The sequence below is a fragment of the Plutella xylostella genome, chromosome Z (genome assembly GCF_932276165.1).
Source record: "Plutella xylostella chromosome Z, ilPluXylo3.1, whole genome shotgun sequence".
Classification (NCBI taxonomy): Eukaryota; Metazoa; Arthropoda; class Insecta; order Lepidoptera; family Plutellidae; genus Plutella; species Plutella xylostella.
Window position 1 is genome coordinate 11811503 of NC_064012.1, and position 144179 is coordinate 11955681.

Sequence of the window (144179 nt, forward strand, 5' to 3'; positions counted from 1 at the left end):
CAGAATATCCCACCTGGCAGTTGTATGTACTTAGATCGTTATTTTACGACAGTGCCTCTTCTAGAGAAGCTGAGGGATGTTGGTTTGCACGGCACAGGAACAATTACTAACAGAGTTGCAGACTGTCAGAATCTTTACTTCAACGAGGACAGACACATGAAAAGAGGAGACATTGATCAACTTACTTACTCGCGATGATAGCATTGCTCTTGTCAAATGGAAAGATAGCAAATGTGTCTTGATGGTGGCGTCCAATGTCCAGGAGGGACACGTATTGAAAAGTCAAACGATATGATAAGAACATCAAGAACTATGTTGACGTTGATGCACCAAAAGTATTATCGGTACATCATGTACTGATCCAGAACATGAGATTTGGTCAAAATATAAAGCGATCTAGAGCAGCTGTGTGCCCAGAGATAATAGAAAGTTATTTTAATGAGCTGGAAATCTCACTACAAGGTGTACCGTCAGCAAATGTCGTAAAGTATGATGAGACTAATCTCACTGTTGACCCTGGTAGAAAAAGAGCTCTGGTTAAGAGAAACGACTTCTAACTTTGATACTGAACAACCTCAAAATATTTCTAGATCTCATACAGCACTTCAAAGTCTAAAGTACCAACCAGGTAAAGTACCAACCAACCATAAAGGTACCCGCTTAAAAAAAAAACGTAACGATATGGCGAAAAAGATGACGAGTATTTTACTACTAATCCAGCACCATCAGAAAATGCAAAAAGCAGATCATATCCCTTTTGTAAAAAAAAATGGAAATCAAACCATTTAAAAAAAAATGGATTAACAAAACTACCAATACCTGCGTTGAAGTAGCACAGTGCAAATACTGCCAAGTTTATTACAACCTCAAGCCTCACCTTTACAGACATGTACAGACAGAGAAGCACAAACGTATTATGACAGCTATTCGTCTTTCCGCGCCAATAGAAGAAGCACTTCAAATAACAGACGATGATCGTATGGCTAGAAGAGCTGAAATTTAATTGGCGGCAGTACTAGCTACGAATAACTTGCCATTTTTACTGTGTGACACTCTTGTCCCACTTATGGATGCCTCGATTCTAAAATTGCTAAAAGAATGTCGATGGGTTGAACAAAAGCGACAGCTATGGTCAAACAAGTTTTGGGTGCCACGTTCATGTATAAAATGACAAGTTATTTGCAAGCACCGGATAATTATTTTTCTGTAATAATGGACGACCTTGGGTCTATTAAGCAATGTGCGATAACTATCATTTACATGTGTAGAATACAGACTGTAAAATAACATCAAAATTTTTTGATATGGTTGAAATGGTTACCGGCACCACTGAAGATTTGACCATGAGTTAACCAACAAGTTAAATAATAAGGCCATGGCTAATTTGGTTGGATTTTCGGCGGATACAACGAATTTCATCGTTGGACAGAATAATTCCGTGTTCGCGAAGCTCAAAACAAAACAGCCCGCCAAGTGCAGCTGTCACATGATACACTTAGCAGCTTCTAAGGCTTGCTAAACTACCTAAGTCAATAGAAGACATACTGAGAAAAGACGGAGCACATTTTGGCCACATCTTCGCAAGGCAGAAAAAGTTGGTGGAAATACAAACTTACTTTAAAGTGGATATACATTTAAAATTCTGTCGCCAGAATCGCCAGCCACAACAGGCATGTACCTATAGATAGAATTCTGGAACAATACACATCGCTCTCTGCGTACTTCAGGGTAGAGCGGCTGGAAGATCCAAGCCGAGTGACAGACAGTATTCATGTATAAGTAGTTAAATTTAATTGATAACAGCTACAAAATACAGGGTTATTGGTAAGTAGATCGGATCCTTTCACGAGGTGATAGTAGGGGTAGGTACAAAATATTTTGAGCAGGATGTACCCTGGTCCAAAGATGACGTTTAAAATTTCAGTTTTTTTGAAAACTTATTTTGACCTCTATTTTTTTTATTTGTGTACTTTTGGCACCTTATTATTATTTATTTTGGTAACGATAAGTAGCTTACTTAAAAAAACTTTAAAACTTCACAGAAGGCCTACAATATTGGCGCAGAGTGCCTATTTATTATACATATTTTTAATAAGATATTTTGTAAATCCGTCATTATATAAAAAAAAACATGCTACAATATTTTATGCAGATTAGTTACTAATAAAACTTGTACGTCTTTCTAGCTATCCAAAAAGGTACAATAGTCGGGTAAAATCTATGGCATTCATAGAAAAACACGTTCTCGAAGGGCCAGGTTAGTAACGGAAAAGTAATGGTAATTCAGGGTTAGTATTTTAACCCTTAACCCAGCAATGGTAAAATAAGTGCCACATCAACATGGCAATTCCTTTTCCAAAAAATATTTGCTACTTGAACGCACCCGTTAGTTTTTTTTACTGAAATATTTTATTGTTAGGTCTGTAATTCTTTGAAAAAAAAGTGACATTTCGCTGTTTTTAGCCCCATCCACACGCTTGGCAAACAATGGCAAACAGCGAACAGCAAACACGGACGTGTGGATGGGTGTTTGTCGTTGTTTGCCTGTTTGTGTTTGTGTTTGGCAGTGTTAGGCATCGGTGTCGAATTTTCTTGCCAGATCAAAGGATGTTCGGAAATCTGTCAAAGAAATATAAATTATAATTAATCATATCATAGCACATTGAAACATCGCAAAACGTACCCTTTTAAGGTCCCATACCCATCATAACATAATACGCTACCCTAATCCCACAATGCCGCATGGTTACCCTATTTGTTATAAAATATACAATGATTTCAAAAGGAAGGATAGGCCCTTCAGAACATTTTACTCAAACCTTCTTCATACAAGCAAAATAACTGTTATCTGTCATAATTTGTTTGAACTATGTCAGTGCCTAGCAACTATCTTGACGACGTAACCTTGTACGTGCGTTAATAATTTACCATCCCGGACATTGTTTTATTATTTGCAGGTGCCATATCAATAATTTAAGACAAATCCAACTACTAAAATTAAAACTGTTTTGGGCTGTAGACCTGCAGAGCGTCCCGTACAAATGGACTAAAAAACATGCTCCAAAACGTAAGTGTGTGGAACAAGAAAATGTTCTCGGAGGATAGTCAACAAAAAATGACGTCCGCACAAGGTTACAGCGCGCGGCCATTGTAGACTTTGGTAGTAAAATAATTATCACTTTATAATGTGTTTATTACTTAATTGAATGGTAATTACCGATGATACGATATTAGATGTTTCTTTTTGACCTTCGTATAATGGTTTTTGCAGCCTTTCACAACACAACTACATATTTATCACAAGATTCACAAGACCATCTCTCGGCCACAGACAACTGTCGACTGAGGAGCGTTGGCCCTAAAATTACGATTTTAGGGCCAACGCGCGGGTGCCATTCTTTTGAGTGGGAGGCCCTGTCCTTACGCTAGTAATATATATGTCAATGAAAATATAATATTATGAGAAGAGTCCTATCGTGGGAGTGGTAGATAGGAAACACAAACTCAGGGAGTACAAATTCACTGTATTTAGGGTTCTTCAGACACGTAATATGCAAGTGAGGTAATCTTTGTGCTTAAACTAATTTCCGTGAAGGCGGCGCAAGCGAGCGTGAAGTAGCCGGGAATACGGTTTGGCGCCGACTGCCTGCGCGGGCTCCGCTGGCCAGTGGCGCGAGCGGGAGTGCGCGGGGGTGAAGACTGAGCGCGCGGGACGCGGTATGCGCAGAGAAGCTGCGCGAGAAACGGCGAGGCGGGCGTGGGACGCTAACATTTTGGCGCGCGATTCGATTTCGCGGTAAAACTAAAGATAGTGATGTTACATCCTCCCCCTCTAATCCGAACCAAGCGCCCTCGCGTTCGGAGTAGCACACTGAGCAGCCCTGGTCCTCCCCCTAAACTGATCGTCGTCCTCGACGGTGGTGGGGTGGTCTGCACAGGCGTTCGTGATAAGCCTCCCCCTGAACTAGGACAGGTCTGAGGTCGTGGTAGAACCGAACCCGTGGGTCGTGTTTCCTCACAGGGTTGGTGTGTGGCCTGGCGTCGCTGGCGTGGTTCGGTATGACTCGCCTGAACCACGTAGGAGTCCGCCGGTGATGTAAAATTTTAGGTGGATGAGTACCTACCTTTATGGCTGGCCTAATGTGGCCGGTAGTGGTACGAAGTCGGACTGCAGTCTCGAACTTGTACTGACGTGAAGGTGCGTCGCCGAAAGCCCAAGCTCCGTGTGCTAAGTTTAGCACTATGCCGGCGGTGATGATGGCGTCTCGCCCCAGCGTCGTGCGGGTGTTTGAACCCGGGAACACGAGGAATGAAACATCGAAAGATCTGTCTTCTATACTTACCTGTGTTGCACCGACCAACGTTCTTCTCAGCTGTCTCGATCCGTCGGCCAGGTACACGGTGTGGAAAGTGTCTTCGAATTTCACCCCCTTTTTGCACATGATGTCATATAGCATGTTGCTAGCAATGCTATGTGTGGCACCTGTGTCGAGCACGGCTGCACCGAGCGCACCGCCAACTTTGATGTTGACCAGTGGGCGCGGGTCGTACTTACCTTGAAATTCGGCGGATAAAAACTCGTGCTCGCCTCTCTGACTGTTAACTGCGTGACCCGGACTATTATTGCCAGCTCTCTCTTTGACATGACTATGCAGGTTGGTTGTTGGCCTAGTCTGCTTGTTACAAGTCTGGCATCGCGACCTAACAACTCCTAACTGCCCACAGCCGTAGCATCTCAAGGGAGGGTTACCGGGGGTCGATTCTACAGTTTCACGCTCCTTTGTCCGACAGTCATCGACATGATGGCCGAGCCTCCTGCAGTGTGCACAACGCGGCCGTACTCTGGTAGCGCCGTTCGGGCCAGAGGAGGAGGAGGGCGTCGGTAAATTATGTACAGGTATGTATGTCGGTCTGTCAGTCAAAGGGTTAAAATTATTTGAAAAAGGCACCGCACTTGGCGGGTTAAGACAATTATGGGTCGCGGCCGAGGGATAAACATTTTGTCGAGTATTATTCGAGGGGTTACTAGAATTGCGCACCTCGCGACTCGCCTCTTCAACCGCCCTACATTTAACAATGAGATCATCAACGCTTGAAGCACCTTCACGGGGAATGCGTTTTCTTATGTGGTAACTTAAAAGTCCATAAATTATATCTAACTTAGTGTCTTCTAACAGCTCGTACGGAAGCTGTGCCAAAAGGGCGCGCACTCGCGATATGTACACATCAGACCGCACTTCATTTTGTTCACTCGAAAATATCGCGCGGAACACTTTGTAGGCCGGGAGTGGAGTGCCGTACATGGCGCGCAGGCGCTGCAGGGCCGCGCCCCAGCCGGCAACGGAGGCGCGCACGCCGCGCCACCACACGGCGGCGTCGCCCTCCAACAGCATGGGCAGCCCGCTCAGCGCGTGCTCGTCCGACACGTTGGCGCACTCCTTGTACACCTGCACCGCGTCGATGAAGGCGTCCAGCTGGTCCGCGCTGCGGCCGGCTCCGTCGAATCTCGCCGTGCACTTGGCGAACGTCCCCGGCGGTGGCGTCTGGTAGTCAGACGCGGTCGCGCGCGCGGGGGGGCTCGCGGCGCCGGGCCCGCACCGGGCGGGCGGCGTGCAGGTCCGGGGGTCGCTCGACATCCTCTCCAGAAGAATGCGGTTGGTCTCGGCGGCCTTGGCGATGGTATCCAGCAGCACGGAGAGCTGCGCCGCGGTCACGCAGGCGGGCGCGTCGGGCGTAGCGGCGGCCGCGGCGGGGGTAGCGCGCGCCGCGGGGGGGCTGCGCGCCGCGTGCTCGTAGGGCGCGCCGGGCGTGGCGGGAGGGCCGTGCACGGTGGTGGAGGCGGCGGGGGCGCGCGCCGCGGGCACGCTGGGCGCGCCGGGGCGGGTCATCACCGTGGTCTCACCGGTGCGGCTGCGGTCGTCATCGTCGTCGAGGTTGCAACGCCTCGCTCGTCCTCTCTTCGGTGCCATATTGTTTATTCGCAAAAAGACACTCGCGCACACTTACTATACGTATCTCCACTAGTTGGGCGCCACTATGAGAAGAGTCCTATCGTGGGAGTGGTAGATAGGAAACACAAACTCAGGGAGTACAAATTCACTGTATTTAGGGTTCTTCAGACACGTAATATGCAAGTGAGGTAATCTTTGTGCTTAAACTAATTTCCGTGAAGGCGGCGCAAGCGAGCGTGAAGTAGCCGGGAATACGGTTTGGCGCCGACTGCCTGCGCGGGCTCCGCTGGCCAGTGGCGCGAGCGGGAGTGCGCGGGGGTGAAGACTGAGCGCGCGGGACGCGGTATGCGCAGAGAAGCTGCGCGAGAAACGGCGAGGCGGGCGTGGGACGCTAACATTTTGGCGCGCGATTCGATTTCGCGGTAAAACTAAAGATAGTGATGTTACAATATTACATTTTTCGATTTACCTGTGAAATGAAATTCCGCTTCACCATACGATTATTCACTTTATAAAACTGTACACAGCACTTTTTCACCATTTCTTCAACGTAACTTACTAAATTACAAAAAATAACTAGGGTAGGTATCACGACATAACAACGCGTAAATTCAAAACAAACCGCCATGACAGATGAAAGGGTTGGCATGAGGTACTAAAAAGAATACTACCTAGTGTTTGATAATAATGACAGGTTTAACATAATTATTATGACATACGTTTCAAAATAATATCTTATTAAATAACAACTTTAATCTTATTTGTAAGTTAAAAGTTATTATTTAATTATAAGTTAAGCTTACAGTTCGTATGATAATTAAATCATTGTTTGAAATAAAAATCTAACATTTTCAATGCAAATGAAATCAAATATTTTCTACCAACTATCACGTTTTTTAAGGATGGCAGGCGTTGGAAAGGGATAAACGGCCTCTATTCTAGCTATCTCGCTCGGCTCGTTTTTCATCTTAAAACGTTGATAGCCGAATTGAATCTTTTTACAACAGCTTACGATGTGTTTTTGTAATTAATATTTTTTCAGTACTCCATGGAAGTAATAATACAACAGGAATGTGCCTTGTACCTACTAATGTACTCCCTTGCGGGGTAGGCAGAGGTGCATTGCTGCACCCACTTTTCGCTAGAGTGTTATGTTAGTCCCAATGTAATAGGGGGCGAGCCTATTGCCATTTTACGGGCACATCCAACCCATCCGACCCGAGAACAAATATCTGTGTTTAAACAAATATCTGCCCCAGCCGGGAATCGAACCTGGGACCATCGGCTCAGTAGTCAGGGTCACTAACCACTGCGCCATTCGGTCGTCACTATACTGGAAATAGATCCATTGATTTTAATTTTGTAAAAAAATTACACGAATTACAAAATGAAGAGGGTTTATAACTAGCATAACACTGGACCATAAACTATGAACAGCGCGTGTTAGTGTTTGTGCAGTGAAATAAAGTGAATTTGTAGCGATAAACACACAAAAACTTAGTACGATCGGCAAGTAAACGGCATATCATTACTACACTTGTGTTTCTACCCTGCGGCTGCGATAAGAAACTGGTTCATGTATTGACTGAGCTGTGTGCGCATTGCACGAGATACTATCTTCATATTTCGCACACGCTTCTAACGCATCGCTAGTGTAAGCGCTAAGGCGTCGTCCCAGCAAACCATAGAAGTCCTGACCGCGGGTTCAAATCCACCTAACGGCCGATATACTTTTTTTTTATTTTTATTTATCCGAGTCGTCTTCTTAGTTAATTTTTATTAATAAAAATAATCTAATATGAAGAGAACTCCACCAAATACCTCCTATGGGAACACAGATGTAAAATCGAGCAAGGAAAAGCGAGGTAAAAATGATAGCCCTATAACAACCGATACACACATAATAAACCGTCCTCAGAAGCGATTGGCACCGTCTTCATCGCCAGAAATGGATCAAAATCAGGAAGTTTCATCACCTGTAACTCGTAATGACGTCAGAGATATTGTCACAGATATAGTAAAGTCTCAAATGACTATATTTATGTCTCAACTGAATGAATCAATTGCATCTACTATTAACAAGGAATTGGCAGTCATGAAAACGGAATTAGAAGGAGTCACTGAAAGTATGGGTTTTATCAACAAACAGTACGAAGAGATGATGCAGGCTTTCAAGGTGGTTTCAAAGGATGTATCCCAATTAAAAGAGGAGAATACCCAATTAAAGAACACGGTTACCACACTAAACCATAAACTGAATTTTCTGGAACAAAACGCACGATCCAACAACATTGAAATTGAAAACATATTTTCAATTGTAACGAATTTGGGCGCGACGATTGGTTGTGCGGTTACTGAAGACAACATTCTGCAATGTACCCGTGTTCCGAAAGCTGACCGAACCAGCGCACGTCCTCGCTCTATAGTGGCTCAGCTCTCATCACCGAAGCTTCGTGATACCTTCCTAGCGGCCACAATTAAATATAATAGAGCAAACCCTGGTGATAAGTTAAATACCTCATCGATTGGCTATGCAGGCGAAAAGAAAGCAATCTTCGTTACCGAACACCTGTCACCGGTGAACAAAGCTCTTCATGCAGCCGCTAGACTAAAAGCCAAAGAATTAAAATACAAGCACGTATGGGTTCGAAATGGTCGTATATTCATGCGCAAATCAGATGATTCTGCTTACTTGTTTGTGAAAGATATGGACTTTATTAATAAACTAATATAAGATGAAGCTAATAAATAAGTTCTTAGTTATAATTAATTAAATTGTTGCATGTAATATTTAGTTACTAAACCTTCTTAAAATTCAACTCACTACAAATATACTATCAGAATGTAAATGGATTAAAGACAAAAGTAGCTAATTTTTATTTTAATGTAAGTTGTAATAACTATGATGTAATAGTCCTAACGGAAACGTGGCTTAACGAAAATATCTTGGACACAGAACTATTTGATTACCGATACGTTGTTTACAGAAGGGACAGGGATTTAAAGCGAACTTGTAAAAAGGATGGCGGAGGGTTAATTATAGCAGTACTTAAAAAACATCAATCAAAAAGGCTGAAACATCTGGAACATATAGATTGCGAAGACATGTGGGTGATGATCGATACGCCTACATCAAACAAACATAAGAAACTCTTACTGGGTGCAGTCTATTTACCACCGCCCGTGACACTGAATCTACTAGATCGATACTTAATAAACTGCAATAAAGTTTTTGAGGAAATCGACACAGCAACATACATTATAGGTGACTTTAATCTCAGTTTTATTGATTGGACTTTTAGTGATGCTGCTCCAAAGACAGTGCAAACAATCTCCTCAACGGAGGAACTTCTAGTAGATTTTATCATGCTCAATGAACTCACTCAATTAAATAAAGTGACCAACAGAAACAAAAACATGCTAGATCTTGTCCTAAGTAATGATTCCTGCTGCGAAGTTGAACGTGCGACTGATGTATTGTCAAAAATAGACACCCTTCACCCCCCTCTGTTAGTAAATATCACTTCGACTCTCCATAAATCCTTACCTTACAAACAAAACATTATCAGGTACAATTTTTATAAAGCCGACTACATATCCATCAACAAAGCCTTGAGTACTGTTGAATGGTCTGCTTGCCTCAAGAAACTCCCTAATGTCAATGCCATGGTTGACTTTCTATATGACACTATATGGAAAAACATCCATGAATTTACTCCCATAAAAAAACATAAAAGCTCAAAATATCCCTGTTGGTTTAATAAAAATCTAATACGCATACTCAAAGAAAAAAACAATATAAGACGTCGTTTTATAAAATATAAAAATCCCCTAGATAAAATATCCTTAGATATACTATATCCTCTTCCGTTGGACACCTGTTATAGTGCAGACGTGTGTTTATTGTCTCTTTCAAAATTTAAATATTTATTAAAATAAATCCCAAAAGTGGCAAAAGTAGTCTGTCCTGTTTCTTCTTGAGGCATTTCCCACTTAAGGCAGCGGCCATATTGGATTTGAAACGAGAAAGAAGATCCTACAGGAGAGCTGCTGGAGCCGTTTAAAATAGCCACATACCAGGGGTGCATAAACCACGAAGAAACTCTGTGAGTAAGAATTTTGCACACTAACGCCATCTGGTCTTTATCGCCGCCAAGCTAATCCAGAGTACTAGGCTCACATAACATAACAGAAGATTGATAATACTCAGACGATATTCTCACATCTAAATAAAATATTATAAATGTGTAGAACATCGTCATCGTCAGCGTAACATGCTTCGTCAAAGTAAAAAGTAAAATTGAATTAATCTAATAATCCGCCACGAGTCATACCTGGCCCAAAAGTACCCATAATGCTAAATAAAATACAACCAGATATTTCAAGCCAGATTGTACCTACCGCCGTGGTCCCATTGGTTAAGAGGCCGTCCGTTGACCGTCGAGACGCTGGTTCGAGCCCCACACCAGTAACCTCTTTTTGTTTTTGGATACTCATTTACGCAGTTTAAATTGACTTTTTATTGGAAAATAAACATCTGCTTTATATATAATTTAAAAAAAAATGGATAAGAGCTTATCTGAATCTAACCTTAATGTAGGCGGACTTGAGACAACTCCACCTAGTTTTACTTCTCAAAGAATAAAAAGGAGGAGAGATGCTACTTCTCCGTCAGACTGGAATAATTTTAAAGATGAAATGCTGGAAATGATGAGGTCATTAATGGCCCCAAATCAAAAAGCTCTTAAGGAAATAACAACTGAAATGAAAGGCATTCAGCGATCTAATCAAAATATTGAAAATTCGATTGCACTTCTAACAAGCCAAAACATTGAATTTCAGAAAAAAATTGAGCAACTTGAAACTCAATCAAAGAAAGACAGAGAGTACATTATATTGCTAGAGGATAAAGTTGAGGATATGCAAAGAGCTATCAGAAAAACAAGCATAGAGATAAAAAATGTACCGAAAAAAAATCATGAGACAAAGGAAGACTTGGTTAACATGGTACTATGTTTATCAAAGATTACCAATACCAAGATTCAAACCTCTGATATCAAAGATATTTTCAGAACTCAGGGTAAAAAGGACATCACTAAAAACACACCAATAGTGGTTGAATTAGGCTCTACTCTCACAAAAACGGATTTACTGAAAAACTGCAAGTCATTCAATATAAAAAATAAGGACAAACTTCAAGCCAAACATCTGGGTCTCACTTCAAGTGAAAATACGCCTATCTACGTATCAGAACAGTTAACAGCTAAGGGTGCCCGCCTGCATTTTCTTGCAAGAGACCTTATCAAATCAAAGAGTTTTAAATTCTGCTGGACATCTTATGGTAGAGTTTATGTGAGACGAGACGAAGGCAGCCCGGTAATCACTATAAAAAACGAAGCTCAAGTTCACCACCTGATGCAAGGAGCATGACTGCTCTGTAACCTTGTATCTTCTACGGGATTATGTAGTAGAATCTATAAGTTAATTGTAAACCTGTTGTATTTCTTTCACTTTTTGCATGATTTATTAATTTTATATTGTTACACAAACATACAAAACAACAATAAAACACTATCACACATTGTACACATATACACACATTATTTAGCCGCTAACATTCAAACACATAATAATACTACAACAATACACCGCCCAAATCACTCATCGCCCGCCATCACAAACAAAAATAATGTAGCACAATCCTCACCATCAGTTAAACCTCTTAAAATAAACGAAATAAAATATGCCTAGCTCACTAAACACCTTGAATGAAATAGATGATACAGAAATCGCCACTTCACTGGCTTGTTCCATTGATGAATTGAGCACATTCAATCAATTAGAAAAAGGTAATATAAATATTGTCACCCAAAATATACGAAGTGTTTACCGTAATATGGAAGACTTCGAATTAACCCTCTCTCAGTTTAACTTCGATATTGATATAATAATTTTGACTGAATGTCGTTTAAATTTAAATAAAAATATCCCATACCTACATAATTACATTTCTCACTTTACTAACAATCTTTTCAATCAAAATGACGGCGTAGTCGCGTACATTAAAGATGGCCATGAGGCTCAAGTAAAAGAAATAATTTTAAAACACGCGTCTTGTCTTCAAATTACAATTAAAAACTATATAAATTTAGGTATTTACCGTTCTCCGTCAATTAAAAACGCAAAATTATTTATAAACTCATTATGCTCTCATTTAGATTCAATCGAGTCAAACAATCAAATAATACTCACGGGAGATATCAACATTAACCTAATATCAAATATAACCGAACAATCCCATGAACGTAATAACCGTATTCACTATCTTACATCTCTAGCTAATTACAGTCTCCTACCTGGGCATCAGTTACCAACTAGGGAGGGAAGCTGTTTGGATCACTTCTTTTTAAAAATAAACAAAAGAAATTGTTCGGCAATCATTGCAGTTATTAACACAACTACAACTGATCACTCAACTGTTCTTCTAAGTTTAAAAGGCGTTGCAAAGCCAGAGGTTCGTCTAAATAAAAAATCTATACTGATTTCGACCTAGCATTACTACATCTACAAAATAATATAAACACAGAGGAAATATTACAAATAACTGACCCAGAAAGGTTGGCGGAGCTCCTTATTAATAAAATCTCCGAAGCTCTTCTAGCGCACACCAAAATATTAACTATTTCTAGAAGCAAATATATGATTAAACCCTGGATGACAGCTGGGCTTTTACGATGCATCCATAACAGAAATTTAATGCAAAATCAACTGAAAAAGGAACCTACTAATAACATTTTAAAAATAACCTTTCGGCGCTATAGAAATTACTGCTCTAACTTAATTAATAAACTTAAAAATAATTACAATAAACAGAAGCTATCTAACTCGGTAAAAAATAGTAAATCCCTCTGGAAAAGCATAAATGACATTACCCAATTTAGAGCTAAGAAATCATCAAACATTGCCTTGATAAATAAACAAAATTCCCCATCAGATGCAGTAAATAGAATAAACAGTTATTTTGTGGGAATCGGTAGTAATTTAGCAGAGGATATTATTACAAGACAGGGACCCCACAGTGTACACAGTTTACATTATAATAACATTAACTCGCCTTCATCATCATTCGTACTTCTAGAGACTGATCCTTTTGAGGTAGAGCAAGTTCTAATGAATCTTGATTCTAATAGTGCCTCTGGTTTAGACAATATTCCCACAAAATTTTTAAAGCTCTCCAGAGCTACTCTAGTCCCTATTTTAAGCCATTTGATAAATCTTTGTTTCACTAATGGTTTATTCCCTAAGTGTCTCAAAGGTTCTATAATAACACCAGTGTATAAGAGTGGGAATGGTGACGACGAAAATAGTTATCGGCCAATCTCTATTCTACCTTCTATCTCAAAAATTGTAGAGAAGTTAATTAACTCAAGACTGCTGAATTACTTAGAGAAATATAAACTTTTATCAAAAAATCAATATGGGTTTAGAAAAGGAGTCTCCACTGAAGATGCTGTCCTGGCCTTAAGTAATGTTTTGGTGAACAGCCTGGATAATGGAAAGAAATGCCTAACAGTGTTTCTTGACCTGAAAAAGGCATTTGACACGGTGTCCATTCCCACTCTTATCTCCAAACTAGAACTCATTGGAATTAGAGGAGTTCCTCTCGCCCTCCTGCACAGCTATCTCCACGATCGCACGCAACGAGTAAGAGTTGAAAAATATGTTAGTGACGAGAAAAATGTCACTTTCGGCGTCCCACAAGGTAGCGTTCTTGGTCCTACCCTATTTTTGACCTATATAAATGACTTGTGCGATATGGCCATAGAACGAGGACAAATTTTTTCATACGCGGATGACACAGCCATTGTTTTTATCGGTGACTCGTGGGATGATGTGCACAAGTGTGCAGAAGCAGGTCTAACCCGGATTGCCAGATGGCTTAATTTTAATCTGCTAACTCTGAACACCCAAAAAACTAATTATATTTGCTTTTCCATATATAACTCGTCACAACCAGACAATGATTTGTCACTTAAAATTCATTCTTGTACTGACCCAAAAACCACCTGTAGCTGCCCAATAATCGAAAAAGTATACAAAACAAAATATTTAGGAGTAATTGTGGACCAGAGACTATCTTGGCATTACCATATAGATTTAATCTCAGCTCGTATAAGAAAACTGATGTGGATTTTTAAAACCCTAAGGTATGCGGCACCCAAAGACCTCATAACCAGAGTGTACGTAACTTTAGCTCAGTCAATTATAATATACTGTGCCCCCGTGTGGGGTGGAGCGTCAAAAACAAAAGTTCTCGAGCTCGAACGTTCTCAGAGAGCATTACTTAAGGTTATTCACTTCAAACCGTATAGATTTCCTACCACAGAGCTTTATGAGTTCAGCAATGTTCTTACTGTAAGAAAACTCTATATACTGCATACTATTTTAAAATTCCACAAAAGTCTTAATTTCGATCCTAGTATTTTAAATAAAAGAAGAAATGATATTGTAGCCCGTAATATTAGTCGAAATACTGCATTTGCAAGTAGTCAATACTCTGCACAATCTGCATATTTGTACAATAAGATTAATAAAATACTACAAATATACACCTTACTATACACTGAAGTAAAAATAATCGTGACTGTATGGCTGAAATCGCTAAATTACGAGGAAACTGAACTAGTCCTGAAAACAATCACATAACATGTAGAAATTGCGGCTCAACTCCACATATCCACACACACTCACATACACACACACACACACACACACACACACACACACACACACACACACACACACACACACACACACACACACACACACACAACACACACACACACACACACACACACACACCACACGCACTCACTCACTTACTTTTCTTTTATTTTAAAATGTTTAAACCTAAACTTATTAATAAGTAAATAACTTAGTTAACTTAACAATATCAATGCTTGTCTGTAAGAGTTACCTACTTTAGAAGAGCGGGGCTTCCTAATACAAGTTTTTAAAAATACTTAAAAGGATTGCTCCAGTCATGTACACCTAGATTAAGTATGGTTATTGAAATAAAGATTTATTATTATTATATTATTATTATATACTAAAAAAACGCTGTGATCGACTCGCTGAAACCTGTTACAAACGCTATTTGGTAGATACTGAAAACAACATAGCTTCCAACCCTAAAGCTTTCTGGTCCCTAATAAAAAGTAAACGGAGTGGCAAGAGTTCATATCCAGCAACAATGACATATGGCGCTGATACAGCTAATTCAGGTAAAGACATCTGCAACCTGTTTTTATCATTTTTTGCTTCGGTATACAATACTGATGATAATTTTGACGAAAACACAATAACTAATATGTTGCACTCGCATAACAGTACTTTTGCCATGTTGACTATCAGCCCTGAAGATATTAAAAAAAAAATAGGTAGTTTAGATATTAATAAGGGTCCAGGATCTGATGACATACCTGCGTTATTTATAAAATCATGTGCATCTAGCTTGGTAGAACCGTTGCATATTATATTTAATTTTTCAATTGAATCTGGTACATTTCCTTTTAAATGGAAGCGTGCTAAAGTTGTCCCTATATTCAAAGGTGGCGAGCTGGATAGTGTTAAACAATACCGTCCCATATCTTTGCTTTGTATATTCGGAAAAATGCTTGAATCTCTAATATGCCACTCATACAAAGTCACTGCAAACAGTTTACATCTAATCATCAGCATGGATTCTTTGAAGCTAGATCCACAAACACTAATTTGGTAACCTTCGAGAGCATCCTATCGGAGACCATAGATTCCCACGGACAAGCAGATGTGATATACACAGATTTTTGCAAAGCTTTCGATCGAGTATCACATAAAATTCTCGTCAGAAAGCTGGAATGCTTTGGATTTGCGGGTCCATTGCTGAAATGGTTAGAATCGTATCTCAGTAATCGTAGTTTTTATGTTGTTGTTAACGGATACGCTTCTGAATGTAAACAAATTAGCTCTGGAGTTCCGCAAGGTTCACATATTGGTCCGATTTTATTTAACTTATTTATCAATGATCTACCACTATGCTTTTCTAATTCCATTCCATTTATGTATGCCGACGACCTTAAAATTGTCAGAGTAATTGAGTCTCTACACGACTCAATCTTGCTACAGAATGATCTAAGTATTTTGTGCGAATGGTGTGAAAGAAACGGAATGCAGTTGAATCCCTCTAAGTGCTACCATGTAAAATTTACTAGGAAACAAAACGTTATTAATTCAAATTATCAACTAAGTAATTCCCCGTTAGAAGAACTTGAAATTATTAAGGACCTAGGAGTTTTCTTTGATAAAAAACTATCCTTTGTTCCTCAAATAGATAGTGTTTGCAAGAGAGCATCCAGGATGTTAGGCTTCGTAATTAGAAATTCAAAACAATTTAAAAAGGCTAAAACCAAGATAACATTGTATTACTCACTCGTTCGAAGCATCTTGGAATATGCCTCGGTTGTGTGGAGACCACACTACGCTACCCACGCATTGCGGCTGGAACGAGTTCAAAAAAGGTTTGTACGACATCTACTTTACTCGGAAGGCATGGCTAAAAAAATAAAGTCCTACAACGAAGCGCTAAAACACTATAAAATGGTCCCAATTTCCAAAAGATTTGAACTCATTGACATGTCATTCCTATTTAAATTATTTAATAACAAAATCAACTGTCCGCAACTGCTTACAAAATTCAACTTCAGAATACCTCGTACAATTCCTCGTAGGCCCGTCACGCCGGTTCTACCTTTTTTGGCATAAGATTTTTTTGCCTAATCTCGTATTGCATAGTAACGTTTGGTCAAAGTCTCGTTACGCCGAAAATCGTATGGCATAAATCTCGTTTAGTAAAAAGTTATTTCGCATAACATTGTTTAGCTTAATAATGTTATGGCCAAATCTTGAATAGCCTAATAATGCTATGGCATAGGTTTATACAAAGTAATAATATTCGTTTGGCTTTGACTTTGACGGAGTGTCTCCCTACATAGCGCAAACTGGTGCCTTGTATTGTTTCCGCTGTTTGGAAAACGCTCCGCTCCGCTTCGCTGCGCTCCGCTTTGGTTTTGATGAACATGTGCACCTAACACGCTCCTCCTCGCTTTGCTCGTCGTCGCACCTATTTTTAGGTTTCGATCTTATGGGGTTTGTAATAATTATATTGGTCGTTAACTTTCGATTTTTTGATCATACAATATCGTGATTTTCGGGATGTAGGAGAAAAATACCACAATTTGTACATTTTTGACATACTTAATATATTATTTATTAAGATAACATTAGGAGAAACAAGATTATACATAGGTATAGACGAACATAAATTTGAGCAAACGAAACTTAGGTGTTTAAAGATTGTGCCTAAAGAGTTTTAGACGAAACGAGCCTTATGCCACATAAGTCTTGGCAAAGTGATGGTTCGGCCAAAAAAGTTTAGACCATACGAGTTATGCGAAATGAGTTTTGGTCAATAAAGATTATGCCAGATGAGCGGAACCCGTCACGCCACTCTACCCTCCCTTAAGGAAGACAGTTCTTGGGGCCAACTCGGCAATTCCACGCTTATGCAAGCTACTTAATCATCATAGTGGATCTATAGATATTTTCGCAACCACAATAACTAATATACGAAACAGTATTTTTAATTAAACTTTTTATATGTACCAACTAACTTCATTTGTTAATAACTTAAGTAGTAGTCACTAAGCACCTTTATTATTTAGGCATGCTGTGTTTATTCTTAAGTAGGTAGTGTATTTAGCCCTATTATTTAAAAGTATGTGTGAATGTATCTGATACACTATCTGTGAATAAACCTTAATAAATAAATAAATAAATAAAGCAAATAAAATTAATGCTGCCCATATTAACTTTATGGGGAAGAAAATGAACGTAAAATTGGCAGCTCAGACTTTGAGTTCTTCGGTAGCAAATGCTATTCGGTAGCAAAGAGGAATTCGAAAATAGTGAAGCAACTACCGAATACATCAGAACAGTGGATAGAGTTTTCGATGTATTAAATGCTAAATCTCCTTTGGGTAAAGGTTTTAAGGCCCCAATGCGGCTTAGTAATAAAGATTTTTGGATGGGAATTTTAAATGAAACCAGAGAATTTTTAATATCACTTAATATTTAAAATCAGTCAATCCTTTCACATCGCCGAAAAATTGCAGCTCTAGGTTTAATAGTTGATACTTACAGTATTCAAAATTTAGCAATGGATTTTTTTTTTTTTTTTTTTAAAGACATTTATTTATAATAAAAACTTAGGCTAATACAATTTTTTTTCTGCCAAACTGCGTAACAGTTTGTTGGCAGACGCTCTTAGGTCTAATCTAAAAACTAAGTACTGACACTTATTATATTAAATTTAATTTATAAATAATTAAACTAATGGTACAGTTGATATATACTATGAAGGAATTTTATGATATAATTTAGATGTTAAGTTTCAGAATTTAAAAAAATATTTTTTAATTTAAGTTTTAATGTAGTTTTACAAAATTTGTCGGTAGATCGCAATAGGGGGATATTATTACATATTTTAGGGGTTAAGTATCTTCTTGTCCTTTGTCCGTAGTAATTATTTGCCTTTGGCTGTATAAATTTTCTATTATTGGCTGATCTTGTAACATAGCGGTGATTTACCAGGGTCTTATGGTCATCGGAGTAATATGTTTCAATAGCAATCAGATACTTAACCTTACAATGAACTGGGAGTATTCGGCATGAGGCGAACAGTTTGTCATAGTCTCCATCACAACTATCTTTTGTTTTCTTATCAGCTAAATATTTTATTAATCTTATTTGTAGTTGTTTAATTTTATCTAAATATGTTTTAAACGTGAGGCCATAGCAACTCAAACCATAACTAAACATTGTATCTGCAAGGGCGTGATACACGATATACAGGGTGCGTCTATTTAATATTTTGCTAAGATGATAGAACTTGCCTAGAACTGATCGTAGTCTATTACATATTTCGTTAATGTGTGGTTTCCAATTAAAGTTACTATCTATCAATAGGCCTAGGTATTTGAACTGGTTAACAGTTTCTAACTTTTTACATTGACAGTTCTGATAGTCAGCGTGCAAACATTCGTACGTGTGGCCAATGATGTTAACTGATTTACTCGCTTTTGCTTTTTTATTATATGGCGAATATATGTGCATACATTTTGTTTTATTTATATTTAATATTATGCCATTATCGTGGGCCCATTTGGTAATCATATCAAAGTCTGTTTGCATATTGTTTTGTATTGTATCCAAATCCCTTCCGGAGAGCAACAAACACATATCGTCAGCGTACATAAAAACATTACATTTTTTAACTACGTTAGGTACGCTATTTACATGCATTATGTAGCCGACGGGACCGTACACTGAGCCAGTGGGCACGCCCAGATCGACGCGCACCTCGGACCCCACCGCCCCGCCCACCGCTGTCCGAAGTGTTCTGTCTGTGAGGTAATTACGGAACCACTGGTTTGTGGGACCACTGATTCCGCACTCCTCCATTGCTTGTAACAATTGGCAGTGGTCAAGGGTGTCAAACGCCTTTTTAAAATCTATAAAAACAGCGAGCACCTGCTGACCACTGTTCAGACTTGTGTTGACACTGTCGGTGAACCGGGCCAGTGCGGTGGCCGTGCTGCGCCCGCGCCTGAAGCCGTGCTGCGAGTCCGATATTATGCCATGCTGCTCAAGAAATGAGCTTACCTGACCTACGACAACCTTCTCCATGATCTTATTGACCACTGATAATATAGCTATTGGTCTATAATTGGTATAATCCATGTGACTCCCCTGCTTATAGATGGGTCTTATCAGTGCCCTCTTGAGTTCATTAGGATAAATGCTATTAGATATACATAAATTGATAAACTTAGCTAAGATTTTACTTATATCGAATTTCACATATTTTAAATCCTGTACCCTTATTTTATCAGAGCCAGGAGCTTTTTCACACTGTAAATTATCTATTATTCTAGCTACCTGTCTGGCACAAACTTTTTTATAGCGGAACGACACATCACTGCTTTTTACACAACAATCTCTGTCTAAAAATTTTTTATTACAGTTGTGCTTAATATTATTTATCTCTTGGGTAAACGTATTAGAAAACTTATCGCTTATATTATGTAAACTATCAGATTTTCCTAGGTATTTCATTATAACATTGTCTAAATTAGTTTTATTTCGCCCGAGCCACTTATTTATATTCGTTGAAAATAATTTTGATTATTTCTTACCCTACAAAGTTTCTCAGGACCAACTCGAGATGTTTTTCTCATGTGTCCGTATACAAGGCGGTGGAAACAATAATCCGAATGCTTTACAGTTTAGGTACGCTCTGCGTAAACTGCTTTATCGGAACAGTACTAAGCCGAGTATGAATGCAAACTGTACTGACGATGAGTTTGAACTTTCTCCAATTTTGGACTTCAATAATGAGAAACAATCTGTGTTAGAAACTCAATGTTCTGATCCTCATGAAGAAGCACAATTAGATGCTTTAAAGTATTATGTTGAATCAATCAATGTGTCCGATTATAAAATGAATGTCCTTTATTATATAACTGGGTATTTTGCAAATAAGATAATAGATAAAATTGTATGCCCTCACTGTCGCGATGCTTTAGTAATTTCAAAGGAGAATTTTGATCACTCTTATTTTGTTGACATAACAAATTTTTCTTCTTTTACTGCATTTATAGATAAAGGCGGTTTAAAGTATGTATCAAGGTTTGCATTCGAAATAATAAAGTACAGCGAAAAAATATTTATTTCGGAAATAGCTCGTAGTACATTCAGAAACACTAGCAAAAACAAGATATTGATGTTTCTAAAGCAATTTTTTTCTACAAAGCTTCATCATGTATTTTGCCCTCCACATCCTCTTCAATGTAATGAGGAACCACATGAGTTGCAGTTAGTTAAGGCATTAGCCAATTCATACTTAAATTTAAGAATAAATCACCATGCCAAATCTAATTCTTTAAAAAAATTAGGCAGTAAAATTGGTCTCCGACAAAAACTAAATAAAACAATATTGCTTAGCCATGTTTAAGTCGTAATATGGTAATTGTACTAGATATAAGTAAAATTGTACTAGATATAAGTAAAATTGTACTAGATATAAATAAGCAAAAAGTTGAAAAGATGCTCGAGGAGTTTGTGAAATGGTGGTAGAGTAATATTATATTATGACAATGGAGAGCAAAATTAGCTTTAGTAAGATCAACATCTTGTTTTGCTACATTGCAAAATATAGTTAATATATTATCACAATGGACAAATAATTGTAATATTGTACGTCCAATAAAATGATATTCTATTCTAATTCATTTTTTGAATTATTTCATAATTAGTGAAAAAAATATTTGTCACTGTTTTTTTTTTAAAGTAGGTATTTTCAAAATATTATTTCAAAACATTAAAACACATTAGGTATGATTTCTAAGCAGTGAGATTAATATAATAGAATAACTTCAGGAAGCTTTGATTATTTTATGATGAAAAACATGGATTCTGTCACTCCTGTCGACATCATAGTCACTCGTGTCTATTGAATAAAACAAACAAATCATATTTTTTCCTTAAACCACTGCCGTGTAAACCCTGTTTTTTATATGTATATACAGTTGTATGTAAATATGTATAAAAGTTGATTACGTTTTTATTATTATTTTATTCCGTACGGTAGAATTACCGAATAATAAAAACTAATTGAATAAATAATAATAAATGTCTTTTATTTGAATTTATGTGGGAGTGGAACAGAACGCAAGGTGAAGTATCCATGACGACGAATAACAGAGGAGCATAGAGTGAAAGCAGAGTGTGAAAAGACGTAAAGACGTAAAGACGATTAAGTTTGGTATAAATAAAACGACGTGATACATCATTAAAATACTACTTTTTATTTATCCCCACAAATTGGGGGCTCGTCCGGGATAAATAAAATTAAAAAAATCTCGGAGATTACGGCGGATGAAGACGGATTTTTATGAAAAGAACAAGACTGACAGTTGCAAATTTTACAAGAAAATTTTTCTTCGCATCACAACGCCTTCAGGTCTGAACATATACCATTTTAAGACGTAACGACGACGACAAGAAGATGCCACGGACGACGACGGGAGATGACGGGGAGGCAGTCGGAACATCAGGACCGCTCACGTACACGGAGGAGCTGGTAGCTAAGTTCAGTGGGTGCGACCAGACCGATTCCGCAGCACGGTGGGCGCAGGAGGTCGATGACAACGCCGAGATCTTCGGGTGGACGGAGCTGCAGCGGCTGATCGTGGGGCGCAGGTCACTGACCGGTACGGCGGCACTCTGGCTGCGTTCAGAGAAACCCTTCAAGACGTGGGAGGCTCTGAAGACGGCGGTCACCAAGGAGTTCCCAGACACCGTAGATTCCAAGACGATCCATGAGTTAATGAGCAGCCGGAAGAAGAAAGCAAATGAGACGTGCCTAGACTACATGCTGTTAATGAAAGAGCTCGGCAAGCGAGGCAAGATGCCCGACTACGTCGCTATAAAGTACATCGTGGACGGAATACTAGACGACGAGTTACATAAGGTGATGCTGTACGGCGTGACGACCTATGGGGATCTGAAAGATAAGTTGAAAGTGTACGAGACCATCAGGCAGAAGTCGAGCGGAAGACGGGCACCAGTCTTCAATCGTCTACCTACTGCAACTACACCCGCAGGCCCCGCAGCAGCTGCACTCGCGCCAGGCAACAGGACGACGGCCGTGCGACTGTGCTACAACTGTGGAGAGAGTCAACACATGTCAGCAGATTGCCCGTACAGACAGAGAGGTATTAAATGTTTCCGCTGCAACGACTTTGGACATATTGCTACGCAGTGTCAACAGCCAGGCGGAAGCGGCAACTGGCGGAGCAACGACGCATTTGGACGAGGACGACCTGGTCTGCAGCAACCTCAGCGTGGGCCGAGGCGTTCAATGTTCACCATGCCTACGGAGTCAAACAACGAAAATTCAGCAGCGAGTCTGAGCGACCTACGACGTGAGAACGTGACAGCCAGTGACAGTTCAAACTGTATGGACGTCAACGTCAAGATGACAGATGCGAATGAAAATGTAAACAAACAGACGGAAAGACGAAAGCCGATGAAGACTATTGAAATTTCAGACTGCAAAATGACTGCTTTAATAGATACGGGCAGTGAAGTTAACTTGTTAACCGACGAATACTACAAACTAATAGGTTCTCCTAAGTTTGACGAGGGACATGTGAGTGCTTTGGTGGGACTCGGACAATTGGAAGTGAAACCCCTAGGGAAAGTCACTTTAAGTGTGAAGATAGATAAAGAACATTATAATAACGTATTGTTTCATGTTGTGAATAGAAGTTGTTTGCCTTACGATGTGATAATTGGTCAAGATTTTTTGAGAAGAGTGGTATTGATTATGGAAGACGGACGCGTGAGTTTACGTATGAAAGATGACGAATGGATGAAACAAGTAGGGTGTTATACGTGTGATTCTGTGGTTGTAGATTACATTGGTGATATCCAGTACAAGGAGCAGCTGACGGAGATGGTAGAGAACTACCAGCCCCTACAGGTCAAGGAGGCTCCCATACAGATGAAGATTGTGCTGAAGGATGATATCCCGGTGACAAGGGAAAAGACTAGGACAAGGATGATGATAAAAGTGGGACCGGGGCTAAGAAGGATTAGAAGGCGAGTTACACATGAGAGAAGAAAGATAAGAAGAGAAGAGATACACGAGATAAAAAAGATGAAAAGAAAGAAGGAAAAGAAGATGAAACAAAAGAAGACAAGAAAGAAGAAAAGAAAGGAAGTGATACTGGGGGAAAGAAAGATAAAAGTGATGATGAATGAATGATGACGAATGTGTGTGTTTTAAAATGTAATGCCGTATTTGTTTTTTCTTATTGTTTGTTCTTATTAGTATTATTAGTTAAGTTGTTAATATATTGTTATTAATAAGGCTGAGGGCAGCCTTAATGTCAGGATGGCCGAGTGTGGGAGTGGAACAGAACGCAAGGTGAAGTATCCATGACGACGAATAACAGAGGAGCATAGAGTGAAAGCAGAGTGTGAAAAGACGTAAAGACGTAAAGACGATTAAGTTTGGTATAAATAAAACGACGTGATACATCATTAAAATACTACTTTTTATTTATCCCCACATTTATCATGAATCATGATCTACTAAACTATCGCCGTCCTTGACAATGGCTATCTAAGCATCCCGCTTCTATGCAACTCCGAAGTGTGACTAAGATTTTGACGACGTATGGTAGCGATTGTTTAGTAGAATTATCCATAAATTATCTAGGTACATATAGCTAATTTTTTTTTGGGTTCCAATTTTTATCACAATAATATATTATTAGTTACAACAAGTCCCCAAAGTCCCACGTAACTAGGGTTTCTGATTTCTCGACCTGTTTTCGTTCTCGAGCTTCGAGAATTCTCGAGCCCAAATTCTCGAGTCTTCTCGAGTCTCGAGCCTTTCTAAGAAGACCTTTAGAAAAAGGCCTTAATTAAAATAAAAAACACAAAATCTATTTTTTCAACTTTATCACAAAGAAAACACTCATAATTAGCTGTCTAGCTAGCTACTTATTACTAGTACAAGGTGGGCCAAAAGTAATCACCCTATTGGAAGTTGCTCTCATTTTTGCAATTTCAAATCAGTTTTCATATTGGTGGACTAGACAAATGCAGAATACAAGTTCAGAAGCCGTGGAGTTATATACTCCCCAAGAACGCGGAATAATTGTGTTTATTCAGTTTTCGGGTCTGCGATTTAACCGTTTCAGACAGTTTTTCTGGGGTTTTTTGAAGTCCTGTGTTTATGTGAATAAGCTCGTGTCTCTTGAAGCCCTTTAAGGACAACATTCGACACGAGTGCGAGAATCTCTCGCCCGAAGTTTTCGCTGAAGTGATGAGAAATGCCATAAAACGAGCTCGTATGGCAATCAATTGTGACGGCGCCCATTTGGCCGATATCGTCTTTTCGACTTTACCAATAAAATTGTAAAGGTTCAAATAAACATAATCTAAAAAGAGAATCGAAGTTTTTCATTTAAAAAAAGGAGAGCCAAACAATATCGGATGACTTCTTTTGGTTCACCTGAACTAAGAAACAGTACGTAACTATTACTACGTTATCTTTTAATCATTCATTGGTATTATCAGTACCAGTAGTAGTAGTTTAAATGGAGATGAAACATAATTTATCATAATACACACGTATGGTATGCGTGTGTGTTGTAAGGCGACGCAGGAAAATTCGAATTGAATATTTTTAATTTTTATCGCAAGTTTAGTAGAATTATCCATAAATTATCTAGGTACATATAGCTAATTTTTTTTTGGGTTCCAATTTTTATCACAATAATATATTATTAGTTACAACAAGTCCCCAAAGTCCCACGTAACTAGGGTTTCTGATTTCTCGACCTGTTTTCGTTCTCGAGCTTCGAGAATTCTCGAGCCCAAATTCTCGAGTCTTCTCGAGTCTCGAGCCTTTCTCGCTCTCTCAAGGCTCGAGAAATTCTCGGGTCTTCAGATTTTTTTCTCGTCTCGAACCAAGCCGATTTTCTCGAATCTTCTCGAGCTCGAGAATTCTCGAGCAGAAACCCTACACGTAACACAAATTTTATGGTCACCTTATTAGAAAGGGACAAACGGCCTCTTTACTACACCTACACCTCCTGCTCGGCTCGCTTTTGGGTTCCGAGTACTCAGTCCTGCTATATATACTAAGTCCTTGGTCACTTCTGATCCGGTGACAAATGTAGTAATATGCATTTTCGCCATTCTTCTGAGATTCCTTCATATTCAGAAGACGATTGACAGGTAGAAAGTTCCACAGAGCAACTTCATATAAAATGTAAATATTCACTGAGTTACAATTTTGATGACGTCAGCGGCTAGCGGTAGCGAATGACGTCATAAAATCGTCGGAAGAGCCGATCTTTAAATTTTAATATTATATTAACGAGAGCAGGAAAATAAAAAATATTCAAATTAGTGTCTCAAATTCCGACTTACTTTAATTTAAAATTATAAAAACAATCACCATAAAATTACTTAATATACCGAATTAACCATATTCCATACAATATCATATTCGTAAATTACCACATTTTTTATCTAAAAGTACCATCGGACTAAAACATATGTAGGTAATTTTACGTTTGAGTGATTAACCACCGCATAGAGGTAGAATTTCGCGCTGAAAAAAAGGAACACGGGTGGTGAGTTGGTGACAGACGGACAACAACAAACAATAAAGTCATCCATGTTTTTTTTTCTTTTGAGGTACGGAACCCTAAAACCTGTTTCATGTCTGAAAGGCCTTTTTATATCTTGCTACATAGATACTATGTTGATACTGGCTGACCATGTATTTTTCTTCTTTATGAATAATAATGACAAAACGTCAGGTTTCATTTATTTCGTTTATTTCATGTCAAATACGTAAATTTTGATTTATTTATAGCCCCATCCACACGCTTGCTGTTTGTCACAAACACGGCAAACAGCAAACAAAGTCGCAAACACCAACCACAATCACCGAACACAAACAGCCATCCACATGCTTGGCGAACGCTCATAACATTCCGAATCGGCAAACACGGCGGACGACGAACTATTACTTTCGGGTTGACATATTTTTATTATATAAATTAAAGCAAGAGAAAGAAAAAAGGAAAATAAGAAGAAAGCAAAGACGATGGTGGGATAATAATAATAATTAAAAAAAATTAAAAACTGACTTCTTCTTTTTAATTATTATTTTATTTTATAGTTTTTAGTTTATTTGCAATATTTTTTAATCAAAAGTAAGATGCAAATGATACCAAAAAGTCCTACTAATCAATACGAATCATTCAAGCCTAAACACGAGGAAGTTGCTATATACCGTTGAGGAGTTCCCTTGACTGCCTTCCGTTTCCATCATCAGATCAGCTCAAGGTCACCATCATATTTTTTTCTTATAAGAACTATATTTATGTTCTTAATTTCATTAGAATCGGTTAATATGTGTGCAAAATGGAAATTCATACCCTGTTTTTACCCCTTTACCCACCCTTAGGGGTGAGATAAAATTCTGAAAAAAATGGGACCACCTGGGAGCTCAACCCAATACAACAAAAAAAGAATTTTCAAAATCGGTTCATAAACGGCGGAGTAATCGGTGAACATACATTAATAAAAAAAATATCCCGACGAATTGAGAACCTCCTCCTTTTTTTGAAGTCGGTTAAAAATACATAGAAATCGTACAATGTACTGCTTTATTTGGGCTTTAATTTGTTTTATATTTTTATTTTGATAAGCCTCCAAAAATTACAGAATTGTAGGTGCTGATCAATCAGACATTTTTACGGTTTGCGCGCCAACGAAAAAGTGTAGCAAGTTGATACGTCCGCCTCCCGCAATGCTAGCGCGCATACTGACCGCTGCCAGACGTGTGGATACGTAGCAAACTGTTTGCCGAACATCCTTTGATCTGGCAAGAAAAACCGACACCGATGCCGAACACTGGCGAACACAAACACAAACAGGCAAACAACGACAAACACCCATCCACACGTCAGTGTTAGCTGTTTGCCATTGTTCGCCAAGCGTGTGGATGGGGTATATGATTTCATGCGAGCTTAGTCAAAATAATTGTTACAAATTTAGTGTTCAGTGGATTAGTAGATAAAAATGGACGAAATGAAATTTATAAAAAGGCAAAAAAATAAACCGGTGTTACTCTATGAGGGATACAGGTAAAATTTGTATTTAAAAAATAAGTCTGGCACGACGAACTGAAGATGCTTTAAACAGCAAGAATGGCGCACCTCCATAACTCTCGACCGTAACAATAAAGTTATCAGACCCGCTAAGCATGTTTGTGATTCTTTGAATTTCACCCGTAATCTAATAGATATAGTTGTTGATGACTGCAAAAAAGAGGTGTGTGCTAATTTTACCTCCGCTCAAAAGATTTTTGAGAAAAACTTTTCTAAGCATGATTTTAAGGGTCAAGAACATGAAATGCCAGTATTTGCGTCCAAAAAAGGTACACTGTATAGAGCACGAAAGATGTTTTTAAGTATGAACAGTCTCAAAGTAAAATATTCATTTCACGTAAGACTACCTCACAGCTTAGTGGAAGATTTTTATTTGTACGATGAATATCATAGAACAACGCGGACTCGGGTGTACCCTCGGGAAGCGTCATAGCGATTTTTCTTGATACAAAAAAGTCTGCCAATTTTTGCGGGGGGAAATTTTACCGTTTACCTACCATGATTATGTCTCATGGGACATATCATTATGAGTTTTAATTCCCAGCAATAAGGGTTACGTGAAGTGACATTTAATAATGAACACAGTGTCTTCATTTTTCTTGCCAATGGATGTAACAATTATCGATAAGTGTTATCGATGAATTCGAGAACATGGGTTAGAAATACTAATTTCAAATTAATTAGGTATAGTTAAATTTAATTAGGAATGATTAATAAACGAAGTCACCCGCTTTCGCTGTACATTTATACTCACTGGATAGGTCGCGAGCCGTATCGCCGTTTTTGAATGAGTACAATGCACTGAAGTTGTCGATTAAGTGGGCAACCCGACGGTCAGATGCTTTTAAGCCGCCCCTTCGGGCGGCCTCTGACTAGGCTTAACGACTGCTGCCGAAGCAGCAACCGGGACCCACGGCTTAACGTCCCGTCCGAAGCACGGAAGCGTCCAGAAAAGAACCATTTGAAATCGGTAACTCATGCTGTACCTACCAATGGCTGACCGTGTCAGTTGTTGCTTAACCTCAGTGATCAGTTACGATTACTGAAGCCAATTCGACTACGGACGCTTCCCAACTATGACCTTTTTTGTCGATTAATACATATCTACATACCGGTACATCACTATTGCATTTTTTTGACATTGGTTGCTAAGAAACAGCTAATAACAATAAACCTAGACCAAATCTGTGATCAAATCCGGAATCCGGATATTCTATGAATTGAAGCTGTCATTTTAGTATGTAAACAAATCATTTTCTATGAAACGAACGCTTTGCCAACTAGATTGAGTCTGAAAATTGAGACTGCAACTAGTTTTTATAAATCGGTGGGCCTTTCTGGCCTACCACCCCGCCAGAGGGGAACGTTTGCCTATTTCGTCTCCAGACCATTCATACTCAATGATGAATATGATTCATCTGGCAGAACGGCAGAAACATAATTTTTTCAACACTGACACGGACTGAATATTTCACAACTTAAAAAACTTTCTACGGAGACGGTACATTCAAAATAGTACCTAAACCATACTATCAGCTGTATAGCTTGCACTTAGACGTGGCACGCACTGATGAAACAGTAAATTTCATACCCATAATTTTTGCTCTGTTGCCGAATAAACAGCAAAGAACGTATGGGAGGTTTTTTTCGATACTTCAAGAACAATATGGATTAACCTTAGAAATGTACAAATGCGATTACGAATTAAGCGTTATTAACGCTGTGAACCATGTATTTCCAAATATAACCGTAAAAGGTTGTTATTAGCACTTTTGCAACGCTGTTTTCAAAAAGACCAAGGGATTAAATCTCTCTGCCGAAGATGGTAAAGTGGTACAGTATTGTTCACTGCTACCACTGCTGCCACCAAAAATGATACCAGAGGCATTTTCACTATTATTGAAATGTCATCACGATCGGAAGATATAAACAAATTTCTTGACTATTTCAATACTCAATGGATGCAGAAGATAAGCAGTAATATATTAAGCTGTTATAACCAGAAAATTTGAACGACAAATGGCGTCGAGGGCTGGCAACGACGAATAAATTCAAAAATTACAAAACAGCCAACCATGTTTCAATCCATATCATTATTAAGAAAAGAAGCAAAAACACAAAAAGTAAAATTGGTAAGAAACAATTATTAATTACATTACAGTGACACGAAAAGAAATAAAAAAAAATAAACAAATTATAGTATCGTTAATGATTGCGTACTTAAAACCATAAATCTCCAGGTATGCCTAAAACGGTTAAGTACATTACGGTATTAGAATATTTTATTTTGTGTATAATAAGAATATTTTGTGTGTTTATAATAAGAATAAATATTTTGTTTCAAATAATTAAATGTTTAATTTCTCAAAAAACATAGAAATGTGGTGTATGTATGTCATAATAATCATAATATACTGTTTGCCTGACTGTACTACAAATATGACTTCTTGCGATTATCATGATTTGCGTATATCGTATTTTACTAGTATGATGTTTTACGAATATCATATTTTGCTAGTGTGATGTTTTACGAATATCATATTTTGCTAGTGTGATGTTTTGCGAATATCATGATTTACTAATATCATAATTTGCGAATATCATGTTTTGCAAATGTGATATTCTGCGAATAGGATATCCAGCGACGGAGGGATGGTGACTTGAAAAATCCCGGTAAGTACATTATGATGCTTTATTTAAAATCTTTTTTATCATATGTTTATTTATAGAAGACTTGTGAATGAATACTCCCAATAATCTATCGACTATAAAAACTGTTACAAAGCACTAAGTTTTCGTGTTTTCTTTTCCCTGTGGTATTTTCCACGTGTTTTACTTTTTGTTTGCAAAATATAATTATATACTGCCGGGGCCGGATTTTATGCAAAAAGTAAGTAAAGTTTAGTTTGTACAGCATATTTTAATTGTAGAATCATACTACCTACCTACCTACTTTAATATTAAAATTAAAATTACTTACTTAACTTAAAATTACATTTAATAATATTCAATAGTGACCCTTTGCCTACCCCGTAAGGGAGCAGACGCGTAGATGTGAGTGTTTATGTTAAGTAAGGTTATAAATAAGGTATTTCATTAATATTTTTAAAATATTTTAGTACCTGCCATGAAGATGGTTTCGGACGAGCAGCTAGCTCGGATGCTGGATTTTATGGAGGAGCACCAAGATTTAGCCAGGGGACATGTAGGGAATCATGGCCCCCTGGCTAAACAAAACAAGCAGAAGCTATGGGAAGAGCTTGCCTTAATTTTGAACAGCATGGGTCGAGGCCAATCAAGAGCAGCAGGAAAATGGAGAGAGGTGTGTATCCTACTTGATTTATTTTAATCAGATACTTATTTTCCACCGCTGCTTGTACCACGGAGCGCCATAACATCTGAGATAGTAGGTACTATACATATACATTAATTTAATGTGTTTTATTTTATTCACAGTACTGGCAGACCAAAAAATCTAAATAAAAAAAAAATTGCTGACAAGCGGCAGCACCGCATGGGCACAGGGGGTGGCCCTCCATGTAAAATAATAATAACCCCAGTTGATGAGAGAATAATCTCCCTCATCAGCAAGGCATCAATATATGGTGCAGAAGATGTACCAGTGTCATCGGTAACTTTCAGTAACAATATATGTTTATATGTATATTGTAAAGAGGATTTTTTCAGGGATTTTTTTGTCAGAGATTTACTAAGTTTCTAACTTATTCACAATAGAAGTTATTTTCAACAGATATTTCCATTGCTTGAGGACCACCCTGCTGGGCCATCTCCTTCCTGTTCCTCAGTGGTGGGTTCACTGGAACCTTCAGCCACTACGTCAGCTCCTGCAACTCAGGATAATTATGAAGTTGAGGAAGGTACCTACTAAAGAAAACGATTTATTTTTATTAAGAAACTTACGATTTTTATAAATGTAATTGAATGACATTGATCTTAAAATTTCAGCTGTAACTACTCCAGTTGATACAAATACAGAGGCAGTGCAGGATCCCCATCATCCTACTGCAGAGGACGTGCAACGGCCTGATGAAAGAGAGTCCCGTGCGATTAGGACTCCTAGACCATGTAGGTACTTTTACATTATATATTTTTTAGTATATTTAAACAAAAATAAGGACTGTTGTAACTAATTCCAGCAGTGAGTGATTATTGGCTGATGATGATTATGTTAATGATTGGTACCTACCTGCAATATATGAATTCATCGGTAAATTCAAGAATTGTTTGTACAATTCAATACATTAAGAGGTCCATAAAAAAGTAAGTAATTTATCATAAAAAAATATTTTCAGTTGTCGTAAGGGGTTAGTTAGGCGGCACGCTGACTGCTCGGCTCGTGGACGTGGAGGAGCGTCGGCTTCTCCAGACGGATCGTCGCATCGACGTTGAAGAGCGTCGGCTGGCTGTCGAGACGCAACGACTCGCCGTGGAGGAGCGACGACTCGCCGTGGAGGAGCGACGACTCGCCGTGGAGGAGCAACGACTCGCCCTTGAGCAGGACCGCCAACTCGCCCCCTAAAATATGTTAATAATCAATATAATTATCAATATAATTAATGATGTGCAAAAAACGGTTTCTTATTTAAGTAATTATTAGGTGAGTACTGTTTTTATAAAAAAAAATACCTAGTTACTTCTTCACTCATGACGTGAAGCTCACAGACGTTGTACTAAGGCCTCTCTTAATACATTGTTGGCAGGTGCTTCTACCGCGCCTTCTACTTGGCGATGAGGAGCATCCCTCCCCATGGCCTCGTAAGGAATGGCATCTTCCCGGCACATATTGTGCAGAATAGCACAGGCGTTTACGATTTTACCCGCCTTCGCAGGAGCATAATGTAATGTTCTGTGTGAGAGCAAGCAGCGCCAACGACCTTTTAGGACTCCGAAACAGCGTTCGATGACGTTCCTTGCTCTCACTTGCACATTTGTGTAGTGCTCCTCTGGAGAGCCAGCAGCTGCATTCAATATGTGGGTCATCATCAAATTGCTTTGCCCATAGCCAGAGTCTCCTACAACAAAAATAGCATTACATTATTATCTGCTATTAGTGACTATAAATATTATATACACAATAGTAAAAAATAAACCAACATACCTAGCAACCACACATTCTCCCCATGAAGACCATTTAAATATGCCTTCACCTCCGACATATTCCATACATGGGAATCATGTGATGCCCCAGCAAATGCTGAATTAATGTAAGTAATTTTTTAATTTGCAATAATTTGCATCACATATCTGAAAAAAGAGTTAAATTAAGTCCTCAAGAAAAAAATACCTTCAAAGTTACCTAATTTTGAAAATGAATTGAACTTACTGCCATTACATTTATGGAATGGTAAAGCTTTCGGTTAAGGTAAGCTTCCTCATCTTCCACAGGCCTAATGGGGACTACCGTTTTTTTGCTCACCAGTTGGCGCCACTGTCGACTGAGGTTAAGAGGTACCATAGCTGTCAAACTTATCAAAGGCGACTTCATCAAATTGGCGCGAAATAAAGTTTTAAAATCTTGAATCTTATAAGCATTATAAAATAACTATCATCATATCGAGTTACTATCCCGCAATGTTGTGCAGATGCGTTATGTTCGGAAAGAAAAGGAGGACATATGTTACCAAGTGATAAAACTGTTCTAAAACAGTGGCTTGTGAAATAATTATTATCCGACAATCTCGTGTTTGTGAAAATCATTATAACCAATTTCAGAAAGAACATAATGTAAAGAAGGATTAGGCATTTAATAAATACAATAAAAATAAAAGAGTTACACACTGATTTAACTTTTCTTTATCCTTTCCGTTTAAACACACTGCTATACAAAAAATATAACACATTAGTAATCCACACAATGAATGCTGGTTGAGTTGTTAGTTGAAACTAAATAATGGTAGTATAGTATACTAAGTATTCTATTATTTGTGAGGGTGTCAGTACCTGCACCTAGCTCACTCGAATGGAGCCTTTGTGCATGTCGCCTTAAGGTCTAAACTCCACTCCTAAGCTTGGACCATTTCCTACCACGCTGGTCCTCTGCAGGTTTGTGGGTTCGAAAATCTAGATATGCAGGTTTTATCACGATGTTTTCATTCACCGTAAGAGCGATGGTATGTACGGTGGCCTGCGCCTAAAAGTATACAGGCGGAGATTTTAAAATAGCGATCTCAATCTAACATGCTGCTCAAGCACATCCACATAAACACCACTGCTACACACATCACACACAACACGTCCCTGGATTTATAACAGATGTAGATGGTCCCTTCATCATCAGGGATCGCTATTTAAAAACTCCGCCTGTATACTTTTAGGCGCAGGCCACCGTACACTGTGCATAAATTCCAAAGTAGTTACTCATTGGTGACAATATCTAGATCTGGAGTTTCATTTTTAGTGTTCACACTGCTATACAAAGTTTCTGAAGGCCACTCAACAGTATACACTGAATCATTTTGTTGTATGATGCTGTCCTCTACGTTTCCAACCAAGTTACTGTTACGGTCATAGTCTTGGTGTCTGTAAAAAGAAAAAACATAGCTGTTATCTAAGCAAACAAGCATACATTTCGTAAAAAATAAGTTTGTAAACAGTAAACAAACTAACCTCTGAATTAGCTGCTCTTTGAGACTGCTTATTTATGCGCCTCTTTTCCTTAATTCAGCTTTCAAAGCATGCGCAACTGCACATTCATCGATAAATAATCCATATTTGCGATAATTTCGCGAAGAGATCACTTTTCAACAGGGAAATGAACGAAAATATAATTTATCACGAAGGCCGCCAAACAAATTATATGAAAAGTAAAATGTCACTTAACCTCAGTCAACACCAGCGCCCCTAGCGGCAAATTCACACGCGTTAGCCCCCATTATGGCCACCTGGGTTCCACCATCAATGGCCCTTATGACGCCTGGGAGCCCGAAAAGTTCCACGAATCTGAAAATTATATTTAACATTCATATTTGAGCATATTATAGTTATTGTTGCTGTCCTATGGTACCCCAGTGGTACAGAGGGCCTTCACAAGCGTGCGCCACGCCGTTCTGTCCTCAGCAACCGCTCTGGCTTCCGTCCAGCTCAGGCCTTGCGCTCGCAGCTCGCCGTCCACTGTGCGCCGCCATGTGTGCACGGGGCGACCGCGTCTGCGGTGGCCGCCCGGCGGTTTCCATTCGAAGGCAATGCTCGCTTTGCTCTCGGCTCCTTTTCTGATTGTGTGGCCAATCCATCTCCATTTTCGCAATGCGATTTCTTGTTCGATGGAGGTCTGCTTACACACGTTCCACAGGTCAACGTTCCGGATTGTGTTCGGCCAAAAGATGCGGAGGATCGACCTCAGGGATTTGTTGACGAACACTTGTAGTTTGTTCATCAATCCCTTAGTCACTCTCCACGTTTCACAACCGAACAGCAGAACCGATTTGACGACGGAGTTGAAAAGGGAGATTTTCACGCGACGCTTGAGCACGTTGGAGTCCCACACCGGTCTTAGTTGTGCGAAGGCAGCTTTCGCCTTATTTATTCTGGCTGCGACGTCTTCGTCCGTCCCACCTTGGTTGGTATTATAGTTATTAAGTACTCATTATTAGTTAATATTATATATGATGGATACCTTTTACTTATTATTTCCCTCTCTATGGGTGTTTTTGGGAATTTAATATATTTTTCCAAAAGTGCACGCTGATTTAATGCCTCTGTCACCTCTTGTATGGAATAGGAGACCATTGCCTGCGAGAGGCCTAGGTGGTAGTAGGCCCCCACATTTTTTTGGTACATCCCATTCCCATAAAAGGCGACAGCGGCAAGTATCTAAAAAAACAAAGATTATTAAGATAAATATGTTAAACAGACTTAATATGTTCCAGTGTTCTAAAATCTTCTTCTTAGCGAATCGGTGACTAACAGTATGCAGCTGGACAAGGGTTGGCCGATATTAAAACCTTCTTCAAACGCTTTTTAAGTTCTATGAATACGGGGGTAAAACTTGCCAAACATATACGCACCTTTAAATCAGCTGCCACTGCTGAGAGTCTTGTACGTTGAGCCATAAGAGGTACGATTTCATCGCATAACCTGCTGAATTGTACACGGGTAAGCCTAATTTTTTTTCGGAACTCCTCGTCCGGTAGTTTCATTGGCTCACTCCGTGCCCTTAAAATTCGCCTATTTATTGCTAACTCTCTTTTTAGCCTTTCGTTTTCCTCCAACGCAATTAATAATATATGCGCCATCACAAACACAATCCAAAGAAATAATAAAAATGTTTGTTATAAGTAGGTACTTTGAAAGAAGTTGGTCAAGAGTAACTTCCTTCAATGGCAGAAATCGAAGGAAATAATTCTTTCAAATCCATGAATATCAAAGACAGAATTGTTACGTGATACCATTAACTGTCAAAAACCGAAAATCGTTCATTCTTTTCAATGCTGGCTTTCCGTATTCTGGCTTTGCATTGAACATCATGTTACATGATACGAAATTGACAGTTGTAAGAAAGAATTGCCTTCAAGTCAAAGGCAGTGAAGTTGCGTGATAGCCATGACGGTCTACTTACCAATAACCCTGTATAGGTAGGTATTTAGCGACTGGCAATGAAACACTTAAAAATTAAAAACTTTAAATTAAGTATGATACTTTTATTCAAGGATCGAAGTAACTTAACGGTTTAACAAAAATAATTGATTTTATTTTTACTCCTGTGCCATAAACTAATTCAAAGGCCTCGGTGACATGTTGATTAACTAAAAAAAGCGATAGGATCTTCCCATTAATTCTTACAAATAAAAAAACACTAGAGCATCGATTGCTTCATCTGTATTATCCTTACATTAAAGATATACAATCTAAGGTATTATCTGTATCGAAGTCGAAACCGTTTTCAACGTATACCTACTGAATGACCTGAATCGATTTACAATTTTCACTGTCATATGATTGTGTATTTTCATTTCATCCAAAACTAAAGTAGGTACCTATAGTTTTACTCTGATTAGCTTAAATTTAAATATTCGCGGGTGCAGGTGGAAGGCAAATACTGCTTGATCTAGCTAGCTAGCCTAGACTAATGCCTAGTTTCACCATAATATGTTAGATCATTAACACCCCTGTTAAATTTTTTAGTCATAAATTTTACGTCATCTCATATTAAATTCTTGACAGATGTGTCAAAAGTCTACAATGAATCCGTTGTTTTGATGTAACATAGTATGGTGAAACTAGGGCTAAGGCTGTTTTTAACAGGATGCGGATTTGGTCACGCACGCGGGATTGCCTTGCACGCGTTCATACAAGAATTAATTGTAACGCGTGGATACGTACGCGAGATGCGGGAAAATGGTGTGCCATCCCGCGGGCGTGATGAAATCCGTATGCTGTTTTACCCTCCTGACTTTTAGTACAAATGTCAGACGCAGGAATTTTGATTCACTTTATGTCCTACATTTAGTCATCATTATGCGGTCTGCCCCCGTATTATGTAACTCCGAGTGGGGTTGGTTGGTATAAAATGGCTGACAACTTAGAGCATTATTAATTAATAACTTTTTACTGACTTATCTGATTTCACAAACGTTTATGTTGAATGTAAGGATATATTGGTAGGCTTCTTGCATATTTCTTTCACTAAGATTTTTGGTGTTTTCGGTAAATAAGTCTCTAAGTTGATACCAATTATCACCGGTTGCTAACTCTCAAAAAGTTACAAAATACGGGGGCAGGAGGATAAACAGCCTAAGCCGCGGGTGGTTATTCGCTCTTGTTGAAGGAGTGTGCGGAGCGCAGCTTGTTGCGCAGGCGCGGGTAGCTCCAGCGAGGCACCACGCGCGCGTCGCCCGGCGACACGCCCTCGTCCACGTCGTCCGCCTCCGTCTTTATCTCCATTTTCTGAAGCCAAACAGACACGATCGGTATCAGCACTATAAGCGATGCTGCTGATTAGGAGGTTTTGGAATTAATTTTACTTATGGGAAGAATCAAAGTGGTTTTCTTCTTAAACTGTGTCTTATAATAAGGCGTCGTCAATAAGCGTTATTTTTGACAGATTCAGATTGGTTTCAAGTAGTGCACTGATGCATTGTTGACTTTATTGTATTATGTATTTATAAGGTAGTAGCGTGGTTTAAAATTTCTTCGAGTCCACTTTAGCGATCGGCAGCCATTCCGAACCACTTACTCAAATTTTATTATAAGTATACATGTACTTTTATTTCTCGTTGTTATTTAATATCGCGGGCTTCATGCCAGAGGGGCGTAGGTACATGCAAGAAATCGATTTGGCGTTTTTCATGCCAATCGATTCCTATTACTAGTAATACACGTTCTGTAATTTTTTGGAAATTTTCAGTTACTTAAATAGTTTTTTAAATATTAATAAATAACAAAAAGACGTAAACGATGAAATAATTATTAAGTCAGAAAGGCGTATAGAGGGCGTATAAACTTCAGTAGAGCGCATTAAAATAATATCGCCATGACATACAGACGTATGTACGTAGGTGGTCTGAAAAGTTTCCGACCTCAACGTGAAGATGGCAGCACCCATCAATTAAAGTCAGGGAATGTAATGGTGCATCTTTTGACAGCAACACTTCAAAGTTTCAGCCATTTTTGACGCGCGGTTTATATTTGACAGTCGCTTGAGTGAGTCGATGTGAATGGCCTCATTTGCAGAAAAAGAAAATTCTGTTTCACCAAAACAACGCCCTGTCTCACACCTCAACGGTTGCTATGGCGAAAATCCATGAATTACGGTTTGAACTGCTTGACCATCCACCTTACTCACCAGATCTAGCCCCAAGCGACTTCTTTCTGTTCCTTCAACTAAAAACTGCGCTCGGAGGACAAAGATTTTCGACTTCAAGATCGACTCACTCAAGCGACTGTCAAATAAAAACCGCGCTTCAAAAATGGCTGAAACTTTGAAGTGTTGCTGTTAAAAGATGCACCATTACATTCCCTGACTTTAATTGATGTATGCTGCCATCTTCACGTTGAGGTCGGAAACTTTTCAGACCACCCACGTACATACGCCATACAAAATATGATTACATTGTTAAGAAATTGTCACGCCATATAGGCGTATGCGTATACGACCTTAAAATTTTCGAACTTTTCTAAATTTGTGCCAAGGCATATAGGCGTATGAACATACGCCGGCATATCGCTGTCTCTTTTCGTCAAACCGCGGGCGTATAAGACTGGTCAGTACTCTCAGCGTTGTGCACAGGAGCAGATGTGAAATAAAAACTAAGTGGCGAACGAAGTGATTACAAATAATAAGTAAGTAATATTTCATCATGAACAGAAGAAAAGACAGAATATTGTGTTTAGCATTGAGTGACATCAATACTGGTAAGTTATTTTAAATAATGAAGTTACTTAAATAAATATAAAATTAAACTTTAATTATTTCTCCTTTATACCTAACTACCCTAAAACAAAAAGGTGGGTTATGTTATAACGTTGTAAGTTTTATTGCTTTATATTAAAATGTTTGTACCTCATTTTTTAACAGAATATGTAGACAGCATAACGAACTTTTTGTAAAAGACCCGCAAAAATTTTATCTGTTTTCATGTCGTTTAGAAAAATTCAAAAAAATCTTTTATTAAGTAATTCATAAAAATTAATGTAAATTTTGTTTTTGTTAAATGTTTAGTTTTAACTTGTATAAATTTGGTATTAAGTTATATGCCGGCTATTAGTGCATAAGTTTTGCTCGATTGTGTTGTAAATGCTGTGTTTTTCTGTAATTGGATGCCCACTGTGGCATGTATTGAAATGTTTTCTTTTTATAAATGTAAAGTGTGTGTCTGTAGAAAAACCTAATAAATAAATGTAGGTATATTAACGGATCACGAGCAGTCGCCAATCACCTTGAAACGCCATGATGATCCGGGAGAGACGTTGCACTCAATAGGGCGACAAACGGACATTTTAAACTCACCGCCTAGTCGAGAGGTAATCGTTCAATCTCCATCACCATTTGCAATACCACAACAGGAGGTAGCCTCTTGTGATTCACCTCTCACTGTGCATCAGCAATTAGTAGCAGCCGAAATGGAAAACTTGAATTTCACTGAAGATATACTGGATTTGGACAAAGTCAATGCAAGAGATGTTCCATTATTTTCACGTTTAGGTCCACTATCTGTATTTTCAATGGCCGATTTAGAAGATGAGGAGCAAAAACAACCAGAACATGACAAAGAGCTTTCCCCTCTTTTCACACCGATTCAGTCAGTACAACCTATGTCTAGTCCAAGCATTATTGGTCTATCCCATCCAACATCTAACATCTCAGAGTGCATCATCGAAGACACGGAGGACGTGGATTTAGACAATCGTGCTGATTTCGACGCAGATCCAAACTACGTTCCTCTAAATATTGAATCTCCAGGATCACCGATAGCATCATCATCTCGCAGACAAAACGAAACTCTAGTGAGCAGAAGTGATTATCCGCAGTTTGATCAGATACTAGCTCCATCAGCTGATCAGATACTAGGTCTCAGCTGCTATGGGTGCACGTTCCCCTCATACTTGGACAAAATAAAAACACTGCAAATCAGAATTTTAAAAACACTTGTCGATAAAAATACTAAACACAATTGTAAGAGTAATTATGAGCAGTTGTTTGGAATTTGTAAGATTTTGCCTATTCACGAAAAATTTAAAATGTTAATTGTATTAGAGAACTACAACAATGATAGTCATAAAAAACACATTGATCATAAAATAACCACACGTAAGATCTCCGATAAGAAATTTATTGTGCCAAACAAAAATAACTACTATGGCGAACGCACTAGAATGGTACTAGTACCTTCTATTTATAATGATTTGCCTGTAAGTCTCCGATGTATGAACAATGTAATAAAAAAAACCATGTTAATAATCACCTGTTGAAAATGTTCATGTCTAAAATGTAATAAACCTTAATAATAATTATGATGTCCTGTGCATATATATAAGTAATCTGACTGTTCGTAGGCTAAAACTTACTATCTACCTAATGCATATTGTTTTGAGAGCTTACTGCCAACAAACTACTAAGTAGTTTGGCAGGGTCTATGAAATGTAAAAATGTGTATGTGTTTTTTAATGAATAAATAATAATAATAATCATCAGTTGAAACTGATATTACTACCGAAGAAGAGACTATCGCGCAGCTTGTGAGTAGAAACAAGAGAAAGACAGAAAAGAATTGGAAGCGTACCATCAAAAAAAGAAATAGGAATGCGGGCTTAGAATATATTAAAGCAACGGGAAGTGTCAAACCAGCAAGAAAATGTATAGTGCCACAAACTTATCTGTTCCGGTGACAGCTCACGTAAATTTGTAATATTTCTTCATTCTATAAGATTTTAAGTTTGCCAGTATTGGTACTTCGCTCTTGTGGTTTCAATAAACCTATCTAATCTATATCAATGTATAATTCATTGGTAAATAATGAGGTATGGATCAATTTAGTTCGCTCTCACCGGAACAGATAAGTTTGTGGCACTATAAAACCATTGATGTACTATGCAAATGTCAAAAAGGATGCCACATAGAAATAGACAACGAAAAAAGACAAAATCTGTTTGATCTATTCTGGGCTTTAGGCATTATTGAACGGCAGAGAGACTTCATAGCAAAGAATGTGATTATCACTGATAGTACAAATTCTCGTGTATTGAATTCGAGAAGGAAACTCACAAGTCATTACAGTTTTTCTGTAAATAATGAAGTAATCAGCGTGTGTCAACATTTTTTCTTGTCAACATTGGATATTAGCGAGAAAATGGTTCGCACAGCTCTGATAAAATCACGAAAAGGAGTCGGTCAAATACAATCTCCGGACAAGCGAGGTCGACACCCACCTGCAAATAAGGCTACTGATGACCGGTTTGAGTTTGCTGCTGCTAGCTAAAGAAAAGATGTACGATCTTTATAAAGAGAAATGCTCAGAGCAAAAAAAGGAAACCATTTGCAAGACTGCTTATAAAGAATTGATCTTAAGTAAGAACATTGATTTCCACAAGCCAAAAAAAGACCAATGCTGGTGCAATAAATTTGAGGATTTACCAGAAGAAGAGCAAATAGAAAAACTAGAAGAATTTGAAGAGCATGTAAACAGGAAAGAATATGCAAAGGCCACAAAGGATATGGATACAAATAGAGCTAAAGAAGATAAAAGTGTCCACGTCTGTACGTTTGACTTTGAGGCAGTATTATATTGCCCATTGGTTTTAGGAAAACCTGTTTTCTACAAACGAAAATTGGGCAACATGAACTTTACTATTCACAATGCAGCGAGTAGACAAGGATTTTGTTATTTTTGGTCAGAATACGAAGGTAACAGAGGCGCTAATGAGGTTTCTACGTGCTTGTTGGATTATATCACACAACTCCGAAATGTCGAGCACCTAATATTATATTCCGACTGCTGCCCAGGACAAAATCGTAATTCGGTAGTGCTGACAATGCTCAGTTACGTCATGACATCACCGGAAAATGAAATTATAATAATTGATTATAAGTTCCTTGAACCAGGACACACATACATGGAATGTGACAATATGCACTCGACGATAGAGAGGGCATCGGAGTATGCCAAAATATTTATCCCCGAGGACTGGGTAAATGTTATAAGACTGGCGCGAAAAGACAGTCCATATCAAATGAAAGTTATGGACCATACTGATTTTAAGAATTTCAAGACAATGAGGGAGACGTCTCTGCCGACCAAACTCTAAGTCTAATGATGGAACCATTTTGAAATGGCGGATGTCAGGTGGTTGAGACTGAAAAAAGAAGTCCCAGGATCTTGCGTTGTAGCTTCTTGGCTTCATAAAAACCTACTCACGCTCAACATACCGAAAACGAAATATTTAACCTTTTCTATCCTTAAGTCGTCTATGCCACCTGATTCTTTTTCGGTGCGTCTTCACACGTGCAATAAGAAAAATACACCACTAAGCTCTTCACCAACACTTTGTTCATGTTCATGCCCTATAATCTCTAGAACCACTAATATTAAATATCTCGGTGTCATTTTAGATGATAGACTCAACTGGTACATGCATATTGAATATTTATGTCAAAGAATCAGAAAGCTAATATTCATATTTAAGAAGCTTCGCAGTATTTGTCCTCCTGAGCTTCTCACCACTATCTATTATGCATTGGCTCGCTCGGTTGTTACCTACTGCATAAGCGCGTGGGGTGGAGCTTGCAAGACAAAACTAATTGAGCTGGAAAGGGCTCAACGATCACTGATAAAAGTTATGTTCTTCAAGCCGTACAGATTCCCAACCTATGAATTGTATTGTACATATAATCTACTCACAATCCGGCAATTATTTGTACTCAATTCAATATTAAGGAGACATCGTTCCACACCGTATAACCCAAAAATTTATCTTTTAAGAAGACAAGACACTATCATACGAAATTACACTTCTGAAACAGTATTTGCCCGTCGACACTATAATATTTGCTCAGCCCTTTTATATAACAAGTTAAACAAAATCTTAAAAATCTATCCTATGACAATACACCACTGCAAACACACACTAATCTCGTTTCTTAAAACCTTGGACTATGACTCCACTGAATCTTTATTTGTAATAGTTGTCTGATTGAGAAGATTGTAAATTTGATGATTTGTTAAGTATAGCTTAATTATTATTTGTTTTTAACCTAAATATTTTATGTTATATTGCACTTTTTTTTTGTAATATTATTATATACCTAGTACTTTATATCATTAAAATAGTAATGTGATCCCGAGAGGAGGGACGGGGTCTCTGTAATACAGGTCTCGACTTAGCACAGGACCCCGGCGCTAAGTTTTCTTTGTAAAATGTTTTAATGAATAAAGATTTTTAATTTTTAATTTATTTAATCTTTCTTTTTCAAAAAAGACTTCTGGGATGACTTTAAAGAAGTTGAAGTCAAACGCAGACCTGAGACAAGAAACTTAGAAAATCTTGTGCCATACGAGCCTAAAAGGCTATACAAGGATCAAACAATGATAAAATCATTAAAATATAGAGACCTGGTCGCAATGTGTCGCGACGGAACTATCCCGCAAATTTATCATTCATATTACCGTAATTGGTAATGGGTGATCAAAATTTGGAAGCGCCAAGTTCTGATAATGAGGACGAACTGGCACTGACTGCTACAAGAGAAGCATACATTAAACGGCGTCCCAGAAAGAAAAATTAGTAAAATAACATTTGTTAAACTATAATTGTATATTTTAGGAGATTTAAAGACTGTAAACTATTGTGTTTTATTATAACAAAGAAGGATACCTGTTTATTTTATATAAGAATTATATTGTTTTTAGTTCAACTGTTTGCAGAGCATGCATTATTAGGATACATTTCCACTCACATTCAGTATTAATAGTGATAGAATGCGGCCTACTTTGTTAATTTTTGTTATTTTTTGATAAACTGATTTTTTTGTTGTTGATGTTTCTCTGATTTTTTTATGTAAACAGGTTTATTTAGATGTTATTTTTAAATGATTTTAAATGTCATCTTAATTTTTAAAATTTATGTTATGTCTACTTATGTCAGAAGTGTTTTATTTTTATTTTTGGTCAATAAAAGAGGTTTTTGTTTTTATGTTCAATTTATTTTGAGAAAATTTTGTTTTCACAAACTTAATCTTGTTTTATTTGTACTCTTATGGTTCCTAATAAAGTATTCTGTGTTTTTTGCAACTTTTCCATGTATTTCTTGGTTCCCTAAGTAGTTTATTGAATTTATTTTAGCCGTAACTACTCTATTAATATGAGAACATCCTATAAATGTGTCATGGAAAAAGGGCGTATGAAATTCGAAAAAAATAGAAAGTTATATTTTTGATTATATTTTTCTATCAGTATGATAAATGATTTAAATATAAACGTAATAAAATATATTTTACATAATCGGATAACAAATAAAAAAGTTTGTTTATACGCCCATTTTTCCTATACATAATATGATAAAAATGGGATAGCAATACAATAATTTCCGTCAAAGCAAACAGACGTATACGCCAGAAAGTGTTAAAGCATAGATATTATAAAAATTGAGCTTTGATAAAATCAAAGATTAATTAATTAAGGTATATGCAAAATTATAGCAAGCTAGATTACTTATTAACAAAGTTATGATGTTTTTTGGCTCTCCTGTAAAGTAGGGTTTATGCAGATACGCCCTTCTGGCATGAAGCCCGCGATATCTGAATTCAGGTGGTTTTATACAGGGTGGACCAGAGAGTGACATCCAAAGGAAAAATTTTGATTCCTCAGGTCAAGGGGTAGCCAAGTCACCCCCTACAAAAAATTGCTGAACATACATGGGGGTGATTAGACTACCCCTTGACCTAAGGAATAAACATTTTCCTTGGACGTCACTCTTTGGATACGTCTTTCTTTGAATATGCTTAGGTGTAAGCATGGAAGCAATAGGTACTATAGTTTCCTACTATTACTTCCACAGGTGTATGCAGAATACACATAAAGATTGTTTACCTTTTGTGCCAAGTAAGGACAAATGGATTATAAGTATGTAAGTAATTACTATCGACCTGCATACAAATCAGTCTTGTTTTAGTTATGTGTGTGTACAAATAAAGAATATTCTATCTATCTTGTACTGACCTGCACTATGAGGCGCACCAGCGTGTGTTGTTGCTCGAGCAGCTGAGACATCTCCTTGAGCCGGCGCTTGTGCTTCTCCATCTCCGCGGTGAGGTAGTCCTCGCAGCTCTCCAGGACCAAGTCTAGACCCACTAGAAAGATAATACATATACGTAAATCATAATCATATACAATCATACGTATACAGGGTTATTGGTAAGTAGACCTGATCCTTTCAGGAGGTGATAGAAGAAGGTATTTCTAGTCAATTATACCCTATAATGCATTATCCGAAACTTAACCATTTCAACGTTGTGAGTCCGTTAGTTTGTTATTTTTTTAAGTTTAAAGGTTACGGTATGGCACAATTCCTGTCATCTGGCTTATTTAATGGCATTTTTTTCTGCGCCCTGCCCATCTGCTATATGGGTATTTATCGATCCTAAGCCGTATGTTTAATCCGTAGTGGATTCTCGGCTATAATGCTTTAAAAGTCTTCCAGCAGTAAAGGTTCGTCCTTTCGGTGAATTATGGTGGAAAACCGGAAGATTAATGATGATCAGCGTAAACTCGTGATATTATTATGAAAACTTACCTTCATCAGTAAATGGGTTACAGAACCACTTCCGCAGTATGAGATCAAGGAATCCACTCTTGCATTTGTTATTCGGATATTCTATAAGCTCATTTTTGTCTACTTTCTCCAACAACAGTTTAGGAAGTTTACGCTCTAACTCCGTGTGTAACACCACCTGGAAATACATTATAATTTGTTTTTTTGGCAGTATAAAGCAGGTATACAGTTTCCATATGAACTTAGTTTAAAATCAATATATCTTATTATGATCAGATGAGTTAAGTTTAAGCAGATGCCTTATCTAGAATGTGACAAATTACGGTTGTAACCAAAATAGAAACTGACATTTGACTAATGTAAGATCTGGCAAAAACTAATAAAGGATCTGACATCGTTGAACTCAGCCATAGATTAAGCAATAAAATATACCTACAACTAACCTGCATAGCGAGTCGTTTCAACTGTGCATTCCGACGTACGCTCTCAATATCTCCCACCGCCAAACCGATCAGCAAGTTCATCAGAAGAATAGGCATCAGTACCATGAACACCGCTAGTATGTAGAAAGTGGGCAGCGGGTAGGGAATAGATTTGTCGCTGTCGTTTTGGTAGTACGGTTGCACGTAAGCACCGACGAAATCGATCTCACCAAGCATCATTGAGAATGTCCTCATCAGGGACAACGGGATGTTATTAAAAGACAAATGGTGACCCTGGAAATAAATAAATTAAACCGAGATCAAAATAATAATTACACATATTGTGTATACTTATATCTTTCTATGATTCGTTATGGGTATGTAGGAACGTATATTTTATTATATAAAATTCGCATCGATTTCGCATTGCATTGCACATCACCTTAATTTTATTTAGCCAACCATTGGTAGCTATTATGACGGCGGAAATTCTAATTTTAACGCTGTCAAACTATAAATTTTGCTAGAAAAAAATGACATTTACGGGAACACTCATAGAGTCGAATTTCAAGTAAAGAAATTAAGGTTTTGACAGCTCTAAAATTAAAATTTCTCCTTCAGAATCGACATCATTGGTATCGTATTAAATTATTAAAAGAAGCAACTAAAACAAAAACTATTAAGTACACTCGCATTCGTACATACATCCAAAATATGCATTTAAAAAGTATCAAATGAATACCTCCATCAAATTTTCCAGTATAATGAAATCCAATTTCGCCATACTCGGTTAGATCATAACCAGGGATTGGTTCATCAATTTTACGTCATCGCCATATGAAATTCTTGTTAGATGTGTCAAAAGTTAACCACTAATCCCTGGATATGAGCTAACAAGGCATGGCGAAATTGGGGCTAAGTCAAACTTCGATGAACACACAAACACAACGGAAACACACCTTGCAGAGCAGACTGTAGAAGGCGAGTCCGAAGGCGATGATGAGGATGGAGAAGACCATGAGCACCTTGATGAGCGTCTGCAGGATCTCCAGGAACATGACCACGTAGATGCCGACCTGGTCGAAGCGCTGCAGCAGCAGCAGCAGCTCGAACCACGATAGGAACACCGTCAGCGACGCCGCCGATATCTATGGATTTAAAAAAGATGAACTGCCAGCTTCCAATCTACCGATGACTGGTAGTTACTTGCATAGGACTTTGACAGGACTAACGACGAGGACTAACAGTCATCGGTACATAGAGTTATTGAAACTGGCAGTAAAAATCAATTTTCAATTTATTTCCAAAAATTCAATTACAATCTTTCACATCAATCTGCCACAACATGAACACATACATCTTGTGTTTCCTGAATTTTCCTCTCTTATGAAATTCTATGTTTCTTGATCTACTAACCCTTCTTACCTTTTTTTCTTTTTTGTATTTTATTGTAACGGGTGGCCCAGCTTCAGCCAACCGGTACTCTCTTTAAGCAGTTTCCTAAGATTGTGAGAGCAGATATTTTCCGTCAACCGTCCGTTCAATCATAGAGAAAATAAACTACGATATATCTTCAATATTCTTCCTAAATTTTCAGTGCTACCCTACCTGGGTGTAAGCACGGAAGTAGGTGGATACGGACCTCTATCGTACCGCGCGGCAGGTCATAGCCATCACATGAGTGTTCTTTGGGCAAACGATACCTGCTCACGTTCTGATTAAAATTTGACATAGGCGCTTCCTAACCCCTCTCGCTACAACAACTCCCGAAACCCTCCGAGCTGGCCACGTTAAGAGTTGTTGGGATCAGCCTGATTTCGTGGGCTTCGTACGCGAGCACTGTCGCAACCCCACTCAAACGCCGGGACGTTCTCATGGGGATTAACGATTTCTCGAAAGTCTTGCTTCCAACCGCACCAGTGCCGCAGTGCCCCAAAATGATAAAGACTGTGTCGAATCTAAACGCCACTGAGTCGACACGCTGGTTTTGGGTTTTGGTAGCGTAGGCCATTACGCCCGCCCCCTGGTCCAGGAGATGAGTTAGTAAACGATTCAGTGCACATCTAATGGTGCGAGTGCAGTGACTACCGCTGTCCCTGTGACCAGTCATCGCTGACCCCCGATGGTAGTACGAAGCCGTCCGTATCCGACATCGTGTACTCGCATAAATCCAAGGCTATCGGGGTGCTGACACCTGTGCGGACACCTAGTTGCTACCGCCTGATTAATCTCCCAGCTGAGTCTCCGCTTCTGGGGCACTGAGACTGCGTAAGCTCCGATGTCGGCGACGCCACTGAAAGCCTCTCCCCCTCCCCGTTGATGATGGTGGCCCAGTAACCTATATGGTCACCTAGGAGTGCGGGCGCGACCGGCTGGTCACTCAACCCCAACACGCGCTTCCACTTTCCGAAGCAGAGCGCCTTCGGAAAAGGACTTCTCCACGTCATCTAAACCGAGATCACTCCCTGCTTCTCTATGCAGGGTCCATTACTGTAGGGGTGTGTGTAATCACTCCTGTTTATAACATATATGCAACTGCCCATGCACTTGGAAGTAGCAGTCGGAGTTTTTATTGATAGTGATCAGAAGCAGTGTGTAAGGGGTGTAAGGGTTCTAAACATCCGAAATGAACCAATTGCCAACCTCACTTGCCCGTGGTGCACCCTGCTAAATAACAGACGAGGCTCTGGCGACCGGATGATGGCGGTATAACCATCCAAAAACAGCTACACTAAATCCCATAGGCCGGCGATGGGCAGCAGCGTCACCGGCACGAAAAGTGTAGCCCTGCGATCACCAACCCGCATTGCCAAGCGTGGTGATTATGGCAAAATCCTCCATGGAGTCACACCCAAAGCCCCGGCCCCCAGTTCCCGGCAGCCCTACTATTCCTGACTACGGCAGCGGTCTAGGTAACGGTAGGGCAGGGGGTGCGAAGAATCCCCGGGTTACGAATGGCTGCCATCAACGACTACAACTGGCGACATACAACGCACGGACACTGAGAGAGGACGAGAAGATGATAGAACTCGAGGTAGAGCTTAGCAAAATAAAATGGGACATCTTAGGGCTATCAGAAGTCCGTAGAGAGGGCGAGGACACGATGACCCTGGAGTCCGGCCACATGCTCTACCATCGCGAGGGCGACCAACTGTCCCAAGGTGGCGTAGGATTCCTCGTCAACAAGACCCTTGTCAACAACGTAGTGGAGATCAGCAGTGTGTCGAATCGGGTAGCGTACCTAGTACTAAAACTAACCGAGAGGTATTCCTTGAAGGTCGTACAGGTATATGCACCAACCTCGGCATACTCTGACACAGAAGTCGAAGCAGTATACGAAGATATCTCTAGAGCTATCAAGTGTACTGCTAAGACCCAATACACCGTTGTGATGGGGGACTTCAACGCCAAAGTGTGAGTACAAGAATGCGACGAATCGAGGGTAGGACCTCATGGCTTTGGTAGCAGAAACCAGAGAGGGCAAATGCTTGTTGACTTCCTCGAAAGGGAGGGGCTGTACTTGATGAATTCTTTCTTTGAGAAACAGCCCCAGAGGAAGTGGACATGGGCAAGCCCCGATGGTAGGACGAAAAACGAAATCGACTTCATTATGACTGACAAGCGGCACATATTCAGAGATGTCTCAGTGATCAATAGGTTTAAAAGTGGGAGTGATCACCGACTTCTCCGAGGTACTCTGAATATTAACTTCAAGCTGGAGAGGAGACGTCTGGTGAAGTCGACCCTTCGTCCCACACTGCACCAAATTAGAGCTGGCAACACCAGCTTCCAGAGAGAACTACAGAGCCGATTCGAATCGCTGGAAACCACTACGGATATTGACGCGGATACAATCCAAATAGTGAAGGCTCTTCGTGAGGTGGGCCACAGACATTTTAGCATGAGAAGCAAAAGCAAGGAGTCTAAACTTTCAAGCGAGACACTCGAGCTTATGAGGCAGAGACGCGAATTTCCGTCGGCAGGTGACACTTCGTCAGAACTACGGGTACTCAACAAGCGTATAAAGAAGCTGATACGAAGAGATCTCCGTCGCTCCAACACACGCGCCATAGAAGCAGCAATTGAGCAAAATCGGGGGTCAAAAGTCTTCGTTCAGCAACTTGGGAGAAGCCACTTGACGAAGTTGAAGTCTGCAGATGGTAATATCGTTGCCTCTAAGCCGGAGGTTCTTGCCGAAATTGAAGGTTTTTACGGACAACTTTATGCTTCACACGCGCAGAAGTCTGTGGCTCAGCTCACCGATTCCAGAGCGCCACTAATACGCCACTACACTGACGACATCCCTGACGTCGACATAGGCGAGATTAGGATAGCCCTTGAGCAGCTTAAAAACAACAAGGCTCCGGGTGTAGACGGAATTACTACAGAGCTTCTGAAAGCTGGAGGTATTGCAATCCTCGAACAGCTCCAGAGGCTCTTCAATTCGGTTCTTCACAATGGCATTACACCGGAGGCATGGTCTGAGAGCGTCGTGGTATTGTTCTTTAAGAAGGGTGACAAAACCCTTCTGAAGAACTATAGACCGATCTCGCTTTTAAGCCATGTATACAAGCTGTTCTCAAGGGTTATCACGAACCGTCTTGCCCAAAAGTTATACGAGTTCCAGCCCCCAGAGCAGGCTGGGTTTCGAAAAGGCTTTAGTACAATAGACCACATCCACACAGTAAGGCAGATTATACAGAAGACCGAAGAGTATAATCAGCCTCTGTGTCTAGCCTTTGTTGACTATGAAAAAGCCTTCGACTCCATCGAGACCTGGGCAGTTTGGGAATCCTTGCAGAGATGCCAAATCGATTGGCGCTATATCGAGGTGTTGAGATGTCTGTACAATGCCGCTACTATGACTGTCCAAGTACAGGACCACAAGACAAGACCTATCCAACTGCAACGTGGAGTGAGACAGGGGGATGTGATATCTCCGAAACTGTTCACCAATGCATTGGAAGATGTCTTTAAGACGTTGGACTGGAAAGGACATGGCATATGTATAAATGGCGAGTACATGTCACACCTCCGCTTCGCGGACGACATCGTTATTATGGCAGAATCTCTGCAGGAACTCAGCTGGATGCTAAGTGACCTAAATGCTGCTTCCCGACGTGTTGGCCTCGGTATGAACTTGGACAAGACGAAAGTCATGTACAATGCTCACATCAAACCGGAGCCGGTCGCCGTTGGTGAGGCAACAATCGAAGTTGTGCAAGAATATGTCTACCTCGGGCAGACTATTCGGCTAGGCAGAAGCAACTTCGACAAGGAGGCTGCAAGGCGCATCCAACTGGATTGGGCTGCATTCGGGAAACTTCGTCACATATTCTTCTCGGCCATTCCTCAGAGCCTGAAGACAAAAGTCTTCAACCAGTGCGTCCTGCCAGTGATGACGTATGGTGCAGAGACGTGGACACTGACGGTAGGACTGGTCCACCGATTTAAAGTCGCTCAGCGTGCTATGGAGAGAGCTATGCTTGGGGTTTCTCTGATGGATCGTATCAGAAATGAGGTTATCCGTCAGAGGACTAAGGTTACCGACATAGCTGTCAAAATATGCAAGCTGAAGTGGCAGTGGGCTGGTCATATCTGCCGAAGAACCGATAACCGTTGGGGTAGACGAGTTCTCGAGTGGAGACCACGAACAGGCAAACGCAGCGTGGGACGCCCTCCTGCCCGCTGGACTGACGACCTTAGGCGGGTGGCGGGTAGTGGTTGGATGAGGAAGGCCGAGGACCGAGTGTTGTGGCGCTCCTTGGGAGAGGCCTATGTCCAGCAGTGGATGATTATTGGCTGATGATGATGAGAAGCAGTGGCTTCTGCATATTTTTTTTATATAATTGCATCTTGGTTTTTCCAATTGCTTTCATTTATTTCTATTAGCATATTTTCAGTTATGCCCTCCGGCGTTGCACCTAAAAATGCATATTTTTTCGTCGAATAGAGCTAATCCCCAGCCCGGTGGCGAGTTCCGCATCATTACTCCATGCGTAATGCTGGGCACGCTTCTACCTCCTCTTCAATCCCGAATATAGGTATATAGTATATTTTATAGGTATATATTATTATGTATGTATTAGATATACTTATGTATATATATTATGTAAAATATATTGTATGTATCGGTAAATTTGTATATATATTTATATAGGTTAATTAGGTATAATATTAAGTGACTTAGGTTTACTATTCTTTTCCTTTTTTTTAATTCTTCCTTTTTTTTAATTCTTTTTTTTTTTACACCTTATTACCTATTTTTCCTGTACCTCCTGCGGGTTGACTGGCAGAAAATGCTTTTAGCGTTAAGTCCACCCTTTGTACTTTTATTTTTAATATTTGTACAATAAAGAGTTAAATAAAAATAAAATAATATAGTATACAGGGTTATTGGTAAGTAGACCTGATCCTTTCAGGAGGTGATAGAGGAAGGCATTTCCAATCGATTATACCCTATAATGTATTATCCGAAACTTAACCATTTCTAAGATATTTAATATTTAAATATTTTTTGAATTTTTGCCAAAATTTCATGTTTAAAACCGAAAATAAAAAAAACTAGCCATATTTCAATACTTTTTTTGTTTGTTTTGAATTAGTAACATCTTAATTGGTAACGCCGCTAAGCCGGAGTCCCTTCGATAGAAAAAAAAATAAAAGAAACTACAGCAAGGTGTCTCACCGAGGGAAAGGGTTGATGAAGTGTCGTGCACCTACCTGGTCGCTGGAGGCAGTTCAGGAGACCAGGAAAAGGCGGCCGGCTTCCAGACCCTCGCCTGGCGCCACGTGCTCGATCGATCAGAGATCAGAGCAATCCAAAGCACTGCAGCACTCAACACACACACTGATATTCTTCGGTTAGCGGTTCACCACGAATAAAGAAGAAGCGGAAGACTTTAGCAACTAGCCAATCGTCTATTTTGAAAATAAGTTCAATCGCGAATAACTTAGCGCGACGGCGGCCATGAATTCGTTTTCGGAACTGATTGTCTGTGGGTGGCGCAGACAGTGTTGCCACACGTAGCGTTGCGGTGCACGACATAAGCGGAAATAGGGAAAAGGATTTTAGGATCGAAACCTTGCGAAAATTATGAAAGTAAATATATTAAAAGATAGGTGGCGACACCATTAATAAACTTATTAAAATAATCAAATGTGCATTATTCGACTTAAATTAGACACAATACCTCAAAATAGATAAACATTTTTAAAAAATATTCAAAACCTAAAAACAAATAAGTTAAATTAAAAAAGAATTTCATATAACAATTTTTTGTGCACTTCAGCTTAAAAACATTGTCAACTTATAAGCTTTCAAATGAGATATTTCAATATCAAATCGATTTAGGTATCACCAAGATATGGCCAAAACAATCAGAGAAGGCGGACAAAAATCAACAGAAAAACTAACAAAATTAGCGCAATTTTAAGGTAAAAAGTGTGATGGTTTTCAGTCCTGTTCACTTTAGTATGGAAACCCCTGTTGAGTTTTCTCCGCCTTCTCTCATTGTTTTGGCCATATCTTGGTGATACCTAAATCGATTTGATATTGAAATATCTCATTTGAAAGCTTATAAGTTGACAATGTTTTTAAGCTGAAGTGCACAAAAAATTGTTATATGAAATTCTTTTTTAATTTAACTTATTTGTTTTTAGGTTTTGAATATTTTAAAAAAATGTTTATCTATTTTGAGGTGTTGTGTCTAATTTAAGTCGAATAATGCACATTTGATTATTTTAATTAGTTTATTAAAATGTTACTAATGCTAAACAAACAAAAAAAGTATTGAAATATGGCTAGTTTTTTTTATTTTCGGTTTTAAACATGAAATTTTGGCAAAAATTCAAAAAATCTTTAAATATTAAATATCTTAGAAATGGTTAAGTTTCGGATAATGCATTATAGGGTATAATCGACTGGAAATGCATTCCTCTATCACCTCCTGAAAGGATCAGGTCTACTTGCAAATAACCCTGTATAGTATCCTTATACGTAGTGGATTCGTCCGTAGAGCGCTTGTGACACTTAAGTTCACAATAACCACAGAGTGCACCAAAGAAGTCACACCGAGTAGATAATTTATACACAATTTTTAGGTTCGCATACATTTTAATAATTGACTAGACTTGGATGTTTCAGAGGTGATGGATCAGTTAAAAGAATTCAAAGAACAGGCAGCAACCAATCTCCACAAAACTGAGGAGGAACTTTCTGAGGATGCTGTCAAAATAGCGGAAACACTGGAAATTTATAATAGTCCTGAAGGTGAGATGAGGGCCTGCCCCCTGTCACTGATATTCTCCGGCTTGGAGATCCTAGAGGGATGACAATCTCTGTTAATGTCGTGGGTTTCATCTATGATCTCCACTCCCGAACAAAAGGGGCTAAACAAAGGACGAATACAGAAAATCAGATGCTCTGGATCGGACTTATATCCGCCTGGCTGATAATCGCAGGGGCTTACTCCACCTGGAGTGCACTGGAAATCCAGCAGATTTTAAAGTCCGGGTTTCTGGTGCTTTATCTGACGGTGACAAAACAGGTAGGGTCTATGCTGTTAATGAAGGGAGACAAGAGGAGAATGACATTGAACCAGGGAGACAGGCTCATCGAGATAAACTCTCTACTTCCTCACTTGAAGACAAATCAGATTTTTACAGAGGTAGGAATACTTAGGGGGCACCTAAGGTCAAAGTATCCTGAATACTCTGACACAAGTGTTGCTTATCCGTCAGCAAAGTTTTTACTACCTTTGCGCTGGTGGCCTAAGGGGCTAAAGACGCTGAAGGTCCTTATGAGAACGGAAGAAGCCTCCAGATCCTTGGAGAAATGGCTCAAAGAGAAGTTGTCAGGCGGCGAGTGTTCCGCTGAGAGGGGATATTTTCTGGGATACCAGAAGGAGCTCTTGATGGAGAGACTTCATAGAGGATAGGTGTCATTATTTTTAGGATTAAGAAAAAAGCTTAGGCGCGCTTGGGGACGTGTTCTGGGATGCGCGGTTGTGTGTGGTTTTTTGGAGGTTTCGGGTGTTGTGGTTAGGTTTGTTGTGAGGTTCTTCTTTGGATTCGTGTAATGCAGCAGAGTGTGATATGTGTATAGCCCTGCTATTGATCGCAGTCAAAAAAAATATCGAGTAATGCTGTTTAAAAAAAACACGGTTTTCAAAGTCATAAAAGGTAATCGTATTTTTTTATAAACAACTTTGACTCTACATACTTTAAAAAAAATATACCACGCAAACCTGGCACCTTATTTAAAAAGATTGCTCATTTAATGCAGTTTCCAAAATGGTATGAAACGTTGCTATTGTTTCAATTAACAAAAAAGTTATTGCTATTTTAGTACAAAACGACCTCGATGTAAAATTGTTTGAAGGAAATTTATCTGACTGAATTTATTAAGGGTAAGTCATGTTGGAATGAGTAAAAGTAAAATAGGTGATGGGGTCAGCCGTGGCAACATAGATGACGCAAAAATAGCTAAGAAAAAACTTACCAAACTCTTATAAAAAATATTTTGCGTTTTTTACACCTTATTTAAAAAAACAAACATTTATTGACTTTTATTTTTATTTCTCAAAATTATAACACCACATTATTATATTAAGTACATAATCAGCAAAAAATAATACTCATTAATGGTCATAATCATAATTTTGAGAGTTTTGTTTTGTTTAACAATAACTTTAAAATAAATAACAAATGACAAACTGATCTGTCCCTTTTTTGGATACTGTGGGTGTACAATGTACATGTGTAAGCGTTTTACTTCTTTATATCACACATAATCACTACTCAGGAATGTACTACCATGCGCTACATTTATGGGGAATGTGGAGTTGCTATAGTCCACTTTTTTCGAGAAAGATACTCAAAATGCGTTTTTTTAATTAACTGTGACAACGTTGTCTCTTTTCCCACTCCCGGCCACACCACCTATTTTACTTTTACTCATTCGAACATGACTTACCCTTAATAAATTCAGTCAGATAAATTTCCTTCAAACAATTTTACATCGAGGTCGTTTTGTACTAAAATAGCAATAACTTTTTTGTTAATTGAAACAATAGCAACGTTTCATACCATTTTGGAAACTGCATTAAATGAGCAATCTTTTTAAATAAGGTGCCAGGTTTGCGTGGTATATTTTTTTTACAGTATGTAGAGTCAAAGTTGTTTATAAAAAAATACGATTACCTTTTATGACTTTGAAAACCGTGTTTTTTTTAAACATTCAGCATTACTCGATATTTTTTTTGACTGCGATCAATAGCAGTGCTATACAGGGTGATGCAACACCAAACAAATTCTAACAATATGGATTTTTGTACCGGCGGCACGCAAAAAACTGATCCAAGGTGTCGATTTTCAGCAAATTTATAAAAGTGTCAATATCTCGAAAATTATCGAATTTTTACTAAGGTCATATTGTGATATTCTGGCCTCTCATGAGCTGAACTATCAGCCCTTTAAGGGATGACGTTGACTTTTGGGACACCCTGTATACAGTTGGTTTTTGTGCTGATGGTGTGTATTTTTGAAATACCCTTTTGTATGTAAAGTTTCTTTGTGGCTCTTGTGTGGATAGCATCATCATTTCTAATGTTCTAAACCTTCCTTCCATAAATGTTGCCAAATCATCAAATGACGGTATTTCTGTGGATGAACCCAATGATTGTTCCCAAAGTTTGTGAGATTCTGTGTCTAACTTGGAAACAATTGTGTGTACGACAATGGCATCCCACTTTTCCGTCTCTATTTTCAAATTGTTCAAGGAATTCAAACTTTCTTTTGTAGTGTCTAATAATTCTTTCAAACCTGTGGCAGACTCAGCTTATAGTTTCTTCTGGTTCAAGAGGCGATTTAATATATTATTTACAATCACTCTTTTGTTATCATACCTCGCTTCCAGCATCTTCCAGGCTTCATCGTAGTTAGCTTCAGTTAATGCGAAATGTTTCAGCAAGTTTTCAGCTTCACCAGACAATGCAGATTTAAGGTAATGATGTTTCTCAACTTTTGATAGGCTTTGATCGTTATGTATCAAGGATGTGAAGATGTCTTTGAAACTTATCCATTGACCATAGTCACCAGAAAATGTGGGTATCGATATTGGCGGAAGTCTCGGTCTTATCTTTGATGTTTCCGCACTTATGTTCTCCTGTGAAGGCTGACTTTCAGATTTTTGTAAAGTAAACTGGGCATCTTTTATTATTGTTTTCAACTCCATGTATAGTTCCTCAGTTTTTCTCATAATTATCATCTGGTTGAAAATCTGATTGCCTTAATACTTCTTCTGACATCGTACGTACTATTTGATCATGTTGTGAAGTATAATCCGACCAATATTTGTCCAAGGTTTCTGAACGTGTCTCCAAATAACCTTTCGTAATCTTAGTTTTACCACATTTCTTTGTATTTACATTTAATTTCTCGATGCGCTTTGCAAGATCAATTTGAGCCTTGATAATATCTGCCATAGTTTTTTTTGTAATTATTCTAAGTCCATAGAATAATCAGAAAGTTTTACAAGTCTTTTTTCAGTACTCACCGCCTCGCGCGGGAGAACACTTGTCAAAAATCTTTACCAACGTAGCACTGCACTGCACTTGCACTTTCACTGACTTTTATTTACAATTCGGTTCGAAGGACCAATAGATAATTTATACACAATTTTTAGGTTCGCATACATTTTAATAATAGTTCAAAGTATATAGGCTGGATGGTGAAACCAAACCATACCGCGATGTACAAATGGTGACGACACTGCCATCTAGTGACACATGTAGGAAATAGAATCTTTAACTTAAACACCGAGTGAGTCATCAACTGTACCATATAAGAAGCCCACTCAGTGACTGGTCCTCTAATTAGCTAATAATGCTTTAACAATTTTCCAGGCCTAGTATTTACCACAGAATCATCAGACAAAGAACGAGATATATTGAGACAAACCTGTATGTCCCAATAGCCGCCAAACAGAGTAGGCAATATCATGATGGTGGAACAGATGTACAGGTTCCAAGAGACCAAGTTGGAGGGGTCCACGAGGTAATGCCACTTTTGCTGTTTCATGTTGTAGAGCTCTCTGATGAAGCACAGACAGTTGTAGACCATGATGGCGATGGCACTGGTGTACATGATTACTCTTGCTTGTAAATCTTAAAGGGAAAATAATTAAAATAATAATTATGTCCGAAAAGAATAAAATACTGTAGGTACAAAATAAGTACAACTTTTGTTTTATGACTTATATGGATATTCGTGATCGTGATTAAGATCTTCTGCACGGGAAGCAAGGGTCTGAACAATTTTCGTGGGAAGCTGAAGACGGACAAAAGTTAATATAAAATAATCCGCGTCGCTTGTGACAGTTTCCAGGATTTTTATTTATATCATGAGCGATATAATTATGTTATCTTGACCATCTGTGATGCGCTTAATACTCACCGTCCTGTAGTCTTCCGACTTCCACATCTGAGTCCAGAGATCCCAAAGATTCAGATAAACCGGAGCTGTTGGTAACGCAGGCCGTCCTCGCTTCGTGTGGTGTTTCAACCAGTTCTATCAGCATATACAAATGCATAGTCACAAACGTGAGGTATATACAATAAAACAAGAGATTAGCCAAATGGAAGTATTTCCCATATGAATTCCATTTCATTTGCAAGTACTTTTGGCTTAGAGGATGCGCTAGAAGTTCTACACGCCCGTGGGCCACCATTGCCTGAAAGTCAAGAAGAAGATATTTAGTATTCTAAGTGTCTGTGTGTGTGGTATATAAAGGCACTATGAAATGGAAATAATAAGTAAAATGTAACTCACGTTCAATGCTGGTAAAGCAATTGGTTTGGTCATGTTTTCAGGTTTCAGCCGATGTCCGAATTCGTCTTCTTTAAATTGTGGACACAGAGCTGAGAAGTTGTACTTAATCTGAAAATAATATTATAGGGTGAAGACTGCATGGAGAGTGGGAACCTAACTGTATTTTTTTTCGGCATGTCACGTAAGGATCTTCTAATATAGTAATCTTATCTTTTTATCTATTAGACTGGGCTTCACTGCTCATTTTTCTAAGGGGAAGTTTTAAATTGGACTGTGCGCTCCGCTACTTAGTAGGGTTGTATCTAAGTTACTTAATGATTCTGAATCGATTACTAGAAATAAAGTTACATATTCGAAAATAATATCACACTTGCCCTAGTTGCTTATGATTAATATAGGTCTATAGATTCAATGAAGACTCGTCGAATCACAACTTCCTCTGCTGGTTTCACGCAATATACCTATCATTGAAAATTACTCACATAAAAGCTCTTAGAATCCTTCTTGCAGTTGGCTTTCGTGATACATTTGTCCTGGACAGCTTCGAAGACGCGTGGCATGTAGGCTATGAGCGCCAGAGTCACGCACGGGTGGCGGTCGGATCGAAGCGACATCACCTCACTAGCCCTGTAAGAAAAAAAGTTGCTTAGAATATGGTCCTAGTCGGGTCGGTGGTAGCTCTGTCGGGTAAGCGCCTGTTCCTCACGCGGGTTCAAATCTCGAGTCTAACATGTAATGTAAATATTTCTATTTTATACAAAAAAATAGGTACGTATCATGTCTTGTGCACGCAGTAAATAAATATTTCGCATCTTGCCATGGAGTTACTGTGTTTTTTCACACTTATTAGTTAAAAAACAGTCAGCATTTTTTTCAACAGTAATTTAACATTTAGCCAATAAATTACATAAATAATATACAACGAAAAAGAAAGGATAATATTCTTATTACCTTTCCTCATGAGTGACCATGGCTAGCGCTGCGTCCGGAAACTTGTAATAAATAGCATAGTCGATGGCACTCATATCCATGTTGTTGTAAATAAGTCGGCACCCCATTGTCAGCAGAAGAGCTATAGCATTCGGCTTGTTCTCCATCGTCGCTAAATGAAGTGGAGTGTTCTGAAAAAAGAACATATTTTTTGTGAAATGAAATTCATTCAATTTAAGTTCAGTCGGTGGTGCTTCTATTTTCTCGTAACGTACAGGTTTGCGGGTTTGAATCCCGTTCAGACGATCCAGGGTAACTATGTGGTTAGTATACTTTTGTATTTGTGTACCTAGGCATGTCAGACAAAAAGGATGAATAGGTGCTTTGGGCGGTAGGTTGGTTTCGGATGGCCGTGTTCGATTTGTTGTTTGTTTGAAACTTATTTTATATGATATGTTACTGACTGCATAAAGGCTTCTATACTTCAGTTTCTAGTTAGTTATTTAATTATGTTAGGAAGTAATTATTCCCTGAAATACAAGACATAGGTTCTTGTATTTCAGGGAATAAAATGAAATCCGCTTTATTACATGATAATTATGATCTCTTCTCGGTTAGACAGGCTTTTATCAAGACGAAGCTACTTGGCTTCAGGCTGCTCTAATGAATACGAAGCTTTTTATTGTTACCGACAAGCATAATGTTTATGTGAGTATTCAATTAATTAATTAATGGATACTCCGTTGTGAAGCTATGTCATTGAAATTCTAAAAAGGGTTTGGCACTGACATTGTATTACTCTGAGGAATTATCTTACATTGCACTTGATATGAGTAAAAATAAAATTGCAGTTTATGCCTGTCGTGTAACAGACGGTACAATCCGTGACATAACGTTTGAAAATACGTTCCACCACCTAATCTACAACTTTGATGAAGTGTGGCCCAAATTATAGTCATTCATATTACTCCAGAGCATAACTACCTATACATATTTAGACTATATTTTGCTGCCCAGTAATATTCCGACTATGGTAAACATAGTTTCGTCGGTTAAAAAAATGTTGGTTAAACCACTAAAACGGTTTCAGAAGTACCTACCATGCACAAAACAATATTATTTCACAGATTTTTTTGCGTATTCAGATGTCCTTCTAAAACAAATTACCAATCAAGAAAACAGATGGCATCGTTTTATACCTACATAAAAATTTATGAATCCAAATCTTATACAAGTAAGTACATATTTTTTGAAAGCACTTACGCCGTCCTTGTCCACTTGGTCTAGCAGGTGCGAGTGCACGGAATGGAGAAGCTCGATGGTCTGCGTGTACCCGCTCATGGCAGCCAAATGCAGGGGGTTGCGCCCGTTGTGGTCCCTGAAGATAATAATAACATACGTTTTCGATTATGGCAATCAATTAAAATATTATCGATTATTAAACGCAATCGCAGGCAGGTCGCTTGTGCTCTGAGACTAAAACAGCGCAGTATGTTTACACAGGCAATACGCATTAGCTAAGGTTGTGAAAAGTGCAAAAATGGCAACTGAAACTTTTGTGAAAAGCGTTCTGTTTTTTGTTAAACTGTAATTGTTTCAGTTTAAGGGTCTGCAATAGGGAATCGAGGGTTGGCATTGTCATAGAATTATGTAGTAAATGATGCTCTACAGCCTTGAAAAAAATCACACAGGTAGTTGAAGAGTCTAGCTAGGTGCTGAATCATTCGAATTTAAGTAAATGATTATGGATAACTGTAAATTAATTTCAGAATATCAAGAAAAACCAGTCAATCACACTCCCGTATTGTAACAACTGTGTCGTAATTATAAAGAATTTTCATATGATTTTTATCATATTATAAAGTTAAAGGCTTGGACTAGGCGCTAAATACCTTGTTTTTTAATAAACACACACTTATTTTGTGTAAATTAATCCCAAACTTAAGCAATTTTTTTCCCTCAAATCTTCATACAAATATCTATGGCGGCTTTCTGTGTTATAAAATCATAAACACAAGTGACGTTTGACTCAGTTGGCCGCTGGCCTCCAAAGAAGGGTCACGTCGGTTTAGGCAGCACTGACAGCTCGCGATCTTATCGTGTACAGATACAAAATCACTGCACATTGGTTGTCATTGCACTTTTTCAACTTTTATGACACCAACATAATTTGATTTGAAATTGAGGAAGCATAATTCTTCCAGTATATTCAATACATTAAATTAAATTAGATAGTGTGCAATATTCTCGTGATATTACAGTCTCGTAAAGGTCTGATGAGGAGCAGGAATATAGCATGACACGTTACCGCACTCACAATGAGTAACACGCAATTAAAACTGCTCTCAAGAATCAAATCGAAACTTCGGTATTAAGTCGTTAAAGTGGTGAAATTATTAAATTATCCAGCAAGACAATACTTGAAGCATACGCAGAAATATCTCCATGGAAAAACACAAGTAAGCCCTGTAAATGAGCACTAAAAGTTAACTAATCTTGTTTGATTATAATAAAATTTTTACAAGTTTTGTAGACCTACCCTCATACTTGGATAACTACCGGTGACAGTTGACGTCATACTGACAGCTGAATTGACATTGACAACTATAATTGTCACATTGACAGCTTCCCCAGATAACCTGTCACATATCAGTGTTGCCAGTACAAATAAACCTACCTAAAGTAAGGGAATATTTTACAAACACAAATCTGGTTACCTATATCATAATCATGACTACGAAATGCTCTTCCTGTAATATAATTATTAACGAAGTACTGGCATTTCTACAATGCAAAATTAATGTGATGGATGATAAAAGCCTCATCGACATTTGCGCTACCCACAACACAGAAGACGAAATAACAGTAGCGAAAAAACTTCTATTTGATACGACCCAAACAAGTAAACGCCTCATAAACAGGAAACAAGATAAAGCACGAAAGGACCTACAAGATATCATCACACAACTTAGAGAGGTTGAGCCTAATCGGGCACCGATATTTGTTGCACGAGATTTACACAAACTGCCTCCCGTAAATTTCGACCACGTTGACGTATCACGCCTACTGAAGGATATAGTTCATCTGACTCAGGAGGTCAATAACATCAAGAGAAACTATTCGACGGCAGCAGAAGTGGCTGAGCTTAGAAACGACATAACTTGACACCAACCGGAATCAAGCACACACTGCTAGCTGCATCGCCTCCTCCCACACCAAAGAAAAGTATCCAATCGAAGAACGCATCCTCAACAAAAAGAGCCACCAACGCATGGGCTATTCCCTCCTGCCCTCTAAAGACTCCCCCAACTAATAAAACCGATAAAAACAATCAAAACAGTAGTGCCTTACCATCAGACCTGTCTTCATTGCCTGATCCAAGGACTCCAAGTGGCAGTTCTAACACAATTAGTAAGGAAATTGACTCTAACAGTGAGAATCAAGAAGAATTTATATTAATTGAAAGGAAAAAGAAAGCAAAACATATATCTAAACCTAAACCTAAACAAAAAACGTTAAATATTCGCGGTACTGCTGTAAACTACTCAAACACTCTTAAAGTTGCTATTAATTCTGCTGAGGTGTACACATCTGGCTTTGACAAGAGCGTCACAACAGAAAATATCAAAAAACACCTTATAGACACTGGACTAAGTGCACTGCAGGTTGAACTGCTGCCTGAAAGAGAAGGGTTTAATCACAACGCGTTCAAAATAACTGTCTCTAGCAACAGCATTAATAGCGTGCTAAACCAAGATCTGTGGCCACCCGGCATATCAGTCGGCATATACAGGGTGTCCCAAAAGTCAACGTCATCCCTTAAAGGGCTGATAGGTCAGCTCATGAGAGGCCAGAATATTACAATATGACCTTAGTAAAAACTCGATAATTTTCGAGATATTGACACTTTTATAAATTTGCTGAAAATCGACACCTTGGATCAGTTTTTTGCGTGCCGCCGGTACAAAAATCCATATTGTTAGAATTTGTTTGGTGTTGCATCACCCTGTATAGCCCTGCTATTGATCGCAGTCAAAAAAAATATCGAGTTATGCTGTATGTTTAAAAAAAACACGGTTTTCAAAGTCATAAAAGGTAATCGTATTTTTTTATAAACAACTTTGACTCTACATACTGTAAAAAAAATATACCACGCAAACCTGGCACCTTATTTGAAAAGATTGCTCATTTAATGCAGTTTCCAAAATGGTATGAAACGTTGCTATTGTTTTAATTAACAAAAAAGTTATTGCTATTTTAGTACAAAACGACCTCGATGTAATATTGTTTGAAGGAAATTTATCTGACTAAATTTATTAAGGGTAAGTCATGTTGGAATAAGTAAAAGTAAAATAGGTGGTGGGGTCAGCCGTGGAAACATAGATGACGCAAAAATAGCTAAGAAAAAACTTACCAAACTCTTATAAAACGTTTTTTACACCTTATTAAAAAAAAACACATTTATTGACTTTTATTTTTATTTCTCAAAATTATAACACCACATTATTAAATTAAGTACATAATCAGCAAAAAATAATACTCATTAATGGTCATAATCATAATTTTGAGAGTTTGGTTTTGTTTAATAATAACTTTAAAATAATTAACAAGTAATTAGAGGTAATGTTAATGACAAACTGATCTGTCCCTTTTTTGGATACTGTGTGTATCCGGTGTACAATGTACATGTGTAAGCGTTTTTCTTGTACAATATCACACATTAGCACTACTCAGGTATGTACGTTACCATGCGCTACATTTATGGGGAATGTGGAGTTGCTATAGTCCCCTTTTTTCGAGAAAGATACTCAAAATGCGTTATTTTATTAACTGTGACAACGTTGACTTTTTTCCCACTCCCGGCCATACCACCTATTTTACTTTTACCCATTCCAACATGACTTACCCTTAATAAATTCAGTCAGATAAATTTCCTTCAAACAATTTTACATCGAGGTCGATTTGTACTAAAATAGCAATAACTTTTTTGTTAATTAAAACAATAGCAACGTTTTATACCATTTTGGAAACTGCATTAAATGAGCAATCTTTTTAAATAAGGTGCCAGGTTTGCGTGGTATATTTTTTTTACAGTATGTAGAGTCAAAGTTGTTTATAAAAAAATACGATTACCTTTTATGACTTTGAAAACCGTGTTTTTTTAAACATACAGCATTACTCGATATTTTTTTTGATTGCGATCAATAGCAGGGCTATACAGGTGATGCAACATCAAAAAAATTCTAAAAATATGGATTTTTGTACGGCGGCACGCAAAAAACTGATCCAAGGTGTCGATTTTCAGCAAATTTATAAAAGTGTCAATATCTCGAAAATTATCGAGTTTTTACTAAGGTCATATTGTGATATTCTGGCCTCTTATGAGCTGACCTATCAGCCCTTTAAGGGATGACGTTGACTTTTGGGACACCCTGTATAAAGAACACGCGTACCTAGCGTATCAAACCAAAAGAAAACATCGTCCAATCCACAAACATGAACAATAAACTAAAAATTGTCACGATAAACTGCAAATCACTGCGAAGATCCAGTAAATTCATTGAGGAGCTCTGCTCGAACAATGATGTAGTGGCTTTGCAAGAAACGTGGCTCCTGCCTACAGATTTACATACGCTACAGAACATACATGACAGCTGTGATGCGATAGGCACCTCCGCCGTCGACACTAGCGCAGGCCCACTCGTCGGTCGCCCACATGGAGGAATCGCAATCCTATATAAGAAAACTTTAAAAGCAACAGCCAGTATACTGTGTGAAACACCCCGTCTAGCGGCAATTGAGCTGACTCTATCCAGTGAAAACAAGCTGCTTATAATCAACATTTATATGCCTACCTGTAAACAGGATAACTTTACGGAGTTCGTAGACTGTCTCAGCAAAATTCACGCCATAAAGGAGGAGAGTAACTGCAGCGACTGCCTTGTGATTGGGGATTTTAACGCAGACTCATCTACACAGTTTGGAAGAGAGCTCTTATCTTTCTGTACTGAATATAACTACGAGTGCGTCGATAGAACTATGCTACCTGCTGATACATACACCTTTGTCAGTGATGCACATGGCTCCGTCTCGTGGCTTGACCATTGTCTGATATCAGAGACAGTGAAGAAGAGCATAACAGACATATGTGTGGACTACGATGTGACATGGACTGACCATCGACCAATACATATAACACTTTCAATAAATAAACTGTCAAGGGTGTCAGTCGGCCCAGAGAACTCTCACACTGATCCCTGGGCATGGAGACCACGGGATAGAAACGATATTGTTAGGTACGGTAACCTGATGAATATATACCTACCACATGAAAAACATCGTGAAGAACCTAAAACGGCTGCAGAGATAAATGAGCTGTATGAACTTATTGTTACCACTATGCAAATCGCTGCTGCAGGTGCATTCAATAAAAATAAAAAACGCAATAAAAAATATAAATCTCAAGCGGGCTGGAGTGAACATGTTGCGGAACACTATGCTAAATCACGGGATGCTCTGAGGGAATGGCACTGCGGCGGGAGACCTGCTGCTGGCGAACTCACTGATAATAGACGACTAGCTCGGTCCAAGTTCAAAGAGGCGCTCAAGAAATGTCAACAAAATGAAGAGCAAAATAAAATGAATAGCATAGCAAAAAATTTCTACAACAAAAACTTCACTAACTTCTGGCAAAAAACTAATAAAATATGCAAGTCTCGAAGTTCAATTCCCTCCAATATCGATGGTGAAACTGACAAAAAAAGAATAGCGGACTTGTTTATCAATAAGTTCACACACCCGCCACCGGCTACGCAAACCTATGCCCAGTCACTGCAGACTGCCTCTGCTGGAAGTGATATTACGTGTGAAAGGGATCAGCCCGGTGGTGATACAGCCAACAGTATTACGCCCAAGTTGCTTCAGAAAATTATGAGTAAAACTGCGAACGGAAAATCCCCGGGGCATGACGGGTTATCAATTGAACATCTGAAAACTCTTGGGCGCCCCTTGTGTGTCATCCTGTGTAACCTGTTTAGAGCGATAATAAAACTGGAACATCTACCAATTTCACTTACTCGGACAGTCGTAGTGCCCATATGCAAAGACAAACAGAAGGACATATCCAACTCCAACAACTACCGTCCGATTGCCCTCGCACCTATTATAGCACGACTGCTAGAAAAAGTGATTCACTCTCTATCTGAGAAATACCTCTATAGCAGTGATCATCAGATGGGGTTCAAGAGTAACTCGTCGACAACAACAGCTATATACGTAGTCAAGCAAATAGCTCATTACTACAAGCACAGAAACACATCTGTTATAGCCTGCTACCTGGACCTTAGCAAGGCTTTCGCTTTCTCACACTCTGCTCTGGGATAAACTTCGCGAAAGAGGAATGCCGGAGATCCTTGTGAGAGTTCTAGTGAAATGGCACCAACAGCAGACGAACTCCGTGAGATGGAACGGCGAGTACTCCAAACCTGAAAAGCTGTACTGTGGGGTGAGACAGGGAGGATCCAGCTCTCCAGTGATGTTCAACGTGTACATGGATGAGCTGAGCAGCAGGCTGGCGGAGTCCGGTGTTGGCTGCTACATGGATGGACTATGTGTGAACCATGCAAGCTACGCAGACGACATGGTGCTCTTGGCGCCCTCGGTATCCGCCATGAGGCTTATGCTAAAAATCTGCGAAGACTATGCAGAATCACATAACATGCTGTACAACGCAAGCAAATCTGTGTACATGGTGTTCGAGTCCTCTAACACTCCTGCCGAAAATCCCCCCCTACATCTCAATGGGGCAGCTCTGGCAAAGGTCAGCCAAGTTAAATATCTCGGACACCTAATTGACGACAAGCTTCGCGACGAAGCCGACGTCGAGAGACAGCGCAGGGCTATCAGCGTCAAAGCCAACATGCTGGCGCGCCGCTTCCAGCGCTGCAGCGTGGAGGTGAAGCGCCTGCTATTCACCACGTTCTGCTACAACCTGTACACGGCTGAGCTCTGGTGCCACTATACGAAGGCAGCATACAACCGAATCCGCGTGCAGTACAACAATGCATGGCGGATACTGCACCGCCTGCCCCCCTGGTGCAGCGCGTCGGAGATGTTCGCGGCCGGGCGCGTGCACGGCTGGGCGGCGCTGATGCGCCACACCACGGCGGGCGCGGCGGAGCGCCTGCGCCGGTCTTGCAACACCGTGGTGCGCGCGGCCGGCAGCTGGCAGGCGAGCCCCGTCCATGAAGTCTGGAGGCGACTACAAACACACTCACCATGACTGACAACTGGCTCAAACTGACTTTTCAATTATTGTGTGATAAATGCATGTAAAATAATGTTTAATATGAAATGAATTATGACTGTATTTAAAGGTAAAATGTAAATTAATTTTATATAATTTATTAGTAATCTTGCTTTATAAATAATTATTAATGTTAATGTTATTTAATCAAAAATATGGGTTATGACCTGGAATAAATAAATTTATTATTATTATTATTATAGCGAATGGATCTAAGTGATGACAATACGCACGAACATTAGGTTAGGGATCAAAAATACAGTCTCTTGGTGCTGGTTGAGGTATGGTCTCGTGAGGATCTGATGAGGGCAGTAACACGGTGGTGGCTCAATTTTATTTCAAAGATGTTAATAGCTAAAAGCATCGAGTTTGGGCTATTAAGTATGTTTTTCAGAGAGAGAGAAAGAGATTTTGTTTTTCCTCTGGATGTGTTAGGTTTACTGGGTTTACTAAGTTCATTCTGTTAATGGCATCAAGTTGTTATGTGTTCATAAGTAATAATTATTTATTAACAAAATGCTGTTGATTCTCCACGAAAATGTAAAAATAAAAATAAAATAAATTCGTAACGTAAAATTGTCAATGACGGAATTTCTTCTATAGACAGTAGCCACAAAAAAAACAAACGATAGATGACGTGATTTGAAGATAAAGATACATTTTTTCGACACATAGACAGCAACAACAAAAAAAATACACATTTAAAGAAAAGAAACACATACTTATACAAAACAACAAAGAAAAAAAAAGGATACACATCAAAATAACTGGAAAAAATATAAGCCCCAATTTACTTGTGTGGGACAGGGAGTACCATAATATTTTTTTTGGGGTACTCCTCATCTATGCGAAATATAAGCTTGATATCTTTACCCGTTTCTGAGAAAAAGGGCGGTGACAGGCAGTCAGTCAGACAGACGGACAACAAAGAGATCCTATAACGGTTGCTTTTTTTCTTTTGACGTTCGAAACCCTAAAATTAAGTAAAAATATTATGCTGCCAAAAAATGTACTTACAGGTATTGAAAAAGCTGTATATAAACAAATTATACCAGCAGAGGGTTCACCATTTAGCTGAATGTTACTTAGAAAACGGCCTTGAGTGGCGGTCAAGTTGGTCCCCGCCTGCGATACTTTCCATTAACATTGGGACTCGTTTTCATGTTTTTAGCGTACAGTCAGGTTTTTAGTTTTTTATAATTGTATTTTTTTATTTGTAACTTTTTAGTTGTTTTTATTTTATGAAATTTTACGTCGGTAGGTAGTTCATGATCATTTTTTATTTCAATAATTTTGGTGTTGTTATTTAAATACCTTCAATATGCATATTTTTGTAATGTGAAAATCAAGTCCTTTCATTTGATACCTTACACGGCAAAGTTGAATTATTATTTTTTCGATCATCACGTTATGTCCTCAAGAGGGCGCTATGTACATTTTAATGGAACGTCACATAGCCTATAGCCATCGCGCCATCAATACGCTTCTAACAATACCTCATACATCAAAATCTATCAAGCCGTTTAGGCTACAGGAGGGAACAAAGAAACAGACAAACATACATATATGTATACATACATACAATCAAAAAACATTACCCTCCTCCTTCGGCAGTCGGGTAAAAATGAGTAAGACAGGGGGTCATTCTGAACTTTTGCTCTACGAGTTTTGGAAATTAACAAAAAAAAAACCTTTTTCATAGAAACTTTGTTGGACATGTGACTTTTTACCATGGAAAACGAATATTTTTTTTCGCGAATTTGCAAATCTCGTAGAACAAAAGTTGTTCAGAATGACCCCTTGAGTCATCCCCTTTTGGCTTAGTATAGCCCTTTTGCGACACTATGTATTTACTTTGCTTTGTCGTCGGGGTTCAGTTGGCTGGAGGATGCCCGAAACTTATTATCTACACTTTAATACTTTTAGTTACCTTTCTACAAGTAAATACCACATTTGTTTGAGAAAGCTAATCGGGTTCCGAGTATAGAGTAAAGTGGCACCCCTATTAATTTCTACTCTTTCCTGGTGCCTACCAGTGTAAGTAAGGATTATACTTACTTACCCTAAAATCACCCAAAATGTACTTGAACATAATTGTCAATAAAGTTGGCGAGTAAAAGTTTATCGACCCACTGTGCAAACTTACATGTGTGCGTGTCACTGCGTGTGCTGTGTGAAGAGCATTGAAAACCCAAAATTGGCGCGGCACGTCACCCTGTACGGGCCCTTAAACAATATTTTCTGTTTTTTAGTTTGACAGCGTTAAAATTAGAATTTCTGCCTTCAGAATCGACATCAATGAACACACAAAGATAATACATAATCACGTATAATTTAACAGCTCTTGTAGACACTATTCATAAGTCAACGTGAGCAATATTAAAAAACTAAAAGCTATATAGGTTATAGTATCGTAAATTAGCTTGTGCTCGAGTTACCACAGTCATTTCTACTTTATCTTCATAAAGCAATACGATTTTACGGTGTAACTTCGCGGTAAATAACACAATAAAAGACTGTATAAAACGGCAGTACCATTAGTAGTAGTACCAGGGTTTTTCAGTTCTGAATCTCTTAGGGTGGATTCGACCAACGTCGAGTAACTTTTTACTCACGAGTAAACTAGCAGTTACTTGCGAGTAAGCCGATTTTGCATTCTACCAAACCCGAAACCAAGATAAGTAGCTTATCCCAAGAATAAAATGTTATACCGCCAAAATTGACCGTGTAACGAGCTTATCCGAGAGTAATTTTGTAATGGCGGCGGCACATCAGCTGATTAGAAAACCGTCATAATGACATATAAGCACATCTGTCAAAACATAAACAAAAGTAAGTTAATAGGCAAATTCTCAAAATAACAACAGCGAATAAAATATTAAAACATAAACAATTTCATACTATTATAATCCATTCAAACTAAGTTGGCATGTCATTTCTATTGCATGCTTTGAAACGCAACTATTTTTATTTTAGTTGCATTACAGTTTCGTTCCTCGTTCATTCAATTAATCATGGTATAACTTGGTACGAGTAGAATGCAAATGTACTTATCCTAGATATTTACTCGCGTATAAATTTTATTCCGGTATAGTTATTCTCGTGTAAGATGATGTTTGGACGAATTCGCCCTTAAAGAAATTGTGTAACACATTAACCCAAATCCATTTTAAATCTATTAATCACAATTCAAACATTGCTAATGTTTATTAATGAACTTGAACAAGACTAATGTCCTTCAGTTATTTTGGAACCGTCCAATAGACCTTTATTATAATTATTTCTGTTGGATCGGCCCAGACAAACAAAACTTAGCCAATATCCCTGATTTAAACTCATTAATTTAATCTAAAAAGCGCCCTTCAACTTGTTTGGTCAATTTAAATTAATTTACTCTTGACAATTTTAATTTATACTTCAGTAGGTAAATATAAAATCAGTATGCCGCCGAAGCTAGCCTGTGTATGAGAATACGAGCATCATGAAATATAATGCCTATCAAAAAACGATGAACACTCAAGAAAAACCTTCCCCTTTAATAAAAAATACACTGGGCTGCAAAACTTAGTGATATTGTAAGATTTGTAATCAGAGAAAGAGGGTGAGTCGCCATGTAATTCTAAACAACTTTTGTTATGTTAAACATATTTGTTTAGATCGAATAGTTTTATGGAAATCTGTGACAAAAAGTCTGCATACCCACTGGCTAGTCAAGATTTCACCCATAACTACTAAACTATAGTCTTTAGATTACAAAATATATGTACCTATATATTAAGGGCAATGTATATACATAGTCAAAAATTTAGCACACCCCAGTCCGCGTTGTTCTATGTACTCAAACATGACCGAAATCGTTCGACTAGTCTGCTTTGCCTGCTATACCACCCGTTGTAAAACCAGACAAAGTTTACCTGTGTAGCAATGCACCTCGGTTGAGCAGTAGTTGCACGACCCTGGTGTGGCCTTCCCTGGAGGCGATATGCAGCGGCGTGAGGCCTTCGCCGTCGCTCTCGTTGATGATGAAGGTACCCTTGTCCGAGTCTAGCAGCTGGCATGCTGTGTGGTAGCGCCCGTATCTGGAATTGGCAAACAGCCTCATACATCTGATTGTGTGAAATAGATCATAGCGAGACTGGACACTTTGTATAAGGCTGAAATCAGTCGGACTGTTCCATTAGATTGACGTGCAGTCATGGTATGGGGAACACCCAAAAATTCCGAAAAACTATTTTCCGAATTTGAAAATACCGAATGTGTAATTTACAAGATATTGCAATACCGATTTCTTTAAATAACGAATTCTAAAACACGTAAATATAATTTCGAATATTATAACCACGAACATTTGTTATTACGATTGTCAAATACACGAACTTAAAAAAATAAGATTACTTTAGATACGATAAATAAAATACCGATTTATTATAATCACGTAAAATTAAAAATCCCGATCAAAAATATGATAATTCGTGATTTTGACAAAAAAACCATATACGTCTTAAAAATCTTAGAACCAAAACATAAAAATAGGTCGAACGTACGTCGTAAAACGTCGGGCAAAGCGAGCGAGCAATTTCTCGTCGACATGGATACAATCGAGAATTTGTATTTTCGGAATATTAAAACTTCGGGATTCGTAATTTTAACAATTTTAATATAATAAAATCGTACATTTGAAACATCGAAATTATAATATTCTGAAATTTGACTTTCGTAATTTTAATAAATCTGTTCTTTGAAATTTCTTTTATAGACTACCTATTCGTGATTTTCGTTACTCGGAAACTTGAAATTCGGGAATGTCGAGCTTATGCAGTTAGAACCATTAGACAGTTAACAGATGTAGCTACAGCCAGGCTTGTGTATTTTAGTTATGTCTTACGGAATTCTATTGTGCGGACGGGCGGCTGATTTAATAAAATTTTTGTTCTGCAAGAACGAGCAATTCGAGCCAAATATGTATTAGGTTCTAGAATTTAATTAAGAGACAGGTTTAAGGAAATAGGTATACTAACCGTTCCATGTCAATATATTTATGAAAATATTATGTATGTTCGTTAAAATTTAAATTCATTTAATAAAGTAGGAGCCATTCACGGTATTGAGACCAGAAACAAAAAAACCACTAAAATGTAAGAAATAATTTAAGGTTTACACAAATTCTACTCGTATGTGACAGTACAAATATATACCTAAGCAGGAACTGTTCTTTTTTGATGTTGGTGCGGTGACAAAGTAATCTGAATAAATATGGCACCAACTTCAAAAAAGAACAGGGGCGCGATTCATATCTCAACCGAAATATTTGTAAAACGATACGAACGAGTTACGAGATGAAATCCGCAATGTTCAAAAACGCGATTCATAACACACATACTTTGATCTCGTTTTCATATCGCTAGTTCGTATTTGGATGGCTTGAGTGAAATGAACGAAACTATATTTTTTTAATTGCCATGCAAAAATAATAACTAATTGTTTTAAATAATTTTGTTCCTACAATATATTTTGTTGGAATTAGTGTCGATAGCAAGTATCAAGAAACGGCTTTTTAATTCAACGTTGAAGAAATTCATAACCTGTTGCACTTTTGACAGCTGCCATGTTTTCTACATAAAAACATTGATTTTCTTTGCTTATTTTCGTGTCAACGTAGTTTTTTTGGAAAATAAGAAGAAAGGAAGTTTAACTAACTTAGAGAAATACGACTGAGACATAATCATAAACGAGGTGAACACAAGCAGCAGCCGATGTGCTTGAGTTGCAGAAGGAGCAACTGCGCTGTGAGAGGGCCACGGCTTCAGCCCTCACAATGATAGCTGATTAGCTGAAGCAATTAACAGACAGGCTGCAGTCAATGAGAGGCTTCTTGAGGAGGGGCTCCTCATATGGAAAAAGGCTAATGAAAGGAACAATCAAGACCAGACTTAAAGTAAAGATTTTAGCGGCGACGCAGTTGCGCGACCAGTAAAGCTCTGGCTCCGCGACCGGCGGCGTGGCGCGCGCGGTCCGCGCGGCGCTGCTGCGGCTGCTGCTCGGGAGGATCCCGTCCCTGCGCATGCGTCTGGCCTTCAATGGCCTCACGCCTCTCTTCTTCCTCTTCTTCATGCGTCAATTCAAACAGAGGAGCACCTGTGATTACTGATTACCTAAGTTCCTATATACAATAATAGTTTAATAATTGTTAACAAAATATTGTATATATAAGTATTAATAGAATATGAGAAAAATAATAAGACATTATCTGTAGCTTTATTAAGTGGTAAAGGGACCTAATTACTACCTATATTTTTTTAGTATTTGTGATAATTCATAGAATTTATTAGTTCTATCAATAAATAAAATATACATGCATTACAATGTGTTTAATTCATTAACTTACAATTTGCACACTGAGGGAATGTGTATGCTTTCGGTTAAAATATTCTTCCTCATTCTGCGAGGGCCTCAGGCCAAAACCCACGCCAATCAAATAAATATCACTATTACAAGCTTACTATAAAGGAAAATTACGAATTCGGTAAAGATAGAAACGTATCTCGTAGGGACGGCTGTCTGGCTGAAAAATGGCTTGAAGATCTTGGAGAGATGCGTACAAGGTCAATTTCACTCTTAGCAGTATTTTTTCTGAAAACGATCTAACAATTTCACCCTTTTCTTCGAAAGTTTAAAATCGCTTAAACGTCAAAATAAGACAGATAAGCGATATCAAAAAATTCAACAAAAATGACATGAATCGCGTCATTCTCCATTCCGTTCATTCATTTTGCGATCTCGAAACGATCTTACTATGTAGCTTGTTTTTAGTGCCATGTGAATCGCAATTTCATAGCTCGTTCGTAAAAATCTGAAAACGAGATGAATACGAAGGTGTTTTTTGTGACACGAATCATCCTCCATTCCTGCTTAGGTATATATTTGTACTGTCACATACGAGTAGAATTTGTGTAAACCTTAAATTATTTCTTGCATTTTAGAGTACAACCGTATAGGTACATTATACCGCCCCGACTTTGCCTAATTGAGTATAAAACTGAAAACGTGTAAAAATAAATTCGGATACCGAATGGGCAATTCACTCAAATATTTCAAAGATACAAGAAAATACTGAGAAGAATAGTATACCCCGTAAACAAAGGAAAATACAGTAACTCATTCAATTGTTCCTTGAGATTGCAAACTGTGCTGACCGACCTTCTGACACAAACCTAAAGGTGGAAACTTGTTAGACCTAAGTTATCTTTAGCTTTTTATGGTTTATATATTTAATTAGTTAAGTTTTCCTAAAAAAATATAGAAAATAAATACAACTACTACTACCGATAATACAACTAACTTCGTTTTCGGGTAGATATTGGTCTCTACCATTGTCATAATGAAAACTCCGATGAAATTGCTAGATGGAAAGAGTTACAAAGATTTACTTTGCTATAAAGCCTCTAAGAATTGAATCGGACCTGTCGAAATCGAAGCACTGACACTACTTCTCTTAATATTATATACGGCGATTAATACGAATTACAAAGCAACCTGCAGCGCCTAAAAATAATAATATGGATTAAATTAAATAAATAAATAGTCATTTATTTCGGGTGTATAAAGCCCATATCAGAACATTACATCAATAATTATAAAATTAAAGTTAAAATTAAAATTGGGTACATTCAGAAAATTCATTGTCATTGTTTTTATAATTAAAATTATATAAACATACGTATAAATATAAACATACAATAAAATCATATTTATTTAACATTTCCAGAGCGTTGCACCCTCAACCAAATGTTGGTAGAATGTATGGTTAATATTGTCACACAACGTGCTTAAGATCGTATTTGATGATCCACGTAAACGGTCCCAGAAGGAAGCTATTTTTGTTCTTATAATAGCAAAGAAGTCAGGGACTCTGGCCTCCGCGAACATGCCCGATGCACTGCAGAAACGAGGGAGCCTCATCAGTATCCGAAAGGCATAATTATACTGTACATTGAAAGCACGTTTCGTATAAACGATATACGAATACGAAATACGAAACCACAGCTGACTAGTATAAAGGCTCTGACAATATGCTTTAAAGAGTGTTATTTTCACCTCGTTTGTGGCTCATACGAACCACGGCCAGAGCCCTGCGCTCGCGCTCTATGTCGGCCTCGTCACTCAGGTCTGACGACATTATGTTGTTGTTTACAACCTGCACTGGCGAGCCCTTCAGAAATACTGGAGGCACCCGGTCTGGACCTCTCCCGGCCTTGAACACCATCATCTCTCTTCTTCTCATTGTATTTTAACCCATGGTCTTCGGCATAGCGAGCACATATGGCTAATAAACGTCTAAGAGCCTTGATGGAGGGGCTGAGGAGCACCATATCATCAGCATAACTCAGGTTGTTGACACAGACACCACCAACATGGCAGCCGATGCCGGTGCCCCTCAGCTCCTCGATCAGATCGTTTATATAGAGGTTAAACAGGTCGGGAGAGGTCAGACCTCCCTGACGTACACCACACTCTAATCTGTAATGATTAGATATAGTGTCGCCCCATTTCACAGAATTACATAGTTTGGTTTTCGTACCAGTATCGCAACAAGGACACTACATTGCTGTTTACATCCGCGTTTTTAAGTTTTTACCAAAGCAAATTATAATTTACCAGGTCAAAAGCTCGGCTCAGATCTAAAAAACATGCATACACAGATGTCCCTCACTCCGTATAATATTTAACTGTGTGTTTCAGACTAAATATGGCTGAGGCTGAGCCAGTTGCGAGACCGGGACGAAAACCAAACTGAGCATCATCTAGACGTAGCCTGTTCGCCAGTGCAGGCTGCAAGAACCTCTCCAGAATTTTACCTATAACAGTACCTAGCGAGATGGCCTGTAGTTATTTAGGCGCAACAAGTCACCCGTTTTATTTAATATTCGGATTAAGACTGAGATTAGATTAAATTTTGAAATTTTCATCTCAAGTCAAGCCATAATTATATCCAAATTAAGAAAATCTATTTATCATCAAATCAATCTATCATTCAACGTCTTTCGTCACTAGTCTACAATGTTAAAATTCTAAACAAAACAAGACAGCATTACCATTAAGGACATACAGCGTACAGAAATCGATACTAATACGTTTACGTATACGTTTGTAAATATGTTACTAACCTGGCAGCAAAATGCAGAGGGCTCTCGTTATTATTGTTCTTCAAATTTATGCAAGCTCCAAGCCTTATCAGGTTCTCCAAAGACCGGATGTGACCCTCGCGACTGGCGTAGTGCAGGGGAGAGCAGCCGGTAGTGTCTTTTTCATTTAACAACTCAGTTAAACTCTTTGGGCAACGTTTCTGTAACGAAATAAACGAATATTTATTCAGTACTATAATACTATCGGAATAACTTTTAGATACTTAATGTCATTTTTATAAGCATCCTCTTTACTTACACCTAGGAGAAACAGACGGCCGCGGCCGCGAGATGATCACGTGAACGGATTATAATTCTGAATCCAAAAAATCCGGCTAATAAACAGATATTTATAATAATCTTCATCAAAAACTTTCCTAATCAATATAATACAATAAGTGACGTTGGCACTTGAAAATTTTTCATTAAATTCGAATCTTCAAAAGTACTTAAAACGAATAAATTCTCCTTTAACAACGAAGTTTCCCTTTTAATTTTCATAGTAAATGGAATTGCTTATTGAACTTGAGTTATGAATCTAATTATTTTGTTTAGTCTATCTAACTTGTTGTTACACAAGTTAGATATAATTTGTTAACTTGCCTTGTTTTGTTATGATGTTCTTGGGATTAACTCAATGACAAATAATTCAGTTACCCAATACATGATGGATAAATAAAAGTGTATCTAAAGTGGACTATAATAAAAATATGAAATAGTTTGTTTTCCTATATTTATTTGTTGGTATTTTAATTATTCAATATAATATTATTGTATAATTCGCAGCCATCAACTTGCACTCTGGTTCAATGATGAAATTCCATCGTGAACAAATCACGTTTAACTTAGTGACAGTGCATTATTGATGACCTTTTAGTCGAGTAATGGCTGTGCTCAATTAATTAAGCTAATTGATTTGCTATTATGCATACACGTGTGTCGGAGAACCCTTCCATTTGTATGCAGAATGAAGGCGGTAAGTATTACTGTTATCGTTATCTAAGTATATGCCGATCTATGTTTTTTTTTGTTTTACTCTTTATCACAAACACACGGCAATTGATGGTGTAGATATGTGGGTTGGTTGGTTCGAGGTGACAAAGGCCGCATACATTGCTGAGGTTCCGCCTAGGTTGTGGTGATGATGTCGTTTACCATAATGGTGAATAGCGCCCCAGTTAACAATTGCATACCTACATTACCTACCTTACAACTGGCAGCAAAATCTTCCAGTCTTCCCCCATTGAGTACTACTAGATGAAGTACATTTTTACTGTTTACATCTTTTAAACAAATATCAGCACCTAGTTCAATCTGAAAAATATCGTTCAATTTAAAAACAATAATTGTGAATGTGGAATTTGTTTTTTTTATCGTAGTTAAAGGTACTTATTAAAATTACTGCATTTCTTACCAAGGCATTAACAGTTCTCCATCCGGCTCTCGAGGCCGCCAGAAGCAAAGGTGATCTGTGTTCTTTGTCCAAAGGATTAATGTCCGAGCCTTCAGATATGAGGAATTCTACTATGTCAGGGTGATCAAACATAGCCGCGCAATGTATCGGCGTCATCTTCTGCACATCGCAAGATTGTAAACACGCCAGTTTCTCCATGGGTTGCATTGTAAACATAAGTTGGACAATGTCGAGAGCGCCCTAAAACAGTAGTGTAATTTCTGTAATATCTTCATTCAGTAATTTCAGTATGGCTTACTTAAACTTATTTTCTGTCCGATGTTATAGTTCATTCCAACATTCTCTCCATTTAAAATTGAATTGAAAAATAAAATGGACACACAGGGTGTTATTCTGCCATTTCAGAGGACACATTTAATGAAATTAATGGGGAATAATTTCAATATAATAAATAATTTCAATATATAATATTCATCAGACCTCCTGAAGCATGACAGGGTGATGAGGTGGTGAAATTATCATAGCACGAGAGGAGGATACATTCAAAATAATATTACAATAGCTAAAAACTTCCGTAAACAACATTCATTGTCGTGAACAAGCTTCTCATAGGCCTTAAATTTAGACATCAAGATTAATGATACATTACACCTGACAACCCCAACCAATAAGTCATCCCCAACGACTACGTATACGACCATTAGGTACAGTCGTGAGTATTTGGATGCAAGTTACATGTATTTGACAAAATATAGAATACCATACCTGCGCGCAGGCAAGATGGACCGGGGTTGATAAGTCATGCTGCTGAGTTGAAATTTTGGCTCCGGATCTTAAGCACAGCTCTACAGCTTTAATGTCGCCACCATGCACTGCCGAATGCAAAGGAACGTTTCCCTCATTGTCATATAAAGATATCATTTGTTCCCTTGTGCAACCACGGGATTCGGCCCACTGCAGAAATACTTCCATGGTTCTTGACGATGCGTTTTTAGCTGCTTCGTGAATAGGGTAATAACCGTTGTTACACGGACGTTTGTACTGGGCGTCCAAATCTGTTATCTGTATTGAAAATAAATTAATAAATTATTATTTACCTTTAAAGTTTCTGGGGCGAATACTATACATATTTTCGGTTACAGCTGGAAAAATATTTTTATGTGTAGGTATATGTATAATATGTTTCGGTCGGACTATTAGAAGTTGAAAATTTTATCTAAGTTTTTAATTGAACTCTCACACTCAACAAAACAAAACAACTTAAATCTCTAATAAAGATAAATAAATAAAATACAGGTGCAGGAACCATCAGCACTAACCAGGACAGAAGCGCATTCGTCGTGGTCATGGATGGCAGCAAAATGTAAAGCGGTACGGCCATGCTCGCCCCCCAGGTCTACGTCAAACATGTTCTTATACTTGGCAAATAGTTTCAGTACCGAAACCTGAAAGAAAAGCTGAATTGTAATCGCACACATACAATTATAAAAAGATTATCACGCTTCGGGTGACCGAAGTGCTGGCGCGTACCTCGCAAATATTAAGCGTCGCGATACAGCGAGGGAACGCAGCCAGCCTTTTGGGCACCTTCCCCATGGACGGTAGCGATCTGGCTCACATCTTCTATTTACTCACCAATTAAAATACAATAAGAATGGTGTGTAACAAAAGTATTCATATTGTCAAATCAAATGTTGTCTATACCAAACAGTATGTAGGTAAGCAACCTTACTGATAATAGCCAGATCCGTGGTATAAATAGTATTGATTGATCCTTAATTATGTAATAGGTACCTACATTATGTCAGTTATGAAAAAGAGATGCATCCAACTTTATACTGTACTAGCTTATACAACCAAGGTCTTACTTTATTCAACTCCGTTGCCAAATGAATTGGAGCTTGTGTTCTCTTGTTTAGAACACTCGTATCGACTTGTCTGAAAAAACATGATTTAAAATTATTAAATTCAAATAATATTTGGGATTATAATAATTATACTTAATGTTATTTATATTTATAAATATATTATAATATATGCAGTAAGTCATGATGAGTAAATAGCGTAATGTGTAACGCTTCTAACAAAAGTGATAAATCATAACAAAGTTTCGATAACGAAATGCATCATCATCATCATCACTACTGGACATAGACCTCTCCTAAGGAGCGCCACAACACCTCCGCCGTCCTCATTCAGCCACTACTGGCTACCCGCCTAAGGTCGTCGTTCCAGTGGGCGGGAGGGCGTCCTACGCTGCGTTTGCCTGTTTGTGGTCTCCACTCGAAAAGGAATACTTCGTGACGAAACCTGAACTTCCAGATAATTCCAAGATAATTTGAACATCACCCCTTACATGGGGTGTAAGGGTTCTAAACATCCGAAATGAACCAATTGCCAACCTCACTTGCCCGTGGTGCACCCTACTAAATAACAGACGAGGCTCTGGCGACCGGATGATGGCGGTATAACCATCCAAAAACAGCTACACTAAATCCCATAGGCCGGCGATGGGCAGCAGCGTCACCGGCACGAAAAGTGTAGCCCTGCGATCACCAACCCGCATTACCAAGCGTGGTGATTATGGCAAAATCCTCCATGGTGTCACACCCAAAGCCCCGGCCCCCAGTTCCCGGCAGCCCTACTATTCCTGACTACGGCAGCGGTCTAGGTAACGGTAGGGCAGGGGGTGCGAAGAATCCCAGGGTTACGAATGGCTGCCATCAACGACTACAACTGGCGACATACAACGCACGGACACTGAGAGAGGACGAGAAGATGGTAGAACTCGAGGTAGAGCTTAGCAAAATAAAATGGGACATCTTAGGGCTATCAGAAGTCCGTAGAGAGGGCGAGGACACGATGACCCTGGAGTCCGGCCATATGCTCTACCATCGCGAGGGCGACCAACTGTCCCAAGGTGGCGTCGGATTCCTCGTCAACAAGACCCTTGTCAACAACGTAGTGGAGATCAGCAGTGTGTCGAATCGGGTAGCGTACCTAGTACTAAAACTAACCTAGAGGTATTCCTTGAAGGTCGTACAGGTATATGCACCAACCTCGGCATACTCTGACACAGAAGTCGAAGCAGTATACGAAGATATCTCTAGAGCTATCAAGTGTACTGCTAAGACCCAATACACCGTTGTAATGAGGGACTTCAACGCCAAAGTGGGAGTACAAGAATGCGACGAATCGAGGGTAGGACCTCATGGCTTTGGTAGCAGAAACCAGAGAGGGCAAATGCTTGTTGACTTCCTCGAAAGGGAGGGGCTGTACTTGATGAATTCTTTCTTTGAGAAACAGCCCCAGAGGAAGTGGACATGGGCAAGCCCCGATGGTAGGACGAAAAACGAAATCGACTTCATTATGACTGACAAGCGGCACATATTCAGAGATGTCTAAGTGATCAATAGGTTTAAAACTGGGAGTGATCACCGACTTCTCCGAGGTACTCTGAATATTAACTTCAAGCTGGAGAGGAGACGTCTGGTGAAGTCGACCCTTCGTCCCACACTGCACCAAATTAGAGCTGGCAACACCAGCTTCCAGAGAGAGATACAGAGCCGATTCGAATCGCTGGAAACCACTACGGATATTGACGCGGATACAATCCAAATAGTGAAGGCTCTTCGTGAGGTGGGCCACAGACATTTTAGCATGAGAAGCAAAAGCAAGGAGTCTGAACTTTCAAGCGAGACACTCGAGCTTATGAGGCAGAGACGCGAATTTCCGTCGGCAGGTGACACTTCGTCAGAACTACGGGTACTCAACAAGCGTATAAAGAAGCTGATACGAAGAGATCTCCGTCGCTCCAACACACGCGCCATAGAAGCAGCAATTGAGCAAAACCGGGGGTCAAAAGTCTTCGTTCAGCAACTTGGGAGAAGCCACTTGACGAAGTTGAAGTCTGCAGATGGTAATATCGTTGCCTCTAAGCCGGAGGTTCTTGCCGAAATCGAAGGTTTCTACGGACAACTTTATGCTTCACACGCGCAGAAGTCTGTGGCTCAGCTCACCGATCCCAGAGCGCCACTAATACGCCACTACACTGACGACATCCCTGACGTCAACATAGGCGAGATTAGGATAGCCCTTGAGCAGCTTAAAAACAACAAGGCTCCGGGTGAAGACGGAATTACTACAGAGCTTCTGAAAGCTGGAGGTATTGCAATCCTCGAACAGCTCCAGAGGCTCTTCAATTCGGTTCTTCACTATGGCATTACACCGGAGGCATGGTCTGAGAGCGTCGTGGTATTGTTCTTTAAGAAGGGTGACAAAACCCTTCTGAAGAACTATAGACCGATCTCGCTTTTAAGCCATGTATACAAGCCTTTCTCAAGGGTTATCACGAACCGTCTTGCCCAAAAGTTATACGAGTTCCAGCCTCCAGAGCAGGCTGGGTTTCGAAAAGGCTTTAGTACAATAGACCACATCCACACAGTAAGGCAGATTATACAGAAGACCGAAGAGTATAATCAGCCTCTGTGTCTAGCCTTTGTTGACTATGAAAAAGCCTTCGACTCCATCGAGACCTGCCCCCGTATTTTGTAACTTTTTGAGAGTTAGCAACCGGTGATAATTGGTATCAACTTAGAGACTTATTAACCGAAAACACAAAAAATCTTATTGAAATAAATATGCAAGAAGCCTACCAATATATCCTTACATTCAACATAAACGTTTGTGAAATCAGATAAGTCAGTAAAAAGTTATAAATTAATAATGCTCTAAGCTGTCAGCCATTTTATACCAACCAACCCCACTCGGAGTTACATAATACGGGGGCTGGGCAGTTTTGGAATCCTTGCAGAGATGCCAAATCGATTGGCGCTTTATCGAAGTGTTGAGATGTCTGTACAATGCCGCTACTATGACTGTCCAAGTACAGGACCACAAGACAAGACCTATCCAACTGCAACGTGGAGTGAGACAGGGGGATGTGATATCTCCGAAACTGTTCACCAATGCATTGGAAGATGTCTTTAAGACGTTGGACTGGAAAGGACATGGCATATGTATAAATGGCGAGTACATGTCACACCTCCGCTTCGCGGACGACATCGTTATTATGGCAGAATCTCTGCAGGAACTCAGCTGGATGCTAAGTGGCCTAAATGCTGCTTCCCGACGTGTTGGCCTCGGTATGAACTTGGACAAGACGAAAGTCATGTACAATGCTCACATCAAACCGGAGCCGGTCGCCGTTGGTGAGGCAACAATCGAAGTTGTGCAAGAATATGTCTACCTCGGGCAGACTATTCGGCTAGGCAGAAGCAACTTCGACAAGGAGGCTGCAAGGCGCATTCAACTGGGTTGGGCTGCATTCGGGAAACTTCGTCACATATTCTCCTCGGCCATTCCTCAGAGCCTGAAGACCATAGTCTTCAACCAGTGCGTCCTGCCAGTGATGACGTATGGTGCAGAGACGTGGACACTGACGGTAGGACTGGTCCACCGATTTAAAGTCGCTCAGCGTGCTATGGAGAGAGCTATGCTTGGGGTTTCTCTGATGGATCGTATCAGAAATGAGGTTATCCGTCAGAGGACTAAGGTTACCGACATAGCTGTCAAAATATGCAAGCTGAAGTGGCAGTGGGCTGGTCATATCTGCCGAAGAACCGATAACCGTTGGGGTAGACGAGTTCTCGAGTGGAGACCACGAACAGGCAAACGCAGCGTGGGACGCCCTCCTGCCCGCTGGACTGGCGACCTTAGGCGGGTGGCGGGTAGTGGTTGGATGAGGAAGGCCGAGGACCGAGTGTTGTGGCGCTCCTTGGGAGAGGCCTATGTCCAGCAGTGGATGATTATTGGCTGATGATGATGATGATGTGAACATCAAGACAGACAGAAGGAGTTTATTATTAATAAATTTAAAGTTGTTTCTATTTACTTACTTTTGAAGAAGGAATTCTATGGCATCAAGAGCTTCGTTTTCTACGGCCACGTGAAGTGGTGTATTTCCCGCATTGTCTTGAGGGTTTAAATCTGTGACAAAAAATAACCCACATATTTCAAATATCGATGTTTTGTAACTTAGGATCTGCATAACGACTTTTGCAGCTGACTGTACTTTGATAATAAAACGACAGTAGGGCCTGACAAGACGCTAGAAAATTTACGCACATCTTTCGTCGGGTACTCCCGAAAAGTCGTTATGCAGGTCCTAAGTTGCAAAACATCGATGCACTAGAAGACGGAAGTCACTGCACAATTTTTCTAATATGAACAAGCTAGTCACCATAACACTCTAGAAGTCAGAAAATGTATTGTCGCCAAAAGTTAAGACACAGCGAATATTTTAAAGGAGCTGGACAGCCAGCATGAAATATTTGCATTTGACGGTCACAAGTAGCTGAACGGACCCCTTAGCATGAATTTTCATCGTGAACGTGAAGTAGAATACATCGAGTAATTTTGTATGAAAATATGAACAGCGCCCCTGGCGGTCGGTAGCAGTACTAAAATTTCCCTACAAAATTCATCGAGTAATTTCACGTCACGTTCACTATGAAAATTCATGCTAAGGGCTCTGTTCAGCTACTTGTAATCGTAAAATGCAAATACTGCCAATAATGGCAATGATAGGCCAAAATAAATATTTCATGCTAGCTGACCAGCAACTTTTGAAATTTAATTAGATAACGAACTAATGTTCGCATAAATGTAGATCAATTTTTGATATTCTCTGTGCCTCCCAACTTTTGGCGATTTAATTTTATAACCAATTTCTGACACTACCTTGTTTGTTCATCAACTAATAGAAAACCTCCAAAGTGACTGCCCTGAGTGTTATGGTGACAAGCTTGTTCATATTAGAAAAAATGTGCAGTGACTTCTTCCGTCTTATAGTGCATCGATGTTTTGCAACTTAGGATCTGTATAAAGACTTGCAAACTGTACATTAAAAAAATACAGTAATATTCCAACTTGCTTGCATTCATATTTTGTTCGGCATTTTTTCAAGCCATGCAATAGTAAATTCAGGAATTACCTCCAGCATAGTTATTGATGAAGTGAAGTATGTTGGTGTTGTTCCTGGAGGCTGCTTGGTGCGCCGCCGTCCGCCCGCGACAGTCCTTCAGCGTGAGCCGCGACGGGGCGCCCAGATAGAGCCGCATGAAGTCGTCCACATTCCCCGTCTCAGCAGCCTGCGAAATTGTATCAAACTCAAAATCCATGAAGCCTTATATACCTACCTGTGGTAGCTGTCCTACGGAGTCATGCGACTGCCATGGCGAGACTACGGGTCCGAAAATATTCCCATATTTTATTTTACGAAATTACCTGTATACGATAAGATAACAAAATTATACTTATTAATTCTTACTTGCATGACAGCCGTAAATAAAACAAAATAATAATATACGTTGTTCATCAATGTTCCACTATCATTTTCTACTATACTTAAAGGTAAAGATAGGAATATTTCGATGCGATAAAAACTCCATTGAACAAATGAAATCGACAGTTCTTCAGATCTAGTCCAGTCTATCATTCAAGTGTGTACATGTGTGAGACTATCTGTACAACCAATACCAATAATGGGTAATTTACCACCACCTGCAGTCAATCCTCTTTCTCCATTTGAGACGTGTGGTACAGATTTCACATTTTCAGTCGTAAGAAACCCTTCATATAATATATGCAATAACAACCATATGTAGTAGGTAAAAATAAACTATTATTATCTTTATAATAAATAAATTACAGTCGCTTTACTAACACTGCGAAATCTACACTAGACAAACCTGTATCGTGGAAATCAATAATTAGAGATTAAATGTCAAAATTAAGTATCTACCTCATCATCACGACCCATCACGTCCCCACTGCTGGGGCACGGGTCTCCTTCCAATGAAGGAAGGGTTTAGACCTAGTCCACCACGCTGGCCTAGTGCGGGTTGGTGGACCCCAACACAAGCAAGCTTGTGCTGAGAGAGTTGTCGGGTAAGTGGGCAACCCGACTGTCAGATGTTTTCAAGCCGCCCGAAGACCTCTGACTAGGCTTAACAACTGAAGCAGCAACCGGGACCCATGGCTTAACGTGCCGTCCGAAGCAAGGAAGCGTCCAGAAAAGCACCACTTGAAATTGGTCACCCATCCAATGGCTGACCATGCCAGTTGTTGCTTAACCTCAGTGATCAGTTACGATCACTGAGGCCCGCTCGACCACGGACGCTTCCTACCTACCTAGTATCTACCTAAATCCATTAAAAAAATCAAAATCATGTTACTTATTTATTTAATTCTTTATTGTACAAATATTATGGTGTGTGTCAGGTATTGTACTATGTACTCTTCCGATTAGTTTATTAAAAATATTGCAGATATTTATTACTTTTTTGTACGTTTTAGTACCCGTAGTAGAAAGAATATAACAAAAGTTGTTCAGAATGAAGTTCAGTCTGAACTACTTTTGTTATAATGACGTTGGGATATTATAAAGAAAGAAACTTTTCCCATATAAAAAAATAATATGGACGTTGTGAACGGGGCACGATATTTTTGGTCAAGAATATCCCCAAGGCAATTGTTGTTCAGATGAAGAGCTACATTCGGATGTGCATTTTAAAAAGAATCACCCTTAATTATTTAGATTTATCTAAATGTTTAAGTAATGAATGTGGAGTGAAATCAAATGAGCGTACATAAGTTGATAGCACGGTACATTACGCAACGTTCAATATGATGCCCTGTATACGGTCAGTCATGTTTAATGAACCGCAACGGTTCCCAGACTAAGAGTCTGTACCTACTCGTAGTCGGCTATTGGAACAACTATTGCAAACTACATGTTGTTGCAAATATGGTAAAAAAATAAGGGGCTTACTCCTGAAAATTCTCATAAAAAACAGTTTGCTCTAGTAAAATTACGTGACTATGGCTAAGTTTCACAATGTCTGGTTAGTGGCTACCTGTGAGATAAAATACATGCTGTCAACAGAGAGTGGACAGCATGTATTTTATCTCACAGGTAGCCACTAACCAGACATTGTGAAAAATACATAATGAAGGGTGATTCTTTTTATTTTACCTCACATGTAGCTACTAACCAGACATTGTGAAACAGGGTCTAAGAAAGTTTTAATTATAAGGAAAAACAACGAAAAGAATTCGCGATTTTTTTAAATGTTGTGGTCAACAAAACTTTTCTATAGAAGTCTCTGATTGGACTTAACCTTCGAAGGAAGTGCCCTGCAGAGCAGTCTTGATACTCCTGATACGTAGAATAAACATAAGTTAGGTAATTAGGACATATATAAATAGGTATTTGGTAGGTTAGTTAGGAAGTAAGTACTTAGTATGTTAGGTATAATGTAAATATATTATATAAATCTATATAACTATTTCCCCTACCTTTGATTATATTATGTATGTATGTATTTAAGTAACATGAATGTTTACTACAACATTTTGCACACCTTCCTCATTTATTATTTAAGTCTCTCCTCCACCCAAAGGTTGTCCGGAAGAGATCGCTTTAAGCGATAAGGCCGCCTATTGCGTGTTGTATTGTAAATTGTTTTAAGTAAAAAAAAAATACAAAAATATTTATTTCAGTACCATAAATTTCAAAAATATGAGTTGGCTGGGGTTTTCTTTTAAGTAAGAAATACCTGTACCAGAAGACCCCGCTCCTTAACATCCATCGCGTAATGGTAAAATAATAAACATATTTAACTTATGGATAATACTAAAGATCTAATTTTTCTTACAAAATTATCTTAATTCCTTACATAAGTGAATGAAGTAGTATGCTTTCTTTCTTTCTTTCAATGTCACCCCAAAGGAAAAGAAGTGCTCTTTGGAATCATTTTAGTTTAATAGAAGCTTAAAATGTACTTACTGTGCAAACATTATTTCCATTCCTACTGGCAATATTGGATAACTCGGATGGCACATGAAAACTAAACATCCGACTGTGCCGCTAGTGCGTGAAAGACAGCCCAGTGAGATGATGGAAGGTCCTATCCCTGAAGAGGAAAGTGTGAGATCATTGACCGCTCATGCACAGCCCACACAGCCCTCAATCATCCGACGGAACAAGTATGTAATCTTATCTTATACAGATAATCTAATATAAGTACTTAAATTGTTTATTAAAGATTCTCATGGAATGAAATTATTGTGTAACTAGCTGACCCGGTCCTATTTGAAATATCATAGAGGCAATGCGGCGTGCATTTTAAACACTTGCACTAGACATTGTATGTACCGGACCGCTCGCGCCCCCCACCAGAATTAGGGGTGGTCGTTTAAACGAGAAGCTATAAACTAAGCAAAGCTTTTTAAAAATAGCAGGATAGGTCGTTTTGAAGAAATAACTTAAAAAATAAACAACTTGTTGTTAATTACAAAGAGCTATCGTCGTTTATTTGTTAAGCGTTTATTTGTGGTTTTAGTTACGGACGGTTGCGGTTTTATTTGCGGGGATTGTCAGAATCACAAACGTGAAAATTTATGTTATACTTCTTTAGATTTTTTTAAATTTTATAATAATGTGATTTACTGCAAAAAATTACGTTATAATTTTTTTGATGATTAGAAAACTTCAATTAAAGGTAATACAGTTTTGTTTTTTCTTATTATAACATGAACAAAATGAAAACAAATTTTATATAAGTATTACACTTGTTAAAGATGATTAAATAAAAAAGGATGTTGATCTTTTATTATTTAATAATCTTTGGAAACGTTATTTATAATCTAATAATATATTTATCTAATTATCAAGTAAAGTGTCTCATCACAAACCTAAAGCACGGTATATTTGCTAGGTTTGGTGACTATGAAGCTAAGGCAGTATGCCTAAGCTAATTTGAGGATCAAATGGCATTACTCAACACAAAATCGATGAAGTCCATGAAAATCCTTTACCAGCTACATCTTCTGCAGCAGAAACCACATCTGAAACATCAATATGGGGCCGGTTTAAAAATAAAGTCGAAAGTCGTCATAACACAGCAGCCAAAACGCGAATGAGGAATTATGTTCATGACTGAAACTGTGATACCAAGGCAGAATTTCCCATTGAAATGGTGGCAGTATCATCAGTATATTTATAAATCATTATTCAAATGTTTTATTATTCAAATATAGTTCACACGGCACTGATGTGACTGATGACTCTGATGAGTCACATCAGTGCCGTGAGAACGGGCCTTCTCAAAGCCGGATATATAATTTCCGAACGAAGAACTATAGACTAACTACCTCAAAAGTGGAGAAAATTATGTTTCTAAATTGTAACCATTTGTACACATTTTTTTTACTTTGTTTTAGATTTCTAACTTGATTTTTATTACCTCTTTTGATTTTTTTATTCTATAATAAGTGCTGATTTACTGCACAAAAAGACGTTCTTCATATTTTTTTTGTACAAGTTTATGTCATGTTAGAAAACATGGTCTATTAATTTCTCCTTAAGGGTGAGGCCACACGAGCGTATTTTTGTGAGTTGTGAGCAGCGTAATTTCGGTAGCAGAAATTCTGCCCAGCCGAAATTCGCATTCGCAAGGGCGCATTTTTTTCATTACCTTTCCAACGTTTATAGAGGGTGTTTGTGTCGTGCAATCTTCATCTTTCGGTGCCATATCCTAACGGATGTCGGCGATCATCATGCAAAATAATTTTCTATTTTGTGCCATTCTCTTGAGTGTGGCAATGTCCTTTGATCCGGTCCATGTCTTTATATTTTCAAACCATGATGTTCTTGGCCTTCCTCTTCCTCTTTTCCCTTAAATTTTCCCTTCTATAATATTTTGAATAATTTGAAATTTAATCGCTACAAGTTTTCGCATTTGGTTTTTTTGGAAGTGGGAGGAAATTTAAGCAAAGCCAGTCCCTTGGTATCGTCCCAGACTCATAAATAATATTAAAGAGTTTCACTAAAAGTTTAATGTTGTTGTCGTCTAATAGTTTAAGAATTTCTACGTGTACTCCATCAGGTCCCACTACTTTTCCGTTTTTGATACTTCGGATTGCTTTTCAATTTCCACTTTTATTACCACTAAGTTGTTATTTGGTTCTTCAGTCATGGAGTGTCTTTCATCTTTAAACAGCGTTTCAATGTAATGTTCCCATGTTCTTCCCCTTTCGTCTTTATCAAGAATGATTCCAGAATAAGAATCTTGGTAAATCCATTAAATAGTGAAAGACTGAGGATTGGACACTTTGGACAGTTCCATACCTTATATGAACGTTTAAGTGTAAATCCAGATATAATTATTTTAAAAGTTCTATCATTTGCCATTACATCTTTTTCAAGAATTGTTACAACTAGTAAAACCTTTATTACCAAATCAGACACTAACATGAGACTAGCCATCAGTCCAGAGGTAAGACTAATAATGACAATCAAGTAAGTTTTACAAAGTGTTTAATAATATTTTATGTTTAACAAACATTGTACCACATATCAGCTGACTGACGCTTTCCGCGCTCCCCTCGACCCCGCGAACAGAATTCTGTCGGAATTGTGCTTGTGAGTCGGCAGACAACTCATTTTCGTCACCGTGTGAATCATATAGGATTTTTCTCTGAAAACGAATGCGGCAGAATTACTGCGACCAAAATTAGGCGACTCACAAGTCACAAAATTACGCTCGAGTGGCCTCACCCTAACATAAAAACCTAAGTTGAGCCGGGCACATGGCTGGAGGGTCTATCGCGAAGAAAACCGTCTATCGAAATTCACGGGCATCTGGACTGGTATGTGGCTGTTCTCAGCCAAGCAACGTGGCACATACGAGGTGGAAGGACAGGGGGGCTTAACTTGATAACGGGACAATGGCTAAATTTGGCATGCGGGCTGGTTAACACTGACTTTCGTTTAACCTTAATATCAGTTCAATTAAAGGAGAACGGCAGTGGGCGTACCGCCTTTTTTTGGAGCGTTTCAGAACCATGTTTTCACCATTTATTAATACAGTGTAGATAAGGTATTTTCAGTAATTACAATATTTTTAGAAGTCGGGGGAAAAGAGAAAATGATAAATGAAGAATATTTAAATCTAAGGATAATGGAACGTAAAAACAAACATATAGAGAACGGAACGTAACAACAGTGGTGCCAGACCACGGAATATTACCAGCAAATCCGAGCAAAAAAGTAATCGAATAGAAATATCGATACATTCTTAAATACAAAAGATATTTTATTTATCAATAAATTACATGTTCTGGTACTATTTGTGCCAAAACTAGTACATTTGGTTTATAAAATATCATTATATTTAAGTCTTGAAGACTTTTATCCATAGTAAACCATTTTCTTTTTCTCTTTATTCGTTTCACTATAATCGATATTTTTTGAATATTTAAATCTAACAACACTGAATCTTGCTTGTCAAACTTGTCATAGTAGTTGTTATTTCATTTTCCATTACCTAACCTAATTATTTAATATTTTGAATACCGCTGAAACTGCTGAAGATATAGAACAAATGTGACAAAGGGGAGAACCAGACCCGGTTCCTGTTCCACCTCCCCGGCAGGCTCCCGTCCCACTTCTTCATCAGGAACCTACAGAAGCAGCAGAACAAGAACATGCAAAATCCTGACAATATTTTCTATGAACCATAGGATGATAAATACCTAAGGCAAATATGAGAAGAGCAACTGCGTTCTGCAGTTCGAATCCCGGCGCTGACATGTACCAATGTGTTCTTTGAATTTAATTAAAATGTATACCATCACACTTACAGTGAAGGAAACCTACATACCTATCTAGATTTAGCACATCTAGAGAGCCAGGTGCCGGTACTTACACCCCAACAGAGAATAGAATAGAGTAGGTAATAGGAACATAAAATTCCTAAAGTTGATTCCAGGCAAATTATGTTATGTAAATAAAACAATGATCTTTTAAACAGTATATTTTATTTCATTACATTACTCGCCAAATGCATACCCATATAGTAGAACCTTTACATTTATAGCATTTCGAAATGGCATAGCAGATCCCTCTTGCGGAATGGCAATTTAAAACTTCAGAAGTTGGATAAGTATAACATTATTCCATGATGAAAGTAGTAGCCTGATCTAGTCGATAATATTAATAAAATCATTATATTTATTATGTACGTTGCACGTCCCGTATTTACTTAAACGTAAACATATAACTTGATATACCTAACATATTATTATCAAATTATTATTCACGTTGTTCGTCTTGTGTTGTTCAAGTGTTGACATGGTGTTGACGTTTAGTTGTTGACATGACACATTTTTTTATCATTTCAATTTTTCTGCTCTGGTTTGTCAATTTTTATCATTATACTGAGATCCAACCTAGACATTTATGACGTAAATCACAGAGTACTTGGCATAAACATTACTTCACTTGACGTTCCATTCTTCCTGTATGAATGTTTACGTTCCATTGCGACTACATTTTAAAGATTCTTTTTTTCCGTTTTTCTCTTTTCTCCCAGCTTCTAAAAATCTAGTAATTAATTGACTTGTGTACCTGTACAGTGTCTCTCTAATCATGGTACTTTCATTACGGAACCCGTCATTTCCATAGTGGTACAAAACGTCCTTAGAACCCTGCCTTTGTCCTTTTGGTTGTTTGACAAAGAACCGAAATTTATTATTTCTGCTCTCCTAAAACATCTGGTACCTATAGTTAATTTAAAAAAATATATTGAAGAACAATGTAAATAATAAATTTCTAAAACTCGATAAGATTAAACCAAATATATTATTTAACGCATAACTCGTTCCCATTTTTTTCGTCATTCTAATGTTATGAAAAACTTAACATTGTCAGTCCTTGGTTGTTATTAAAGCAATTGAAACAAGTGCGTTTCGTTTGATGATTGCTAGATAGAATTGTTGATACTACAAAACCTCTAATTGTTTTGGCAAATTGACTTAGCCAATTGCTGCTAGCATTTGAACGGATGTATGTAGGTACTATTTCTAAGAAAAAAAAGTATCTAGTTTCATTAGAAATAAACCAGAAAATATTGGAAAATGTATTATGATTTTATAGTAAAAATGTATTCATTCGTTACCTTGACTATTATTATTTATTCACAAAGTTGCTCAAATAACCTCTTTTACAGCGCGTGGTACGACCTATAAAACATACTAATATGAGGTTTACTTATAACCATAAATTATATTTAAGTCTTACATATTTCAAACCTACGTACCTACGTTCGCTGAATTTATCATGTACTTACCTATTGCAAAGTCAGTGAAACGAATAAAATTTGTCCTAACTCTGGCCAACTAAGTAATCGATTAAGGTATCACCAAGATAAGGGCAAAACAACCAGAGAAAGCGGAGAAAACTCAGCAGGGGTTTCCATACTAAAGTCAAAAGGACTGAACGCAATCACACTTTTTACCTTTAAATTGGGCTAATTTTGTTAGTTTTCCGGTTGAATTTTGTCCCTCTGTGCTGGTTGTTTTGGCCATATCTTGGTGAAACCTCAATCGAATTGATATTGAATTATCTTGTTTGAAAGCTTATTAGTTGACCATGTTTTTATGCTGAAGTGCACAAAAAAATGTCATGTGAAATTCTTTATTAATTTAAATATTTTTTTTCATTTTGAATATTTTTTCAAAATGTTTAACTATTTTGAGGTATTATGTCTAATTTAAGTCGAATAATGCACATTTGATTATTTTGATTAGTTTATTAAGGCGTTACTTATGCAAAACAACCAACAAAAATATTAAAATGTGGCTAAAAATAAAACTTAAATATTAAATATCTTAGAAATGGTTAAGTTTCGGATAATGCATTATTGAGTTCAATCAACCGGAAATGCCTTCCTCTATCACCTCCTGAAAGGATCTGGTCTACTTACCAATAACCCTGTATACGTGGGATGTGTATTTACTAGGCTCAGTCTCACAAGAGTAAAACTTTAACGAGTATGATATAGAATTTCAATAATATAGCGGTGGCATAATATAGTATTTTATGTACAAAAAAATGTTATTCTTTTGTACATAATTAAAAAATGATTTACGTTGGTCAACACAACAGATATATTATCTTTCTTATAAGTTTTTATGACATATTATTTTAGATCGATTTAAATTTGTAACCCTGTACTTAAATAGTACTTAACAGATTTTCAGGTTATAAACCTACTTGGCTCAAGATACGCCCTGTGAGTATATATATTTTTTTGTTTGACTTTAGTGTATATATGCGAATTGTTGGAGGGCTTCCAACAACGCAGCACAAGGCATATCTGGGACATTGCATACAGTTTTAAAATATAGCTCGCATAAAGTCACGTACGAAGAGGTACTAGAGTTTATCTACCAGACGTCCCACAGTGTAAGTTTTAATTATTCTAAATAAACTTAGGAATTCGAGCTTAGCTATTGCTTAAAAATATATATAAGCAATAGTCCAAAGTTATTTTAAAGTAAACTTTTTCCCATTAAGAAACCTATATTTATGTAAATATAATATATTATATTATCCTAACTAATATTATAAATGCGAAAGTAACTGTGTCTGTCTGTCTGTCTGTCTGTCTGTCTGTCTGTTACTCTTTCACGCCAAAACTACTGAACGGATTTGAATTAAATTTGGTATACATACGGTCTAGACCCTGGGAAAGAACAGATTTTAAAATATATTTATAGCTATCTTAGACGACATCATTTTATTTTTTGTAGTTTTAAAACTCATTTCTCTTTGATTCCGGAAAAACTGTCCTTTAATACCTAAATGGTTCAGTTAAATGTAAACTTTATAAATAGCATTATGTTCCAACTGCATACAGCTTTGTAAATAAATATTTATTTTATTTTAGACACAGGTCCCATTTACTGACAATGTACCCATAAACGAATTTCCTTTGTTTTGCACAACTAAAATCTACCAGACGTCTTTATATTATACTAATATTATAAATGCGAAAGTAACTGTGTCTGTCTGTCTGTCTGTTACTCTTTCACGCCAAAACTACTGAACGGATTTGAATGAAATTTGGTATAAATACGGTCTAGACCCTGGGGAAGAACATAGGCTACTTTTTATCTCGGAATTCCCACGGGATTTTTTTTAAGGCGAAGCGAAGCGCGCGGGAACAGCTAGTATAATATAAATATATAATACTAGCTGTTCCCGCGCGCTTCGCTTCGCCTTAAAAAGTTTTCCCGTGGGAATTCCGGGATAAAAAGTAGCCTATGTTCTTCCCCAGGGTCTAGACCGTATTTATACCAAATTTCATTCAAATCCGTTCAGTAGTTTTGGCGTGAAAGAGTAACAGACAGACAGACAGACAGACAGACAGACAGACAGACAGACAGACAGACACAGTTACTTTCGCATTTATAATATTAGTATAATATAAAGACGTCTGGTAGATTTTAGTTGTGCAAAACAAAGGAAATTCGTTTATGGGTACATTGTCAGTAAATGGGACCTGTGTCTAAAATAAAATAAATATTTATTTACAAAGCTGTATGCAGTTGGAACATATGCTATTTATAAAGTTTACATTTAACTGAACCATTTAGGTATTAAAGGACAGTTTTTCCGGAATCAAAGAGAAATGAGTTTTAAAACTACAAAAAATAAAATGATGTCGTCTAAGATAGCTATAAATATATTTTAAAATCGCCAAATAATTATACAGCGGCAATGTTCAATTAATAGCAGCCCATGTAGCCCTTTTCTTATCAAGCGACACTTACGAGCAATGAAAAAGTTTCAACCACTAATGTCGACACCACCAAAAAAGTATCAAAATTATACGAGTACCTTTGATTTAGTTGGTAATATACTTAGGTACTAATGCAATTTAAATGTACTTCAATATTCCAGTCATTAAGCAAGCGTTTTCCGTATACTTAAGTGTATGCTATGGAACTGGAACATTTTCATTGCTCTCGAGTTTAACGAGCATTCTACTTTATTATATAAGAATTTCCTTGGACAAAAATCGTTGTATTTATAATTAAACTGACCTTTTTTATAAGCTGTATATGAAACGGCCGAATGGCGTAGTGGTTAGTGACCCTGACTACTGAGCCGATGGTCCCGGGTTCGATTCCCGGCTGGGGCAGATATTTGTTTTCGGGTCTTGGATGTGCCCGTAAAATGGCAATTGGCCCGCCCCCTATTACATTGGGACTAACATAACACTCTGACGAAAAGTGGGTGCAGGAATGCACCTCAGCCTACCCAAGGAGTACATTAGTACAAGACGTGAGTGCGTGTTTTTTTTTCTGTTTATGAAACTATTTATTTAGTGCATAAACCGTCTTGTGTATTTTTTTTTCAATTCAAGTATAGTGTTTCCCTAATATTTATTTGGTCGTAACAGTAGGCGCGTGCACTTAAAACTTGACTTTCATGTTGGCTAACAACAACGAAAAAGAGGTATATATTTGGGTGGCATTTTATCAGTTAACTTCCCGATGGCAGGTAATGTACCCAACATGGGGAGAAACTTTAATTATGTGACCAATTGAACAACCTTCGAAAGGTTGGACCATAGAAGAAGATGGACTATAGATATTTGGAATACCTCTACGTATAATATTTATTGCTTTAGGTTTTACACTAAAGAGCAATGAAAAAGTTCCAGTGACAATAGCACCAAATGACTCCTACTTAGTAAGATTAGCAAAATGACGCCGTCTGAAATACTTAAATACATTTAAAAGCGCATCATAATATTACTAACTAAAACCGTGAAATTTACAACAAATAACTAAACCCGTAAATTTTACAACAAATTCTAAATTACTTACCTAAATTAAAAAAAAATGGGATTCACTTTTGCTCGTGAGTGTATTAAGACGTAAATGCAAAAATACTTACTTGCAAAATGTCTTCAATTGTAGACTTGTCGAAAGTAGTTAGTCGTAACATCCTGGACCAGTGTCGTGGTAATTTTATAGCACCACTTTTAAAACTCTGCAGGTTCTTCAACCGCCGAGTTTCGTTGAAAGATTTCATTACAACTAGGTAATAGGTGGATCAAAATCTTAATATCTTACGACAGAATATTTAGTTATATATTAAAAAAGGAACTGTTAAAACTTAATAAAAGTAAAACAAATTAATGATAAGAGTTTATTTAAGTCCCAGTGATCCCTACTGAATAATTAGTGTTGTTTTTATTTTATAAGATTTTGTGTTTTTGGCGTAGTTACGAGTCACCATTACTTTGTGAAAATTCATTTGTTTCCGGCGTGCGAACGCTTTGTGCAGAGACGTGGCAGCTACTGACGTGCGCCACTTCGTAACAACCGCGACGCTTACGAAACAAATGGATATTGTCTGCGCGGTTAATGTATTGAGAATTTAACGAAGTGGATTGGATACTTACTAAAGCCATTCGGCAACAGTCAAAAATTGCTGTTGGAATGATAATTATGGATGCCAATTAATAAAAAATATAATTGAAACTCTTTTGTTTGTTTTTAACCGACTTCAAACAAGGAAGAGGTTGTCATTTAAATTCATCTCTTAGTGCCAATTTATCCATTATTGATTTATAAATTAAACGTCATCTCCATATAAAATTCATGACAGATGTGTCAAAAGTCAACCACTACTCCCTGTTTATGCTATAACCGACTATGGAGAAATTGGAACTAAGTATTGCAGTCACTGCAAGCTTTTAAACATTCAGTTCAAGCTTGACGCTTTCTATAGTACGTCTATTATTTTATTTGTTTGGTATGTTAATTATAACTTTGTATGTATTTAGGCATCTAGTATAGGTACATTTATGTATGGATTGCTAAAATAGAATATGTAAGCCAAAAGGAGGAGACTAAAGGGAACAACTTGACTTGTTCTACGACTTTTGGAAATTCACGAAAAATATTTTGCTTCTCCAAAGTGTTAAGTTTGATGAGATTGTTGGAATAAGAATCATATATTATTTCAAGACTACACGGACCTTGGTTTTTAAAAAAATAAAAAAGTGACGTTTGAAGATTCGTCTATGATGGACGAGGGGATAGATTGATGCTTGAAATTTTGCTATTGAGTTGGAAAATTGTAAAAGTGTGAAAAAGGAAGAATATAAGCGAAATGTGAAAGTTTATATGGTGTATCATTTAATTAAGAATAGAATACAAGCAAACAAAAAGGAGTAGAACCTATAGCCAACAAAAGATACTTTGTTTGTCACGTGAATTTTGATTAACTAAGTTTGAACGAAAATATTTACACATAGTTGTTGGCCATGGCCATGTTTGTATTGTATTATACTTTTTCTATAATCTTTTGGTTTTATGGTTTTTAGTTGTGATTTTTTGTAATTAGAATTAAATATAGGTACTGTTTCTAACAAACTAAAAAGCGCTTTTGCATTAATTAGAAAAGCTATGGAGGTAATTACAAACGAAGGATAATCAGAAAATAGCAAAGTGAATCTATAGGTACTCTTTTATACAAGAAGCTATGGATTCTTATTCAGTCAAATACTTGTTTGTTTCTTTGGTTGGAAATTATAAGAGCATGAAATAATAAAAACCCAAAGAGAAGGTGATGTATACTTGAGAGATGGATATCGTTACACAATTAAACAAATGCTAACGGACGTATAGTGTGGCGGTGTGTTCACAGAAATTGCTATACAGCTATCTTAGTTACAAGGCGTAACAGTAATTATAAAATAAGAGACACACAAATGTCAAGCAGATGAGGTCAGTAATACAGTTAAAATTAAACTTAGTGAAGCTTTAGAAAAAGCAGAAAATGAATTGACACCACATAAATTATCTACTAACTAAATGAACCTAATGTCATGAAACCTAAAAAAAAAGATTCTGTTGTCAAATAATTTTCCGTTGTACAGTAAGCCGAACTACGGAAGATCTAGTTTAAACTTTTTATCAGTTGACCTTTTTTTAATTTATTATTTTTTCTTTTTATTCTGATAGTTGTTTCCGTGAACAATAATAAGGTTTATTATTATATTGCATAATTTACAATGTTTTATTATATGAATAAGTAACAGCTATTCTTACTTTTAATCGTTACAATGATATGATAAATACATTGAAAGTATTGCAGCAGCCGCCTTTGCGGAGACGGGCAAAGGGATTTGGATGATGATCCCCCAACGCTTTTTGACAGTTTGCCGTTGTTGAGGAGGCAAGTCCGCGTGTTGAAACCATAGAACAACGCGGACTCGGGTGTACCCCCGGGAAGCGTCATAGCGATCTTTCTTGATACAAAAAAGTCTGCCAATTTTTGCGGGGGGAAATTTTACCGTTTACCATGATTATGTCTCATGGGACATATCATTATGAGTTTTAATGCCCAGCAATAAGGGTTACGTGAAATGACATTTAATAATAAACACAGTGTCTTCATTTTTCTTGCCAATGGATGTAACAATTATCGATAAGTGTTATCGATGAATTCGAGAACATGGGTTAGAAATACTAATTTCAAATTAATTAGATATAGTTAAATTTAATTATTAATGATTAATACACGAAGTCACCCGCTTTTCGCTGTACATTTATACTCACGTGATAGGACGCGAGCCGTATCGCCGTTTTTGAATGAGTACATACAATGCACTGAAGTTGTCGAGTAAGTGGGCAACCCGACGGTCAGATGCTTTCAAGCCGCCCCTTCGGGCGGCCTCTGACTAGGCTTAACGACTGCTGCCGAAGCAGCAACCGAGACCCACGGCTTAACGTCCCATCCGAAGCACGGAAGCGTCCAGAAAAGAACCATTTGAAATCGGTAACTCATGCTGTACCTACCAATGGCTGACCGTGTCAATTGTGGCTTAACCTCAGTGATCAGTTACGATTACTGAAGCCAATTCGACTACGGACGCTTCCCAACTATGACCTCTTTTGTCGATTAATACATATCTACATACCGGTACATCACTATTGCATTTTTTTGACATTGGTTGCTAGGAAACAGCTAATAACAATAAACCTTGACCAAATCTGTGATCAAATCCGGAATCCGGATATTCTATGAATTGAAGCTGTCATTTTAGTATGACAACAAATCATTTTCTATGAAACGAACGATTTGTCATCTAGATTGAGTCTAGTGAAAATTGAGACTGCAACTAGTTTTTATAAATCGGTGGGCCTTTCTGGCCTACCACCCCGCCAGAGGGGAACGTCTGCCTATTTCGTCTCCAGACCATTCATACTCAATGGTTGAAACAAATCCCTAAAGGTGCGAGGGAAGGCACTTGGCTGCAGGGAAGCTGCCCCAGATAATCGAGAGATGTGTACAGTCCAATGGAGTACAATATTGGTATGATCTGATGACATTTGCATACAGGTGCCTAATGGTCCCTTCGAGTGAAAACAGAGGCAGGTCTTTAACTTCAAAGGTAAAGGAAACCATTACCGCCGGTAGTCCAGATGGTTCATCATTTGCTGATACGCCGTTTTGCGGATCGGCTCGTAACGATTGGGCTCTTTGTAAATTAGTGGAGGCGAAAGTCTATGACGGTGATTAGAGTGGGGCGGTCCGAATTCTTTTGGCAGATTGCCCCGTGGCGGAGGACAATGATGCGACCTTGAGCGCTTTACGGCTCAAACACCCTGTGCCGGGCCGCGGGTTAGACTGGCCGCCGGAGTCGAACCACACGAACGAGTTTTTGTTGGTGGACGTGGCGGATGTCACGCAGGCGATTGGAAGTTTCCATAACGGTTCAGCGCCAGGCTTAGATGGCATCCGCACTGAACTCCTCAAAGAGTTGACATCGGTGGGGCCGGAGGACAATGCAAAAAAAACTCCAAGCAGGTTCCAAAAAAGGTATTAGAAATATTAGAACAGATGCGTTATAGGACCATAAATAAAACAGAGGCCAAAAAGAAAAGAAAACTTAAAGTAGTTGCAGGGAAAAGTGTATCAGCTGAAGACGTTGCTTTAGAAGCAAACAATGAAACGGCACTAGATAAAACACCTAAATTGAGTGTTAATAAAGAAAAGGGGAAAGGTAAAGGAAATAATAATAATAATATGTGGGGACATCACACACACAGCCATCTGACCCCAAGCTAGGCAGAGCCTGTGTTATGGGTATCGGACAAATGATATATCTACACAATACATAGATAGATACATATTACATATAAATATCAACATCCAAGACCCAAGTACAAATATACATTACATACATACATATGCCCACGACTGTAATCCCCGAAGGGGTAGTCAGAGGTGACTCGCAAGCAAGTCACCCGCTTTTCGCTGTGCATTGTACTCACGTGATAGGTCGCGAGCCGTATCGCCGTTTTTTGAATGAGTACAATGCAAGTAGTCGGGTAAGTGGGCAACCCGACTGTCAGATGTTTTCAAGCCGCCCGAAGGCCTCTAACTAGGCTTAACGACTGCTGTCGAAGCAGCAACCGGGACCCACGGCTTAACGTGCCGTCCGAAGAACGGAAGCGTCCAGAAAAGAACCACTTGAAATCGGTCACCCATCCGATGGCTGACCGTGTCAGTTGTTGCTTAACCTCAGTGATCAGTTACGAGAAGCCCGCTCGCCCGCCGAAAATAATATATACAGGGTGTCCCAAAAGTCAACGTCATCCCTTAAAGGGCTGATAGGTCAGCTCAAGAGAGGCCAAAATATCAGAATATGACCTTAGTAAAAACTCGATAATTTTCGAGATATTGACACTTTTATAAATTTGCTGAAAATCGACACCTTGGATCAGTTTTTTGCGTGCCGCCGGTACAAAAATCCATATTGTTAGAATTTGTTTGGTGTTGCATCACCCTGTATAGCCCTGCTATTGATCGCAGTAAAAAAAATTATCGAGTAATGCTGTATGTTTAAAAAAAACACGATTTTCAAAGTCATAAAAGGTAATCGTATTTTTTTATAAACAACTTTGACTCTACATACTGTAAAAAAAATATACCACGCAAACCTGGCACCTTATTTGAAAAGATGGCTCATTTAATGCAGTTTCCATAATGGTATGAAACGTTGCTATTGTTTCAATTAACAAAAAAGTTATTGCTATTTTAGTACAAAACGACCTCGATGTAAAATTGTTTGAAGGAAATTTATCTGACTGAATTTATTAAGGGTAAGTCATGTTGGAATGAGTAAAAGTAAAATAGGTGGTGTGGCCGGGAGTGGGAAAAGAGACAACGTTGTCACAGAATAAAAAAAACGCACTTTGAGTAACTTTCTCAAAAAAAGTGGACTATAGCAACTCCACATTCCCCATAAATGTAGCGCATGGTAACGTACATTCCTGAGTAGTGCTAATGTGTGATATTGTACAAGTAAAACGCTTACACATGTACATTGTACACCCACAGTATCCAAAAAAGGGACAGATCAGTTTGTCATTAACATTACCTTTAATTACTTGTTATTTATTTTAAAGTTATTGTAAACAAAACCAAACTCTCAAAATGATGATTATGACCATGAGTATTATTAGTAGGTATTATTTTTTGCTGATTATGTACTAAATATAATAATGTGGTGTTATAATTTTGAGAAATAAAAATAAAAGTCAATAAATTTAGTTTTTTTTAAATAAGGTGTAAAAAACGCAAAATATTTATAAGACTTTGGTAAGTTTTTTCTTAGCTATTTTTGCGTCATCTATGTTGCCACGGCTGACCCCACCACCTATTTTACTTTTACTCATTCCAACATGACTTACCCTTAATAAATTCGGTCAGATAAATTTCCTTCAAACAATTTTACATCGAGGTCGTTTTGTACTAAAATAGCAATAACTTTTTTGTTAATTGAAACAATAGCAACGTTTTATACCATTATGGAAACTGCATTAAATGAGCAATCTTTTCAATTAAGGTGCCAGGTTTGCGTGGGATATTTTTTTTACAGTATGTAGAGTCAAAGTTGTTTATAAAAAAATACGATTACCTTTTATGACTTTGAAAACCATGTTTTTTTTAAACATACAGCATTACTCGATATTTTTTTTGACTGCGATCAATAGCAGGGCTATACAGGGTGATATTATTTAAACAAATATCTGCCCCAGCCGGGAATCGAACCCGGGACCTTCGGCATAGCAGTCAGGGCCACTAACCACTACACCATTCGACCGTCAAAACCACCAAAGCGAAATTGTTGCATGAAAAAAATTACCCGAATATGCTACCAGCCAGTCCAAGATAATAAACAATTGCAAAATAAAGATGAAGCAAATAAGAATAATGTAGTAATGATACAGGAAGTTGAGAAAATTGAGGATAGAAATGAATTGACTCTAGACAAAGAAACTGACAATTCAACACTATTTATTCAAGATATACAAACAGAAGATGAAGCAAATAAAAATGGTCAAAAAATAATACTAGATATTCAGAATGTTGAATTTTTGGATGGATTGAAGGTCGACCAAATTGATATATGACTATCTGATTTAATACAATTTATGTTTTTAGACTGGGAAGAACTCGGCATTAATATCAACGGCAAATACATCTCTCACCTTCGGTTTGCCGTAACCACGATATCGTTATCGTGGTTATGGCAGAATCGTTGGAAGACCTCAGCAAAATGCTCCAAGACCTCAATCGGGTTTCCCAACAGGTGGGCCTCAAAATGAATATGGACAAGACGAAAGTCATGGCCAATTCTCAGGTAGGTCCCACCTCAATATCCATAGGGAACTCGATTCTCGAAGTGGTGGACAATTACGTCTACCTTGGTCAAACAGTCCAACTAGGAAGATCCAACTTCGAGAAAGAGGTCACTCGGCGAATCCAACTTGGCTGGGCAGCGCTCGGGAAGTTACGAAACGTCTTCACGTCCAAAATTCCCCAGTGTCTCAAGACGAAAGTCTTTGAACAGTGCGTGTTGCCAGTGATAACCTACGGTGCCGAGACGTGGTCTCTAACTTTAGGCCTCTTGAATAGGTTCAGAGTCACCCAGCGAGCTATGGAAAGGGCTATGCTCGGCGTATCTCTACGTGATCGAATCAGAAATGAAGAGATCCGTAGAAGAACCAAAGTAACCGACATAGCCTATCGAGTCAGTAAGCTGAAATGGCAGTGGGCCGGACACATTGCTCGAAGGTGTGATGGTCGGTGGAGCAGAAGAGTCCTAGAGTGGAGACCACGTACCGGCAAGCGCAGCGTTGGGCGGCCCCCCGCGAGATGGACGGACGATATAGTCAAGTCCGCGGGGAAGCACTGGATGCCTATGTTCAGCATTGGGCGTCCTATGGCTGAGATGATGATGATGATTATGTTTTTAGGGTCTGAAGGTAAAGTTATGTATATCCGAATGCGAGGAACTTTCTACAAAAGAAAGAAGAAGTTGTGATATCATAACAGAAGCAAATAGTATGGTGTACTATAGTGAAACTAACCTAAATAAAATAAAAACAGAGAAGATTGTAAAATCTGATGAAACTTTAAAATACACCGACAAACAGAAAATAGTTATATTGCAAAATTACGAAATAAAAAAATACACAAAAAACTAATATAACTCAAAAGAAATGCAGGAACAGTATACAGAAGAATGATAAAGACTTACCAGGTAGTGGACTTTAATGAATGATCTAAAGTTAAATAAAATTAATAATATTAAAATAAATTGTAACGAAAAAGGTCAATTGAGGCAAAATTTTGTTTTAAAGGATATTTTAGCAGTTCCCAGTGCATCTATTGGGAAGAAGACTAAATCTAAAAGAATTAATAATTATATTAACGGCGAAGAAATTTTTAAAATTCTAACTGATTCTGATTGAGTATTTTAGTGGTTTTAAGTTAAAAAGAACTATCATTTTTTACCTACAAAAATGACTTTTTTTATGCTACTGTATTAAGTAATTATTTTTAGTTTTCATTTAATTCGTCAAATGAGAAATATATTTTGATTTAATTTTATTCTTCAGATGTGAAATATTTTTTGTTATAATTATTTGTTTTGTAGAGGCTAAATATAAGAGTTCCTTCGCCGGTTTCTGTGATTTTTTAAATAAATTATGCTAATGCGTATTAAAGTTTTATTTTAGTTAATTAATAAAAAAATATATATATTCTTAGTACCACCTACCTACTTAATCTTACCTTCTCATGTCGAGGTCAGAAAATTATGAAATGAAATGAAATATTTATTTGAGTATAAAAGACAACTTATTCAAAAACTATCACTAGCCCCACACTAGGATATCCTGTGTTGTGGGTACTAGTCTCTTCCGATATTGTGCAATATTTCTACTTATAAAATTAATCTTAACTATACTTAATTACATCCAACAATCATTATAAAGCGTTAATTTCTAATAAACTTTAAAATAAAAAACTTAAAAATAGGAAGTTGTATCATATAAAAATAGGATGTTGAAGTTGTAACACTGTATGTTAAACAATTGGCCATGCTACCAATTTATGATATGTATTTTTTATAATATATTTTGAAAATATAGACCATTTTAAGAAACTAATTTCGTTATTTTTGATTTTTATTCATTACAACTATTTTTAATATAATTTTAAAATTTGGCCGGCTGAATGGATGTATGACGTCACAGAACGTACTAAAATATTGGTGCCTTTGCCTGCGCCACAAAAAAAGCAAGTGTCACTTAACGTCAATGAGGTAGAATGTCATTGTCATCTGTCATCTAACTATTAACCTACAAATAATACTCTGTGAAGCAATAATACTCACTGAAGAAATACTATGTCTGTTCTTGTTGTCATCGTAGTATCCACTGGTTATTATTTATTCGTAGTAGAGATTCAAAACAAGGTAGAAAATAAATAAATTAAATCAATAAAGAGAAATAAACACACGGGCACCTACTCTGTGCACACGGGTGACACGGGATGTGAGGTTCACAGAGTACATGAGGTTTGCGTTTATTGACGTTTGACGTTTACTTTTGTTTTGTAGGCCTAATCAGTATGTATATTATACTCTATGATCCTAATGTGACGTCATAGAAAGGACAAATGAAGGTTATTAGTTTTTATTGAATAATTTAAAAAATAGAGACCTAATTTAAAATCTGATGACCAGAAATTGTACTGGAAGCATATTCCTCGAAACGGTTTTAAGCATTTCATTCTTGTTCAAAAAGTTAGCATGGCCAATTCAATAAAGCTATACAATTAATAATTCAATAAGTTATACTCATAATTATAATATTCAGCATCTATGCAATGAATATATATATACAGGGTGTCCCAAAAGTCAACGTCATCCCTTAAAGGGCTGATAGGTCAGCTCATGAGAGGCCAGAATATCACAAAATGACCTTAGTAAAAACTCGATAATTTTCGAGATATTGACACTTTTATAAATTTGCTGAAAATCGACACCTTGGATCAGTTTTTTGCGTGCCGCCGGTACAAAAATCTATATTGTTAGAATTTGTTTGGTGTTGCATCACCCTGTATAGCCCTGCTATTGATCGCAGTCAAAAAAAATATCGAGTAATGCTGTATGTTTAAAAAAAACACGGTTTTCAAAGTCATAAAAGGTAATCGTATTTTTTTATAAACAACTTTGACTCTACATACTGTAAAAAAAATATACCACGCAAACCTGGCACCTTATTTGAAAAGATTGCTCATTTAATGCAGTTTCCAAAACGGTACAAAACGTTGCTATTTTTTTAATTAACAAAAAAGTTATTGCTATTTTAGTACAAAACGACCTCGATGTAAAATTGTTTGAAGGAATTTTATCTGACTGAATTTATTAAGGGTAAGTCATGTTGGAATGAGTAAAAGTAAAATATGTGGTGTGGCCGGGAGTGGGAAAAGAGACAACGTTGTTACAGTTAATAAAAAAAACACATTTTGAGTATCTTTCTCGAAAAAAGTGGACTATTGCAACTCCACATTCCCCATAAATGTAGCGCATGGTAACGTACATTCGTGAGTAGTGCTAATATGTGATATTGTACAAGTAAAACGCTTACACATGTACATTGTACACCCACAGTATCCAAAAAAAGGACAGATCAGTTTGTCATTAACATTACCTGTAATTACTTGTTATTTATTTTAAAGTTATTGTTAAACAAAACCAAACTCTCAAAATTATGATTATGACAATTAATGAGTATTATTTTTTGCTGATTATGTACTTAATATAATAATGAGGTATTATAATTTTGAGAAATAAAAATAAAAGTCAATAAATGTTTGTTTTTTTTTAAATTAGATGTAAAAAACGCAAAATATGTTTTAAAAGAGTTTGGTAAGTTTTTTCTTAGCTATTTTTGCGTCATCTATGTTGCCACGGCTGACACCACCACTTATTTTACTTTTACTCATTCCAACATGACTTACCCTTAATAAATTCAGTCAGATAAAATTCCTTCAAACAATTTTACATCGAGGTCGTTTTGTACTAAAATAGCAATAACTTTTTTGTTAATTAAAAAAATAGCAACGTTTTGTACCGTTTTGGAAACTGCATTAAATGAGAAATCTTTTCAAATAAGGTGCCAGGTTTGCGTGGTATATTTTTTTTACAGTATGTAGAGTCAAAGTTGTTTATAAAAAAAATACGATTACCTTTTATGACTTTGAAAACCGTGTTTTTTTTAAACATACAGCATTACTCGATATTTTTTTTGACTGCTATCAATAGCAGGGCTATACAGGGTGATGCAACACCAAACAAATTCTAACAATATGGATTTTTGTACCGGCGGCACGCAAAAAACTGATCCAAGGTGTCGATTTTCAGCAAATTTATAAAAGTGTCAATATCTCGAAAATTATCGAGTTTTTACTAAGGTCATATTGTGATATTCTAGCCTCTCATGAGCTGACCTATCAGCCCTTTAAGGGATGACGTTGACTTTTGGGACACCCTGTATATATATATATATATATATATTATTAATTATATTAAAAGTATCAATACCCATACCCAATATTATTTAATTATATTAAAATACCCATGTATTGTATTTAAGTAAGTGAAGGGTGTTTATTTTTTTATTGTTATGATTTATTAAATTTATTTACATGTGGTTATAATTTGTTCTGTTTTATTGTACTCGAGTGACAACAACCATCTTTTTATTTTTGCCCTGCATAGTTTACGAGGTATATACAATAAATTGAGCAAGTTGTTGATTTTTGTATATATAAAAGGACCGAGAAAAGAAAAGGACTTCTGTCCAAAGACTGTAGACTTTCTCTCTGTATGCCACGTGGTACGTCTTGCCGCACGTGATATTTTGGCTGTAGCTAGGGCATTTTTGTGGAACCTTAATGTGGTAGAAGTTATAAATAGCTGTCTTACAGAGAGACATTCTACGTCCCTGTACAGATTATCTGTCGGATATCTATCTATTATTTAAGTTGTTGACAGCCCTAGCCAAGTTACTCTATTCACCTCATACCCGTTTCTATTAACCCCAATCATGGGGTGAATAGAATTGTTACTGTTTTTATCATTTTTTACAAGAAATATGTATCTCTTTAATGTATGGTATATTATGTAAAAAACTTCCAAGTTCCAACGTTCGGATATGATGTCGAATAAAAACAAAAGTGTTCTAAAGGCTACATCTATCCGCAAAATGCGTTGTAAGTTAGAAACTGTTTCTATTCACCCCATTTTACGGTATGTTCTATGAATTTGAGGGTAAGCCTGTAACTGACTAGACAACATTAAATTCAAAAGTATGAGTAAATAACATTAATTATTTAGAACTATATTAGTAACTTAACAACAGTTAGAAGGAACACAATATAAGCAAGTGATAACTCGAATTGGACTTAATTAACCGTATTTTAGGGTAGTGACAGAAAATAACATTAGTTTTATGTAAAGTCGATCAGAGTATTAGATAGATAGAATGACATTCCTTTGATATCATTTGTCCTTATGTGTGATAAGAAAGAAAAAAGCTACTCAGTAGTGTTTAGTTTGCTAAAACCAAAATTAGGATGGAACCTTCTAAAGTCCATTGTGACTATGAGAGAGCAGCTATAAATATCATTAATCGAGAATTTAAAATAGTAACGATAATCGGGTGCTATTATCACTGGTCAAGATGTGTGTGGGCATGGAGAAAAGCTAAGAGTATGGGCATTACAAAATCAGGAGTGGAGAGACTATGTGCTATGACTATGACTATAACACAATGTCCTAGATTACCACTTTTGCCATGTGAAACTATTTTAGATGCATGGCCAAAGCTCTCTCGAACATGGAAACGTTTTTTAAATATTATGATAAAATATGGATTAACAGTAAATATTGAAAATTTATCTCTGTTTTTCGACAACGACACTAGCGACACACAGCACCAATAACAGCGTGAAGGGATGGAATTTCAAATTAAATCGAGCAATCAATAAAAACTATGTAAGGTAAACATTGGTGAAACTGGCCACCCCTAATAACTGGCCACACAGCTTTTTATTCGCCTAAAATAAGATACACGATGACTGCAAGCCATCTGTTATAGCTTGACATTAACCATTAGTAAGTTGTCGTTCATTTTAGTTCTCACTTATTGCGTTTGAAGGATTGGTCTTCAAAATACCCGCAATTTTTTGACAGTTGGCGACAGACAGTGCGTCTGTTAAAATGGTTGTGCGCTAAGAAAACGTTAAGCGAAGACATTATTTCGAGAGGCGATATTTTTTGTCCTCAGCTTCTGTAGGTAAGTGACTTCAAAAAGTGACAACGATAGATTTTGAGGTAAGCAATTATAATTCGTAGGGATTTAATCCTCAATTATTAATAATAATAATAATAAGGCGGCAGGGCAGCTTGTGGCGAGCTGTTGGGCATTAGCGACCCCACCCACACGATGCCGGGGAGAACCCCTGTTCTTCATCTCTGGCTTGCCTTCATTGGTTGTCCAGAGTGAACACTGACGAGGAACAGGATCTCCCACCTCTTGCTTGCCATCATTGGTGTGTACCGCTAGAGCTGATATGCTCGGAGGAAGGAAGTATGTCCAGTAAGTGCTTGTAGGGGTCTTGACCGGCATCCGCGATTGCTCTGAGAGCCTTGGTATACCTCTCCATCCTCAGCACCTCATGCCATGTTGCCCCCTTGTTGCTATGTCACTGTTATGTGCTAGCGACTGTTTTTCGGGGCCCATTTAATGTGTGTGCGAGTCACCCCCTGCCTATTTATCCGTGTGTGAAACATATAGGTCAGGCAGGGGCCATAGTCCTTCCATAGTCCCAAATACCCAGTCCATTTAGCACCCCACTCCATAACTCTGTATTAGTTTTCTCCATATCCTACAATAGTCCTGCACTAACCGGGGGTTTTCCTTGGGTTAACTTCTATAGTTTTCACAGGGAAATTCTAATGTTGTCAAAAGGGCCTCTACATGTTGGCTTCGGCCCCATGCACGCCTTCCAAATGTCCGGGACCCCATGGTCCCGAGATGGAAAAACAACAACATAATAATAAATTTCTTTATTAGATTCAAAAAAAGTACAAGTTAGTAAAACTAAGATCCCTAGCTCCCCCACTAGGATACCCTGTGTTGGGGGCGCCAGTCTCTTTCGTTCTTAATACATTGTAACAATTAAATAAGGTATAAGTGAGACTTATCAAAGAAATAAATAAGCAATAATAATGTAGGTAACTTAGAATTGTAGATAGTTTTTGTATCTTATCATCTTAATTTATAGTTATTATTTGATGTTTGTGTATGGGTTTGTGTGTGTTTGTGTGTGTGTGTGTGTGTGTGTGTGTGTGTGTGTGTGTGTGTGTGTGTGTGTGCGTTAGAGAGAGTGCGTGAGTGTGAGGTATGTGAGAAGAGTTTGAATATGTTAGTGCATGTAAAGTATATGTAGTGTAAGTTTGAGTTTGAGGGTATGTTTATTACTGTGCTTGGGAATAATGAATTGAAAGATTCACTTTAGAGGAACAAGAATTCGTTCAGTTTGAAAATAATCAAGTCCTAATAACCACTTTTTCAGTTTTTTCTTGCAAGTGTATCTGGTGCAAGTCAAAATTTTTTGTTTTATATCTGCGATACTATAGAGGAATGGTCCTCGGATGCATGGTGCACGCCTAGCAAAAGCTGTGCGCGTGTGAGGCACCAGCCATACATTTTGTCTTTTCCTTCTTGACAAAACATTTAATGTAAATAGAGCATTTCTATGGTACCTTAGGTAGTGTTATAAAAATGAGCGCTGAGCGTCGAGCGTTAAGCGCTGACTCGACGCTTTGGAGCGTTTTAGACTCGAGCGTTTAACGCTTGAGCATTTAAGGCTTGCGAGCGTTGAGAGTTCAGACTTTCGTGCTCGAGTTATGCGCTCAAGCGCTGAAACGTTGTAATACAATTTATAATTTATACCTATATTTTTTCTGAGGGTGCGGAAGATGTCATAAATCATACAAATGTCACAGACCTAACCACAAAACAATATAACAGCCATGTAGGTAGTAGTTACAATTTATAATTTATATATTTTTGAATAATAATTATTTTATGAACAAAAGTAATACGGAACCATTAAGAAAATTAAAACAAATGTATCAAAATGAATATTATGTGTCACCTTCTCGTGAAGATAGGATAAAAAATCAAGAACTTGAAATTCGACCAGAAAATCATTCTTTTCTTCAATATATAAGCAACAGTCCGATAGGAGCTCTATAAATGAGATTGATAGTTATTTAAATTTAACCATTGAACCTGAGAACACAGATGTGATGTTGTGGTGGAAAAATAAGCAAACTACATTGCCCAACTTAACTAAACTGGCATTCGAAATTTTATCTGTTCCAAGCACGAGTGTGCCAAGCGAAGTGGCATTTTCAAAAGCTGGCCTTATCATATCTAAAAGAAGGCACGAGTGTGCCAAGCGAAGTGGCAATAACTAGCCATATATCAATATTTTGTTTGTTTTGCATTAGTAAGATCTTAATAAACTTATTTAAAGAATCAAATGTGCATTATTCGACTTAAATTAGACACAATACCTCAAAATAGATAAACATTTTAAAAAAATATTCAAAACCTAAATACAAATAAGTTAAATTAAAAAAGAATTTCATATAACAATTTTTTGTGCACTTCAGCTTAAAAACATCGTCAACTTATAAGCTTTAAAATGAGATATTTCAGTATCAAATCGATTTAGGTATCACCGAGATATGGCCAAAACAATCAGAGAAGGCGGACGAAATTCAACAGAAAAACTAACAAAATTAGCGCAATTTAAAAGTGAAAATTGTGATGTTTTTCAGTCCTGTTGACTTTAGTATGGAAACCCCTGTTGAGTTTTCTCCGCCATGACACCAACATAATTTGATTTGAAATTGAGGAAGCATAATTCTTCCAGTATATTCAATACATTAAATTAAATTAGATAGTGTGCAATATTCTCGTGACATTACAGTCTCGTAAAGGTCTGATGAGGAGCAGGAATATAGCGAATGGATCTAAGTGATGAGACAATACGCACGAACATTAGGTTAGGGATCAAAAATACAGTCTCTTGGTGCTGGTTGAGGTATGGTCTCGTGAGGATCTGATGAGGGCAGTAACACGGTGGTGGCTCAATTTTATTTCAAAGATGTTAATAGCATCGAGTTTGGGCTATTAAGTATGTTTTTCAGAGAGAGAGAAAGAGATTTTATTTTTCCTCTGGATGTGTTAGGTTTACTGGGTTTATTAAGTTCATTCTGTTAATGGCATCAAGTTGTTATGTGTTCATAAGTAATAATTATTTATTAACAAAATGCTGTTGGTTCTCCACGAAAATGTAAAAATAAAAATAAAATAAATAAAAATAAATTCGTAACGTAAAATTGTCAATGACGGAATTTCTTCTATAGACAGTAGCCACAAAAAAAACAAACGATAGATGGCGTAATTTGAAGATAAACATACATTTATTCGACACATAGACAGCAACAACAAAAAAAATACAGATTTAAAGAAAAGAAACACATACTTATACAAAACAACAAAGAAAAAAAAGGATACACATCAAAATAACTGGAAAAAATATAAGCCCCAATTTACTTGTGTGGGACAGGGAGTACCATAATATTTTTTCATAATGTACTTACAGGTATTGAAAAAGCGGTATATAGTACTAAACAAATTACAAACAAACAAAAAACCCGACTGCACACTAAAAAGATGAAAACAAGTCCCAATGTTAATGGAAAGTATCGTAGGCGGGGACCAGCAGAGGGTTCACCATTTAGCTGAATGTTACTTAGACAACGGCCTTGAGTGGCGGTCAAGTTGGTCCCCGCCTCCGATACTTTCCATTAACATTGGGACTTGTTTTCATGTTTTTAGCGTACAGTCGGGTTTTTCGTTTGTTTATAAGTATAATTGTATTTTTTTATTTGCAACTTTTTAGTTGATTTTATTTTATGAAATTTTACGTCAGTAGTTCATGATCATTTTTTATTTCAATAATTTTGGTGTTGTTATTTAAATACCTTCAATATGCATATTTATGTAATGTGAAAATTAAGCCCTTTCATTTGATACCTTACACGGCAAAGTTGAATTATTATTTTTTCGATCATCACGTTATGTCCTCTAGAGGGCGCTATGTACATTTAAATGGAACGTCACATAGCTTATAACCATCGCGCCATCAATACGCTTCTAACAATACCTCATACATCAAAATCTATCAAGCCGTTTAGGCTACAGGAGGGAACAAAGAAACAGACAAACATACATACATACAATCAAAAAACATTACCCTCCTCCTTCGGCAGTCGGGTAAAAAGGAGTAAGACAGGGGGTCATTCTGAACTTTTGCTCTACGAGTTTTGGAAATTAACAAAAAAAAACCTTTTTCATAGAAACTTTGTTGGACATGTGACTTTTTACCATGGAAAACGAATTTTTTTTTCGCGAATTTGCAAATCTTGTAGAACAAAAGTTGTTCAGAATGACCCCTTGAGTCATCCCCTTTTGGCTTAGTATAGCCCTTTTGCGACACTATGTATTTACTTTGCTTTGTCGTCGGGGTTCAGTTGGCTGGAGGATGCCCGAAACTTATTATCTACACTTTAATACTTGTAGTTACCTTTCTACAAGTAAATACCACATTTGTTTGAGAAAGCTAATCGGGTTCCGAGTATAGAGTAAAGTGGCACCCCTATTAATTTCTACTCTTTCCTGGTGCCTACCAGTGTAAGTAAGAATTATACTTACTTACCCTAAAATCACCCAAAATGTACTTGAACATAATTGTCAATAAAGTTGGCGAGTAAAAGTTTATCGACCCACTGTGCAAACTTACATGTGTGCGTGTCACTGCGTGTGCTGTGTGAAGAGCATTGAAAACCCAAAATTGGCGCGGCACGTCACCCTGTACGGGCCCTTAAGCGCCGACTCGAGCATTTTTACAACACTAACCTTAAGACAGTCGACAAAATGTATAGCAGTATGCCTGACATTGAGCACTTCACAGTCATGGTACAAATGCTCGGTCGGATATCTAAAAGGTTTCCTATATGCCACCTTCAGAACGAAACGTTGAGCACGTTCAGCAGCTATCATGTAACTAACTCCAGCACCGCCCCACACTACTATGCAATACGTTAAGATGGATTGAACTAAAGCAGTACACGTAAGCCTAATAAGGTCTTTGTTAGCTATCATTTTAAGTTGCTTGAAGCAGAAGGTAAGTTTTCGTATCCGTCCTCGCACTTAGGGTTCGAACGATACTTTCGTTCGCGATACCCGATACTGAGTACTCGATACCACAACCCGATACTTACACGCGAGTACTCATGGAAATAGCTGGTATCGAGTACTTTTTTCTTCACGATACTTCACTGCATTAGAACTTTATTGCATTGCATTGCATTAGAAATTCATATAGCAACACTGACACTCAGAAGGACCACTGTTCTTTTTCCCAAAAGGTTTCGAAAAAAACCGTTAAAACCTCAGAATAAGGAGTCGCGTGTAGTAAAAACCGTAAAAACTTGTAAAAACCCTTCCCTAAACAAAGCATTCACTCATTGTCATTGGTCATCTGTTCATTTCATTCATTCATCAAAACAAGTTACGGAAACGGCGGGAAACGGAATAATTTGAATAGTGGACATAACATAACTAACTAAGAAGAGTGTGAGGAAATAAAATAATAAGAATGAAAAGTGCAACTTGGAAATATTTTGAAAAAAAGACGAAGGATACGGCGCAATGCAAGTTGTGTTTAAAAACACTGAAGTCATCGGGAAATACTTCTAATATGTTGAAACATTTACGAAGTTGTCATCAAAATACTGTTTTGATTCATCGTGATGACAATAGGTAAGTTTATTTATCAAATGAAATTTCTTAATAATCAGACAGATTGTTAAATGAAATGAGGATCAGTCACATAAAAGGAAATAGGCGACTGAATGGCGTAGTGGTTAGTGACCTGACTACTGAGGCGATGGTCCCGGGTTCGATTCCCGGCTGGGGCAGATATTTGTTTAAAGACAGATATTTGTACTCGGGTCTTGGGTGTTGATATTTATATTTAGTATCTATCTATCTATGTATTTGTGTAGATATATCAGCTGTCCGACACCCATAACACAGGTTCTGCCTAGCTTGGGGTCGGATGGCCGTGTGTGAGATGTCCCCACATATTAATTAAAATATCCAACTTTGACTATTACATTGCATTGCATGTGTTATAATGTTCTGAGCACACTACTTTTTGAATTTTTGAAATCTGTACATAAATGGCAAAGTTGTTTAATGTTTTATCGATCGGGCTTGGTTTTAAAATACGCGCCTCCTGCCCGTGGATTGCGATGACGTCACGCGACACGCGACTAAATCCGCGCGCGATTCGTAGGGTCTAAAATTGCGCGAGGATTCAGTTGCCGCGTTTTTTGAACTGCTACAATTAAATCACTGTATCTTCGTCATTTCTTGTCCGATTTGAATATTTCTTTCACCATAAGTCATGGTTTGTTTACTGCCATCGATCTACATAGGTACTTAAATAATATACTAACAGTTAAAAAAACAAATTCGTATCAAGATGTGTAAGTTTTGAATAAAGAAGGAACTTGCAATCTAGTCTTCTCTCGAGGTGAATTAAGGTTTAGACCGAGTATGACAATGGACGAGGTGGGAGAGTCAACGAAGTAGTAAAGCAGATGAATTTGGACCACACATTGTGGGGCACAAGGTTTGCTACGCATTATAATCTATTCTGTCTATAAAACATATTTAACACGGAATTCACGATGGAATCGAAGACGGAGATTTTGAAATAGTTAACGTGGGTACTGACGGTTACGAGGTGTAATATCACATGTTACACAGCGAGCATTTGTTCAGTCAGTATGTAGTGTTACGGGGACCAGCGAGCAGCTCGTTGCTTTCTTTGAGTGCTCCACCCGGCTGTCACATACACGCTGCCGCTGGGAATGTAACATTGGTCCGTAATGTTGGACAGTACCCAACTTTGGGCAAACGCAGCCTTCGCCTTCTCGACCCTGTTCTCAACATTCCCGTCTGCTACTCCTCGACGCGTGATAGTAAATGCTATTATATTAAGTTAATACCTAAAAGTCATTAAGTAAACGTAAAGTAAAGTTTACCAGTGCATAAAAACCTATTTACATAATACACTCACGGGCAATGAGTGTATTATATAATTTTAATAACATACATACCTCGTATAACCGTATCCCAGGGGTTGAGGGAAAGTTGGGATAGGTATTCCACCTTCGAAAGAGCCACATATTTTTTTCACCACGTTTAAAATTAAAATTCATAATAAGCGGCCCGCACGATTGCGGCACTTGTCGTAATATGGTGGATTTCAAACGTTAATTCAACGTTGCCACTTGCCACCCCTCTCCCCTTTATCTTATCACCTTTACCTAATGCTATCTGATCGATGAACGGTGTATCGTGATTTCCATAAGGCTATAGTAGTAAATATTCGTTTTGTAATTGCACGGTTGTTGAACGGTGGTAGCTTAATCGGATAAGCCTGGCGCTGACATGTAGGTAAGAGTGGGGGGAAATTGCGGACGCGGGGTAAACACGGACTAGCAAGTATCTACTCATTCCCATAAGTTGCTACAGACTGTGTCTATGGACTGAGCGTTTTCTGACGTTTACCGGCATCTTGTTCTCAAGCATTAATTGCGCATGGCTTCATGATTCTAATTTAATAGAATCCTAACAATATTAACATAGTAAGTAAATATTTTAACGTTTAAAAGTACTTCCTTATTATTCCTGACTTGTCAGAAAGTTATGGAAGGTATGTACCTATACATACAGGTAGGTATTTATACATATGGATACACACAGTGCCTCTTCTAAAGCAATACTAATAAGTAATTATTAATCAAAATCTTGTTAATGTCAAGGCAATATTTTTAACATACACTAGCCGAATGGATGGAACCAGTGAAATACTTAGCAACAATTTTATTTTTTAATAAATCATTCTAGGTCTACCTGGGCGCCTGCGTCCGTCGCTCGGCACCCACTCTGTTATAATTTTTGCCCACCGGTCCGAGTGCATTCGCATGACGTGGCCTGCCCAGGCCCACTTCAGCTTAGTGGTCTGTGCACCTACGTCTTTTATGCGAGTGGCGGAGCGCAGTGTGGTATACCTGACGTGGTCTAACCTGGTCACACCCAGTATACTGCGCTCCATCGCTCCAAGGAGATGGCGGGATGACCTGGACAGATTTTGCAGCATCTAGTCCTTGGAACGAGGAGTGGTGCTTGAAGGGAAGATAATTTTACTAAATATCACGGCCTCATCAGCTACTGGAAAAGATTAGATGAAGGCTGTGACAGTGGCGGATAACTAAGTATTCAGTTTTTCAAAACATGATGCAGGTCACCATATTCATTTTCTAGATTGACAAGTAACACACAGTCTATAATTTTGTATTCTAACTAACTCGGCGGTTAACGAGTTCCTGTGCAGTCCTACTAGGAAGGAAAGTTATTTTATAAGCATTTGCACCGATTTTGTTGGCTACTATCATTCTGTATCATCATGTGTGAATATTATGAGCTCTGGCAGCATTCGTTGATAAATGAAACCCGGCTAAAATGTCTTAACTGGGTAAGTAAATGATCAGTCATGCCACCAGGATAAGTAAAATGTTCAGTACTTCATATGAAAAACATTAACAAGGTCACCTTCAGGTATGTTCGTCAATACTAAGGGCAGGTCCCGGCCAAAACCTTAATTTAGGCTTCGCCTTGTTGCAACTTCAAAGGTACGTAGGTACCTACTTTCATTGTCGTAGGTTATGAAGTGTTATGTAGAATACACAAAGCTTTCTGGCCGGTTCGATTTTAAAACCATTAAGTCAACCAAGACAAAATAAAATAAAATAGCTCGATTAAATAAACATGGTACGTAAATATGTTAGTTGTACCTGATCAGACCTGATGCAACGACAGCCAACATTGACTCTCTAATCTGTGGAAGCAACAATCATGGTGGCGGGAACATGGACAGTTGGACGAGCCACCTCGAGCCTGACTTATCAATCAGACTTTTAATTGACAGTTCGCCAACAGCAGATAGCTTGATGCTATCTATAGGTAAACTTAGGTAGTTAGCTATACCCAAGAAAAAGTCCTTGGACATCGATATGACAGTGGAACAGCGAATAACAGTGACATTCTTTAAAACAAAAAGGCTTGTTGTTGTTGTCCAGCTAAGGAAGGTTACCTACTTCAGCGACCTGGTATTGCAGTTCTCTCACGCCTTGTACTAATGTACTCCCTTGCGGGGTAGGCAGAGGTGCATTGCTGCACCCACTTTTCGCCATAGTGTTATGTTAGTCCCAATGTAATAGGGGGCGAACCTATTGCCATTTTACGGGCACATCCAAGACCCGAGAACATATATCTGTGTTTAAACAAATGTCTGCCCCAGCCGGGAATCGAACCCGGGACCTTCGGCTGAGTAGTCAGGGTCACTAACCACTACGCCATTCGGTCGTCACAAAACTTAAGCCAAATGGAATTGTGAAAACGGCACGTCTGCATCTTAACCAGTCAGTCTAAGTAGTTTCAGCAGATACAGTGTTGAAAAATAGTTATGAAACGTTTGCGCCAGAATCGAATTAAAAATACATTTTCATTAAAGAAGCCGTTAAGGCATGAATAGGTACTTTCCCAATACCCATACAAAAATTTAGGGCAATTTTGCTATCAGGTGTCAGAATTTAAAGACATTTTCTCATACACGACTTGTAAGGCCCAAAGTCTGCTGTGGTGACATTATCTTCATTGTACGATTTTTTTTTTCTTCGGGACTTGGTTCTTATTATTTGGTCTTTTGGTAACGACACTGTGCTGTTTTCTTTATTTTGTGGCGCCATCGTGGTATCCTCAACATTTTTCTTCCTAAAGAAAGATAATATATTCGGCTGCGTTTTTCTCAATTCAGTAAGTTTTATTTATGTTTTGGGTCTTTACTATCAGATACAACAGCTCACCTACCCATATTACTTAGTTTAAATTGTTTTAATTGTTTGCAGCAAACAATTTAAATTTTACAGAAGGCGGATGTGGTGTCTTCTGGGACATCATTCAGCCACTCGTAAAACTCTGGGTTCAGTTTCGGATCCAGCCATACTTTATTAAATACACTTCTTTTTGCACTAATTCTATTTCATCACATTACTATCTTTATAGAGCTTCCACTATGTTATTGTATTTTAGACGTTTCCTTATGTCTGGTAAGTAAAGTTGGTTTTCCTTTACAGTCGTCAAATATGTATGGGATTTCGAATGTCAAAAAACCAATAATATAATGGGCAGAGTATAGTTATGAAATCACTTTGTTATTATACAGGGTGGCCCAAAGAGTGACGTCCAAAGAAAAATGTTTGATTCCTTAGGTCAAGGGGTAGCCAAATCACCCCCATGTATGTTCATGTTCAGCAATTTTTAGTAGTTTAGGAGTTATGATTTTTTTTCCTAATTTTCTACGAAAATCGACCTCAGTGGATTAATTATGTTTTATTATTTTTTTGGATTACTTTTTAAAAGTATTTTTTATTTTTGTGTCATTCTCTTTAGTTGTTCTTTTAACCATAAAAGTTTCAGCTTCCTAGCTGTAATGTAAGTTAGTTATTTTTTTATCGAAAGTTCGAATTTTACGATCGAGCAAGACTGCTCTGAATTTTCAACTTCAAATTAAAAATTGAAAAAGATGTTCTCATGGTCCCTTATTAATTTTAAAAACTCCGCAAGGTTCCAAAATTACATAAAAATAAAAATACATAGATAGATACACAAATACATAGATAGATAGATACTAAATATAAATATCAACACCCAAGACCCGAGTACAAATATCTGTCTTTAAACAAATATCTGCCCCAGCCGGGAATCGAACCCGGGACCCTTCGGCATAGCAGTCAGGGCCACTAACCACTACGCCATTCGACCGTTATACATAACACATACAAATTTTATTATTCTCCAGGCTTTTTTTGCTAGTCTCGGAACTTTGCGACGATCAATCACTTGCGAGTATATTATCTGACTCTTAGCTTACAAATATATACCTCAGGCAATATTTCAACGATATTACAAAGGACAGTCTGTCAAAAGTTTGCGATTCAACTTAAACACACAGAACCAAAGAACATTAATGGAAATTTAAATGCAATTTTTTAAAAGTAATGGCCAACCAATTACATTACCAAATTAATAATAATGCGCATGCAGATCTTCGCAAACTGTCGTATTCCCGGAAAACCTCGAATCATTGAATCGTAAGAGCTTTAAAAAATGCACTTACATTTTGCACCTCGAAAGAAAAAGGTGTCAACATCGGGTGTACATATAGTGGCGTGTGTAGGCAGGATAAGCAAAGTAAAGACCCAAGAGCACAATACGAAAGTAAAGTTGTTTATTGTACAAAATACACACACAAAAGTCTGTAGTAAGCAAGAAGGAGTAGAAAGAATAGTAGAAGAGATAGCAAGAAAAGATAGCACATCCTAATCCTAACTAATATTACATCCTAATCCTTACTAATATAATATGAATGCGAAAGAAACTGTGTCTGTCTGTTACTCTTTCACGCCAAAACTACGCCGTAACTCCATCTCGTTATGGTATCGCCAATTTGCTGTGAATATGAGTCACGAGCTTTAATTTGTGGCCCATTTTCTACAGGAGAATACGCAAAATATCTCACAATATGGATTAATAAATGAGCATATTGCCCTCCTCCAGGCGATAACATTGGCTCCAGAACGAAGCACCGGAGTGTTACGAAGTCTATGACCACTGACAAAAGCCCTTCTTTTGGTAATGGAGGACAAATCTATGATAAGTTGAGGTCCGCACTGGGAAACAGTCTGCAGATGTTGCCAATGGCAACAGAAATAATTACTGCATTTAAAGAAGCTATCACCCGGGAAACGTGTCGGGCGTAATGAAGGAGCTGGGTGATATTCTGTTGCTTACGACAGCGAGGTCCACTCAGAAGATCTATTTCCCCCTCCTTTTCTTCTACATGTTGTGGAAAAACGTGTGGACGGGTGTCCACTGGAGTTGTGAATGCTCAAATTTTACACTGAGTATGTTTTATTTGTATATTTTAAGATCAACAAACAGTAGTACAGTGTATGTTACAATTCTTAGTATAATAGTATTAAAACACGGTTCCCCTCATCTGGCCTAATCTTTATTGCCCTAAACTCGTTTCGCATACCTTGTAAGGTCTAAACTTTTTTGGTAGACTCATCACTTCGTCAAGACTTATGTGGCATAAGACTCGTTTCGTCTAAAACTCTTTTGGCACAAACTTGAAACATCTAAGTCTCGTTTGCTCTAATTGTTCGTATTGGTATAATCTTGTTTCTCCTAATATTATCTTTACAAATAATATATTAAGTATGTTTTAAATGTACAAATTGTGGTGTTTTTCTCCTACATCCCGAAAATTACGATATTAAATTATCAAAATATCGAAAGTGAATGACCATTATAATTATTAAAAACGCCATTAAACCCCATGGGATCGAAACCTAAAGATAGGTGCGACGACGAGCAAAGCGAGGAGCACATTATCGTCAAAAGCAAAGCGGAGCGCAGCGAAGCGGAGCGGAGCGTTTCCCACATTGAAGCCACAAATACAAGGCACCAGTTTGTGCTATGTAGGGAGACGCTCCATCAAAGTTAAAGCCAAACGAATATGATTACTTTATATAACCTAAGCCATAGCATTATTAGGCTATTCAAGATTTGGCTATACCATTATTAGGCTAAACAAGATTATGCGAAATAACTTTTTACTGAAAGAGATTTATGCCATACGATTTTCGGCGAAACGAGATTTTGACCAAACGTTACTATGCAATACGAGATTAGGCAAATAAATATTAGGCCAAAAAAGGTAGAACCATTAAAACATTATGGTACTTAATCAATGTAGGTACTACCAACACAGTTTATATTGTTAAAAACAAATTAAGATTCAAAATTAGGAGTGGCTTCATATATGCTTAAGACGTCTGAAGTCGTATTTTCATGCCATGTTTGGCACATAAAACGCAAATTTAAACGTTTTAGAACAGATAACAACAAAGTCAAAGTAAGGAAGTAACTACAGAACAGCAACTAAAAATCTAATTTCTTTATTTAATTTTATTCTAATTTGTATCTCCTATTTGAATTTGTATGTCATACTTCTTAATTTGCCAATAATGATGAATAATTTTGTAATAAATAAATATGATTGTAATTTTTTCTTATATTCTTCTTCTTCTGTATAATTCTATACTATTAGCTGTTACACATACTGGTACAGTCACAAGCTTTAATTTGGGACACACTTTAGGTTGAATATTGTGTAGTAAACTTCCGATATTTAGAGCTTGACATTCAACATTATTGCACTAAACTGTAATGTTCACAGAAAATTTAACGAAAATGGGCCACAAATTAAAGCTCGTGACTCATATTCACAGCAAATTGGCGATACCATAACGAGATGGAGTTACGGCGTAGTTTTGGCGTGAAAGAGTAACAGACAGACACAGTTTCTTTCGCATTCATATTATATTAGTAAGGATTAGGATGTAATATTAGTTAGGATTAGGATGTGCTATCTTTTCTTGCTATCTCTTCTACTATTCTTTCTACTCTTTCTTGCTTACTACAGACTTTTGTGTGTGTATTTTGTACAATAAACAACTTTACTTTCGTATTGTGCTCTTGGGTCTTTACTTTGCTTATCCTGCCTACACACGCCACTATATGTACACCCGATGTTGACACCTTTTTCTTTCGAGGTGCAAAATGTAAGTGCATTTTTTAAAGCTCTTACGATTCAATGATTCGAGGTTTTCCGGGAATACGACAGTTTGCGAAGATCTGCATGCGCATTATTATTAATTTGGTAATGTAATTGGTTGGCCATTACTTTTAAAAAATTGCATTTAAATTTCCATTAATGTTCTTTGGTTCTGTGTGTTTAAGTTGAATCGCAAACTTTTGACAGACTGTCCTTTGTAATATCGTTGAAATATTGCCTGAGGTATATATTTGTAAGCTAAGAGTCAGATAATATACTCGCAAGTGATTGATCGTCGCAAAGTTCCGAGACTAGCAAAAAAAGCCTGGAGAATAATAAAATTTTTATGTGTTATGTATAACGGTCGAATGGCGTAGTGGTTAGTGGCCCTGACTGCTATGCCGAAGGGTCCCGGGTTCGATTCCCGGCTGGGGCAGATATTTGTTTAAAGACAGATATTTGTACTCGGGTCTTGGGTGTTGATATTTATATTTAGTATCTATCTATCTATGTATTTGTGTATCTATCTATGTATTTTTATTTTTATGTAATTTTGGAACCTTGCGGAGTTTTTAAAATTAATAAGGGACCATGAGAACATCTTTTTCAATTTTTAATTTGAAGTTGAAAATTCAGAGCAGTCTTGCTCGATCGTAAAATTCGAACTTTCGATAAAAAAATAACTAACTTACATTACAGCTAGGAAGCTGAAACTTTTATGGTTAAAAGAACAACTAAAGAGAATGACACAAAAATAAAAAATACTTTTAAAAAGTAATCCAAAAAAATAATAAAACATAATTAATCCACTGAGGTCGATTTTCGTAGAAAATTAGGAAAAAAAATCATAACTCCTAAACTACTAAAAATTGCTGAACATGAACATACATGGGGGTGATTTGGCTACCCCTTGACCTAAGGAATCAAACATTTTTCTTTGGACGTCACTCTTTGGGCCACCCTGTATAATAACAAAGTGATTTCATAACTATACTCTGCCCATTATATTATTGGTTTTTTGACATTCGAAATCCCATACATATTTGACGACTGTAAAGGAAAACCAACTTTACTTACCAGACATAAGGAAACGTCTAAAATACAATAACATAGTGGAAGCTCTATAAAGATAGTAATGTGATGAAATAGAATTAGTGCAAAAAGAAGTGTATTTAATAAAGTATGGCTGGATCCGAAACTGAACCCAGAGTTTTACGAGTGGCTGAATGATGTCCCAGAAGACACCACATCCGCCTTCTGTAAAATTTAAATTGTTTGCTGCAAACAATTAAAACAATTTAAACTAAGTAATATGGGTAGGTGAGCTGTTGTATCTGATAGTAAAGACCCAAAACATAAATAAAACTTACTGAATTGAGAAAAACGCAGCCGAATATATTATCTTTCTTTAGGAAGAAAAATGTTGAGGATACCACGATGGCGCCACAAAATAAAGAAAACAGCACAGTGTCGTTACCAAAAGACCAAATAATAAGAACCAAGTCCCGAAGAAAAAAAAAATCGTACAATGAAGATAATGTCACCACAGCAGACTTTGGGCCTTACAAGTCGTGTATGAGAAAATGTCTTTAAATTCTGACACCTGATAGCAAAATTGCCCTAAATTTTTGTATGGGTATTGGGAAAGTACCTATTCATGCCTTAACGGCTTCTTTAATGAAAATGTATTTTTAATTCGATTCTGGCGCAAACGTTTCATAACTATTTTTCAACACTGTATCTGCTGAAACTACTTAGACTGACTGGTTAAGATGCAGACGTGCCGTTTTCACAATTCCATTTGGCTTAAGTTTTGTGACGACCGAATGGCGTAGTGGTTAGTGACCCTGACTACTCAGCCGAAGGTCCCGGGTTCGATTCCCGGCTGGGGCAGACATTTGTTTAAACACAGATATATGTTCTCGGGTCTTGGATGTGCCCGTAAAATGGCAATAGGTTCGCCCCCTATTACATTGGGACTAACATAACACTATGGCGAAAAGTGGGTGCAGCAATGCACCTCTGCCTACCCCGCAAGGGAGTACATTAGTACAAGGCGTGAGAGAACTGCAATACCAGGTCGCTGAAGTAGGTAACCTTCCTTAGCTGGACAACAACAACAAGCCTTTTTGTTTTAAAGAATGTCACTGTTATTCGCTGTTCCACTGTCATATCGATGTCCAAGGACTTTTTCTTGGGTATAGCTAACTACCTAAGTTTACCTATAGATAGCATCAAGCTATCTGCTGTTGGCGAACTGTCAATTAAAAGTCTGATTGATAAGTCAGGCTCGAGGTGGCTCGTCCAACTGTCCATGTTCCCGCCACCATGATTGTTGCTTCCACAGATTAGAGAGTCAATGTTGGCTGTCGTTGCATCAGGTCTGATCAGGTACAACTAACATATTTACGTACCATGTTTATTTAATCGAGCTATTTTATTTTATTTTGTCTTGGTTGACTTAATGGTTTTAAAATCGAACCGGCCAGAAAGCTTTGTGTATTCTACATAACACTTCATAACCTACGACAATGAAAGTAGGTACCTACGTACCTTTGAAGTTGCAACAAGGCGAAGCCTAAATTAAGGTTTTGGCCGGGACCTGCCCTTAGTATTGACGAACATACCTGAAGGTGACCTTGTTAATGTTTTTCATATGAAGTACTGAACATTTTACTTATCCTGGTGGCATGACTGATCATTTACTTACCCAGTTAAGACATTTTAGCCGGGTTTCATTTATCAACGAATGCTGCCAGAGCTCATAATATTCACACATGATGATACAGAATGATAGTAGCCAACAAAATCGGTGCAAATGCTTATAAAATAACTTTCCTTCCTAGTAGGACTGCACAGGAACTCGTTAACCGCCGAGTTAGTTAGAATACAAAATTATAGACTGTGTGTTACTTGTCAATCTAGAAAATGAATATGGTGACCTGCATCATGTTTTGAAAAACTGAATACTTAGTTATCCGCCACTGTCACAGCCTTCATCTAATCTTTTCCAGTAGCTGATGAGGCCGTGATATTTAGTAAAATTATCTTCCCTTCAAGCACCACTCCTCGTTCCAAGGACTAGATGCTGCAAAATCTGTCCAGGTCATCCCGCCATCTCCTTGGAGCGATGGAGCGCAGTATACTGGGTGTGACCAGGTTAGACCACGTCAGGTATACCACACTGCGCTCCGCCACTCGCATAAAAGACGTAGGTGCACAGACCACTAAGCTGAAGTGGGCCTGGGCAGGCCACGTCATGCGAATGCACTCGGACCGGTGGGCAAAAATTATAACAGAGTGGGTGCCGAGCGACGGACGCAGGCGCCCAGGTAGACCTAGAATGATTTATTAAAAAATAAAATTGTTGCTAAGTATTTCACTGGTTCCATCCATTCGGCTAGTGTATGTTAAAAATATTGCCTTGACATTAACAAGATTTTGATTAATAATTACTTATTAGTATTGCTTTAGAAGAGGCACTGTGTGTATCCATATGTATAAATACCTACCTATATGTATAGGTACATACTTTCCATAACTTTCTGACAAGTCAGGAATAATAAGGAAGTACTTTTAAACGTTAAAATATTTACTTACTATGTTAATATTGTTAGGATTCTATTAAATTAGAATCATGAAGCCATGCGCAATTAATGCTTGAGAACAAGATGCCGGTAAACGTCAGAAAACGCTCAGTCCATAGACACAGTCTGTAGCAACTTATAACTTCAAACGAGCTTCAAACACAAATGTATGGAGTTTGGATAGTTTTGTTTATGGTGGAGTCATTCTATCTCACTCACTTCCTCTAACCTTTCATGTCTCATAAAATTACCTACTCTGTATAAAATGTCATCTGTCATTTACCTACTTTGTGCTATATTACCTACTCTGTGGTCTGTGTCACTCACTGCTGTCAGTCGTTTTGTTCAATGTCGGTTATATTTAAATTTTCAATTTGTTATAAGTACAATAATACCATGTTAATGAAAAAGTGGATAGAATCAGTTTCCTTTTAAGTGTATGTGGTGTCTAAAACAATAAAATCACTACCAAAATGTTAACAAGAAAGGGCGAAATATGTGGACTGTAATCGAATTGTAAAGACGGCCAAAGACGTTTTTTTATGGCCAGATTTCCTTTGGACGTATCTCGGTAAGTAATAATAATTAAAAAAATTAAAAAACCGACTTCAAAAAACCACTAAAATGTAAGAAATAATTTAAGGTTTACACAAATTCTACTCGTATGAGACAGTACAAATATACCTAAGCAGGAACTGTTCTTTTTTGATGTTGGTGCGGTGACAAAGTAATCTGAAGAAATATGGCACCAACTTCAAAAAAGAACAGTTCCTGCTTAGGTATACGAGGGCGATACCGAAATGATCGGGAATAAAAAAAAGTACAAAGATATCATAATATTATTTACTTTTATTGTTTTTCAAAGTAGTCTCCGTGACATTCAATGCACTTTTTCATTCGATTAAACCAATCATTGAAACAGTAATTCCAGTCTGAAGTGGATACTGTCAAAACAGCTGATTTGTAAGCTTCGACCGCCTCTTCTGGGCCGCTAAACCGTTGACCACGTAGCATATCTTTAATTCTTGGGAATGTAAAATAATCATTGGGGCTCAGATCAGGGCTATACGGAGGATGGTCCATCAACTCCACGTTTTCCATATTTAAAAACGTTCTTGTTTTGCGAGCGGTATGAGAGCTTGCATTATCGTGGTGAAGGATTATACGACGATTCGGGTTAGTTTTACGAAGTTCTCTTACGACTTCCGGCAAACAAACTGTTGTGTACCAATCAGCAGTAACCGTCCTTTGTTCTTGTAATGGAATCGTAGCCACATGGCCAGTATTCGATACAAACGAAGCGACCATTTTTTTCGACACGCTGCGTGAGCGAATAACTTTTGTTGGCTTGACCTCACCTTCGAAGACCCAAACTGCCGATTGATGTTTTCTTTCGGGCTCATATGAATAAATCCACGATTCATCACCAGAGACGATATTGTAGACAGCATTTGAACTGCCTCCATTGAACCGTTGCAGAGCAGATCGACACCAATTAACACGAGCCGACTTTTGTTCCTCGGTCAAACGGTGGGGCACCCAGCGCGAAACTAACTTCTTGACACCCAGTTCTTCATGTAAAATGGTTTGAATGGCTGTCATACCAATGCTGAGAGAAGCCCGAATCTGCTCGTATGTCACATGTCTATCTTCTTTTATTAAGTGGCGTACAGCATCGATGTTATCTTGTGTTACCGCTGTTTTTGGCCGACCAGTAGAAGGGACTGTGGTAAGAGAGGAACGTCCACGGCGAAACTCAGAATACCAACGATATATAGTCGTTTTACTTGGTGCTTCAAGTTTATAAATAGAAACAAGCTCGGCGAGACATTGTTCTTGAGATAAACCTCGACGAAAGTTGTGAAAAATTATTGCACGGAAATGTTCCCGCGTAAGCTCCATTTTTTACACCGACTTGTCAAATTCAAATGGTCAATACTCTTTTATTTTTTACTTTTTTTAAAATTCGAAAATGGAATTATGTTTGAAAAAACACTACATTTGATACACCAAAAAGGTTTCACTCTAATTTATTCCTAAGTTTTTTTTTTTTTTTTTTTTAGATGTTTATTTACTTTCACAAAAAGTTTGTACAATAATTATTACAAAAACCACCCCTCGAAAACCGCGAGGTTTATATGGGGGTAGCTGAATCGCTGTTCATACAAAAAGAAATCACAATTTAATATTGACTTACATAGCTGTTTGTCATGCGACAATGGATCCCAGTATCAAATACTACGATCCATTTTCGCACGACTTATGTTAACTTATACATAGTTAGGTACTTGTTTGAAATACATTTCTAAACACCACCTAAAATCTGTTGATTAATAATCGACTTTTAGGTAGTGTTGTTTTAGGATCTGTTTTACTTTATTTTTATTTGTATCTAGACTGTCTAGCACTTCTGTAGGTAACTCGTTTAGTGATTTTGACAACATATATTCCCATTTTCTTTTCCCATAGAAGTTATTATAATGCGGTAACACGTACCTTGATAGGTAATTTAGTTTTCGTAACTGAGCGGGCCGATTTCTACGTTTTAATGTATTTTCTTTACAAATTTCTTCAAAAATGATTGCTATTTTAATTTTATTATGGACACAAATTACTTTACAGTAACGAAATAGGCCAGCATCGTCACCTTCAAATTGAATCTTGATACGAGTGGGAACAATTAACTTTAATAGTCTAAGTTGGATGTTGTAAATTATCTGAATATTAGATGAAAATGTTCGTCCATAGCTACTTATACCATATCCTATCAATGAGTCGGCAATTGACATGTACATCATTCTTATTATCTGATATGGCAGCTTGTATTTTAAAATTGAAAGTTTACATGCTATTGATCTTAACTTGTTACAAATATGGCTAATATGTGGCTTCCAGTTGAAATTGCTGTCAATTATAAGACCTAAGTACATATGTTGCGGTACAAGTTCTAGATTGTTACATTTACAATGAATATGGTTGTCATGGAAACATCGATGCTCATGGGCTACCACATATGGTGTTACATGCAATGATTTCAAAAGGAAGGATACGCCCTTCAGAACATTTTACTGAAACCTTCTTCATACAAGCAAAATAACTGCCATCTGTCATAATTTGTTGGAACTATGTCAGAGCCGAGCTACTTACCCTGACGACGCAACCTTGTACGTGCGTTCATATTTTACCGTCACCGGACAGTAGGTACATAATAATATGAGTGAGTTGCATGCGGACGTCCGTACAAGGTTACATCGTGCGGCCATTGTAGACTTTGGTAGTAAAATAATTATCGCTTTAAAATGTGTTTATTTATTAATTAAGGATGATACGATATTCCATATTCCTTTTTGACCTTCGTATCATAGTTTTTGTAGCCTTTCACAACAAAAATAGGCATATTTACACAAGAAACAAAGACTCATCTCTCCGTCACAGACAACTGTCGACTGAGGACCGTTGGCCCTAAAATAGTCATTTTAGGGCCAACGCGCGGGTGCCATTTTCTTGAGTGGTTTGGCCTGTCCTTACGCAGTAATATATATGTCAATGGTTACATGTGATTTCAGGTAAGGAGAATGAATGTGGACAATTTTAGTTTTTTGCGCATTTAATAACTAGACCAATGTCGTGAGCCCACTTGCACAATAAGTCAAAGTTGTTTTGCATGACCTTTTGCGCTTGTAAAATGTCACTTTCAGCCACTACCAGGCAGGTATCATCTGCAAACTGATATACAGAGCCCTGCTGAAAGATGTTGCACATATCGTTTACGTAACGTAGGTACTCTGTAGGACCGACTATAGATCCTTGGCCGTTCCCTCTTCAGTGGGTATCATCTGACTATACCGATCAGCTATCTTTACGGTTGTAAACCTGTTGGTATGGTAATCTTTCAGCCACTGTAGAAGAGGGCCCTGTATACCATTTTGCTCCAGCTTGGTGTACAGTGTCTTGTGGTCCAAGGTATCGAATGCCTTGCTAAAATCTATAAAAACGGCCAGAACATGTTTTCTATCATTAAGATGGCAATTAACTTCGTTGGTAAACTTATGTAATAATTCAGAGGTACTTCGTTTCTGTTGAAAACCATATTGTTTGTCGTTAATAATCATATTTTTTCTCAGAAATGAATTAATCTGGTCACCGAAGTACCTTTCAATTATTTTGTCAATACAGGATAATATCGTGACAGGCCTATAGTTGTTAGTATCTGAGTGGCTACCTTTTTTAAATATAGGCCTTATAGTACCTATCTTTAACTTATCAGGGTATAAAGAAGTTGATATACAGGTATTAATCAGATGCGTAATAATTGGTGTTATATTAGAATTTATACATTTATATCACTCATTCGAATGAGATCGATACCCGGGCTTTTATTTACGTTCATGTGTCTAATTATAGTCGAAATTATACTTTCATGAGCTTTTTTCAATCTCATTGATACATTTGGTTGCCTAGCATAGTCTTCTGAGATCAATAAAGGTATATCACACTTAGAACATATATTTTTAACATTATTATTAAAGTCATTGGCAAATTTATTTGTTAGGATGTCTGGATCCATTTTAAAACACTTTAAGATCGTATCGTCAATTGATTTAGTTATTTTACCGGTAAGCCTATTTATAATTTCCATTGATTCCTATTGATTCTATTCCCGATCTTTTCGGTGTAGCCCTCGTATTTGTACTGTCTCATACGAGTAGAATTTGTGTAAACCTTAAATTATTTCTTACATTTTAGTGGTTTTTTGAAGTCGGTTTTTTAATTTTTTTAATTATTATTTTATTTAATAGTTTTTAGTTTATTTGTAATAATTTTCAATCAAAAGTAAGGTGCAAATGATACCAAAAAGTCCTACTAATCAATACGAATCATTCAAGCCTAAACACGAAGTAGTTGCTATATACCGTTGAGGAGTTCCCCTGACTGCCTTCCGTTTCCATCATCAGATCAGCTCAAGGTCACCATCATATTTTTTTGTTATAAGAACTATATTTACGTTCTTAATTTCATTAGAATCGGTTAATATGTGCCCAAAATGGAAATTCATACCCTGTTTTTACCCCTTTACCCACCCTTGGGGGTGAGATAAAATTCTGAAAAAAAAATGGGACCACCTGGGAGCTCAACCCAATACAACAAAAAAAGAATTTTCAAAATCGGTTCATAAACGGCGGAGTAATCGGTGAACATACATAAAAAAAATATAAAAAAAACCGGCCAAGTGCGAGTCGGGCTCGCGCACAAAGGGTTCCGTAGCAGCAAATATAATAACCAAAATTACAGTTAAATCAACCTATCTCAAAAACTATAAGAGATACTTTGATCAAACCAAAAATCGTTGAAAGAGTTAATTAGCATGCATCACCTCTATTTTTTTTAGAATTTTATACCCCGTAGTTATAAAAATAGAGGGGGGGGGACATACTTTTTACGACTTTGAGAGCTGATATCTCAAAAACCGTTCACTTTAAGAAAAATGTTTTTTAGAAAACTTTATATCATTTTAAAAGACCTTTCCATTGATACCCCACACGGGTATGTACATCGAAAAAAAAATTTCATCCCTCAGTTACATGTATGGGGGGCCCCACCCCCAATTCTTTTTTTTACTATTTAGTGTCATATTTTTGTAGCGGTTCATACAACACATATTCCTATCAAATTTCATCACTGTAGTACTTATAGTTTCCGAGTAAATCGGCTGTGACAGACGGACAGACGGACAGACGGACATGACGAAACTATAAGGGTTCCGTTTTTGCCATTTTGGCTACGGAACCCTAAAAAAAAGATCCCGACCGATCTCCTTTTTTTGAAGTCGGTTAAAAAATAAGTAGCTATAAGTAAAGCAACGTATCTTCCTCGATATAAAGGGATATTTCTGTAAGAAAACATAATTTGCTCCGTTTTATTTCAAAATATAGTGTTGGGATGAGACAATTTTAAAATTATCGATATTTTTCTCAGGTGTAAAAAATGGGTAATAGCTACGGGCTAGGAAGATTTAGCATATGTTCCCATTGAAAAACTGCACCAGCTAAAATTTATATGTGGAAATCACTTCAATGCTAGAGATTTTAATACGAAGAAGAGTCGGTTGAAAACTGCGGTTCCAAGGCTAAGACTAACTCTAAAGCCACTCTCTGATGAAATACTAAAAGAATTTCCTTTGAAACTTATGAAAGAAGAGTAGGTATTGTTAGTAGATTTTATAATACACATTATGTACACCCAGGGACAGAGAAACCTAACCCCTCCCAGAAGCATTGTTAATATGTGAGGGGGACTGTACAATTACAATTGAATTTGTTGCATTGAGTGGCATTTACCTATGTTTTTCTAACTATTTCTTAATTGATTATTTTACAGAACAAGGTGCATCATGTTCTACAGATAATAATATGACCAATATTCCACCAGTACAATGAGCTGTAGAAGTACACACGACATGACAGGACTTTGCTGAAATCAAGGGGATAATGTACAAAGGTTCCACTCGAGAGGGCCACGTACAGGATCTTCACCCCCACCAGAATAGAATAGAATAGACATCAACGTACAGGCCAAACGGCTCAAGCTACAATTATAAGACTTGGCAAGTAGGTTCCTTAGGTAGTGTAGGTGAGCACTAAGAAAGAAATTTCCGAAATTCCCACGGGAACGGAAATTAGCGGGATAATATTTTTGTATGAAAAATCTAAACCAAATCTAAGTTAGACGCTTGAAATTTGGCATGCAGGTACCTTAGTAAACTTAAAGCTTAGTTACAATAGGATATTGCTAAATTTCTACAGGAATGGGAGTTAGAAGGAAAAAATATTTCCCACGGGAAAATCTTTCAAGGTGAAGCAAAGCTCGCGGGTGTATTGTTTGGGGGTTTATATATTTATAATAAAAAGTCTTCACTGGCACAGTAATTTATATTGTTTTATTTCAGACACAGTTGACACAATGTTGTAGACAAGAGCAAGTTAAAAGTGACAAGTTGCTATCGATGACATTGACAGAACTTGAGATGTGATATGATAACTAGTGATGTGACATCCCCTTTCTTAAGTTTGAAATGATATTATGACAATACAAAATATTAAAGTTTAATTACGCAGACAGAACTAAGTTAAGTACACAATAGAGATAATTTTTGTTACTATTAGCTAAAGATAAGTTTAACTTATTATCTTATACAAATCTAGATATTTGTAATCTTGGTATCATACATAAGTAAGTATACATCATAAAGAAGTCCTACGATTATAGATACATTTACAAATCTACATGTATCTAGCTGGTGGTTTAACAACTCTACCTGACCTCGTCATATAGGGTTCACTACCCTTGGCCTTGACCTCCTCCACCTGTCCATCATCCTCAATTCCTTCCCTTTCAGTTCCTTCCAACGAGCTGGTTCGCATGGGCAGAGGGTCATGACAGTAAACATTACTATGAAATCTAAATTTCAAATGTACTCTATTTCTCCTATACCTAATACCATCATTCGCTTCTATAATGTATGAATTCAAATTCAAAATTCAAATTCAAATGGTTTAATCGACGTAAAATTTTACAATTATTTGTCGATAGTCATCTACCACCATTTCACAAAGGCCCCGTCATTGAGAAGGAAAGAAATGGCGAAAGAAACTCCTCGAGCATCTTTTCAACTTTTTCCTTATAATCTATTACAATTTTTACTTATATCTAGTACCTACAATTTTACTTAAGTACCTATATCCATTTCATTTTTTCAATAGCCTTAGCTGAGGTGGACAAGACCACGCGTTTTTGTCGTTTAAATAATCATTTATACTATAGTAAGCTTTACTACATAATGTAGCTTTAACATAATTCTTAAATTTTTGCTCAGTAAGGTTTATTGCTTCATTTGATAATTTATTATAAAAACGTATACAGTTCCCCATGAATGATGTGTTTGTTTTCGAAAGTCTGAGTGTGGGGAAAAGCAACTTATTTTTGTTTCTGGTCTCAATACCATGAGTGGCTCCTACTTTACTAAATGAATTTAAGTTTTTACGAACATACATAATATTTTCATAGATATATTGGCATGGAACAGTTAGTATACCTATTTCTTTAAACGTATCTCTTAATGAAATTCTAGACCCTAATACATATATGGCTCGAATTGCTCGTTTTTGCAGAACAAAGATTTGATTAATGTCAGCCGCTCGTCCCCACAATAGAATTCCGTAAGACATAACACTATGAAAATAACTAAAATACACAAGCCTGGCTGTATCTACATCTGTTAACTGTCTAATGGTTCTAACCGCATAAGCTGCAGAACTCAATCTACCGGCTATCCTCTCAATATGGGGTCCCCATTGCAATTTTGAGTCAATTGTAATACCCAGGAATACCGTTTCATTTACTAACTCTAGCTTATCGTTATTCAATGTCAAATATGTCTCTACTTGTCTTACATTAGGCAAAGTGAATTTAATACATTTTGTTTTCTTGGAGTTAAGAGCTAAATTATTTACAGTGAACCAATTAGCAACTATGGAAAGAGCACTGTTTGCATTGTCAAAATTGACTTCTTGTCGCTTCAACTTAAATATAAGTGAAGTGTCATCAGCAAACAGTACTATCTCACATAATTTATCTACCAAAAACGGTAAATCGTTAACATATACAAGAAACAAGAATGGTCCTAAAATCGAGCCTTGGGGAACACCCATACTGACAGGACAGCCAGCCGACAATTTAGTTTTTCTTTAACGATTGCTGGTAACCAGTTTCCATTAGGAATTTTCTTAAAGTAAACATGATCACCTATTTGCAATAAAGGTAATGTTTTTGTCTTTGAATTATAATATTTGGCATCATGTGTGTTTCTCTTTTGAAAACACTCTTTATAATGCGAAAACTTAACGACTTTTGGTTTGAGCCTATTTTGAGTTACAGGTATATTCATTCTCAAATTTCTGGACATTAACAATTGTGCTGGTGATGGCAAATTATTTTTGGGTGTATTTCTATATTGAAATAAAGCTATGTATGGGTCTGTGTTTGTTTCTTTACATTTATTCAAGATGTTTTTTATAATTTTTACTGAACTTTCAGCTTGTCCATTTGACTGTGAATGATATGGACTTGAGACTACATGCTCTATATCCCAATCATACAAGAATGATTTGAATTCTAAGGATAGAAAAGGTGGTCCACCATCCGACACCAGAGACATAGGTATGCCATGTCTGGCGAAAATTGATTTTAAATGAATTATTACATTTTTGGCTGAATATCCTTTGTCCATCAGAGCTATTTCAATGTACTTTGAATAATAATCAGTTACAATTAGATAATTTGAATTTTCAAAATACAAAAAATCAATACCTACCTGTTGCCATGGAAATTTAGTTATTTTATAGTTTTGTAATGGTTCATTTTGATTTGAGACTCTAAATTTGGCACAAACTTGACATTGCTCTACCATATTTTTAGGGTTCCGTAGCCAAAATGGCAAAAACGGAACCCTTATAGTTTCGTCATGTCCGTCTGTCCGTCTGTCCGTCTGTCACAGCCGATTTACTCGGAAACTATAAGTACTACAGTGATGAAATTTGATGGGAATATGTGTTGTATGAACCGCTACAAAAATATGACACTAAATAGTAAAAAAAAGAATTGGGGGTGGGGCCCCCCATACATGTAACTGAGGGATGAAATTTTTTTTTTCGATGTACATACCCGTGTGGGGTATCAATGGAAAGGTCTTTTAAAATGATATAAAGTTTTCTAAAAAACATTTTTCTTAAAGGGAACGGTTTTTGAGATATCAGCTCTCAAAGTCGTAAAAAGTATGTCCCCCCCCCTCTATTTTTATAACTACGGGGTATAAAATTCTAAAAAAAATAGAGGTGATGCATGCTAATTAACTCTTTCAACGATTTTTGGTTTGATCAAAGTATCTCTTATAGTTTTTGAGATAGGTTGATTTAACTGTAATTTTGCTGCTACGGAACCCTTTGTGCGCGAGCCCGACTCGCACTTGGCCGGTTTTTTTTATATCAACATTTATTGTAGGCCAATACAATATTTCCCTGGCCAACTTCAGACATTTATTTATGCCTTGATGCCCTTCATGAATTTTTATTAACATTTCCTTTATCATAGCCTGTGGCACTATCAATCTGTTCCCTTTAAATAATAAGTCATTTATGACATGAATTTCATTCTGAAAACTCCAATAACATTTTAACATTTCTTCTACTTTTGTTTTGTTACTAGGCCAGCCTTGCTGACAGTATTTTTTTAATGTTTGCAAAGCTTTATCTGAGTTAGTTGCTTCTAACAATTTTATTTTATATGCTTCACTAACAGCTAAGTTTGAATAAACTGAATTTACATGACATTGCATATCAGACTCATAGTTAGGTATAAAATTTTCTTTCATTGCAGCTCTAGACAGAGTATCTGATATGAACATTTCTTTGCCTGGTACATATATAACATCTAGGTCATATGCTTGTAATGCTAACATCATTCTTTGAAGTCTGGCCGGTACATCATGCAATGGCTTTTTAAACAAGTAAACCAATGGTTTATGGTCAGTCTCTACTTTAACCCTGCTACCATAAACATATTGATGAAATTTATTACATCCAAATTGTATGGCAAACAATTCTTTTTCAATCTGAGCATAGTTTTCTTGTGATGATGTTAGTGTCCTAGAACTATAAGCTATCGGACGACCCTCTTGCAATATTACTGCTCCTACAGCTGACTTGGACGCATCTACTGACAATGTTAATGGCAATTTTGTATCATAGTGAGCTAACACAGGTGCATTTGTGATGGTTTCTTTCAAATTATTGAAACATTGTTCATGATTCTCATCCCAAACCCATTCTACACCATTTTTCAATAAGTTTCGCAAAATATTGGTTTTTTCTGAAAGATTCTCAATAAATGGACCTAAATAATTGATCATTCCTAAGAATCTCTGTAAATCTTTGACATTAGTTGGAGTTGGCAGCTCTTTAATAGCTTGGACTTTCCTATTATCAACTTTGACACCATCTTTACTGAAGATATAGCCTAAAAAACATACTTCCTCGACTAAAAATTTACATTTTGACTTATTCAACTTTAAATTAACTTGCCTGACTCTTTCCATGACCTTACGTAGTCTCATATTATGTATTTCAACAGTTTCACCATAGACTAAAAAATCATCAACAAAAATTAATACTCCCTCTAGATCTCCAAACAAATCTAGCATAATCCTATAGAAAATTTCAGTTGACGCATTAATTCCAAAGGGTAATCTTAAATATTTGTACCTACCGAATGGAGTTTGAAAGATACATAAGTCAGAACTTTCACTGTCTAATTTAAGAGACCAAAATCCTGAAAATGCGTCAAGATGACTATAATATGCGGCACCTTTAAGTTTTGACCTAATTTCATCTATGTTAACTAAAGGATAATGTTCTCTCATTATGCTCTTGTTTAAATGTCTAGGATCCAAACAAATTCTTAACTGACCTGATTCTTTTACAGTTACAACCACTGAATTGACCCAAGAAGTAGGCTTAGTGACCTTTTCTATGACCTCCATCTCCACCATGCGATCCAGCTCGCCACGGAGATCCTTCAGTAGGGCGAACGGAACTTTCCTCGGTGGATCAACGCACGGAACAGCGTCAGGGTTGAGGTTGAGATGAACGACAGGCGGAAGACATCCAAGACCCTGGAAATCATCATTATATTCTGTTAATATTGATTCACAATCATCTTTTTGAATGTTAAAGACCCGTTTTATTATACCCAAGCTTAGACAACTAGGAAGACCCAATACAGTTTGGCATTCTAAGTTTGTAATGACAAAATTAATATAATGTGTGACTCTCCCATATAACACACACTTAAATTCACACTGCCCAACAATAGGTATGTCCTTCCCACCAAATCCTGTTACTTTTAAGTTACAATTTTGTAAGTTAATGTTATTTATATTGATATTCTGAAAATTTGAAAGTGACATTATGTTTAGATCTGCTCCCGAGTCTAAAATACAGTCTACAGGTTTTTTATTTATCATAAGTTTTAAGTGCCATGCTTGACTTGAATAATTGTTTATGTTTTTAGTTACTGCGCCTATAAAATGTCTCTCAGCGCATTCAGCATCTTCATCATTGAGACTTAATGACTCTAAATTTCTTATATTTTTACTTTTCCAACAAAATTTAGCAAAATAACCAAAAGAATTACATGACCTGCATCTGGCTCCTGCAGCTGGACATTTGTAGCGGTGCCTTTGACCACATCTTCCACAGGGCTCCTTTGACGACGACATTGATGGTGACTGACGACGATTGTAATGATGACTCGAACTTGACTCTGAACTGCTCGACCTCTCAGGATGACGATTCATTGTTGTTGGACTTGAAGCTCGACTTCTATGGTTATATGAAGCTTGACGACCTCCTGAGTTACTTCTTTGACTGTTTACTTGAAGAACATTTTCCCTGACGGCATCTCTTGTGCTCGAGATTGTCTCAGCATTCTGCTGTGCAACAATTACTGTCCTGGCAATTTCCATAGTGCGCTCCAGTGTTAATTTTGACTCTTGTAGAAGACGTTGACGTATGTGTGATAGATTTGATGACATATTTGCTATGAAGATATCTCTGACCAGTGATTCTCTCAAATCTCCGAACTCACACTTCATGCTGATATTTTCCAGATCAGTCATGAATTCGTTAATACTTTCAGCATTATTTTGCTTGCGTGTAAAGAATGTATGACGCAACAATGTTAAATTTGTCTGAGGCTCAAAGTAGTTGCTGAACTTCTTTCTAACTTCTTCCAGCTTGATGACATTGATATCTAGGTTGAAGGAATTAAATATCTCCAAACCTTTGCCCCCCATAGAATGCAGCATGATGGCAATTTTCCTTTTTTCTGACGTGGCATCCAGCCCTGATGCTAACAAGTATAACTCGTATTGCTGCCACCATTTCTTCCACTCTTCACCGTTGTTATTTAGTGCATCCGTCGAAATGTGCAGAATTGGCAGTGCATTCACATTGTGCGGCACATGCTCAGCAGACATCGGCTTGACTTTGTCGGAGTCCATCTTCACCTTGTGCGGCACATGCTCAGCAGACATCCGCTTGACTTTATCGGAGTCCATCTTGACAATTTTAATGTATTTCTTCTCAGCTTTTTCTGTACCCCACACTTGACACCATGTATTGTTTGGGGGTTTATATATTTATAATAAAAAGTCTTCACTGGCACAGTAATTTATATTGTTTTATTTCAGACACAGTTGACACAATGTTGTAGACCAGAGCAAGTTAAAAGTGACAAGTTGCTATCGATGACATTGACAGAACTAGAGATGTGATATGATAACTAGTGATGTGACAGCGGGAAATGCTAGTACATATGAATAAATGTATATACAGGGTGTCCCAAAAGTCAACGTCATCCCTTAAAGGGCTGATAGGTCAGCTCATGAGAGGCCAGAATATCACAATTTGACCTTAGTAAAAACTCGATAATTTTCGAGATATTGACACTTTTATAAATTTGCTGAAAACCCACACCTTGGATCAGACCTATTTTACTTTTACTCATTCCAACATGACTTACCCTTAATAAATTCAGTCAGATAAATTTCCTTCAAACAATTTTACATCGAGGTCGTTTTGTACTAAAATAGCAATAACTTTTTTTTTATTGAAACAATAGCAACGTTTTATACCATTTTGGAAACTGCATTAAATGAGCAATCTTTTTAAAAAAGGTGCCAGGTTTACGTGGTATATTTTTTTTACAGTATGTAGAGTCAAAGTTGTTTATAAAAAAATACGATTACCTTTTATGACTTTGAAAACCGTGTTTTTTTTAAACATACAGCATTACTCGATATTGTTTTTGACTGCGATCAATAGCAGGGCTATACAGGGTGATGCAACACCAAACAAATTCTAATAATATGGATTTTTGTACCGGCGGCACGCAAAAAACTGATCCAAGGTGTCGGTTTTCAGCAAAATAAAAGTGTCAATATCTCGAGAATTATCGAGTTTTTACTAAGGTCAAATTGTGACATTCTGGCCTCTCATGAGCTGACCTATCAGCCCTTTAAGGGATGACGTTGACTTTTGGGACACCCTGTATATTGTTAAATAAAAAAAATGTTTTTGTTTATATCAAATCTTTTACTAATCAAAAACTGTTTTACTTTTTGATTAACTTCTAATTTATAAGGGGATTGATGACATACCTAAATACTGAAACAAGTCGTATAGGTACTGCATAGTAGTTAAACAAAAAGAAAAGCATTTAAAAACTGACTAGCTTTAGCCATATACAAAAAGAGAAATCGTTACGGCCAGACTACACAGTTCTAAGAGCACCGATAATTCGTTGTAAATATGTTAATGTACAGTTTTATAACATACATGCTACGAGTTATCGATACCGTTCGAACTATGCAGAATGATCGTAACGATTTCTTGTAGTGTATACCTACGTCAACCATTACAAGAGGCGTCGATTATCGATATGAAATAATACCTAGGTACATCACTATTTTGGTACATCACTATTTTGTGTTTGTAATGTTGGCAGCACTGACTGGTTTAAGTGACACAGGTTGGTAATGATTCATTATCCAAACTTTGTGTTTTTATTCTTAGGAAGTCCGGTCTCTTACTACTATATTACCTACTCTGTGCATAGACAAGACATGTCATAGACAACTTTCTTCTATTCTGTGTTATTCCTCGAGATAAGAGTGCGGCCACAAAGCTGTTGTGAATAATTCCTTCTAACAGTACCTACTTAAGTCTTATGTATCTATATCTTTCTTTTTAGTATATCTACTACCTAGAAATCTATGCATTATAAATTTATAGATTCAAATATTTATCTACTGAGATACTCATCAGTAGCTTATGGGTCACAGTTGGGTTTCTCTCCACCATGCGATAATAAACACATCCCACAATGTTAATAGGTTTCAGACAGGCTCAGACTACATAATAGAAGCAGTTTTCCTGAAATAAAAATGACATATATTATGTATCTAGCCTGTCTGAAACCTATTCATTTCTGCATGGTGATATTACAACTGAGGCACGCGGGCAACTCACTCTATTTATATAGGCTCTCCCGCATCTTGCAAACTAAAGGTGGAGAGAAAAATGGACTTTATTTAACTGTAACTGTGTCCCTTATGATGCCGAACACGGAGAAAGTCGAAACGCCATATCTCACAATGTTTACATAGTTTTCAGACAGGCTAGATACATAATATGACATTTTTATTTCAGGAAAAATGCTTCTATTATTATCTCAAAATCTAGTTTACTGAAAATTAAAAAAAAATTACAGAACGTGTATTATTACTAGTATAGGAATCGATTGGCATGACAAACGCAAAATCGATTTTTTGCGCATACGCCCCTCTGGCATGAATTTATTTATTTATTTAATTATTTCACAAAATCCACAGCACAAGACAAAATAATAGCTTACATAGGCCAATTACGGACTTAAATTATACAAACGAATCACAATTACATCCGACAGAAAATAAAGTATAAAAAATACATGCAAAATTTAGGTTACATTACAATACAGTCACACAAAAAATTACAAGCAATTAAAAATTACAAGCAACAAAACATAAACAAAAATTCATTTAAAGTTGACTCATGTATATTAAACACAAAAGTCACCAGCATGTCATTTAAAAAAAAAAAAATAAGAAAAAAAAAGACGTAAAGTTACCAAAAATCTAAATTTGGAGGCTAATTCTAAATTGTAAATCAATAACTGTCCTTGGCAAAAAACCATTCCCTTATTCTATTTACAAAGCTCATTTGCGTTAAATGAAAAATGTCAAAGTCTGAGAACTGTTTATTATAAGTTTTAGGTAGTCGGCAACTTATGGAGTTACTTGCGTAGTTTGTATGCACTAAAGGTATGTGGAAAAGGGCTTTGCGAGTATGACGTGTGCGGGTGGATGGTGTATTCAGGGATAACATTATGTTTACGAGTTCAGGGCAGTCCACAATGCCATGACATACATTATATAGTAGTTTCATGTCCAAAACTATACGACGATCCTTTAAGGTCATAAATTTTAGGCGAGAACAAGAAGACTCATAATCATCCTGCAGTCCAGATCTATAATTAATATGGTATATAAATCTTTTTTGAATGCGCTCAATCATATCCATATAAATGAAGCCCGCGATATGCTCCGGAACGGTTTATT

General features: G+C 37.6%; 4 protein-coding genes across 6 annotated transcripts; 1 reads left to right on the forward strand and 3 right to left on the reverse strand.

Moving 5' to 3' along the window:
* Window positions 1–3481: 3481 nt before the first annotated feature.
* LOC125491300 lies at window positions 3482–19511 on the reverse strand. The gene is made up of 2 exons (XM_048632911.1): window positions 19347–19511; window positions 3482–5789 (listed from the first exon to the last, which is right to left on the reverse strand). Exons 1-2 carry the CDS (start codon window positions 19509–19511, stop codon window positions 3894–3896), a joined length of 2061 nt encoding a protein of 686 aa, XP_048488868.1. The 3' UTR covers window positions 3482–3893.
* Window positions 19512–31316: 11805 nt separating this feature from the next.
* LOC125491149 lies at window positions 31317–32267 on the forward strand. The gene is made up of 4 exons (XM_048632382.1): window positions 31317–31445; window positions 31566–31692; window positions 31781–31900; window positions 32128–32267. The coding sequence occupies exons 1-4, from the start codon at window positions 31329–31331 to the stop codon at window positions 32142–32144; spliced, it is 381 nt and encodes a 126-aa protein (XP_048488339.1). The 5' UTR covers window positions 31317–31328; the 3' UTR covers window positions 32145–32267.
* A 5157-nt stretch (window positions 32268–37424) lies between these two features.
* On the reverse strand, window positions 37425–118088 carry LOC105397762 (transient receptor potential cation channel subfamily A member 1). Of its 3 annotated transcripts, none has more exons than XM_048632376.1 (21): window positions 117691–118088; window positions 86115–86271; window positions 85018–85108; window positions 80989–81058; window positions 80440–80565; window positions 79886–80182; window positions 79121–79360; window positions 78913–79020; window positions 77689–77867; window positions 72439–72603; window positions 61483–61597; window positions 60241–60410; window positions 59772–59916; window positions 59290–59397; window positions 58915–59191; window positions 58420–58625; window positions 47418–47606; window positions 46480–46752; window positions 46058–46214; window positions 45484–45614; window positions 37425–37717 (listed from the first exon to the last, which is right to left on the reverse strand). In XM_048632376.1, the coding sequence occupies exons 1-21, from the start codon at window positions 117790–117792 to the stop codon at window positions 37580–37582; spliced, it is 3444 nt and encodes a 1147-aa protein (XP_048488333.1). In that variant the 5' UTR covers window positions 117793–118088; the 3' UTR covers window positions 37425–37579. The 3 variants fall into 3 exon arrangements, with proteins under 3 accessions (XP_048488333.1, XP_048488332.1, XP_048488334.1); XM_048632375.1 differs by lacking the exon at window positions 117691–118088 and adding an exon at window positions 97935–99397; XM_048632377.1 differs by lacking the exons at window positions 78913–79020; window positions 117691–118088 and adding an exon at window positions 97935–99396.
* A 21161-nt stretch (window positions 118089–139249) lies between these two features.
* Window positions 139250–141345, reverse strand: LOC125491301. Its single transcript, XM_048632912.1, has 2 exons — window positions 140801–141345; window positions 139250–139631 (listed from the first exon to the last, which is right to left on the reverse strand). Exons 1-2 carry the CDS (start codon window positions 141075–141077, stop codon window positions 139585–139587), a joined length of 324 nt encoding a protein of 107 aa, XP_048488869.1. The 5' UTR covers window positions 141078–141345; the 3' UTR covers window positions 139250–139584.
* Window positions 141346–144179: the final 2834 nt, after the last annotated feature.

Bases quoted from the DNA above. Each gene is read 5' to 3' on its own strand.
- LOC125491300 (XM_048632911.1), bottom strand. From the start codon at position 19,511: ATGGAGGAGTGCGGAATCAGTGGTCCCACAAACCAGTGGTTCCGTAAT. The intron at 5,790-19,346 runs GTAAATAGCGTA...GCGCCCTACGAG, and splicing joins CCGTCGGCTACATAATGCAT to CACGCGGCGCGCAGCCCCCC.
- LOC125491149 (XM_048632382.1), top strand. From the start codon at position 31,329: ATGGGCACAGGGGGTGGCCCTCCATGTAAAATAATAATAACCCCAGTT. The intron at 31,446-31,565 runs GTAACTTTCAGT...TATTTTCAACAG, and splicing joins AAGATGTACCAGTGTCATCG to ATATTTCCATTGCTTGAGGA. The intron at 31,693-31,780 runs GTACCTACTAAA...TTAAAATTTCAG, and splicing joins TAATTATGAAGTTGAGGAAG to CTGTAACTACTCCAGTTGAT.
- LOC105397762 (XM_048632375.1), bottom strand. From the start codon at position 98,072: ATGAAATCTTTCAACGAAACTCGGCGGTTGAAGAACCTGCAGAGTTTT. The intron at 86,272-97,934 runs GTAAGTATTTTT...ACAATTTCGCAG, and splicing joins CAATTGAAGACATTTTGCAA to GCTGCTGAGACGGGGAATGT. The intron at 59,917-60,240 runs GTAATAAGAATA...TTTTTCTTACAG, and splicing joins ATGGTCACTCATGAGGAAAG to GGCTAGTGAGGTGATGTCGC.
- LOC125491301 (XM_048632912.1), bottom strand. From the start codon at position 141,077: ATGGACTCCGATAAAGTCAAGCGGATGTCTGCTGAGCATGTGCCGCAC. The intron at 139,632-140,800 runs GTTTGGAGATAT...GATGATTTCCAG, and splicing joins GCATTCTATGGGGGGCAAAG to GGTCTTGGATGTCTTCCGCC.